This window comes from Vulpes lagopus, chromosome 4 (genome assembly GCF_018345385.1).
Source record: "Vulpes lagopus strain Blue_001 chromosome 4, ASM1834538v1, whole genome shotgun sequence".
In the NCBI taxonomy this organism is placed as follows: Eukaryota; Metazoa; Chordata; class Mammalia; order Carnivora; family Canidae; genus Vulpes; species Vulpes lagopus.
In genome coordinates, this window is record NC_054827.1 from 107,739,111 (window position 1) to 107,883,289 (window position 144,179).

At 45.6% G+C, this 144,179-nt stretch overlaps 1 protein-coding gene across 2 annotated transcripts; it reads right to left on the bottom strand.

Annotated features, from left to right (window-relative positions):
- Positions 1 to 38,207: 38,207 nt before the first annotated feature.
- On the bottom strand, positions 38,208 to 99,779 carry ST8SIA2 (ST8 alpha-N-acetyl-neuraminide alpha-2,8-sialyltransferase 2). Of its 2 annotated transcripts, XM_041752903.1 has the most exons (6): positions 99,682 to 99,779; positions 67,316 to 67,378; positions 63,699 to 63,827; positions 59,894 to 60,151; positions 53,693 to 53,986; positions 38,208 to 38,769 (listed from the first exon to the last, which is right to left on the bottom strand). In XM_041752903.1, the coding sequence occupies exons 1-6, from the start codon at positions 99,777 to 99,779 to the stop codon at positions 38,484 to 38,486; spliced, it is 1,128 nt and encodes a 375-aa protein (XP_041608837.1). In that variant the 3' UTR covers positions 38,208 to 38,483. The 2 variants fall into 2 exon arrangements, with proteins under 2 accessions (XP_041608837.1, XP_041608838.1); XM_041752904.1 differs by lacking the exon at positions 67,316 to 67,378.
- Between the last annotated feature and the right edge of the window lie 44,400 nt (positions 99,780 to 144,179).

The window sequence follows — 144,179 nt, forward strand, 5'->3', positions numbered from 1 at the left end:
CAGTGTTGTCTCTGGTGGAATCCCCCACAGGACGCCCCCTCTGTCCCTGCTGTTGTTTGCTTCCCATTCTCGATGCTTAGCTGGTCCTCTGTAGGTAGCTTTCAAATACCAGCTCCTCTGGGTCTTGTTAAAATACTTTATCAATGCCCATCTTTCTCTGCAGGGATGACCTTTAACTCAGCTTTGCTGTCACTACCTGACTTGGATAACCTCCAAAGGAAGGTTGCCATGGCGATCTTGAATTCAGCTCAACCAAATCTGGCTTCTGTATCTTATTAAATGTTCCCTAAAAAGGAAATCACACTGAGACATGGACGATGAGGGTCATTCACATGTAGCCATGATGTGCTCTCGCCCTGTCTCCCTCCCTGATTAACGGCCTCCCCTCCTCTGCTGTGGATTCAGTCACTGCCCTGCCTCTCCTTTCCCTAATCCCAGCTGTGGTGGTAAATGCTTACATTTTAGGGGGCGAAGGGGTGGGGGATGGTTATGGCAAATGTCAATTTGCACTCTTTCGCAGCTCAATTCGAACACCACTGGCAAATGTCAGAAGTGGATATATAATGAGTCTGTGTTAGAGACACTAATTGGATGGATATTCTTTTTCCTTCCTTCTTTTTTTTTTTTTTTTTTTTGTTGTGGTGTTTTTCTCCTTTTCCTGGGGACTCTGTTTTCACAGTGACTCTCATTAAATCTGAGGAGATAATCTTTAAACTACAAGCTCGGTGCTCCTTGTTCTGGGAGAGATGCTGGAATGCACAATTGCTGCTGGGGACTTTCAAGAGGTTGTTTTGTATTCACCCCATGGTTAAAAGAAGAGGGGAGAAGGCAAGAAATATGTGACACTCACAGCATCTGCGGGAGGATAGATCAGGCTCTCAATCCTTCGCTAACAGTCAGTCTGGCAAAAGGGATGATTGGGCATCACAGAAGATAAAGGTCGCTCCTGGAAAGGGCAGGTGCTGCCATCATTCTGCACGTCGCCCAGCTTTAGATGCAGAGCCCCTGCATCTGCTCTGAGAGGAGGGGAGGCCTGACCCTCTGGCCAGCACACAGAGAAGAGGGGATGGGGATCTGTGCAGGCAGAAGAGAGGGTTCTGCTGGTCCTCACCTCCTTCCAGAAGGTCTTCCCCCCTTACTAGTCTGCTAGGGCTGCCATGACAAAATACCACAGGCTGGGTATTTATTAAACACCATTTATTTCCTGGCAGTTCCAGAAGCCGGAAATCTGAGATCAAAATGGCAGTACAGTTGTTTGCCTCCGAGGCCGCTCTCCTTGGCTTGCAGATGGCTGTCTTCGTGTGTCCTCACATGGTCTTCCAAGTCGCCCCTTCTTAGAAGGACGCCAGTCAGATTGCATTGGGGCCCTCTGTATGACCCCACTTTACTGTGATTACTTCTTTGATGACCCCGTCTCCAAATACAGCTGCATTCTGAGATGCTGAGGATTAGGACTTCAACATAAAAACTCCAGTAGGATGCAGTTCAGCCCCAAATAGTCATCGACTCCTGACCAGCGTTCTTTTCGGGGCCATTCTTGCCCTCGTGCTGTGTCTGTCGTGGGGAGCAGCCACAATTTTATTCTGGAAGCATGTCTCAGAAGCAAACCGGAACAGCGTCTGGGACCTCATTTTTCCGGATGTCAGTTGCTATTATAATGGAATGCTAACAAAATTTGATGTTTAAATAATATAATGATGTGCTGTTAAAAATATAACAAAGTACAATGTCCCAATAAGATATTAAAAGTTGTAGGTTAGGTCGCTCATTATGTCCTCTCCTAGTTCTCTGATCTCTCCCGTGGCACTCAGCAGATCCCTAATTAATACACTGTGTGCAACATTATTAGTTTACTGTTCATTCACCCTTGGTGTTGGAAGCTCCATCTGGGCAAGAAGCATGACTGTTTTCTTCACCCTGCATGCTGACCACCTTACACAGGGCCTAGTGCATAGCATGTGCTTAAAAAGAAATGGTGAGGGCAGCCTGGTGGCTCAGTGGTTTAGCGCCACCTTCAGCCCAGGGCGTGATCCTGGAGACGGGGGATCCAGTCCCATGTCAAGCTCCCTGCATGGAGCCTGCTTCTCCCTCTGCCTGTGTCTCTGCCTCTCTCTCTCTCTCTCTCTCTCTCTCTGTGTTTCTCATGGATAAATAAAATCTTAAAAAAAAAGAAATGGTGAATATGGAATATTATTCACCCATCAGAAAGAATGTAATCTAGTCATTGGCAAGGACGTGGATGGAGATAGAGTGAATTACACTGAGCAAAATAAGTCAGAGAAAGATAAATACCGCATGATTTCATTCACGTGCGGAATTTAAGAAACAAAACAGATGCACATAAGGGAAGGAGGGAAAAAAAGAGAGAGAAGCAAATCATAAGAGACTCTTAACTGTAGAAAACAAACTGAGGATTACCAGAGGGGAGGCCGATGGGCTAAATGACTGGGTGGGGGATGGGCTAAACAGTGATGGTGATGGGTATTGAGGAGCACACTCATTGTGATGAGTGTTATATGTAAATGAAGAATCAATCACTGAATTCTACACCTGAAACCAATATTGCATTATATGTTAACTAACTAAAACTTAAAGAAAAACTTGAAACAAATAAATAAATACATGGTGAGTAAATGAATTTATAAGCATGCTTATTTCTTTCTCTCTTAGAAAAATGACCACACCTCAAGTGCTTTTCTGGTAAGTCAGTGTCCAACTCCTGCACGCATCTGGAAAATCCACCCACCTGCTGAAGGAGGATCCTCTACTAGGGAGGGGTTTCCACCTCCTCCAGCTGCCTTGGCCCCAGAGTTAAACACTGGTTCTTCCCTTTGTCTTCTAAGGGATGAACACAAACATGGATCTGTTTTAAAAACTTCACCAAGGCTTGAAGGATTTATATTAAAGAAAATAAAACTTTTAAAGGGTCCTGAGCTTTCACTTTCTCAAAGAGTGTTCTCTCCAGGTCTCAGAGTTCCTCCCTCCAGCTCCTTCCCCTCCCCAGGCCTGTCCCTAGATCCTGAAGCCTTTCCTTCCACAGCTGAATCAATCTGATGTGATCCCCTTAGCCCTCCACCTCAGTTCTAGAGCACCCACTCCCCCTGTGCCTGACCGGAGCAGAGCTGGTGTCAAAACTGTCTTTGGAGGGATATCCTCTACCTTCTGTGAAATTCTCCTTAGGTTATTACACCCAGAGACCCACATTCAGAGCATAGCATTTGCTTCTGGATTGTCAAGCACTCCCTGTTTCAGGACACTTACATGGGGACTTGTGTCTGCACCCTGGAAACAGCCAACGGAATGGCTTTTCCCAACACCAGGCAAAACCTGCCTCAAAGAAAAACCACAACTTCTGCCCAAAGCCACTAGAAATGACTCTTCCAGGTTTTGGCTTCTAGCTCTCTGAGCCTCAGAGATATTGGGATTTAGTGTCAGGGACCTCGGTTTTGCAGATCTCTTTGCCCACAAACTAGGGTCCAAGTGATATTTTAAGATATTAAGGGATAGTGGGTAGGCCCAGAAAGGCTCAGCTTCTAGAGGCAGTAGATTGTCCAGAGAGGAGTTGTTGGCACAGAAACAGCACCATCTCTACCCCCTGATGCTTATCTGGGGGACTCAGAACATGTCCCTTTGCAGGGTTAAGTGGAGTAGGAAAGAAGAGAGGGTCCCAGAGTCAATCCTAGGTGGTCACTACCCTTCCCACCTCCCCTCTTAACTCTATAAACATGTGACAAAATCAGGGCCCACAGGATCAGGTACTGGAGTCAGGGCTTCCCTGGGGAACGGTAGCTGAAGCCTATGCCCCCCTCCTCAGAGAAAGGGTGGGAGTCTTGGAAAACCCCTCCCTGGCTCTGCCAGCCCAGGAAGAGGGACCTGGGAATGGCTGGGGGGAGAAGCTGGTGATTATGACATTGAAATTAGCTAAATTCTCTGTGTCATCAGCTTTTACTGTGTTCCTGACCCTGTGCTAAGAATTGCACACAAATGTTCTCATCCAATTCTTACAGGTACCTGTGAGTTACTAAACAGAGAAATGGGAGACTCCAGAAGACCCAGATCACACTGCTAGGTTGAGTCATGGCAAGTCTTTAAATCTGGATCCCCTGATCCCAAAACCTGCCCTCTCAAGGGTTCTGGCCCATGGGTTCTCACCACTCTCCCCTAGTGGGTGGAGACAGAGCGCTCCTGAGTGGGTTTGAAAAACTCACACCTAAGAGGTGGAGAATGACAAATAAAAACATCTTCATTGCAACAGCAGCTGTAGTCTCAATTCCCTGGATCGTTGGAAGGACCCCAGGAGTTTAGGGGCACACATCCTGAGCATGTTGTGTCAGATGAAGGAATGTAGCAGCTGCAAGTGTTCTGAGTTCCTTACGAGCTCACCGCATAGGTGGCTGGAGCTCTGGGGCAGGCCAGCCCCATCTGCACCGGGACATCCTTTCCAGAAATACCCCATTGCCCATTCTAGTTTACAACCTGCTGGCTAGGGAGGGTGTCTTAGGGTGTCCTCACCATGACTCCAAGGAGCCCTGTCTCCCATCCTCTCAGGCTTTATTCATCTTCTTAAGAGGGTGGAAGACAGGCCCCACCATGGCTTGCTGCTGTGTGGCCACCTAAAGGTGTCCTATTTTTAAAAGATGTTAAGGTTTTGTTCTGTTGTTGTGACTTAACAATCCCTGACTTTGCTGGCCCTACTCCACTGCACTTACCTGCAAACCACAGCACCGAGTCATCTCTAAACAAAATCAATGGGGTTCCACAGGCAACTGTGTTTCAGGGGAGGTGAGAGCCTCAGGCAGTGAGCATGTTCATGGACACACCAAAAGGAGAACCTAGAGGTGAGTTACCACCCCCCAGCCCCACCAACCCCACCTTAGGGCACAGAAGAGCAAAATCATCCCTGGGCCTTCCAACAGGCATAGAAGCAGTGGAGAGCTGGCCTGAAGGGCACTGAGGAGAGAGACAAAGGGAATGCCAGCAGATGCCTGAGTTAACAGTTGACACCAGGACCAGATGGCACACTCCACATACCCATACCACAGCAATTCTGCTTCCTTGCAAGAAGCTAGGGGATGTGTCTATGGCTGGTGTTCAGGACCCTTACAGGTAGAAGGTGCAGAATGGGTCTAAAACTATAGATTTCCAGCAGTGGTGCTTGGAGCCTTTACAATCCTTAGGATTTTCAGAGTTTGTCCTTCAGTGGACAAGGAAGCCATGAGCCCCCCACCCTCTTTTCAAATGGAGGGGTTCTGTTTGCTGATTTCATTTGGAGGGTAAAAGGCCTACATTGCTGACATGGGTTTGAAAGCCATGTGGCTAGGACAGCCGCAAATGGACCATAAAGCACAATGCCTTCACTCCACAGGGAAGGAAAGATGGAGTGTGGGGTTTTGGGTTAACTTTGGCCTTGATCAAGAGTATCCCAGTCTGAGTCATATAATAGCATTGAGGAAGCCAGTCCCATCCAGGAGGGAATGATGCCATTGAAGTGATGTAGTGATGTACAGGCTTCCGTTGGTACTGCTTTGATTCAGCGTCGTGACTAGAGAGAGTAGTCGCTTTTCTTGTCAGCCATGATTTGAGCAATCTAGTACTTTAAGCACGTTGGGCTGTCCCATTGAAAAATGCAGCAGTTTAGGGAAGTATTCACAGGGGCAGTCACCCCATCTTTTCCTGTTTGATCCCAGCATGGGCTTTGAGGCAGGAACAGTGGTGTTCTTGGTCTGCCATTCACTAACTCTGTGATCTTGGCAACTAACTCTTTGAACTTCAGCCTCTTCATCTGAAAAGTGGAGAGGACAGAGCTCACCTTATGAAGTTATTGTAAAATGCAATTAGATCATTCACATGTAACTCTGGCACAAATCAGTCTCACTGAATCATCAATCATCATCATCATCATCATCATCATCATCATCATCATCATCATCATCTCAGGAGTGGATGGCCTGTTGTTCCTTGTCCTCCTTGTGACAACATGGAGGCACATTGCAATTATTCAAAGATGAACTCCAAATTCTGTCTTCCTACATTGAAGAAGGGCAAGGTCTGCCCACTGGTCCTCTGGTGATAAGTGGCCCCTGGAGACTTACTGGAGGAGCATGAACAAGATGATTCCATTAGGCAATTTTTTTTTCAGTTGTGGTCAAATTGGTATACAATGTTATATAAGTTTTAGGTATGTGACATAATTTGACAATATGCTCAGAGTGATCACCATTAAAAGTCTAGTTGCTGTCCATCTCTGTACTATTGGCACTTGCCCCCCACCCCCAGTCCCCTCTGGTAACCACCAATCTCATCTATTTATGATTTCATTTTTATTTTGTTTTACTTTTTAGATTTCACATATGAGTGAAATGACATGATATTTGTATTTCTCTAACTTATTTCACTTAGCATAATACCCTCTCTAGGTCCATCCATATTGTTGCAAATGGCAAGATTTCGTTTTTCTTTTTTTAATGGCTGATTCATATTCCATTATATATACCTCATCTTCTTTATCCATTCATCCACTGATGAACACTTAGATTGTTATCATTTCCTGGTTATTGTAAATAATGCTGCTGTGAATAGTGGTGCCTACATATTTTTGAACGAATATTTTTGTATTCTTTGAATAGATACCCAGGAATGAAATAGCTGGAACATATTGTAATTCTATTCTCAATTTTTTGAGGAATATCCATACTGTTTTTCATCGTGTCTGTACCAGTTTACATTCCCACCAACACTGTGTTTCCTTTTCTCCACATCCTCTCCAACACTTGTTATTTCTTCTGTTGTTGATAGTAGACATTCTAACCAGTGTACGGTAATACTTATTGTGGTTTTAATATGCATTTCTGTAATGATTAATGATGCTATGCATCTTTTAATGTACCTGTTGGCCATCTGTATGTCTTCTTTGGAAAAATGTTTATTCAGGTCCTCTGTCCATTTTTTAACTGGGTTGTTTTTTGTTGTTTTTGTTTTTGAATTATGTGGGCTTTTTATATATTTTGGATATTAATCCCTTGTCATATATATGACTTGCAAAAATTTTCTCCCATTCAGTAGATTGCCTTTTCATGTTGATGCTGGCTTTTTTTCCACAATGCAGAAGCTTTTTAGTTTGATGGAATCCTATTTGTTTACTTTTGCTTTTCTTTCCTTTCCTTTTGGAGTCAGATCTACAAAAATATCTCCAAGACCAATGTTGAGAAGCTTACTGCTTATGTTTTCTTCTGGGAATTTTATGGTTTTAGGTCTTATATTCAAGTCTTTAATACATTTTTTATTCCATTTTTGTGTATAGTATGAGATAATGATCTAGTTTCATCCTTTTGCTGGTAAGTATCCAGTTTTCCAAACACCATTTATTGAAGAGATTGTCCTTTCTCCATTGTATATTGTTGGCTCCTTGTCATAAGCTAATTGTCCATATATGTGTGAGTTTAATTTTGGGTTCTCAATTTTGTTCTACTGTTCTATGTGTCCGTTTTGATTATTATAGCTTTGTAATATAGTTTGAAATCAAGTACCATGATAACTCCAATTTTATTCTTCTTTTTAAGATTGACTTGGCTATTTCGGATCTTTTATGGTTACATGCAAATTTTAGAATTATTTTTTCTAGTTCTGTGAAAAATGCCATTGGAATTTTTGATAGAAATTATGTCAAATCCGTAGATTTATTTGGGTGTTATGAACATTTTAACAATATAAATTCTTCCAATCCATGAGTATGAAATATCTATTATTTACTTGTGTCTTCTTCAATTTCTTTCTGGGCTTTTTATAGTTTTCAGTGTAAATGCCTTTCACCCTCTTCATTAAATTTATTCTTAGGTATTTTATTCTTTTTGATGCAATTGTAAATGGGATTGTTTTCTTAATCTCTCTTTATGACAATTCGTTATTAGTGTACAGAAACACAACAGATTTATGTACATTGATTTGGTATCCTGTTACTTTACTGAATTCACTTATTAGTTCTAACAGTTATTCTGATGGAGTCTTTGAGTTTCTATAAAAATAGTATTTCATCTGCAAATAGTGAGTTTTACTTCTTCCTTTCTGATTTGGATGCTTTTATTTCTTTGTCTTTCCTATTCGCTGTGGCTAGGACTTCCAATACTATGTTGAATAAAAGTAGCAAGAGTGGGCATTCTTATCTTGTCCTGATCTCAGAGGAAAAGATTTCATCTTTTCACCACTGGATGTGATGTTAGCTGTGCATTGGTTATATGTGGCCTTTATTATGTTTGGGTATGTTCCCTCTGTACCACCTTGTTGAGCATTTTTATCATAAATGAATCTTGAATTTTGTTAAATGCTTTTTCTGCATCTATTGAGATGATCATGTGATTTTTATCCTTCATTTTGTTAATGTGGTGTACCACGTTGGTTGATTTGCAGATGCTGAACCATTTTGGCATCCCTGGAATAAATCCCACTTGATCATGGTGAATGATCATTTTTAATGTGTTGTTGAATTTGAGTTGCTAATGTTTTGTTGAGGAATTTTGCATCAGTGTTCATCAATGATTTTAGCCTATAATTTTTTTTTTTTTTTAAGGATATCCTTGTCTGGTTTTGTTATCAGGGCAGTGCTGGCCTCATAAAATGAGTTTGGAATGTCCCTTTCTCTTCAACTTTCTAGAAGCTTTCAAGGATAGGTACTAAATCTCCTTTGAATGTTTGGGATAATTTACCAGTGAAACCATCTGGTCCTGGACTTTTGTTTGTTGGGAGGTTTCTGATTACTGATTCAATCTTCTCACTACTAATCAGTCTTGCTAAGATTTTTGGTTTCTTAATGATTTAGTCTGGGAAGATTGTGTATTTCTAAGAATTTATCCATTTCTTCTAGATTGGCCAATTTGTTGGCATATAATTACTCATTGTAATTTCTTATGATCTTTTGTATTTCTATGTATCAGTTGGAATTTCTCTTCTTCCATTTCTCATTTTGTTTGTTAGAACTCTCTTTTCTTAATTAGTTTATGTAAATATTTGTCCATTAAACTTTTTTTTCAAAGAACCTCTTAGTGTCATTGATCTCGCCTCTCCTCTCCTCTCCTCTCCTCTCCTCTCCTCTCCTCTCCTCTCCTCTCCTCTTTCCTCCTTTCTTTCTTTGTCTCTATTTCACTTGTTTTTGCTCTGGTCTTTATTATTTCCTTTCCTCTACTGATTTTATGCTTTGTTCTTCTTTTTCTAGTTCTTTAAGGTTCTAGTTAGATTATTTGAATTTTTCTAGTTTCTTGAGGCAGGACGGTACTGCTATCATCGTCTCTCTTAGAACCAATTTTGCTGCATACCACAGATTTTGGTATGTCATATTTCTGGTTTCATTTGTCTCTATGTATTTTTTATTTCTTCTTTGATTTTTTGATGAGCCATTGGTTGTTCAGGAGTGTTTTCTCCAGTTTTCATCTTATAATTTATTTCTATTTTTATACTATCGTGGTCAGAAGATGCTTGATATGATCCTTCTTGAATTTATTGAGACTTGTTTTGTGGCCTAACATGATCTGTTCTAGTAAATGTCTCCTTTGCCCTTGAGAAGGTATCTGTATTCTATTGCTTTTGGATAGGGTGTTCTGCATATATCTATCAAATCTACCTGGTTTAATGTGTTGTAAAGGTCAAAGTTTCCTAATTAATTTTGTTTGGAATATCTATCTATTGATGTAAGTGGGGTGTTTAAATTCTCTACTATTATTATATTGCTGTCAATTTCTCCCTTTAGGTCTGCTAATATTTGCTTTATATATCTTGGTGTTCCTATGATGGGTGCATAGATATTTATATATTATGTCTTTTGTTGGATTGGCCCCTTTATCGTTAGGTAATGTCCTTTTTGTCTATTTTTACAGTCTTTGTTTTAAAGTCTGTTTTGTCTGCTATGAGTATAGATATATCAGTTTTCTTTTCCTTTCCATTTTCATGGAATATTTTCCTCCAACCCTTAGCTTTCAGTCTGTGTGTCCTTGCAACTGAAGCGAGTCTTTTGGAGACACCATGTAGATGGGTCTTGTTATTTTCTTTCTTTCTATCTTTCTTTCTTTCTTTCTTTCTTTCTTTCTTTCTTTCTTTCTTCTCTTTTCTTTTTTTAAATAAATTTATTTTTTATTGGTGTTCAATTTACCAACATACAGAATAACACCCAGTGCTCATCCCGTCAAGTGCCCCCCGCCAGTGCCCGTCACCCATTCACCCCTACCCCCCGCCATCCTCCCCTTCCACCACCCCTAGTTCGTTTCCCAGAGTTAGGAGTCTTTATGTTCTGTCTCCCTTTCTGATATTTCCCACACATATCTTCTCCTTTCCCTTATATTCCCTTTCACTATTATTTATATTCCCCAAATCAATGAGAACATATAATGTTTGTCCTTTTCTTCCAGTCAGCCACTCTGTGTCTTGATTGGAGAGTTTAGTCCATTTACATTTAAAATGATTATTGATAGGTATGTACTTATTGTCATGTAGTTAATTGTTTTCTGGCTGTTTTTATAGTTCCTCTCTCTTCTGTTTTCTCTTTCTTTTTTTCCTGTGGTTTCCCTTTAGTGTTATGCTTAGATCCCTTTCTCATTTTCTTTTGTGTATTTACTATAAGTTTTCGCTTTATGGTTACTATGAGGTTCACATATAATTACCTAAGTATATAAAAGTGTTTTAAGTTGATAACAACTTAAATTTGAATGCATTACAAGCTTGACATTGCCACCCATTTTGTATTTTTGATGTTACAATTTCCCATCTTTTAATTTATGCATCCCTTTTCTAATTATTATAGATTTAGTTAATTTTACTATTTTTGTCATCTAACCTTCATAGTTGCTTTATAAGTAACTGATCCTACTACCTTTACTATATATTTCCCCTTTCTGGTGAGGTTTTTACTTTTGCGTATTTTCTTGTTATAAATTAGTGCCAGTTCTTTTCAGTTTAGAGAAGTTCCTTTAACATTTCTTGTAAGGCTGGTTTAATGGTCATGAACTCTGTTAGCTTTTGCTTATCTGGAAAACTCTTAATAATTTCTCCTTCAATTCTGAATAACAACTTTCCTAGGTAGAGAATTGTTCACGGGAAGTTTTTTCCTTTCAGTAGTTTGAATATGTCATGACACTGTCTTCTGGCTTACAAAGTTTCTGTTTGGGGAGCCTGGGTGGCTCAGTCACTTAAGCATGTTTCTTCAGCTCAGGTCATGATCGTGGGGTCCTGGGATCAAGCCCTGTATCAGGCTCCCTGCTCAGCAGGGAGTCAGCTTCTTTTTCCCCCTCTGACCCTCCCCCCTACCTGTCCTCTCTCTCTCTCAAATGAAAAAAAAAAGTTTCTGCTTAAAGGTCTGTTGAGGGGTGCTTAGGTGGCTCAGCCAGTTACGCATCTGCCTTTGGCTCAGGTTATGATCTTGGAGTCCTAGGGTTAAGCCCCATGCTGGGATCCCTACTCAGTGGGGAGTCTGCTTCTCCCTCTCCCTTTGCTCCTCCTTCCTTACCCTACTTGTGCTCACTTTCTCGTTCACTCTTTCTAAAATAAATAACTAACATCTTTTTTAAAAGTCTGTTGATAGCCATATGTGGTTTCTCTTGCATGTGATAAGTCTTTTTTTCTTCCTGCTTTTAAAATTCTCTTTAACTTTTATCTTTTGGTGTAGATCTCTTTCGAGTCATCTTATTTGAACTCTCTGGGCTTCCTAGACCTGGATGTTTGTTTTTGTCTTCAAATTAAGAAAGTTTTCAGCTATATTTTTCCAATAAGTTTTCTGGTCCCTTTTTTCTCTCCTCCTTCTGGGACTTCTATAATGATAACGTTATGGCATTTGATGTTGTCTCAAAGGTTCCTTGAATTATCTTCATTTTTCAAAAATTCTTTTTTTCTTTTTTCTGCTCTGTCTAGATGAATTCTATTGCTTTGTCTTCCAGCTTGCTGATCTTGTCTTTGGCTTCATCCAGTCTGCTGTCGAGCCATTCTAGAGTGTTTGTCAGTTCAGATATTGTATTCCTCAGCTCTGTAACTTCTGTTTGGAACTTATATTTTCTATCTCTTTATTGATGGTCTTATTCTGTTTATTCTTCTTCCAAGTTCAATGAGCATCTTTATAATATTTACTTTGAGGCTTTTTCAGGTAGATTGCTTATCTCCATTTCATTAGAGTCTTTTTCTGTTGTTTTGTCTTGGTCTTTCATTTGGAACATATTCCTCTGTCTCCTCATTTTGCCTGACTTTCTGCATTAGTTTTTATGTGATAGGCAAATCAATTACCTCTCCTAGTCTTGAAGGAGTGGTTTTGCGTAGATTTCATATGGAGTCCAGAAATACAATCACCTCTGACTACCAGAGATAGTTGCTCAAGGGGTGTCCCCTTTGTGGGCTGCACATGCCATGTGTGTGTGTCATAAGGGCTATATCTGTGGCATAAGAGTAGGCAAGGCTGGCACCTGGCCTGGCTGCAACGTGCAGTTGTGCTATGGTGCAGGGGCAGGCAGGGCTATTGGCTGGCCCATCTGTGACTTTTGGTTGCACTGCAGAGGTGGACAGTATTCTCAGCTAAGTAAGCTCACCAGCTTGAGCATGTTAGAGGGATAGTTTCAAAATGGTGCCTGCCATTGCCAAAGTTAGCAAAATAGAATGAGGTTGCTAATATGGTACCCGCCAATGTCTCTGTCCCTGAAGGAAGTCCTAATAGTTTCCTGCCTCTTTGGCAGGTGATTTAAGGTTAATAAGTGGTTCTTTTTCACATATGGTAAAAGTGCTTTTCAAATTGATGTTTTGTGCTGCATCCTAGGGTGAGAGAATCTGTCTGTGCATGAACTCTTTAAGATTGGTTTCTCTCTTTCCTACAGTTCTATAGTTTTCCTGCGCATAATCCCCAATGTTTTCCAAAGCCTGGTATTTAGGGGGCCTATTTCTTTGGTTAAAGATCTAAGGGTTGAGGTACCTGATGTGGAGCATAAGCCACTGACTCCTCAGGATAAAGTTCTGTATATTTTAGATCTTATCCAATTGTTGATTGCCATTTCTGGGATGCGTTTTTTGTTTTTGTTTTTTAAGTGAAGGTGTCTTTATCTCTCCTACCTGTCTTGATATTGTCCTTTGTTGTGGCTGTTCTGTTAATTCAGTTTTCTGGTCTTTTTCAGAGGAAATTATTCCATATGTAGTTGTATGCTTATTGTATCCATGGGAAGGAGTGAATTTAGAATCTTCCTATACTACTGTCTTGAGCTCAACTACCCATTAGGTAGCTTTTAAAAGAGCATCTTCTTGAATCCTCTCTCCCAACCTGGTCTTGGGGAGTTGAGACAGGATCAGCTGTACCCAATGTTGCGAACTTCATCAAATCCGGCCTGTTATAGAAGCCAAAATGCTTAGTGAATTTCCTGGGAGGAAACAGCACAAAATAACAGAGAGTGGCTTGAGAGAAGGAAAAAAGGCATTTATTCCTTCAAGGAGAATGTCGAACATTCAGTCCAAACACCCCCGTAACTAATTCATTACTTTACACCAAGCAGACATCTTTTAAATTAGGCCGAATACAAATGAGTCTTGTTTTGTGCCATTAATTTCAATGGTTTTACACAATATTTGAATCACTGGTTTTTCTTCTCCTTTGGAGGCAGACCAAATCAGGCTGAATCTACTCACATTAAAAGCCATTCATGGGACTCAGCCAGCCCCATCTTGCAGATGGAACGCCATATGTTTTGGCTTGCCCCCCCATATGGAACAGTAATATGCAATCCAAGAATAGAATGCACTATTTATCTATGTCTGCATTGCTGGTCACCCTTAACCCATAAGCACTTTCTATTCTGGACAGAGGTAGGCAAGTTCATTTGGAAAAGATTCAGAAAGATGCTGAGAGTCTGAAGAGATGATTTTTGTTTTCTTTGGCCCCTTCTAGACTCAAGACCTCAAATGCAATCAGTTCTAAGAGTTTAGTGCACCCATAATATGTCACTTGGAAGTGTTCCATTTTTACTTTTCCAGGAATATGTTAGACCTTTTAATTTGAAAGCATAACACTTGACTTTTTGCTGAAGTCTGGAGGCTCCATAAATAATGAGTTAGATAGTTCTGGTCTTTTAGAACACATTTGAACTTAACTTGATGCTTCTTGGGGGCATCTCAGAACAGAAAAGCAGAAGTACTGTGGCTCAGGAGAGACCGGTAAATATGGCATCTTGATCATATCTACAACTAGAATTAGCCTTGTGTTTGGAGAAACTTGACAGAAGGGGCAGAGAAAAGATAGTAAGGAGGAAGGGCTCATTTTCCTGTTTACCTAGGTTGAGGTGGTTAAAAGAACATTGAATAAGGTGTCTGGTCTTTTTTCTGCTGTTGACTAGCTGTATGACTTTAAGCAAGTGCTAAGATTGCATTCCTCACGTATAAAATAAGGGAATTATGCAGAATTGGCAATGGCAAATAGATTTCATTTCTCATGCCATCTTGCACTGGTGGGTATTGGCTGAGGCTGGGCTTAGTGTGCACGGTAGTGGGATCAATTAGATGTTCACTGTGAGCTTGCAATCTGAGGTCCCCACTTATTTGGTTTAGAATGAATGTCTCTCCAGTCCTTTCCAGTGATAGCATTTTGTAACTATGTAACTATGATTCAGTTTGTCCAACAACTGACCTTAAGAAGATTTGGCACCATTTGGAAATCTCACAGTAGCTGAAGAAGAGTGCTTGAGCTTCAAGCCATTCTCTAACACGAGGAGTGCCTACATGCAAACCCCTGTGTCCATCTGCCCATTGCTGTGAAGTGTTACTCCTGAGCCAGGGAACAGTTCTAACAACAGACCATTTGATGTCATGGAAACACAGATGCAGCTAATCTGGAATTCTGATTTTCATGAGATTGTAAACCAGAAGCAAGGGGGAAGATAACGGAATCTCATCATTTTTCAGATCACTGAGGTATGGCCCACATCTTGCCACTCTTTAGGTTTCACCCAGCCATAATCATGCCAAATGTCTATTTTCTGGGTCCTTAGAGATTGAACATTGAGAAATCTAAGCCCTTGAGATTGCTTAACCCTGTAGGATGGGCTTTCAGCAAGCAGTCTGAACCATTACCTATAACAGTGTATTAAAATGCAACTTTCTGCCTCTCTTTCTTTTTTTTAAAGATTTCTTTATTTATTTGAGAGAGAGCATAAGTGGGAGAAGGGCAAAGGGAGAGACAGAATCTCAAGCAGACACTCCACCAAGTGAGGAGCCCTACGTGGGGCTTGATCTCTCAATCCTGAGATCATGACTTGAGCTGAAACAAGGAGTTGGATGCTCAACCAACTGAGCCACTGAGACCCCCTTCCTTCTCTTTAAGTTGAGATGCCACAGGCCAAGAACAAAACAAAAACAGCCATGCACTCTTACATTCCCAAACCAGGAGTTACACATCCATGCAGGACTTGCAAAAGGATCCTGATCCTTAGCCCATCGCCCATCTCAAAGGTATAGAATTGTTGAAAATGACAATTGAAAAGAGAGGATATGACTCCTCCTCCCCCCCCTTCCCCCCGCCATACTCCAGACCATACACCATAGGAGAGAGGAAGCAAAAGAAATGAGAGGAGCCTCTGGAAGACCACCTGGAATTCTGTTCTTCCCTGGAATTGTGGAACACAGTGGACTGTGGCCTGATACATGTTGGAGTTACAGATTATGGAATAAAGATTAAGTTATAGATTTAGGCAGCAGAGGTGGGAGGATGGGGGCTGCTGGGAGGCAATGCTGTGGATTTTCTATGAGTCGCATGGATGTGAGAAGGAGATTTGATCTGGAGACTTTGCCCAAGAGGTACCATTGGAAGGATGATGGAACAGATGTCTGGTGATTCTGGAGTGCTCATGTTTTAGCACTGCAAATCAAAATAGCATTTGAAAACTTGTGTGTGTGTGTGTGTGTGTGTGTGTGTGTGTGTGTGTGTGTGTGGCTTTGTGTTAGTTATGGGAAACTAAATTTATGCTTTTTTAAATTTGAAGGTCTAATTGGCTTTATTAAGCAATTTATGAATTGGGCAGTATCCCATTTAGCAAGTAGAGGGGAGCTCCCATAGACTTATGTCTGGGAACAAACAATCTCCAGTTCTCAGTGACTTAACACAACATGCTCAATGAAGATTGCTTTAAAACTCTGATCCACACTCAGGGACCCAGGCTGATGGAGGTTCCATCATTCTGTAGTTGATTCATCTAGGTCATGTTGTCTCTCTGGGCACCCTAGTATAGGAATAGATAACCAGATGGTTGTGTGTATGCTGGTTCTTGGATGTCTTATTTCAAAAGTACTATGCCACTTCGGCCTGTAGTCAATTGGCCAGATCTAGTTAGAGTTAAGTTCTGCATCACTGCAAGTGGGTTGGAAAATGTGGGAGAGTGGATGGAATGCATGTTGACTATTGCTGCCTTTACCACAAGTTTTTTAGACCGTGGGCTCCAGTGTATAGTGATCTGGCTTGAGCTGGTCATATTCCCAAAGAAGTCCTTCTAATCTCTTACCTATAGAGCGAATCCTTGTAGCCAATGCTCTGGAAGGTAGGAGGAAGGCTAAAATGTGGTGTGTGTGTGTGTGTGTGTGTGTGTGTGTGTGTGTGTGTGAAATCTCAACATTTAATATGCTAGAGTCACTCAGTCTCTCTGTCCTGTATCTGTACCTGGTATTCACAGTTCTTTGGTTTTATCCTCACCAGTGTTAGGTGTGTGAAGAGCCATCACCCAGTTTCCCAGAGGGGAGAGGAAATCAGAGGATCTAATCACTTCTTAAATTCTCTTAACCAATTTTCCTGTTTTAGCCTCATCTTTATCCCCACATTCATGGGCACCTGGTGCCACCTTTCCTGATGCCAGCTTATAACACAGTTAAGTCAGTTCCCATTTATCCATCTGCTTTTCATCTTTCAATTTTCTCTTGTCTTCTCTCCCATTATTTATGTGCTGCCAGATTTGTATCCTTTTTTAAAGAATCACTTTAATAGGGTTTGTAAAGTAAGTTGAAATAAATGGATTTTTCAATTCCCATCTACGTGCAGAAGACCTGGTCTCACAATTTTTATAAAACTCCCTTTCTCAATAAATGATAAAGCCTACAATCTTACATACATCCTATCATTTCAAGTTGTTTTTGTTGGAACTTAGAGCAGTTCTGGTCTACTCCCACTCAGGAGGCAAAACAGGGCACTTTACTCACCCTGTCCTCCTTCTCTTTAGTAAGGGTTATAAGTAGGTATCTTAGCTTTGGAGCAGTTTTGTAGATGACAGGACCTTAGTTAATTCAAAGAAGCTTGGTAGAGTAAGACCATTGAATGTACAGAGGGAGTTTTCTTTTTCATCACCTGGAACACAAATTCATCCACCGCATATGCCCTCAAGCTCTGAAAGCGTTGTGCTGTGACTCTGTTACCAAGAACCTTCAGGGTGTGAAGAGTAGCATATTGTGGCTTTATCATGGGCTTTTTCAAATTAGAAGAGGCACAGTATCTCTTAATGTTTTAAGAGTTTATTTGATGCTTTACTGAAAGCTTGATGAGAGCCCACTTTGTTCTCTTTATAGGGAGTTATAAAAGACCTTATTTCCAGAAACAGTTTGTAATTTATCTGTTTTTTCTTGGAGAATATGGCAGAATGAAAGGAGATTTTAAGGGAGTGTCTGTGGGACACAGGGACACTATATTGAAGGTACAGCCTGGAATACTCTCACAGGCCTTGTTTTGTCTCCAGTAGAAATGGGTCATTGTTTGTGCTTTCCAAAGTGAAGACAAACACATGCTTTGTGCTTAGGGTTTGGTATGGTGTTTAGAAGATGGTTGGGTCTCACTTAATCAACTCTACTTTTAAACCCACTCTGGGTACGTATGAGTCCTCTTGGGTCTGGCTCCTATATACAGATTTACATGTGAACATTTGACATCTGGTCCTCTGCTGTACAGCTAAGGCCCTTCCAAGTTAAGCTCTGGTAGCAGCTGCCCTATGTTAAGCATAGGAAACATGGGCTGGAGTTATAGAACCATCTAGGCCAGCTTCCCATCTTTGGCACAGGCAGGAGGAAAAGTTTGGTTCTTATCTAGTCTATGACTTAGTGTTTCCCTAGGAAGCCTTGTTGTAATTCCATAATGGAAGTCCCATTGTTCTTAAAATTCTCTCTCATGATTGGCAAGGACAATGCCTGAGTCAAAAGCAGGCATGATTCCTGTTTGTCCCCCAGCTTTTGAGAAAGGTTAGACCCCTAGATCGTACATGCTATTCTCTTCTTTCTTTCTTTCTTTCTTTTTTTTTAAATTAATTTTTATTGGTGTTCAATTTACCAACATACAGAAAAACACCCAGTACTCATCCCGTCAAGTGTCCACCTCAGTGCCCGTCACCCATTCCCCTCCAACACCTGCCCTCCTCCCCTCTTCCACCACCCCTAGTTCGTTTCCCCAAGTTAGGAGTCTTTATGTTCTGTCTCCCTTCCTGATATTTCCCAACATTTTTTCTCCCTTCCTTTATATTCCCTTTCACTATTATTTATATTCCCCAAATGAATGAGAACATACACTGTTTGTCCTTCTCCGATTGACTTACTTCACTCAGCATAATACCCTCCAGTTCCATCCACATTGAAGCAAATGGTGGGTATTTGTCGTTTCTAATTGCTGAGTAATATTCCATTGTATACGTAAACCACAGCTTCTTTATCCATTCATATTTCGATGGACACCGAGGCTCCTTCCACAGTTTGGCTATTGTGGCCATTGCTGATAGAAACATCGGGGTGCAGGTGTCCCGACGTTTCATTGCATCTGAATCTTTGGGGTAAATCCCCAACAGTGCAATTGCTGGGTCGTAGGGCAGGTCTATTTTTAACTCTTTGAGGAACCTCCACACAGTTTTCCAGAGTGGCTGCACCAGTTCACATTCCCACCAACAGTGTAAGAGGGTTCCCTTTTCTCCGCATCCTCTCCAACATTTGTGGTTTCCTGCCTTGTTAATTTTCCCCATTCTCACTGGTGTGAGGTGGTATCTCATTGTGGTTTTGATTTGTATTTCCCTGATGGCAAGTGATACAGAGCATTTTCTCATGTGCTTGTTGGCCATGTCCATGTCTTCCTCTGTGAGATTTCTCTTCATGTCTTTTGCCCATTTCATGATTGGATTGTTTGTTTCTTTGGTGTTGAGTTTAATAAGTTCTTTATAGATTTTGGAAACTAGCCCTTTATCTGATATGTCGTTTGCAAATATCTTCTCCCATTCTGTAGGTTGTCTTTTAGTTTTGTTGACTGTATCCTTTGCTGTGCAAAAGCTTCTTATCTTGATGAAGTCCCAATAGTTCATTTTTGCTTTTGTTTCTTTTGCCTTTGTGGATGTATCTTGCAAGAAGTTACTGTGGCCAAGTTCAAAAAGGGTGTTGCCTGTGTTCTCCTCTAGGATTTTGATGGAATCTTGTCTCACATTTAGATCTCTCATCCATTTTGAGTTTATCTTTGTGTATGGTGAAAGAGAGTGATCCAGTTTCATTCTTCTGCATGTGGATGTCCAATTTTCCCAGCACCACTTATTGAAGAGACTGTCTTTCTTCCAATGGATAGTCTTTCCTCCTTTATCGAATATTAGATGACCGTACATTTCAGGGTCCACTTCTGGATTCTCTATTCTGTTCCATTGATCTATGTGTCTGTTTTTGTGCCAGTACCACACTGTCTTGATGACCACGGCTTTGTAGTACAACCTGAAATCTGGCATTGTGATGCCCCCAGCTATGGTTTTCTTTTTTAAAATTCCCCTGGCTATTCGGGGTCTTTTCTGATTCCACACAAATCTTAAAATAATTTGTTCTAACTCTCTGAAGAAAGTCCATGGTATTTTGATAGGGATTGCATTAAACGTATAAATTGCCCTGGGTAACATTGACATTTTTACAATATTAATTCTGCCAATCCATGAGCATGGAATATTTTTCCATCTCTTTGTGTCTTCCTCAATTTCTTTCAGAAGTGTTCTATAGTTTTTAGGGTATAGATCCTTCACCTCTTTGGTTAGGTTTATTCCTAGGTATCTTATGCTTTTGGGTGCAGTTGTAAATGGGATTGACTCCTTAATTTCTCTTTCTTCAGTCTCATTGTTAGTGTATAGAAATGCCATTGATTTCTGGGCATTGATTTTGTATCCTGCCACGCTACCAAATTGCTGTATGAGTTCTAGCAATCTTGGGGTGGAGGCTTTTGGGTTTTCTATGTAGAGTATCATGTCATCGGCGAAGAGGGAGAGTTTGACTTCTTCTTTGCCAATTTGAATGCCTTTAATGTCTTTTTGTTGTCTGATTGCTGAGGCGAGGACTTCCAGAACTATGTTGAACAGCAGTGGTGAGAGTGGACATCCCTGTCTTGTTCCTGATCTTAGGGGAAAGGCTCCCAGTGCTTCCCCATTGAGAATGATATTTGGTGTGGGCTTTTCGTAAATGGCTTTTAAGGTGTCGAGGAAAGTTCCCTCTATCCCAACACTCTGAAGTGTTTTGATCAGGAATGGATGCTGTATTTTGTCAAATGCTTTCTCTGCATCTAATGAGAGGATCATATGGTTCTTGGTTTTTCTCTTGCTGATATGATGAATCATATTGATGGTTTTACGAGTGTTGAACCAGCCTTGTGTCCCGGAGATAAATCCTACTTGGTCATGGTGAATAATTTTCTTAATGTGTTGTTGGATCCTATTGGCTAGTATCTTGTTGAGAATTTTTGCATCCATGTTCATCAAGGATATTGGTCTGTAATTCTCCTTTTTGGTTGGGTCTTTGTCTGGTTTCGGGATTAAGGTGATGCTGGCCTCATAGAACGAATTTGGAAGTACTCCATCTCTTTCTATCTTTCCAAACAGCTTTAGTAGAATAGGTATGATTTCTTCTTTAAACGTTTGATAGAATTCCCCTGGGAAGCCATCTGGCCCTGGACTCTTGTGTCTCGGGAGGTTTTTGATGACTGCTTCAATTTCCTCCCTGGTTATTGGCTTGTTCAGGTTTTCTATTTCTTCCTGCTCCAGTTTTGGTAGTTTGTGGCTTTCCAGGAATGCATCCATTTCTTCTAGATTTTCTAATTTATTGGCGTACAGCTGTTCATAATATGTTTTTAGAATCGTTTGTATTTCCTTGGTGTTGGTAGTGATCTCTCCTTTCTCATTCATGATTTTATTAATTTGAGTCTTCTCTCTCTTCTTTTTAATAAGGTTGGCTAATGGTTTATCTATCTTATTAATTCTTTCAAAGAACCAACTCCTGGTTCTGTTGATCTGTTCCACAGTTCTTTTGGTCTCGATATCATTGAGTTCTGCTCGAATTTTAATTAACTGTCTTCTTCTGCTGGGGGTGGGGTCTATTTGTTGCTTTTTCTCTAGTTCCTTTATGTGTAAGGTGAGCTTTTGAATTTGAGTTCTTTCCAGTTTTTGAATAGATGCTTGTATTGCGATGTATTTCCCCCTCAGGACTGCTTTTGCTGCGTCCCAAAGATTTTGAACGGTTGTATCTTCATTCTCATTAGTTTCCATGAATCTTCTCAATTCTTCCTTAATTTCCTGGTTGACCTTTTCATCTTTTAGCAGGATGGTCCTTAACCTCCACGTATTTGTGGTCCTTCCAAACTTCTTGTTGTGATTAAGTTCTAATTTCAAGGCATTATGGTCTGAGAATATACAGGGGACTATCCCGATCTTTTGGTATCGGTTCACACCGATTTGTGACCCAGTATGTGGTCTATTCTGGAGAAAGTTCCACGTGCACTTGAGAAGAATGTGTATTCAGTTGAGTTTGGATGTAAAGTTCTGTAGATATCTGTGAAATCCATCTGGTCCAGTGTATCATTTAAAGCTCTCGTTTCTTTGGATATGTTGTGCTTAGAAGATCTATCTAGTATAGAAAGAGCTAGATTGAAGTCACCAAGTATAAGTGTATTATTATCAAAGTATTTCTTCAGTTTGGTTATTAATTGGTTTAAATATTTGGCAGCTCCCACATTCGGGGCATATATATTGAGGATTGTTAAGTCCTCTTGTTGGATAGATCCTTTGAGTATGAGATAGTGTCCCTCTTCATCTCTCACTATAGTCTTTGGGGTAAATTTTAATTTATCTGATATAAGGATGGCTATCCCTGCTTTCTTTTGAGGACCATTTGAATGGTAAATGGTTCTCCAACCTTTTATTTTCAGGTTGTATGTGTCTTTCTGTCTAAAATGAGTCTCTTGTAGACAGCAAATAGATGGGTCCTGCTTTTTTATCCAGTCTGAAACCCTGCGCCTTTTGATGGGGTCATTAAGCCCATTCACATTCAGAGTTACTATTGATAGATATGAGTTTAGTGTCATCATATCTATTCAGTCCTTGTTTCTGTGGATTGTTCCACTGAACTTCTTCTTAAAGGGGAATATTGAGTCCCCCTTAAAATTTCTTGCAGAGCTGGTTTGGAGGTTACATATTCTTTCAGTTCCTGCCTGTCTTGGAAGCTCTTTATCTCTCCTTCCATTTTGAATGAGAGCCTTGCTGGATAGAGTATTCTTGGTTGCATGTTCTTTTCATTTAGGACCCTGAATATATCCTGCCAGCCCTTTCTGGCCTGCCAGGTCTCTGTGGAGAGGTCTGCTGTTACCGTAATATTCCTCCCCATAAAAGTCAGGGACTTTTTTTCTCTTGCTGCTTTAAGGATCTTCTCCTTATCTTTGGAATTTGCAAGCTTCACTATTAAATGTCGAGGTGTTGATCGGTTTTTGTTGATTTTAGGGGGGGATCTCTCTATTTCCTGGATCTGAATGCCTGTTTCCCTTCCCAGATTAGGAAAGTTTTCAGCTAGGATTTGTTCAAATACATATTCTGGCCCTCTGTCACTTTCCGCGCCCTCGGGAACCCCAATTAAACGTAGGTTTTTCTTCCTCAGGCTGTCATTTATTTCCCTTAATCTATCCTCATGGTCTTTTAATTGCCTGTCTCTTTTTTCCTCAGTTTCCCTCTTTGCCATCAACTTGTCTTCTATGTCACTCACTCGTTCTTCCACCTCGTCAAGCCTCGTCGTTAGGACTTCTAGCTTGGATTGCATCTCATTTAATTGATTTTTAATTTCTGCCTGATTGGATCTAAATTCTGCAGTCATGAAGTCTCTTGAGTCCTTTATGGTTTTTTCTAGAGCCACCAGTAGCTGTATAATAGTGCTTCTGAATTGGCTTTCTGACATTGAATTGTAATCCAGATTTTGTAACTCTGTGGGAGAGAGGGCTGTTTCTGATTCTTTTTTTTGAGGTGAGGTTTTCCTTCTAGTCATTTTGCTCAGTGCAGAGTGGCCAAAAACAAGTTGTATTGGGAAAAGGAGAAAAAGAGAGAGAAGGAAAGAAAAGAGAAAAAGAAAAAAGAGAAAGAAGAAAAAAAGGGGAAAAAGAGAAGAAAAAGAGAAAGAAAAAGAAAGAAAGGAGAAAAAAAAAAGGGTGGGGTTGGGTGGCGTGGGGGAAGCAATCCGAAATCAAGAAGAAAGAAAGAAAAAAAAAGCACAAAACAAAACAAAAACAAAAACAAAAAACAAAAACAAAAACAAAAAAACAAACAAACAAAAAACCACGGGGGAGTATCTTCCGATTCTGTATATTTTAAGTCCCTTGACTTCCCTTGGAACTGGTCCGTGTTGCTGGTCTTCTGGGGGAGGGGCCTGCTGTGCTGATTCTCAGGTGTTAGCACTTGGGGGAGCTGCTCTGCCCCTGCCTGGTGCAGGGCTCAGTCGGGGGGTGTTAACCCCGTGAGGCCCCGGGAGGAAGCCCCAGTGGCGGGGGCAGCTCTGGGACCCTGGAGTCAGCTCCCGCAGTAGCTCCGGGGCTCTCCGTCTGCAGGGCCTGGGGGCTCCCGGGCGGGGCCGCTGATCTGCTCAGCTCCAGGCAGGAGCGTCCTTGCTGTCCTGGGCCCTCCCGGCCTCTGTCTGTCCCCGGGGAGGCCGGATCCTGGGCTGTGTCCCGGCGCCCTGTGCTCCGGAGCCTGCGCTGTTGGATTCGCGCTCCCGGCGGTGCAGCCCCCTCCGCGGAGCCGCCGCCCGAGCCCCTCCGCGCTGTTCCCGGAGCCGCGCCGCCCCCTCCACGGAGCTTCTTCCTCCGCCCGAGCCGCCACCGAGCTGCTCCCGGAGCCGCGCAGCCCCCTCCGCGGAGCCGCCGCCCGAGCCCCTCCGAGCTGTTCCCGGAGCCGCGCAGCCCCCTCCGCGGAGCTTCTTCCTCCGCCCGAGCCGCCGCCGCTGAGCTGTTCCCGGAGCCCCGCAGCCCCCTCCGCGGAGCTGCTGCCCGAGCCCCTCCGAGCTGCTCCGGGTCCCGCCGAGCGCTGCAGCCCTTAGGGAGCTCGGCGCATCTCCGGGGCGCAGTTCCTCTGTTACTGTCCCAGGGAGCCCGAGGGCATCCCCGCCTTTCTGGGGATCCTGCTCCAATTCCCCGGGAGGCCTTTCCGCGGGGAAGGTCGGTGCAGCTCCTGCTCCTCCGGGACGGGGCTCTCCTGTCCTGGGGACACTCGCCCCGGCCTCAGCCCGGCTCCTGGCGGGGCCCCTCCCCCTCGGAGGCCTTTTGTTTTATTTCTTTTTCCCCGTCTTCCTACCTTTGTAGAAGCGCGATCTCTTCTCACTGTAGCGTTCCAGCTGTTCTCTCTTTAAATCTCAGGCCGAATTCGTAGATTTTCAGGATGATTTGAATGTTTTCTAGGTAATTTGTTGAGGACAGGTGACCTGGAGACCCTGCTCTGCCGCCATCTTGCCCCTCCCCCCTCTTTCTTTCTTTCTTTCTTTCTTTCTTTCTTTCTTTCTTTCTTTCTTTCTTCTTTCTTTCTTTCTTTCTTTCTTTCTTTCTTTCTTTCTTTCTTTCTTCTTTTTTTCTTTCTTCCTTCCTTTTTAAGTAGGCTCCATGCCCAGTGTGGAGTCCAAGGTGGGGTTTGAACTCATGACTCTGACACCAAGAACTGAGCTGAGACCAAGAGTTGGACACTTAATAACTGAGCCACCCAGGTGTCCCTGTGCACACTGTTTTTAAATAGGCTGAGTTCAAAGTCACCATCTGTTGCAGACAGAAGTTTAGCTTGTGTGTCCCTTTGGGAATGAAAGCAAGGAGAGCCCTGTTGGCACTTGCATTGTTGGGTATGAGGTTGTAAGCCCCAGCTAAATGCCACCACTTTGCCATGTACCTCTGTCTTGATTTCACTTTGGTCCATCTTGCATCTTTTCATCAGTCTTAATGATTGTCATGTCAGCTTATTACCTTAAATATTCTGGAAAATGTGCCACTTTGTAGAATGGACTACTCTTCCATCCTCTATCCCCACATCCAGATATGATTCAGGGTAGATCATCTTGTTAGTTTCTCCTTTCTTTTTAATGGAGGTTGCAAATTGTGAGGTGCATCATTATTTACTCTGCCCCATTTATTCCTGCTGCCCACCTCTTCCTCTTGTAGGTGGGAGGGATCAGATTTAAGACCATGTCATATATCCTTTGTGCTCACAGCAGGGTAAGAGTAACACCCTCATTTGGGTTAGGACACCATGTCTCCTGAAGATTCTGGTGAGCTTGGTGGGATTCCAACTGATGACATCATTAGGTGCTGAGGCTGCTTCTCACATCCAGGACAGGCCTTTTTTTCTCCAGGGCTGAAGAAAAGGGTGGGATCCTGTTCATCCAGTTCAGTGATTTATGGAGCTGCCACTACTTTCATCCTTAGCTCCTCCTTTCTACCCACTTAATTCCCATTGGTGAGCAGTAAGAGGCTTCTATCTCCCCAAGAAAGACCAGGAGAAAGGGACTTTGTGCCTCAATGGCCTGCACAGTTACCAGCAGTCCTGGGAAGCTGTAGCATTTCCTCGAGGACTGGGCCTGTGACTGGTGTTATAGTGAGAATTGCTGCAAATGGACTAAGGAGGCTGTGAATAGAAGTGGGACACTGAGGTCTTACCAGCCACACCTTGGAAGAAAGTGAAGTGGGAAAAGGATGAGGGCATGAGAGGTGGACTCGGAAAGAAGCTGCCACTGCAGGTCTTGGGGCATTTTGGGCAGGCACCTGCCTGTCCTTTCTCATCTGGCATGGCAGAGACCATTACCCACAGATCAAGGGTCTCATGCATCCAAGTAACCTCACCTGGGGTGACATTTTGACTTAGCGGGGAGGCTGGACAGGTGGCAGCAAGGCTTATTCCCTTGGTGGCTTTTGTAAATTGGTGGGATTGGCAGCAGTGCGGCAGACAGCTGCTTGAACCTTCCGGGTCCCTTGCTGCTTCTGAGGAGGGTGGAGCCATCCCAGAGGGGGTAATCAAGAGACTCAACATCCAACTATCAAAATCCTCCTCATTCCTTAAGGCTCAGCTCATCTATCAACTCCTGTCTGAAGCCTGCTCTGAATCTCCCTGGTGACTTGGGCTGGTGTTTCCCTTTTGTTTCATTCTGCCATTGGTTGTGTATAACTGTTACTCCCATCAGGCCCAGCTCCCAAGGAGCAGGGCCTGTGTCTCCCACAGTGCCCAGAGCAGAACCAGTTCACTGCCGACTCTTGGTGTGTTTGATATTGAATGACCAACTAGAAGCTGATGTGCTTAGGCAGCTCTCCTTGCCCCGTTGCTCTTGGCAAGCTCCCTGGTGGGGGCTGTGTGCTGTGCATGTGGACAACACCCCGCAGCCCCTGAGCTAGAGGGTCGCCAAGCTTTGAGAGCATGGAGAAGAAGGGGCCTGGATATCCCAGCCCTCACTCCCCTGGTGATTCCTGTTTCTGTAGAGGGAAGGAGACTTGTCCTCACAGGTTCATGGACTCAGTCCCTAGGGCATGCTTCAAAGTTCTTGGAGGGGAAGGAGCTGACATGGGTAGGCTGGAGAATGAGCAGCAAGGGGAACACTCACTGTATGAATTCAAATGCCTCTTCCCCTTCGAGCCACACTTCCAGGGGTGCTTCTCCCTGGTGTGCCTTCCTGCAAGCAGAGTTCCTCACTCTTTTCTTTCTGCTCTCCCTGGGCAATCTGCTCATTCCCCTTACACCTGCCCTTACAGTGCTGTGCTGTGTGTCTGCCCTCCCTCCGCCATTCCCACCACTGGACTGTGAGCCCTTTGGGAGTGAGGACAGGCTGCTCATGTGCTGTGAACCCAGACACAACTCCCCAGTCTGTTTGTCTGTTTTTCTTTCCTTCTTTTTTGAAGATTTTAGTTATTTATTTGAGAGAGTGCACATGAGAGTGCATGAGAGAGAGGGAGAAGCAGGCTCCCCACTGAGCAGGGAGCCCTACACAGGACTCAATCCCAGGAGCCTTGGATCATAACCTGAGCTGAAGGCAGATGCTTAACTGACTGAACCACCCAGGCGCCCCAGTGTTTCTTAAGTGAGTGAAGAGATGAATGAGTGAGGAGGGGTATGCAGGCATGAATGAATGAGTTCCCCACTGCTGCAAAGATTAGGGAGGGAGAGAGTAGTAGAAGGAATTCTCCCTCTGAGTTAGATTCCAGCTCTGTCATACTAGCCAGCTGATAAGCTGTGGGCCTTGGCTTTCTCATCTATAACATGGGGATAATACTATTGACCCCAGAGGGCAAAGTGCCCAGTGCAGCGGCAGGTACATGACAGACACTCAACAGATGGCAGGTTCTAACAGTACTTGAGTCGGAGTGTTGCAGGGACACCAAGCCACTTAGGAAAAGGCCTCTTCTGGCATGCAGCAAGGAGGGAATTTAGGGGTGCCGACTGGCCCTCAAAACCCATAGTTATTTGCTGTGCTACTATGATCCTAGCTGTGGCTCTCAGGTTGGGGAAGGCAGAGGAATGTACCTCTTTTCTTTAGGAATGAAACTCAAGGCTGAGAAGCCCATCTGCTGCATAGCTGGGGAGAAGTGGTTTCAGGAAATTGGGAAACATTTGATGTCTCAACAGACATTCATTCATTATTTGGCACCTACTGCAGGCCAAGCCTGTCACTCACTTCTGCAACAGCTGCAGAGCCAGGCTGAGCCAGGCTGGGACTGAGCACAACTAACTCATGGGCTAATCTTCACTGGCTTGGCCTGAGTGGCCGGAGAAGGCAGTGAGTTGCCATGCATCTTTGGCCTTCCAGGGGCAAAGGGCTCAAAGTGCCTGGTCAGGCTTCATCACAAGAGCATCCATACAGGCAAATGTTCATTTTCCCAGTTTGTTGATGGGGAAACAGAGACAAGACATGAAATGGCTGGACCGAGGCCATTCTGATCAGATGCTGTGGAGGAAGGTTTGGGACCTGGGTGTCAGTCATCTGGGATCCCTGGGTTTCCCCAGAGCTATAAAGGAGGTCTAGAGGTGCCCCCTTCTCTGATGTTACCCAGTCTCATGCGAATATGTGGTTTGGAGGCAGGCTGTTGGAGCAAACAGCTTGACTAGGACAGCTGGTGGCATCTAGCAGAGTTTGCAGGACAGGGCCATGACCTTTCCCACACTCTATCTGTTCTTATCCTGCTCTTTTCTCATTCATTCCTGTCCTCTGCTCACTTTCACTTCTCCTTTACAGGCTGGCCTCTGCCAGAGGGCGCTTCCACATTTTCCCAGCAGCCTGTGGCTTGGCTATCCTCCGTCTCGTCCTCAGACACTGGGCCAAGTGGGCTGGCATGTGCAGAGGGAAATGTCCAGTCCCAACTTCCTTGCCAAGTTCAAAAGGCAGCAGCTGTATCCACTGGGCCCAAGGTGGTGCCACCAGAGCCTGTCACCATCACCGCACTGTCACTCAGTGGGCCTGGTGATGGCAGCTGGGGGTCAGGAGGGGCCAGTGGCTGGTGTGGGAATAGCAGCTGTGGGAAGTGGCCGCATCGCTCAGTGGCAAGACTAAGGCAGCCCCCAGAGCACTGATGTACTCTGATCAAGGTGAGGTTGAGGGACTTCGTGCACCACTTTGGAACCTGTGGGCCTAAGTTTAAATCCCAGGTCAACCACTTCCTAGCTTTTTGACCTTGAGCAAGTTAATAAACTCTTGGACTTAGTTTCCCCATCTGTGAAGTGGGGATGATCATAATGTCCACCTGCAAGGGGCCTCTGTGAGGATTAAATGCATTCGTCCAAGTAAAGTGCTCAGTGAGTGTTCAGTAAACCTGACTGCCTTTTCAGGTCCCTCTGTTCCTGGCTCGTCTCCCGCCCTCCACTTGTGCCTCGCAGATACTCTTCAAGGCAATCATTTCTCATTACCAGTCCTGGCTGATTGCCCTAAGATGCTTCTCCTGCTTCTTATGCCTCTTGATGCTTCCACAATTGAATTTGCAATCTGCACTCACATGAGCTGCACGGAACATCTGCTCTAGGTCAAGGATACGTCCATGGAAAACAAGAGTGTGGAAAGCCAGCCACTTCTCAGGCCTGGCTACCATGAGCACGCCAGTGAGACGGGGCTCTGGTGTTCTGGTCCAGGCGCTCAAACCGCCCTCTTGCCCGGAGGCTCTGGGAGCAGAGGATGATGTGTGAAATAGTTAAGAACTCAGAGGGGTCCTGGCCAGTGAGAGTGGACTCTGGTCATGGTGTTGGAGCATGGCACTCTCAGGCCGGCGGCTCACCACACAGGCTCCTAACCTACTGGCAAGGAAGTGTTTTTAACAATTTGCATTGTTACACGTGTTCTGAGTCTATAGTGGCTCTGCCAGTGGGAAGGGCCAGTGCAAGCAGCAGCCTGTGAAGAGTCTGAGTGGAAAGAGAACAAGTCTGTTCTTCCCCTCCTTCCCGTATGCAGGCACACCCTGTGAGCAGAAAGTTTGGGGGGCTGGTGCTAGTTGTTGGCTTTGGCATCAAACCATCCACTCATGAGCCCTGACATCTTGAGCACATTTTTAGCCTCTGAGAACCTTGGTCATCTAATCTATAAAATGGAGGCAATAAAGCTCACAGGGTTGTAAGGATAAGTGTCCTAGATAAGTGTTCTAGAAAGCACAGGACGCAGAATGCTGCTGGGCCTAGCAGAGCAAGTGGGAGCAATCCCTGCCCCTCTTCAGGAGGCCCTAGTGTTCTTTCCATTAGATAGGAATCCTCCCCACTCTAGGGGTTAATGGGGTGCACGTCTCCCCTAAAGTACTCGTGGGTCCCTGCAGCTCAGGCTCATGCTTTCATTCAGGCAACAGGAGTTTACTAAGCATCTGCGCTGTGCCAAGCACCATTTCAGTGGCTGGGGGTGCTCCCACAGTTTACATTTTGGAAGGGGAAGCAGGCAAGGCCAGGCATTTCCTCCTGGTGCAAGCACACAGAAATCCCACCTTCCAGAGGTGACTGACACAGCAGCAGCATCAACCGAACCCATCAGATGAAACAGAGCCAAGCCTGAAATCAAAGAACGAAAACTCCAGAAGCCGTAAACAAAAGAACGTCCTGCAAACCAGAGGCCTGAGTGAAGTTGCCATGGAAGATGTGCAGGGATTCCGGATCTGGGGCTGCGGCTCAGCACCCACTAGGGGGCTTCTAGAGATGTCTGGGGCATATCTCAAATCAATTGCATCAGCGTCCCTGTGAGCAGATCCAGGTACCAGCGGGTCTGAAAACTCGCTCATTGCCTGCAGTAGGATGGGGCTGGGGTTCTTTTTTTTTTTTTTTAAGACTTTATTTATTCATGAGAGACAGAAAAAGAGAGAGAGAGAGAGAGAGAGAGAGAGAGAGAGAGAGAGGCAGAGACCTAGGCAGAGGGAGAAACAGGCTCCATGCAAGGAGCCAGATGTGAGACTTGATCTGGGATCACGGGATCACGCCCTGAGCCAAAGGCAGATAGATGCTCAACTGCTGAGCCACCCAGGCATCCCAAGGAGCAGGGGTTCTAATGCCTGCTCAGAACAGGAATGAGTGGGATCTCCAGTATGGCAGGAGTCATGAAGTTCTCTGAATAGGTGCAGAGGGCACTAGAAAAACTACCCAGCAGCACTAACAGGGTAAAACACTGGCCATCTACCTGCAGATGCAGGGGACAATATGTCACTCAGGAGAATGCAAAGCTGATCTGTACCTCCTAGGACTACCAGGGAAGTGGTCTCATTGCCAGACTATTGCCAGAGCCCGGAGCAGATGCATGAACAATAACGTCGAAGGTGACCACTCCGCTGCCTGGGGCACAAAATACTACTGTAAGAAATCAGTTTCCACTGAACATTCTACTAGGGCAGGTGGACAATAAACGGGAAAGCAAACATGTCATTGTTTCTCAGTCTTGGCTGTGCATTAGAAGGAGCTTTTTTAAAAGTGTTGATGTCTATACTATATGTTGGCGAACAGAATTTAAAGAAAAAAATATTTTTAAAGATGTTATTTATTCATTCATGAGAGACACACAGAGAGAGGCAGAGACATAGGCAGAGAGAGAAGCGATGCAGGACTCGATCCCAGGACCCCAGGATCACAACCTGAACCAAAGGCAGACGCTTAGCCACTGAGCCACCCAGGTGTCCCGAATTTAAATAAAATATTTTAAAAAATACTGATGTCCCTGATCATTTTCCAGAAATACTGATTAAACTTCTGCAGGGTGTGGCCTGGGCATCGAGGTCTTTCATGAAATTTCTCAGGGTTGAGAACTACAAAATAAATGAGGTAATTCAGATAGGTTCTATAGACCACCTGCCTAGCAGGATAATGTGAAAGATAATAGAGAGTAATTAGCTGAGGGAGACCAGGGTTGGACTCCTCAGGAGGTGACACTTAATACAAAACTTGAAAGATGAGCAAGAGACAGCTTGCAAGGAGCAGGGGAAGCAGCTTTCCAGGCAGAGGGAACAGCACGTGCAAAGCCTTGGAGACTGGAATGAAGTTGGAAAGTTTTAGGAGAAGCAAAAGGGCCGTTGTGGCTGGAATGTAGTGAACCAGAAGGGAAGAGGTTTCAAGACCGCATAGACCATGGAATGGTTTGCAGACTTGCAAACCTAAGCATTTTCTTCCAAGAGCAAAGGAAAGCCACTAACATGTTGAAGCAGGGCGATGACATGGGGAGAGCCCTGCGGACTCACAGCTGTATACACTTGATTTGCTTTATGTCCCTAACCTTCTTCCCACCCAGCTTCTCTCTCTCTCTCTCCACCCATTCTTTATTTGCATTTTCACAGTAACTCTGTGAAGGAGGTAGGTAGGTGGCTTCTCCATGTTACTGATGAGATGACACCATGTTGACCGGCTTTCCTCGTGTCCTGCTGCTCTTGAGTGCAGGCTTCTGGATCCTCTGGATCCTCCCCCCCAAGAGCAGGTCCCGGAGCTCTTGAGGGGAGGTGGGTTGCTCCTGAGCACCAGCAGCCTGGTTGTTACTACAGTGAATTACATGCTTGCCAACCCTGGTTGGAAGGAAAAAGCACAAGGCTGGCCCTTCTTGAGCAAAACAGCTCGCCCCAGACTGATCTTCTTTGCAACACCCAACTTCCCTGAAGAGCTAATTATTCTGATTGCCAGTCGTCCCTTCACAGACTCTATCTAGCAGCTCCACTGTGACAACCTCATTTTGGGAATGAAAGTGCTTTGAACCAAATTGAAGGGCTGTTTTGTGGAATCACCTGCTCTGACTCACCTCAGTGTTTGTCACTGGAATCTGCATTGTTAGGATCCATGCAGGCCTCTGGGCGTCGCCCCACTCCTTGGCTGTGGGCTCTCATTTTCTATTAATTCCCCAAGGACTGGCTGCTCCCAGCTGTTGCTGCTAGGTCAGTTTTGGAAAAACCTCGTTTTTTCTTTCTTTGTTTCTTTCTTTGTTCCTTCCTTCCTACTTTCCTTCCTTCTTCTTATTTTAAGTATTTTATTTATCTATTTAGACATAGAATGAGAGAGAGAAAAAGAGAGAGCACAAGTAGGGGGAGTAGGCAGTGGGAGAGGGAGAAGCAGGCTCCTCACTGAGCAGAGAGCCCAACATAGGGCTTGATCCCAGAACTCTGAGATCATGACCTGAGCTGAAAGCAGATGCTTAACAGACTGAGCAACACAGGCACCCAGGAGAAACCTCTTTAATATTAGAACATGCGGTTGTGGCTGGAGCATTTTGGTCCTTCCTGACACAGCTCTTGGAACCCCTGGAAGACCCGTTTCCCACCCGAGGTTCTGGAGAGGGGAAGGATGTTGTGAGAACAGGAGGGGCCATGAGGAATGTTCAGTGATCTCGTTGGATTGTTCCGTTGGGCTGTGGCTATACACAACTGGGGCGGGATTCTGGAAAATGATGTGGGGCTGGATGGCTCTATGCACAGTATGTGGAAACAGGCCCCACTACCTGGATCACTAAGGATGGAAATGAAACTCCTACCCTCACCATGAAGCCCAAGGGCAACAAAAACATTGCTTCCACATAGTAACCATGGAAACCACTACACTCACCCTCTGTTGTGGAAAACCTGCCATTAGATGAGAGCCCCTTGTGTTTTTGCTTCCTGGAGAGATGGCGTAGACTGCTCCCAATCTCCTCCCTTCCTGCCATCCCACCACATTACCCTAGTCAAGGCTTAGGTACCCAAGAAGAGCTGCAACCTAGGTCACTAGGCTCACCAGGTTCTTGGTAGATGCCAAAGGGAACAGCCTTGGGGAGGGGAAGCAGAAGGAAGGAGATGAAGACAGGAAGGAATGATGACATCTAGCAGTGCTGGTGAGAGACAGGCGGGCTAGGGCAGGCTGTTGGTGTCATTGGGGATGCTATTGAAGGCATTCATGAAGCAGCATGCACGTCTGGAGTCCCATCTGACCGGCATCAACAAATGTCCCTGTTCCATTCATTCTGGAAGGGGAGCTTTAATTAGGCATGAAGAGATTTATCAAACAGCAGCCCCTTGGAGCTGTTGGTCTCTTTGCCATCTGGACGGATGGCTTCGTACCCTGTGACAACAGCAGTGGGAATGATTTATGAGGTCCCACAGCTCCACCCCCTGGGCCTGATAAAACCTGAATGGCTTTTGTCTTCCTCCAAAAGGAGGGAGACTTTGCCTTTGTTGATGGGCACACAAGCTGGGGTTCATGCTGAAGTTTGTCTGACTCTGTGAAGGTAATGCCAGACCCATGACAGCCAAGACTGTGCTTGGGGTCAATTTCCAATTTGCAGTGACCCAGCCACAAGGATTAACAGAAGATGCCATGGAGTGGGGATAGGACCTGGGTGCAAATTCTGCCAGTGAGCCCCCTACAGGGGTTTCCTGTAGGTTTTCTGCCTCAATTTTATGACCCATCCAATAGGAATAATGATCTCTGCATCTGCCCAACTCATAGGATTTTTTGGAGGTTCTTATGACATTCCTGATGCAAAATGACCATTAATTACACAGTCCTCCACAGGCATTCAGGATTTAATCCAACAAACATTTATTGAGCAACTGCTATGTGCTATGCACCACTCCGGGTGCTGTGATGGATACAGATGAATAAAACACAGTCCCTGCCCTTGGCGAGCTTACAATCTAAGAACACTCATAGGACAAGTGCACGATAACTATAATACAAGGCAGAATATGGTAAGTGCCATTAGAAAGGCACAAATAAAGTGCTACGGTGGTTCAGTGGAGGGAGAGATCCCAGTGGTTGGTAGATCAGGGAGGGCTTCATGGAAGATGTGGTTTCTGCATGGGCCTTAAAGGGAACAGAAGAGAGAGTCCCAGGAGATGAAAACAGCAAGACCAAAGGCACAGAGACAGGGAAACCAGGCACCCTTTCCAGAAATGACGATTCCAGATGGACCGGTACAGGATGTAAAGAAGGAACGGGGCCTTATTGGGTTATCTGTAATGTCAGGGTGGAGACTTGTACCTTATTTTGTGGGCCAGGGTGGGGGTGACTTTTAAAGGTTTGTGAATGCCTGAAGATAAATGCCTACGCAGGTGCAGGACAGATGGGGGCTGTGCAAACATGCCCAGAGGGGAAGCAGGGGGGAGGAGAGGGCTGCTAAAATTGTGCAAGCGAGGGAAGCAAGGGCAGTGCTGGTGGGGAGGGGTGACAAGGGAACCCATGGAGAAGAGTCGAAGATGATTCTAGGTTCTCAGACTTGGGGGGTTGAGAGGCTCGCGGGGCTTCTAGCAAGAAGAGGGGGGATCGTGGAGTAAGGGGAGGCAGAGATGATAAACTTGGCTTCGGATATGTGGAATCTATGGTGCCATGGGAGCAGGTGGGTAGGGGCACAATGGAAAGCGCCAAAGTAGGGAGTGTCTGTGCAGTGGGGCAAGGTGGAGGGAGGGAAATAATGGTCTGACCCACCTTGGGTCCTTTTTAAGATCAAGGAAAGGGTGGCAATAAATAAATCATAAATACTTAAATAAATAAATACATAAATAAATGATGAAGAGGCTCTGGGAAGGGAAGAGAAACACCAGGAGAACATGGCATCCTGGGCACAGAAGGGCAGGTGTCCAGCAGGTGTCGCTGTGGAGCCCAGCGACGTGGGGAGCTGGGTGAGGACAAAGGGTCTTTCCATGTGGCAACATGGAGAGCCCTGAATCGCAGGTCCCCAGAGCAAGGAGGCCAGACAGGTGTAGGGGACGGCAGCACAAGCACCAGAGACCCTTTCCCAGGGCTGGTGGTGGAGGGAAGGTGAGGGAAGAGGCTGTAGGAGCCGGGATGGGTGGAAGAGTGTGTCCTGGTGGAAGTGAGGACAGAGGTGGCGGAGGAGTGGCTGGGGTGTGTGGCAATATGTCACTGGCCAGAGGAGGATGTCACTTCTTCAGAAATGGGAGGAAGGAGAGGAGTGGGGAGGAAAGGGATCAAGAGATTTGGAGGAGAGTTGGTATTTCAGATGGCTCCCTCTCTTCAGCCCAGGAGGTGGCCGATGGCAAATGGTGGGCATTTGGGGGCTTGAGGAGCATGCAGGTCTCAGAGGCTCCAGGGTGAGTGATGGTGGGGCATTTGGGGACTGACTCATGGTCAATAGGAGGTGACTGAAAGGGTCTCCTGCTCCGAGGATGGCTGTGACCACTGCAGTCACAAGGCGGTGGAGGAGGGTAGCAGGGTGCAGGCTGGGACTCCTCGGGGCCACACAGGCTAGCTGGCCTGTGCAGTTAGCTACTCTCAATGGGCAGAGAGGATGGGCTGCCTCCTGCCTGCACACCCAGGTGGAGGGGCAGGAGGAGGTGGGAAGCCCAGGCCCCTGGAGCTCCTGCCATCAGATGGGAAGCACTCGGCAGCGCAGGACCTGTGAGTAAGGGAACGGAGGGATGTGGACGGTCCTGGCTTCCCAGCTCTTCTCTGGAGAGAACCTGAGGGCACGTTCTCAAGACTCCTTCTACTTCAGCAGCCACTAGTGTCCATCTAAGGAACCAAGACCAATATGGGACTGAAGGAAAGCCATCTCTTCCACGGAGCTCTTGCTTTGAAGTGCCCTGCAGGGCAGGCTGCTGGCTGGTACACGGAGCGTGGGGCCAACTCCAGGACCCGACATCCCGGCTCCCCTCAGGACTCACCACTGGAACATTCTGGAGTCCAAAGCCTTGGTTAATCCACCGAGGCCCAGGCAAGACTACCTGTTCCCCAGGGCATTGCCAGCTTCAGATATTAAATGTCTTCCAGGGCCTTTGAGATCCTCAAGATGAAAGGCTCTGGAGAAGCGTAAAATATGATGTTAATTATTTCCACTTCTTGCAAGGGAGTCCAAACCACTCAGTTCCCACAGAGGCTGTTAGGGCTGTTGCTTTTTTAAATATTCATTTTATGATGCAAATCCCAAACCTCAGACTTGAAGCATCAACTTGAAGCATCAGACTTGAAGCAAGGACAAGAAGGGAAGAAGCAGAGAGATGCAGGGTGGCGATCGCAGCTGTGGTTTGGAGCTGGAGCACCCACGTGTGGGGTGAATGGTTCTGAGTATCCTCCTAACGCCTCCGCTTGCTTCCCAGCAGCCATTAATTTAGAGCAAATGTCCTGTTCTGAGTCGCCGCTGATTAATTATGTCCGGTCTCGTGTGCTTAGGAGCAGATCTTGGTTACTTTTCTTAACTCCCTTCACCTTCAAGATAATGGTTTTTTACTTATCTTTCAAATATGTTTTAAAACACTGTTATTTATCAGGGAGGGGAATACATCCAACAAATCAAGCCTGCCAAGGCTCGTCTATATGTGACCTCTGATTCCAGCCCCTAAGTGATTGGCATGGAGCCCAGATTTCCCTGGGGGAGATTATGCCCAGTGTTTGGATACTGCATTTGGCTTTGGGTTAAAAAAAAAAAAAAAAAGAAGTCTTAACAATTAATCTTAATAGAGGGCAAAAAGGATTTTGTGAAATTCTAAAATTGTTGCCTCTGGAGGAGGGTGGGTAGGTGGGGATGGGGGTGGACATTGGAACCTCTCCCTGCAGACTTGAGAAGCTCGGTGTTGGAGCTCCATGCCGGCTTGTGTGACCATCAGGATAGGAAGATGATGAGAAAGTGACATTGACACAGCAGTCTGGCTGCAGAAGCCCCGTGAGTGCACGATGCAGAAAGCAAACAGAGTGGTGTCAGAGAAATGGAGCTAGGTGCTTAACATATTTTCAGGTCTCACACTCTGGGGCTCTGTGAGGCACCCCGAAAGGCAATCATATATATTTTTAAAGGGATGACATTTATCTTGACAGAGCCCTTTCAAGCCTCTGCTGTGGCTTCCCTAGTGGGAGAAGGGGACAGTACCATCCCTCATGTGACATTCTAATAGAGCAGGAAGTGGGCTAACCCAGAGGGTGAGATCTCAGGGTCCCTTCCTCCTTGGGGGGGGCACTAGTCTCTTTAAAGAACATCCATCAAACAACCACATTTTGGACACTCTTCTGCCCTGTTGTGGGGTGGAGGGCTGCCCCTGAGCAGGAAATCTCAATTTTCCAAAAACACCAGGGAAACATACCAGCTCTTTAGTATCATCTGTCTGCTCTGTCCAGGTCTTGGTGGTTCTTGCAAAGCCAGAATTTGGACTGTCCATGGATTCTTCGCTAGCCTTCTCTCCATAGCTGTGGAAGCCTGTCTGGGACAGCTGGGTCCACTGTGGATCATCCCTTGGACAGTTCAACTCTAAGTCTGCGGGGCCAGGCCCACAGCTCTGAAGTAGCCTCTGGTTCTTGGTATCCTTGTACTCTCTTGCCAGGCTGGACCCCTCAACCTCCTTCTCCTCTGTGAACAGCACCATTTCAGACTTGGGTCAGGTTGTCCCCTCTGGGTCTTGGCTCACCCAGAATCTGCGTATCTCAGAGGCCCGGGGCAGCTGCCAACAGGTGGCTCTCTATCCATCCATGAGCCCAAAGATCTCTCCAACCCAGGAGGCAGTTTGTCATCCAAAGTCATGGGACTGGCTTCTTTTCATGCCAAGTCCTTCTGCCCCTAAAGATGGACTGAGTCTCAATCCAGTTTGGGTGGGTTCTCCACACCTTCTTCCTGTGGCTTATCTGCCTAATGCTAGATGAACACCACACAGTTATAAATACTCAGGTCAATATATATATGCAGGTATAGATATATATATTCTGGTCACTGTTTTACACTTTAACAAAGAAAACCACTAGCCTGCTTGTTCTATAGTTTGTGCCACCCCGACTCCCATCTGCCTGTGGTGTAGCTGGCAGGAAATGTGAGCCACTGAGTCCCATGGGGTGCCCACCTTACGTAGCCCCGTCGCACTGGCCAACAGTCAGTTTCAAAGCCCCCTGCTCATGCAGGCTCTTGAGGGCCTTGAACTCCAAGGGCATGGTGTGGGGGCTGGCCTGGGAGGTGTAGCCATACTTGAGGCTGTCGTAATAGTGGTATTTGACCGGGTTCTGGTTCTGATCTAGTGGAAAGGGCCAGAAGCCGTAGAGGTAGATCTGGTTACAGAAACGTGTGGCCAGGGTATACATCAAGAGACCAGTGGTGGGTCTTTTGATGTGAACTTTGTTGGTCAGCCAGTATCTAGAAAAATAAAAGAAGTGAGGAAAGAAACAAAAAAGAAACATGAGTTTGTGAATCCTCCTTTCCAGGAAAAGGACAACTTTAAACTGTCCAGCAGCCTGCTTCCTGCCGCTCCAAGAATTGTGGCGATCAATCGAGCCACTGGTTACCTATTCCCTTCACAGGGATTGACTACCAACATTTATTAAGCAACAGAAATGTTCCCTGTGCTGTGTTCTTTCACATATATGACTTTTGTGGGAATATAATGAGCCTGTTAGTAGGTCCAGATGGAGAAATGAGGCTCAGACAAAAGTAGCTTGTCCAAGGTCACCTAGGTAGAAAGGGCAAGACCTTGACCTGAGCTCAGGCTTGTTGAAATCTAAAGCAGGGGCAGGCAAACTTTTTCTATAAAGAGCCAGCTGGTAGATATTTTTGGCTTTGCAGTCATGCTCCCGGCCTCTGCTGTTGGAGCACGAGAGAGCCACAGATGACACATGTGGGCGTGGCAACTTGCTGCTCGGGCCACAGAATGCAGACCCCTGATTAAGGGGTGGCTCATGCACAGTGCCCACCACCTTCCCTTTGTGGAGGGTCCTGTGGTATGTGCCTTTGCCTGTCACCATTCCTGACCCCAGCAGAGATTGACTTCCTTGTCTCTTGAGCATCATTGGATTTCCTTCCCATCCCTGCCTGCAGGACCCCCAATCTCTCAAGCAGGCTGCCCACCTCTGACCCTGGGTGGCTTTCCTGAGAGCTGAGGGGACACCAGATGGTGCTCTGCCTGGTGAAGCCGCGTTCTACTGTGCTCTCTTCTCACGGCCTGTCATGGCATTGGCATACCTCCCTCTGAAATGGGAGTTCCCGCTTCCTACCTAGGAATCTGTCGGGGGTAACAAGATGAGCTACAGAGAAGTGGAGAGAGCATGGCACTGGGCTCAGGGGCCCAGTGCTGGGCAAAGCATGGGCTATCTCTGCACACAGAGGGTCTCAGTTTCCTTCAGCCAGCAGTGAGGAAGAACCCATCTCCATTCCACAGTCTAGGAAACAGAGGTCTGGGGGAGCTACCAACTTTTTAGACTTGAGTTTCAAGTGACAGTTCTGTCCACAGCTACCTGCATGCTGTAGCAGGTTACTTCTCCTTGCTGGACCTAATTTTTCGCATCTATATTATGGTGGGCCATAGACCAGTTTCAACACAATCTAGATGTTTCTCCAGAAGTGGGAAAACATCCATTCTATTTGCCACCAGTTTGACTTTCCACTGTGGTTCTTCCGCTTGGATTTACAACTCATTGGGATGTGTGGTTTACCCTCTTGATTCCTTGTAAGAAGCTTCTCCTTACCTTACACTGAGTCCCCTTAAATGCAATGGGTATGCCTTGGTAGAAAGCATTCCTTACCACCAACTCCTTCCTGCTGTGCGCCCACACCCCAGACACTGACCCCGTTTTTCTGCCCTCAAACTCTGTGCGCCTCATCTCACGTGCTCCGCCTGCCATTGTGAGGAACATCCACTCCCCAGCGGCAGCGCAGCCTCTGATGACCCTCAGCACAGTGACAGGTGTGACTTTATAGTCAAACACACCAGTTAAATTCATGCTGGAAGTAAAAGTATGCCAGGCAGGACATTTACACATTGCTGAAAGTTGAAAATGTTTCATATTCTTCACAGCACTTTTAGGAAAAAAGTTGGGTGGGCAGGGGTAAGATTTTCTAGAAGTTCCAGTATGCCCTTCCTTTCACCAGTGGTTCTTTCTGCAGTCTCAAAAAGGAAACACCAAGACATTCCAGAAAGTTAACCTTAAATCCTTTTTTTTGGGAGGAGGTATTAGCCTTTGAATCAGACAAGTTACAGATTCCTAGTAACCCATATAATTTTAGTAAATCATGTAATATGTGATATAGTGAAACATATCCCCCACCCCAATCCCCACACCATCCCGTGAGCATGATTCTCTAGGGCACCATGCTAGCCTCCAGGGCAGCACCTAGACACCCAGGCTTTTATTGTAAGTCTTTCAGTTGAAGACCACTCTGGTTGCATCTCCTCCTGTTTCATCCTGTCTGGGCCAAGAAACTTCCCTGCAGCTGAACTTTTCAACCCAAAATCAGATGGAAAGGACAAAGATGGGGAGCAAGACAATGGCTCCATTAACTACAAGCACAACTGGGAAGTAATAGGGAAAAGCCTGTGTGGACATCCTGCAGACCTTCATCATGTCTTCTTTCCTGAACTGCTGAGAGGCTTACTCCCAACTGACATGTGGGAGGCATGGTGCTGGCTTGGGGGGTGGGGGGCTTGGTGCTGAGGTTGAGGCTTAAGAGATAAGGTGCCCTTCCTGAGACCACCTGGCACTATAGATTTAATGGGGTTGAGCTGAGCTTGGGAAGGTGCTGAGGGGTAAAGGCAGGGAGAATGGAAGGAGAAGAATCCTGGGAGAGTAGCAGCTGATGTTTGGATCACCCACACATCGTTGCAAAGTGCTCATCTGCCCTGGCTTAACCACCTCCTACAACAGGGATCTCAACACCCTCCTGAGCTGGTCCATTGCATTTTCGGTTCTAACTCAGTGCTTCTTGACCTAGAGCTTTAAGAAGACTGATCCTGAGTGCAACCCTCAGGTGCAGGCTGGACACTGAGGTTTTTAAAAACCTCCCCCAGTAGTTCAAATGTTCAGCCAAGGACAAGAAGCCCTGCTCTCACTGGTGGGGAGTTCTGCTAAGAATAAGGTATATTTAGAGAAAATATGGGAAAAGAGTAAGCCTAAGGAATACTCATTGAGTTTTAAAGATGGTTGAGTCCTGGAGACTCGTCTAGCCCAATGGCCTGGCGGGGGATGTAACCGAGTGAGCTGGGAGCTGGGACATGTGCAGGAAAAACCAATGCCTGGCCTCAGGGTTACCAAGGCAACAGGGAGTGGTGGGGACTGTGGCATCTAAGGGGGTAGGCAGTTTTACTGTTGTCCAGTGTGGTGGTGCCAAATTTTCTGATTGTTTTCCAGTTACCAGAGATCTGGATTTCTATGCAATTCCTTCAAATTTTTGAATGTTGGCAACTATTGAAAAAAATTTAAAAACACCATGTGAGGCCCTGTTGGGTGAATGAACAGGTTGTATTTGCAGGTAATCCATGGGCCTCCTAGATTGGATTTGTCCTGTTCTTTCAGGTTCCAGAGGAAAACGTGGGAGTCCAGGGAGATGTGCCTGAGCAGCGGTGCTCCTCATGCAGCTGGTTAGACAGGGCTTAGATAAAATGTAGCCTCCCTACTTCTGATTCTTGGACCTTTTCCACTCCATGGTGGTTCTGGAGAGTCAGGGTGGGCACAAGCTGGCTGTAGTAGCTGTTAGTACTCCTCAGGGACATGCAAGCCCCTGCAGTGTCCCTGCATGAGAGCATAGGGCTATTTGCTCCCTGAGCAAATTCAAACCCTAACATAGGTCACCAATGCCATATTAGGGATTTGTGGTTTGTTTATTCTCAGATTATAAGACCTTAGTGTGAGGAGGCTTTTGGAAATGAATTTCTTTTCAGGACATCAGTGCTGTGCTCAGGGGTGGGGAGGGAAGAATTTGATCATTAGGAGGTCTGAGGTTACATGGACACATGCTGTGCCCTCCCTGCAGATGTGACTTTCCTCCACATATCCCAGTGGTGAACTGTCTCTCCTCTGCCCCAAAACCAAGCACATGAATTACATCTTCCTGGAAATGTTCCTTCTGTTCCACCCTCTTTTTCCTGGTTCATGCTTAGGGAATCACTTCCACCTACTTTCATGAACTTTGCTTCTACTTCTACTGTTGTGCTTATCAATCCGGCCTGATAATCCATTACTCGGTGAGTGGGCCTCCCACGCAAAACTGTGCTGCCATCTCCTCAAGAGCAGGGGCCATGCCTCACACTCCTGGTAGGGGGTTCAGAGGCACCTGGCTCAATGCATAGGGCAGCCGGAGCACTGTGGCAGGGACAGAAGTGGTCAACAAACACTCCATGTGCCCTTCTACATCTCTCAGCATCTCTTGCAATGGGACTGGGGTCATGTAACCAGTTCTGGCCAACAGGCTGTGACAGGAAGGGTGTCCCTTGGGGGGGCCAACGTGCCTTAAGGGCCCGCAGTCCTTCCTTCTCTTCTGCCATGAGGAACCTCAGAGTGTCCCATAACGGCCATGTCAGTCTAAGAAGGAAGGATCCTAGATCCCTGGATCACTGGCTGGAAGAGAGCTCATGTTGACCTGCGTCACACTTTGCATAAACGAGAAATCAGCTTCTGTTATGCTAAACCACGAGGCCCTGGGGTCATTACTGCAGCACAGCCTAGAAACATTATTATCCTGGATTCCATTGTGCTCAGCAAATGTTTGACTTAGATGGAACTGAGAAATAGAAGTTGAAAAGGAGAAAGAGGGAGGCCAGGAAGGCACAGAGCCTTGTACCTGTGGCCAGCAGGGACAGGGAGAGAGGTGCCCACCCTCTTCGATCTGTTGCCGGCTTTCCCCTGGAGAATCAATCACTGAGACAGGTGTTAACAGCAAAGGAGGCTCCAGAATGAATGGAGAGCTCAATGGCATGGAGGGACCCACTTATTTTCCATTCTGCCTCCACGGGTGAACAAGAACACTCTTGAGCAATGTCTGATGGGGATGCGGGGATGCCATTTAATGAGCAGCTTGTAATGGGAGCTGACTGAGTTATGTGGGAACAAATCATCCTTGATTTCCTTTCTATCCCCCCTCAGTCACTCTGGCCAATTTAGAGACTGTGTGTGTGGCCGACTTGCAGACGATTTCCTTCCTCAGGATAACAGCTGGGTGTTAAAACACAAACTAATTAATTTTGCCTTCCCAAATGAGGTTAGCTGGGTGCATCCGGGATATTGTATTGACAATGCACCTTTAATATCCCAGTCTTGAGATTTTAATTAGAAGGCAAAGTAATCTCAAAGAAGGCAGTAATTATTTTCCAAATTGGTTACCCCAATTGCCAAGACGATTAAGCGCCGTATTTTATGAGCATAGACAGCTATAGATGAGGATCGCCAAAATCATCTCCAAAGCACATTTATCCTTCTTTCTGGATTTCTGGGCTCAGTATGTGGCAAGCACAGTGGCTGCCACTGTTGGAAAAAGGAACCAAAAGGCTTTCTGTAAGATGTTAAGAGCACTTTGTGGGAACTAGCTCATATTGTCCCTTAAAAGCAGGACTGCCTTACAGGTGGTTGCCATGGGACACTTGGTGACGCTTTGTGCAAGATGAGCAGCAAAGTCAGGGACAGGACCCTCTGAACCATGGTCTCCCATTATCCACATCAGCAGCCTGGGCCCTGTCTAAGGACCCACAGCCCATTGCTGTCTTTTCTTTGGGAACACTGCTGAGGGCTCTGGTATCCTGAGGAACATCTCAGGACAAGGCTGCTCAGCTTTGTGAAAATAGAGAGCTGGGGCTTTTGTCTCAAAATCTGGGGCTGGAGTGCAGGGCTGACCAAGTCCCGTGGATGCTTGAGGCTGATTCCTGGTCCCCAGGCCTTGATGCTCACCCATGCCAGTGCTCTACACTCATGTAAGCAAGGTTAACTTCAAGGATAACCACGCCACCAAAAACTCCCTAATGACTCTCGGAGTCCCCAGGACAACATCCAGTCACCAAGCCCTTGTGGCCTGGGCCTGGGATCCCTCTCACCACCCAGCATGCATACCCACACTGCTATAAGGATCTTCTTGTTTCCTATGAGGACACAGCAACTCCCAGTTCTCCTGGCTGGTAACCCCTTTTTCTGGTCTCGGCTTCAGTGGCACTTCCTGGACCTCCCCCAATGGGTTTGTGCCCTGTGTGCTGTTCTTTTCTGATCACAGCACTTATCATGCCATGGTATAATTATTCATTTACTTGCCTTTCTCCTCCCTTACAATTTAAAATTCTGTGAGCAAGTGGACTGGCTTCCTGTTTCTATATAGCTCCAGATGCTAGCTAGGATAGCTCAGGCACAAAATGGGTGCATCACAAATCTCTATTTAATGAAGCCAGGAGTGAAAATGAGCAAGCGGGGGCTAGTGGCTCCCTGTGGGGGCACTGGAAGTGGAAGAGGCTGGCTTCCCACAGACCCTTCTAAGCTGCCACTAGGTCTGCCCATGTGGAAGGCAGGCTAACGTGGCCTTAGACCTTTGTTGCTGAAAGAAAGGAGGAAAACCATGACACCGATTACTTCAGAGCTTCCTTCTGCTATAAGGCAGGTCCCTGGAAGAGTCAAGAGACTGTCACTCACCTACAGGGATCACCTCTGGCCCAGCAGGGATCCAGAAAGACCACCTCTTGAGGGCCAAAAACTTCTGGCTGGATTCTGGAATCTAAACTGATGCCGCTCCAAATAGGAAAAAAATTATAATTAACCTCATTCATAATTAAAGGAATCTAATTTCACACAACAATCAGATGGCATTTTCCGCTGGATTGGCAAAGATAACAAATGTTGGTAATTTACCATGCTGGTGAGGTTATGGGAAAGCAGGCATTTTCAATAATCATAAGTAGGAGTGTAAATTGGTACCTGCCTCTAGGGAGGGCAATTTGGTAACCTCTATAAAAACTAACAAGGCTTACATGCGTCTCTTTTTAGCGATGGCATGTCTAAAGAGCAAGCCTACAGAGGTACATAAGTGCAGATGTCGGTATAGATGATCACCATAGCACTGATGATACTAGCAAAAGATTGGGAAAAACTGCAATGCCCACCATGGCTTCTGCCCCCATAAATTATGGTCCAGACACTGTGAAGGAGAACAGGGTGGTGTGTATTGATGTGGAAGGATTTCCAGAATTTAGCAAGGTACAGTGCCTAAAACATGCTCCCTTATGTGTAAAAAAGTGGATATTTCTGGAAGAATAAACACAGAAAACCAGTGTAACAGGCTGCCTCTGTGGAGGTGGACTCACTCACTTTCCACTTCAGATCCTTTTATATTGTTTGGATTTTTCTTTTTACTATGTGCATTGCTATTTGAAAAAAAAATAGTCTATGAAAAGTGACAAAATGCCATCTGTGCCTTAGTACCACAGACTTCCCTCCTTTTCTCTATGTAGCACTGCCCTGAAATGTACTTCCATACTCCATGTCCCCTAGAGGAGACTGGAACCCAGCTACTGGACTGACCCTAGGGACATATTCTTGGGACCGTGATGGGCATGCTTGGGAGAGGGCACCTCCAACCTGTGCTGGTCTTGCCTCTCATTCTCTGCACCATGCTTGCTCCCTCACCCATCTAGCGCTTGGGTATCTGCTCCCTGCTGCCAGGCAGCAATGCCCACTCTGCTGATCTGCTGCTCCAGCTCTGGCAGGGATGCCCGCTGGATCACTGCCATCCTAGGGCCGACGTTCAGCACTTTTGGTGCCTAATTAAGCACCAATTCACAGGCTTCCTCCGCACCAAGCCCATGGTCTGGGCAGCTAAATGGGCCAGGCAGCGGATTGCTTTCCTGCCCGAGGGCCACCCTCTCTATGGGTCACAGCCTTCCCTATTGTCATAATTGAATCTGAGCCATTCACTACCATCTGCAGACCAGAGTTTTCCCCTTCCTGCAGCCATATTCAACTGCCTGGGTGTCCTTCCCCTGGGCTGTTCACCTCCCTTGCCAACAGCCAGCCAGGGCACTGTGCCACTCTTGCAGGCTGGCAGAGCTGGAAGCCCCCTGGAAGAGCTGTTCAGCCAGTAAGAGTCAAAGGACAGGCCTTCTCTGCACCACATTGTCCCCTCTCTGTGATACCCAGGCCCAATAACTGCCTCAGACCAGCAAGAATCAATAGGATGGCCTCTATTCCAATCCAACTGATGTTCTTATAAGTGGGAGCGGGGTGGGGGTGGAGTTGGAGAGAAACAAGCAGACACAGAAAATGATGGAGATGCTCCTCCACAAGAGGAAGGCTTGGAACAGATTCTAACCTCAGAGCTCTCAGAAGGACTTCCAGCCTCCAGATTTGTGAGACAATAACTTACTGTTGTCAATTGAGGCCACCTGGCCTGTGATCCTACAGCAGCCCTGGAAGACTGATACACTAACTCTGTATGACGTGGATTTCCCAAGTCATGGCCCAGCAAGGGACATTCACTGCTGTCTGAACAAGAGGCAACCAAGCTCATTTCAGATGACCCTTATTTGTGGGAATGCTTTTTCCAGGGTCCAGATGACACCTGACTCATTGTAGATCCCTTCTCAGCCCTAGTTCTACACCTGGAGCCTTGCAGGCCAAATCTGTGAGCTCCTCAAGGGCAAAAGCCCTGTTTCATTGGTTTTTGTGTTCCCTCAACCCAGGCCTGGGGCCTTCTAGCTTATAGCAAATAAGTATTTGCTAACTGAAGAAAGATTGCTCTCATGCTCTTTGGAGATTTCTCTCCCAAAACTTTCAACTTTTGAATTTCTCTGCCATTGTGGTCCCTCTCCAGCATGGAACCCCAAATTTCTCCAAGTGGGACCCAACCAAGGTCATTGCTGACCTCAACTCTCAAAGTGTTATACATACATCGCTGTGATCTAAGATCATCTTATCCCTTTGAGCAACCAACCACACTCCTGTTGCTGGTTGGCAATGTTCATTGCACCTATACAATTATTTAGAACCTAGGTACAGAATTTTGCATTTGTCTGTATTATATTTAACCCTTTTAAATTGGCTTGTTCTTTCAGCCCACCAAAGGTAGTTTGGATTCAACTCAAATATTAGGAATCCCCCCAAAGTCATGTCTTCTATGAACTGGCTAAGAAAACGATTGATGCCTTTGTTTAAGTCATTGGTAAAAATGAGGACAGCTGGTAGTATAGGAGGCTGGTGTTGTGTTCTGAGAGATCCGCATGAAGTCAACTTTTAATTAGTGTCTTTTGGGTGTCCATGGTCAACAGTGGTCAGTCTGTCAAGGACATGAGAAGAGGGATGGCAGTGGAAGAGTAGACCCAACTGAAACCCATACACATGGGTTTTAGTCCCTCTCCTCCTCATCTGAGTGAGCTGGAGCACTTCACTTAACATCCCTGAGCCTGTTTCCTTATGAGTAAAATGGGGATGAAAAAAGTATCTATTTTACTAGTTTTCTCTGAGACTTAACATTTGTTCCCTTTTACCTGCTGAAATGTCACTGTTCTCCATGCTGCTCAAGAAATACTTTATCAAAGTATCCGACCTAAACCAAGATATGAAATGACTACACTGATTCCAGATCTACCTGTCTCCTACCCTTCCCAGAAGAGCAGACCAGGACAGTGTGCTCTGCTGTTTGCCCCATGAGCACACTGCTCTTGATGTTTGCTTCTTCATCTTCAGGTGTTCATAAGCCACTACACTGATAACCGTTTTGAGACTATGGCTTGGGGTTGATAACAAGCTCACTAGAGTCCATCTTTTCCCTGCTTTTAGAAAATTGGGCAAGGATGGCCTGCTCCAGATTGTCCTTCTCCAATTTTGTATGATTTGGGGAAGATCAGGGCCAGCTGCTCTATGGTCAAAGTGCATGATATCTCCTGGGATGTTAATAGGTCTTGGTTTTGTTGAGTGTAGAGGTTCTCAAACTTGTGCTGTGCATCAGAATCAACTGTAGGGTTTGCTAAAATGCAGATTTCTGGTCCCCAGACATATAGTTTCTGATTCAGTAAGTGTAGGGTGGGCCTGAGAATTTACCTTTCTAACAAGTACCCGGGTGGTGCTAATGTCGCTGGTCCAGGGACCATGTTGAGAACCACTGGTTTAGGACAATGAAGCAGGACGGTAAATAATGACACCAAAGGCTTCATTATGCTATTCAGATAAAAGATAGCTCTCCTTTGCTGAGAATACAGGTGTAGAAGACAAACCAAGGTCCAGTTCCTATCTGTCTTTTGTAGCCTCTACTGTGCCTGCTCTTAACTTTTTGGTTCTTCTTACTTGAAACTAAAATGCCCTGTTTTTCTTTCTTTTTCTTTTTAGCGGGGAGGGGTAGATAGAGAGGGATAGAGAGAAGACTCTTAAGCAAGCTCCATACCCAGCTCCAAGCCTGACTCAGGGCTTAATCTCACCACCCTGAGATCATGACCTAAGCTGAAATCACAAATCAGAGGCCCCACTGACTGAGCTACCCAGGTGCCCCCTTTCTGTTTTTCTTAATATTTTCATAAGCTCACACTCTGACTTTGGCCTTCCTGACATTATTCTTCTAGGGTCCCTGTCTTTATTTGCTGGTTATTGTCACAGGGGCAAATGGGTAGTGATCAGGAGCAAGGGAGGAGTCCTGAATCTATCTCTTACCAGCCATGTGGCCTTGTACAAGTTACTTCCACCTGAGACTCAATTTGTTGTCTTTAAAATAGGATATTGGTACTAGTTCTCTCATTACATGTCATAATGCTTAGCATGGTATCTGGTATAGTAATGTTAGGGATTTTTTTCTTGTGCCCCTCATTTATTCTCCTACATGTCCTTCATCAATCTGAGTTCACTTGGGGACCCCCTGGCCAGTCACCAGATGCTGTCTCAGTATCAGGCACTGTGTAGGGGACAGGAGCGCAGCACAAAGTGGCATTATCCTGGCCTCAAGGCACTTATTACTCAAATAACTAACAATAAGAAGTAGGCTAATAACCACAAATGTGTAGTAGGAGATTGTTTAACCAGGGGAACTAAAACCATGGTCATTTGGTCTCTTCACATGAAGCCTGGCTCTACCATGTGCCAGGTTTTAGTGTTAGATGGGCTTAATATGAACAGCATTGGGTTCTAAAGTGATTTGTATAAATGATCTCATTTGGTCTTTGTGACAAGCCTATTTGCTGTTACTAGAGCATCTCACAGTTTTTTTCCCCATGAATGGATGGACTGGGGACACTAAATCAGCCCTAGGAGCACAATGACTTGTATATGGACATGTCTGGACATTTCAAGCCACCCAGCTGCATTCCGAGTGTGTGGATGCACAGCTGCTATCTGAGGATGGCTGCTTTTCTTCTGAATGGCTTAGATGTGAAGGAGCAATCAAGCAAATGAGGGAGGCAAAGGCCAAGGTGAGGTCAAGGGGCAAACAAAACTGAGAACCTCGACGGGAGTTTCCACAAGGCTCTATCAAGCCTCAGCTGCCAGCGGGTGTTTGGTGAGACTCTGAGGCGTTCTGAACTTTCAGCTTGTTCTGTCTGTTGGAAAAGCTGTCCCAGACTCAGAAGAACTGCCATGTACACAGAGAGTCTTCATACACTGCTATCCAATGTGGTCTCCTAACTCCAATTCTCAGGTGTGACAGTACTCAGACCACTGAACTCCCTGAGGCCCCAAATCTAGAACTGGCTACGTATGAATTTGCTGCATCTGGTGCCCTGGCTAGAGTAAAGGGCTGTGCTTCAGTTCCTGGATGTGTTCCTCCCTGGCTGGGTGTCCTCCTACAAATCACCCCACTTATCTGGGCGTCAGCTTTCTCTTTTGCAGAACAAAGACACTTGGATGCCTCAAAGGTGACTCCCACTTGACATTCTCGCCAGCAGACACAAGGTTCCAATTTCTTCACATCCTCACCAACACTTGTTACTTCCTCCCTTTTTTGATAGCAGCCATCCCAGTGGGTGGAAAGTGGTAACTCATTGTGGTTTTGATTTACACTTTCCAAATGATGAGTGATGTTGAGCATTTTTTCACGTGCTTATTGGCCATCTGTATATCTTCTCTGTAGAAAAGTCTATTCAAGTCATTTGCCCATTTAAAAATTGGGTTGTTTAATTTATTTGTGGTGTTGTTGAGATCTAGGAGTTCTGCGTATACTCCGGATATTAATCCCTTATCAGATACATGATTTGCAAATATTTCTCCCCGTTCTACAGGTGGGTTTTTTCCACTCTCATAATATATTGACTTTTTGGTTCATGAAAAGTTTGAATTTTGATGAAGTCCCTTTTATCTCTTTTTTCTTTTGTTTCCTGTGTTCAGGTGTGATACTTAAGAAACCACTGCTAAACCTAATGTCATAAAAATTTTCTGCCACATTTTCCTCTAACAGTACATTTCTTCTGATTGAATTGTACACTTAAAAGTGGTTAAAATGGGCTACTACCAAATAACAAGTGTTGGCAAAGATGTGGAGATGGAATAACAAGTGTCAGTGAAAATGTAGAGAAACTGAAACCCTTGTGCACTGCTGGTGGATCGTAAAATGGTGCAGCCACAGTGGAAAGTGGGATGGAGATTCTCTAAAAAAATCAAAAATAGGACTACCATACAATGCAGCCATTGAAAGCGGAGTCTCAAAGAGATAATCTGCACACCCATGTTGACAATAGCACTCTTCACAATAGTCAACAAGGTGAAAGCCACCCAAATGTCCACTGATGGATGGATGGACAGACAAAATCTGGCGTATACATACAACAGAGTATTATTCAGTCCTCAAAAGAAAGGCCATTCTGACACACGCTAAAGCATGGATAAACCTTGAGGATGTTATGTTAAGTGGAATCAGTCACAAAAAGGCAAAGGCAGTATACATCTACTTGTATGAGGTAGATATGAGGTATCTAAGATAGCCAAGTTCATGGAAACCGAAGTAGAAAGGTTACAGTATCAGGAGCTAGAGGGAGGGAAGGGGGACTTGTTTAATGGGTATAGAGTTTCAGACTTGCACGGTAAAAAAGTTCTGGAGATTTGTTTCACAACAGTGTGAATATACTTAACACTACTGAGCTGCACAGTTAACTATGGTTAAAATAGTAAAGTTTAGGTTGTGTATATATTTTGCCACAATGAAAATGTTTATCACCCCAATCTCATAAATAGGGGGTTTACTGAACAATAGATTTTTAAATATGGAAACAAGATTATCCTGTTCCATATTTGAATGTTGAGGTGAAGAAGTCTTGACAGATGTTTTTTACTTAATCCACCATTCTACTACAGAATCTTTGATCAAACTGAGCCTAAATATATATGCTCCTCCCTGTGGTTTCACTCTCTGGTCCTATTTCTACCGCTTAAATCCATAGGACAAATCTAATCTCTTGGTGGGTGGGTGGTGGCAGCTGCCATGGTGGCAGTAGGTATGACTGACTGACTGTGTGTCTTCCTTGGCCAGCACAGGACACACATTTGGATGTAGGCAGTGTTCCACAGTGAAGACACAGATAGCAGGGCTCAGGGAAACAAGGGACCTATTCAACCACATGAGTCATGGAAGTGGGATTTGAACCCAGCTGTCCCTAACTGCAGAGCCCATGATTCTCATGCTAGACCAGACTGCCCCGGCCAGGTTTTTTCTCAACTATCTTTTCTACGAACCCTTGGTCTTTTCTCTTGTGGCTTTGTTCTGCATACCCCCTAGCCCCCAACCCATTCCTCCTTTGGCAGCAAACACAGGTAAGTTCCCACCAAGTCCAGGCAAGCCCTCACTCTCACTACAGATGCTGCCTACCTTTCCTGTAATGCTCTACTGGACCCCACATCCTGCAGAGGGAGAGGGCTATTGGCAGAAATCCATTCTAAGGCCCCTGAAGCCTTCCTCCTCACCACCTTCTCCCCTTGCTAAAAGCAGAAGCCTGCCCTGTTCTCTCTCCTGCAGTATTTCCTCCCGGGAGTTCCTGCAAGGGAAGATGTTGCCATCTCAGGATTAACAGCCTGTTTGTTTAAAGGACTTATTACTGGTGCTTAATGCTATTTTGACAGATGAAAGTGAGTCAATTATAGCTGGAAATAGCTCTGACTGCATAAGTTTCTTCTAGGGAGTAGCCCATTCCCTGTCCAAGGGACTGTTTCTCTTTACCATGGGCTAGCCCTTCTCCTTTTCTCATCTCCTCTCACCCCCAAACCATGTAAATACTTTCCTCCTCTGGAAAAAGACAACATTTAAGGCACAGAGCCTAAATCTGTGAGATGGGGGCTGCTGTGGCAGACCCACGCTGTGGCAGGGATAAAGTGGATGCTCAATGAAGACCTGACAGGTCAACCTCCAGAATAAGGATGTGGTTCCAGTGAACCTTGTGTCCATCAGGTGTCACTCTGCTCCATCAGCCACAAGTATGTCCACCTCTTACTGAAGGTTTCTCTTGGCTTTTCTTGGAGGTAATGGGTTTCTGTGCTGGCAGCTCAACCTAATGAGACCAGTCAGTGCTGGTCGCGGGCTTGGGTGCTTCAGGGGTCACCTTTGTGAGATAGCAAGAACCCTTTGTGAGTTGGTCAGAGAGCTTCCCTGGGTCACACTGAGTTATGCTCAGGCTCCAGTAAAGAGCAAAAGAGCATTTTAATGTCAGTGGGGATCTGTACAATGAGCTTACTTGTCCCACTAGAGCAGGTCAGTAAACTGCCATTTGGTTGGATGGGCAGATGGATGCAGAGCCTGATCCCAAGCTGCAAGGTCAGGCATGTGGAGGGGTGTCTTTGTAACAGGCATCTTGAAATTAGAGCAAACTTAATACCCCAAAACATGCATGGGCCCAGACTCTCCTCTCACAGAAAATGGCACCACTGTCCACCCATGTGCTCAAACTTTAATCCTAACAGCAATCCTGGATGTTTCTCTTTCTCTCACTCCTTAAGGTCCTTAAATAAAACCCATCAGTAAATCCTGCTGCCTCTACTCCAAAGTTTTCAGCTGATCTGAGCTACCTGTTGCCTATCCTCCACCACTATACCAGTCTAAGCCACAGTCAGTTGTGACCCAGACTAATGCAAGAGCTTCCAGCACACATTCCTCCTTCCATCCTTGCCCCTCCTGGTTTATTCCCCACACAGCAGTTATGGGACCATCGTTCTCAACACAGCTCTCTGGGCAGATGAAACTCATCTGCCAGCCCTCCTCCTTTCTCCAGGAAGGGAGGCTCAGAAAGGTCAGGGGGCTTGCTGAGGTCATACAACGAGTGAGTGGTAAGCTGAGATGGAAGTGCATCTGGGAAGGGAACATTGCCCACCAAGCCCCTCCCAGACTTGGTGATGGCCCCGCTGGCTTTGGAGAGGCGGCTCACCCGCGGACGGCGTGCAGCAGGCGCAGAGAGGGGTATGCAGTACGCACGTTGACGTGGTGCTTCAAGATGAGCTCGTTGACCCACTCAACCCGCTCCTTGCCACCCCTGGCCATGAAGGCGGGAATCCACAGGATGCTGCCATTGAGACTGCGCAGCCGCTGTAGCAGCTTCTCTCGCCAGGTGGCGTTGACCAAGTCCTCAAAGGCCCGTTGGATGACAGAGGGGTTCATGGTCACCAGGTCGGTCTTGAGCCCCACATCCCGGCCATACTCCTGCACGGGTGCCAGGTTGCACCTGTCAGAGAGAAAGGTGTCACAGTCCCTTTGGGAAAGACAAGATGTTGCTGCTTATAGATCATTTTATCCAACTTTTGCCTCCCTCCCCTCCTCTGCATCCCCAAAGACCCAGGGCATCTTCCAGCACCATCCCCCACCCCCAATCATCCCTGCTTCTTCTTCTGTGATACATATATTTACTAGGCTCTTACCACACACACAGAGTTGTGCAGGTCTCTGGGCTATACAATACCTGCCTTCTGCAGTTCCAGATCTAGTAGAGGACAAAGGAGGCTGGTAAGGCAGCCTCAGCCCACAAGACAATCATGCTACAGGCAGGTGTGACCTGGCCATGTTAGGTAACAGTGAGGGCTCTGAAGGCACACTCCCAGGTTCAGAATTCAGCTCTGCTACTTTCTACCTGTGTGATTCTGCACAACTTGCTTAACCTCTTTGTGCTTCCCTACCACAAAGGAATATGCACAACAGTTTCTTTAGCTATGATAAAGATCACAACACCCCTTCCCAGGGATTAAAGGAGTCACCACATACCCAGTACTTAGAACACTGCTCCACCACACTAAGATCTCAATAAACGTGAAGTAGTGTTATATTACTACAGAAAGGAGGAACATTAGGTGGTATTCTTGGAGGTGGTGACCACTGAGGAAAATCTAGGATGGATGAGCATTAATCCCTTTGTGGATGAGGCAATTAGAAGAGTGTTTCTCCAGCTTGCCAGAGCAGAAGAATCACCTCAGGCAGTAAAAATACAGATTTGCCAGGTCTCTTACCTGGGGATCCAGATTCAGCCAGTGAGCCTAGGAACTGATACTTATTTTTACAAGCTCTTCAGGTAATTCTTATGACCAAGCAGTTTAAGAAACATCATGCTATGGCATTGCAGGCACAAGAAGTGTATTTAAGGTCATAGAGGTGTGAAACAGTGTCGGTATTTAGGGGGAGGCAAGTGATTTGCTCTGCTTGGGGCATATTGTGTGGAGGAGATGAAGTGGAGAGGCAAGCAGAGCCTGTATGTCAGGGATGCAGTTCCAAGGGCAAAAGGGAGCCACAGAAGATTCTTGAGCAAGAGAGTAACATGACAAACTTGCATTTTAGGCAGCAGATAGACAACAATAAGATGAAGTTGTAGTAGGTATTGGATTGGATGGAATTAGGTCTGGGAGGACAAACTAAAAAGGCCATGACCATCTCTTGTTGAACTAGCCAGGGACCCTGGGTGGGCAACCTCTGATATCTCACCAGAGGCCTGCTTTGTGGGGGACCTTCTCACCTTCATGGGTCCAGCTTGGGTGTACACACTGGGGCTTCTTGCCCATGCTGCAAGCTGATGGGACTGAGGTGGCCATGGGGTGCTGCTGGGGAGGGCTGGCTGCTGTCTGCATGGAGGATTTGATGGTGGAAAAGCCCTTTGACCAGTGGAATCAAGTCTGAGAAGCTAGAATAAGTGTTTACAGAATGGAGGCTGGAGACATAAAGACCAGGGCCATGGGTCATTGCCAAATGATGAGATCCACAGAGTTACCACTTACCCTCCTTTCAAGCCAGGACTTTCTTCCTTCAACATTTGGGTAGTAAAGGTAGGACAATCAGAAAGAAAACTAACATCCTTGAGCTCCTGGTGTGTGCTAGCCCCTGGTCCTTTAACTAAGTCAGCTCATTTTATTCTGACTCAGTATTTTATTCTGAATCAGTATTCTGACTCCATTGCCTTACAGATGAGGAAGCCAAGGCCAGAATGTGCAAAGTAACTTGCTGGAGTCCCAGAGCTAGTAGGAGAGCATCCAGGATTGTTTCTGATGTGTCTGACTCAAAAGCCTGTTTGGTGCTCAGACTAGACTCCCTAAAATAGCCACTGTCTCCATTCTCACCCTGGCCTTGCTATCTCTGACTGTGGCTACACATTGCAAGGGGGTGGAACTGCTTTGGGACAGCTTTAGGGGCTCCTGCCTCAGACCTCAGAGAAACGAGGTGTCCTTTTCATGTCCACCAGTTTGAGACAATTACTCCTACTGTCCTGAAGCTTGGCTGAGCCAGGCTTCCAAGACATTCCCAAGAGCCTGGGACCTCTTCTGGGCAAACTTCCAAGTTCTAAGGGCATAGTGAGATGGATTCAATGCAGTTCAGATCTACCAAATCTATCATGGGCCAGTGAGGGCTGTGGGAGAGGCAAAGAAGGAAGTGATGTGGAGCCTGCCCCCAGTAGGCTTCCAGGTTGGTCAGGGGAAAGGAAATGGGGAAGTGCATACCCAGCTACAATATTGGTCAGTTGGGGTGTCATCCCAGTGCAGTGCTGGAGACTCTGGGGGAACCCTGGGGCTGTAAGCAATGTGAGGCAGTCTCCCAACCTCACTCAACATGGGACCCGACTCATGGCAGGTGTTCTAGGCAGGTGTTCTGTGAGGGCCAGGCTATTCCCATGACCATGTCCCAGGACCACTTCTTTAGTGAGGATGATGGGGACAGCTCTGCCCTGACATGCCCCTCACTCACAAGGCAATTTTCTTCATGCGGATGGCCGGGGGGAATCAGGATGGGAGTAAGCTTGATCTAACTGTAGGCCAGGCCTCCTGAAGCAAATTCTGGGTGGACTGTAGGTGGGCTGCCCTGCTTTGATGGGCATGGCTCTGGGCTGGAAAGGAGTCTGTCCCTTCCAGAAACAGGCATGTCCACAGGTATAGGGTGAGGAGTAATCTGCTGGGGAAGGAGGCAGCTCATGTTTGGCTCTGACCCATATTGCCTGGGCCCACAGCATGAGCCCGGCTGCCCTAGCCTGCCATGGACCTGTGGCTCTCTGCACCTCAGTTTCCTCACCGCAAAAGCCAGGGCAAAATAGAACATTCCTGTCAGGGTTGTTGTGAGAATTATATAAGTTAATGAACATGAAGTATGTAGAATTGAACCTGGTACATGCTAAGTGCCTAATGAACATGATGATGATGGTGGAGATTTGTCTGTGAAGAGGCATTGGTTCATTAGGTGAGTGAGTGTGTGTGTGTGTGTGTGTGTGTGTGTGTGTGTGAGTGTGAGCACATAATGAAGTTTTGATCCCCAAACATCTGGGAATTTATTTTGTACATACATGACCCCGAGTGAGGCAGTCTCCTCACGCTGCCCCTGAAGGCTCATGGGGACCCTGCGGGGACCAGCCTTCCTGTCCAGCCCCAATTCCCAGCAGTACTTGAGGTTGGCAACCTGTGGTCAGTCAAGCACCAGCCTCCAGGGTCCATGGATTGAGCTTCTTGCTTCTATACCTTTCCTCACGCTGCTTCTCCTGCTCACCTTTTTCACTTGCCAAAGTCAACCAAGAGGAATTATGCTTCTTCCAGAAGCCTGCCCTGAACTCTTCCAGGAGGCTGTTTTGCAAGCTCATTGTGTTTTGCACACAGGGCGTCTTCTCACTGTATAGTGTAGAGCGTTCTGAGAGGGGGGCAAGGTCTCAGTGTCTCCCGGGCAGAGAAGGTGCCCGATTAACGAGGAGCAAGGCAAAGTGATTGAAGACTTCAATTGACAGAGACCCAGGACATCCCATCAGGACCTCCTGGTGTCTGTTATCTCATGGAGACTGGAGCCCGAATTGGGAGCCCCTTGTCTGTGCCAGGCACAGGCTTGGACAGGTGTCCAGAGATGGATGGGAGCAGCCTGCTTTGGGGAGCTCATGGTCAGTGTGAGGCAGATGGGGTGGAGACACAGGCTCCACTGTGCACTCTCATTCAGATAGGCAAATGCTATAGGAGAGGTAGTATGGAGTCGTAGGGTCACCTCCTGGCACCCCACGGAAAGGCAGGGGAGGAAATGAACACTCAGTGTGCTCTATTGTGGGAGACACCATCCAGCACACTAACACATGCTGACTCAGGCAGTGGCCACAGAATTGCACCCTATTTACTCTTTGTGGGGGCTTTGGCCCATAGGATCCCCTAGGGGGAAGGCAGATGATTGCCCAAGTGGGATTGAGCCCAGAGGAGTGGCCCTGGTGGGGCGGAGGAGCCAGTGCTACCACTCGGCATCGAGAAGGGTCTGTGCACAGTACAGTTTGGTAATTTTGCCCTAAAAGAGCACCAAGGTCACCCCCCAAGACACGCAGGTGTGTGCGAGAGACAGACCTAAAGGTCAACGGACAACTTCATGGTGCTCTGGGGAGCTCTCTTCTTCATGCCTCAGGGCCCTCCTTTCTAAGCACGTGTGGACAGGTGTAGACATGACCTTTGGGAAAAGGCAAGGCAAACTGTGGCTGCGCTTCTCAAAGTGCAGTCCAAGCAGCAGCAGGAACGGTATTGGGAATGCAGAGTCTCAGGCCCCATCCCTGATGACTCTGCATGTGAATACGCTCAGCGGACTCCTGGGCTAGTCCGAGTTTGCGAGCACGGGGCCAGAGCACAGACTATTCCTAATGGAAGGATTCCAACAGGCTGAGTCCAGCCCGTTCATTTTACAGGTGATGATACTGAGGTCCAAGTCATGTGACAAGTGAGCAGCAGAGCCAAGACTGGACCCTAACACCACATTGCTCATCTTGCTGTGTAAGTAGCCAAAAGGGAAACCGCTGGCTGGAATCTGCCCTTGCCTCTGGAAAATGCTAGGGCAGGGCTGGGTGGAGCATGCAAACCTCACCACTGAAGCTTGTGACAAAGCAAGAGGCATGGCTTACAGGTGTGACACCACGTCAGGAAGGCCTCCCATTCCATGTGCCTGGCACCCTTACTCGTACCCTCTGCCTGTAGCCTTAACGCCTCTGCCATCCCACTCCACCTTTGCTCTGGCTTCCATCAGACAAGAGCAAGGAAGCCCTGCTTCCTTCCCCCCTTGCATCCCACTCCATCCCTGAGTCTCCAGACTGGGGGCTTTAAAAATGGGGATGAGCCACTGGCTATGCCAGGTGCAAGCAGAATCCGGCAAGGCTTCCGAACTAAAACAAGTTTGGCTGCTAGGCAGCTGTGGCTCTTCCATCGCGGTGGATGCAGAAGTAAACACACCATCTAATCCCACGTCCTGAAGTTCAGGGTGTCCTGTGAGAAGGCCGATTCCCAAAGCCCCAGGACAAGGCTCTCTTTGCATTAGGACAGCCTCAGAGGAAACGTGAGATGCGGTATGCACTCCTGCCAGGGCTGGGGCACTGTTTGGTATGAAACCCGAGGCTCTGTGTGCCCTACTTCTGACGAGGGGACAGCAAGGCCTTGTTCTGAGTCTGTCTGGGTTGGGGGTCAGGTAGCAGGGCCATTGGTAACTGACTCCAAATGTGTCCCCAGGAGAATGAACAACGAGAGCTGATATTTCAGGAAGAATGATGGTCAAGTCCAAGTTTCTCTGTCCTCCCACCCCCCACTCACTTCCCAGATTTTGACTACAGGATAATAGTTACTGGAAGAGCACCACCTTCAAGAACACTTACAAGAGGTTTGCAAACTTGGACTGACAACTGGCCGGCTGAGGCTTTTTCTAGGGGTCAGCAAACTTTTTCTGTAAAGGGCTAGATAATAAATGTTTTAGGATTCTGGCATTTGTTCTCTGGTTGCAATACTTCAACTCTGCCCACTAATCTAGCTATTGAGTATATGAAAATGAATGGGCACAACCATGTTCCAATAAAACTTTATTGATAAAAACAGGCTGTGGGCCATAGTCTACCTACCTCTGTGCCAGATTAGGGATTCTCAACCTTGGCTGTGCACCAGAAACATTTAGGCTCCCTGGGCCACATGCCAGGGCTCCAGATCCCTCAGATGGACTTGATTGATCTGGGGTGCAGTCTGGATACCTCAAGAAATTCTAATGCACAAACTTGAGAATGAGGACTAACCCAAAGCAATGTCTCTGTCTCCTGTTTCAACCTCTTGGGACAACTGGCCATGCTCAACTTAAAACCTGCCTGTGGCTTTGCGCCCAGAGCCCCTGCTGCGGTTACCTTATGACAAAGCTGTGCGTGTCAATCTCCTGCCCGCAGCCACTGTTCAGCAAGACCCCGGAGTTCCCCACGATGGCACAAGTCCGGAAGTGCTTGTTCTTCAGGGGTGAGGTTCTGGGGAGGAGATCGTAGAGGTTCTGGGACACGTTCATGGTGCTGTCGCGGTCAAAGATGTAATGAATAATGTCTCCGGGCTTCAGGGTCCCCTTGAGGACAGAGATGTCCTTTTCAGCATCCAAGAACTTTAAGATTTGCTTCCTACAAAAACCAAACACACGTGAGGAAAAAGTTTCCCTGTTGCTAGCTGCCTTTTGCCAACCCAGCTTTTGCTGTCCCCTGTCACCTGGTAGTGTGCTGCAGCCAGCACACAGGTGAAGCAGAGTTCAGGTGCCCTCTGAGGATGGGTTCTGGCGGGGGAGCATCAGAGATGGCCCAGAGGCAATTATAGCGGGGGCCAGTCTGGTTTTGGGGGGTTATGGCCTCTTCCTATGAAGGGCAATAACTGCCCAGGGAGATAACTCCATGAGGACATATCATGAGCTCATCACAGAAGGCCCTGTAAAGAAGGGTGTTCCAGCATTCTGGTTTGCCCAGGACAGCCTGCTTTTAGCATTGAAAATCTCATGCCCTTCCCCGTCTTGGACAAATCCAGACAGTGGTCACTGTACTGTCATTTCCCTCTCATGGGGTTCTGGGAGATCATCTGACAGGAGGTCCTGATCCAGGAATAGGAAGCCAGGATGACACCTGTCCCTCACTCCTCAGTCATCTGTTTGCTTCCACAAAGATCTTCTCTGGGCAAAGGGGCGAATGGGAGTGTGGATACTGTGAGGTGTGTCAACCCCTCTACCTTTGAGAGACTGAGAATGTGGCCTGCCGTCCCTGAACTAGTCCATTCCGTGGAGTGTGCTGCCCTGTCTTCCACTGCTGTCTAGTTCGGGGATTGTAAAAATTGATACCTCTCTGGTCCCTCAGAGCAAGTTCCTTTGTGCTGTTTCAGAACAAAGATGAGCAAAGCATGGCTCTCTAGGCTCTAGGATGACTTTGATTGGGGTGGGGGCGGGTGGAGTTCTAGAATCATCTAGCACAGTACACAACAGGAATGAGGTGTGGTCAGAAAGAGGATAGGTGTCTTCTTAGAATCACCTGGGGAGATTTACTCAAACCACCCAGGCCTAGCTGGGTGTTTATTGTCTGACTCTCCTAAAAGATCTTTAGAAGTGACTTAAGTCACAGAGAGAAAGAAATTTGGTACCCACATTAGCCTAAACGAACTTCATTTCCTGCAACAAGCCCCTATCTAGCATAGATGCAATGATGCCAGTCTTCTTTTCCACAAAACCTTCCTGCACTTTGCAAATGTGAGAATTTGCAAGATGGTTGCCCCATCGTGTAGATGGTAATACTGATGCCTGAGAGCCCATGCGACTGGGGATGTTGACAATCTGTGGTGTGTCCCAGCAGGGTGCCCATTCAACAACCCACCCCACCCCCACCCTTCGGGAAATTATAACAAATCCAGAAGCGCTGGGCTCACAGCTGAGAAATCCTGACTTTGAGAATGGTTCAGAGAATGAGAATGGTCTCTGCATCCTTTCTCAAGCTCGCAAGTGGCTCTAAAGTGTGCCCGGATTTGGGAGCACTCTGGCATAGCCAAGGGGCAGCTAGAATGCTGGGTGGGGCCCAAGGCTCTTCTTCACTAGTCTTTCCTTATTAATGACCTGGGATCTATAGCCATCATGCAGGAGAAGCACCCCCATGCTGAATAATTTGTATCTCTGGATGGGAAAAGAGGCATTATACTTATTCACTGCCCTTTACCAAGGATTATACAACTTGACAAACTGATACAGTGTGGTAATTGCTAAGGCCTCCATAATAACTTACCCCAAAGTATTTAAAAGTAAGGAGAGTCCCCAGAAACTTCATAAACACCTCTGTGAGTGAATTAATTTATAACTAATTATGAGAAATTACTATCAATTATTAAACATCATTTCAAATCACTCACAGCATCTTTTATGAAGAATAATTTTGGTGATTAATTGAAAGAAGCTGAAGGAAATTCTTTTCTCCCCCTGGGGAAAGGCACATTGTTCCTGCCAGGGTGGCTGTGTGTTCGCAGGCTTCCGTGGTCTGGTTTCTGAAAATGTGTATGTGTGAAGTGTCCACTTGTCTACCCGGTGGCAGAGGAAAGGCCATGGGGATGCAGGGAGGATTTCACTCTCAGATGGTGTGGTGGGGGGTTCCCCCCAAGTATATATCTACTTCCTAACCCTCAGAGCCTGTGCTGTGGCTTTATTTGGAAATAGCATCTTTGCAGATGTCATGAAATGAAGGATGGTCCTTCATCAAGATGGTCCAGGATTATTACCCTGGGCCCTAAAGCCAATGACAAGTGTCCTTACAAGATGCAGGAGAGGGAAACACCCAGACATAGAGACCATGTGAGATGGGGGCAGGGATTGAAGCGATGAGGCCACAGGGCCTGCAGAAGAGTTGGGGCACCGCCCGCCCCTGCGGAGGGGGCATTTGGAACTCAGGCCTCAGAGCTTCCAGAGAATACGTTTCTATTGTCCTAAGCCACTTAGGGGGCGGGCATTGCTTAAGAGCAAGCCAATCCTGGGAGACTACTGCAGGTGTTCCGCTGACCAACCTAAGGGTGCTGCTGATCCAAGGGCGAGTGACATAGGCATGCAGCTGGTCCACCCAGGGGGCCTTAGAAGGGGCCCTGGTGAGGGTGGCAGAATGATGGCAACAGGATTTAGTTCCTTCAGATGGCTTCTCAGCTCCTGGGTCCTGGGTCTCACACCTTTCTAGCCGTACTCCCCCCCACCGCCCCCACCAGCCACCATCTCACTGACCTCGCCACCACATTTTCTACTTCCTACTTTGGGTTCCAGCAGCACTGAGCACAAATAGCAGACGTCAGGCTGTGTGTGCAAGCGGGACGCAGCTTGGCATGCCTGGCAAACTCCTAATTACCTTTCAAAACCCACTGCTCCTTTCCTGGCTATCCTGCTTAATCCCCTTACAAAATGAAGTGTCCTCTCAGTGTGATCTCTGGATTTCCACATATTCATAAGATGCAACACCACCTAATGTGTGCATCACATGGCACTGTCCTGCCTCATAGCTGCATCTCCCCGCTAGCATGTCCGGCTCATGTCAGCACCCCAGGGCCCCAGCACGATGCCAGGGTTATCCTGACCAAGCTTTCCTGGGTCAGTCGTGGCTACATGAAAGTCAAGTACTCAAATTGCTGACACTGTAATCCCTTCTTTACAGCTCTCCGTCCCTGCCAGCCAGCAGTGACTGCAGAATTCTGAGACATCACGCTCGAAAGCTCAGGACAAGAGTGCTCTCTGGCTAAGCACACCTCTTCTCTTCATGTCAGCTCCTGGGTCGCCTCCACAGAAAGGCGGCACAGGTGCCGGGCTGGCGCAAGCAGGAAACGTCTCCTGCCAGAGAAGGACTCCTGCTTTGCATCCTCTGGGAGAAGCCACCTGTGGTCTCCACCCCCCAGGCTCCTGCTGCCACAGATCTGAGGGCCTCGCTCCTTCTGGAACCAAGGACCTCAGCAGGGCCACCTCCCACGCCCCAGTCACTGCACACATGTGCTGGGCTGCTGGGCTTGTCTCAGGCTTTTATTTCCAATTGATCACTTACAGATGACACTTGTCTCAGCGGGGGGTAAACATTTTATTTCTATCCTGACTTCTTTAGATGATGGAGAGCGACAATTTGCTGGCTTGCGCCAAAGAAGGCCAAGGCTGTCTCTTGTCCTATAGGTAATTACCACTACCTGATCCTCAGAGAGAGCGTCTGGTTGTGCCTCCATTTGGCCGAGGCTGGCTGGATGTTGTGCTTAATGCTTTCATTACTTCTGTCAACAACAGCTGGCGACGAGGAGCCATTTATTACAACTTCAGCTCTGGAAGGGAAAAGAAAAAAAGAGAAAGAGGGTAGACATGATCTGTTAGCATGCCGATGACAAGTCTAATAGTTTTGTTTTTGCACGGGCTTGGATGTAAACTTCGGGAGAGCAAAATTGCAGTTATTACCTGAGAAGGGAAGGAAGTCTATTTATCCTCTAGAATGCACAAACTCTCTCCCTCAGGTATAAGCTGCATACAGTTTGGAGATGGGGGAGGGGGTGGTGGAGAAGGAAGGAATGTTTTTCCTCCCGACATCCCCGCCCCAGTGTCTCCTCCCAGTGAAACCTAGCTGTCACTGTTGGAATAGTAATAGATCTTCAAGTGACTTTTGCAAAAGTCCGCAGTTGCATTAGCAGCTGGGTGTCATAAGATGGTCTACAAACTTAATAAAGAGTAAATAAAGCTCATACCAGGGGAATGCGATGCAGCCTGCAGCTTCCCCCACTTCCGCTTATCCCATCACTGCCTCGTTTGTACTTTCAGATGCCACCTCACACCTTGTTTCACAGTTCTCAGTGCTATGTCTCGCTCTCTCACTAGGCTGTAAGCAGGGGAGCTCCCTCATTCATTTCTTTATTCCCAGTGGTCTAACATAGCAGGTGCTTAATAAATGTTTGTTGAATTGGAATTTGAATTTCACCCTGGGGGAGCCTGGATGGATGAAGGAGCTGGTTGGCCCTGTGTGCCGGAGGCAAATCACAGTTCTGGCTGCACACCATTTCTCCACCTGACTCAGGAACACTAGGTATTCCGGGTCTGCTTGAATTCTGAGGTTTGAAATCTATGCTAGTAGGTTTCTAAGAAACTAGGTTACAATTACATCTCTAAAGGCAGCGTAGTAGCCAGCCTGCCTCTGTTAGACACAGATGCATGTGGGTCACATCAGAACTTCCTTTTGTCTGTGCTGACAGCAGATTCTCCCACTTAGAGTGATAAATGGATTTGTGATGCCAAATTTTGGAGCTCTAAAGAATTCAAACCAAACATCTACGTCCTCAGCATTTATCTCGAAAGAGCCAAGTTAAAAAAGATGCAATCCTTTTAACAAGGTCTACAGCCGATGCTCTACTTTGCTTTTTATAGGTAGAGAAGAAATTCAGTTGGGGGTGCAAATTGTCTCTGCACATTCTCCCCGCATACCTTCATTTCTCAATATTCCTGACTCTTCTGGCTGCTATAGCTGGTCTTGGATTCAAACATATGTAACTTTTGCAGAGGACTAGAAGAGGAAACAGAGGACCCGACCTTTGGAAATGTTGCTGTTTCCATGAAAGGAAGCAGAAGGTGTGCATGAAAAGATTCCATAAGCTGTGTGACTGTGGATAAATCACTTTACCTCTCTGAGCTTCAGTTTCCCCATTTATAGAAAAAGGGTATAGAAGAGGAAGACATCTAACATTCAGGTTCTGGAATTCTATAAGGACCATGATGTCTCCTGCACCTCTCACTAACTGCCCTCTCATGAAGCTCCAGGAGGAGCTGCTTGTGGCTGTAACCCTTTGGTACTGCCTCCTTCTGCACAGGCCACAGGCAGGAGCAGTGATGCTCAGGACCACAGATCCAGCTGCCACACCCCAAGAGCACAAACTTCACTGCAGCTTAAATCTGGAATAGAAAAACTTGACTGCTTGTGATGGGCATTGTCTTCCTAAGTGGCTAGCTGATGTTCCCATTGGTAATAAGTGACCAGCCTCTTATGGCTTGATGTGGATTTCATCTAAAGTGAAGCTCCCTAGAAAGTGGGGCACATTGGGTGATCCCAGGCTCTCTGAGGCCATAAGGTTTTGCAGAGGTACCTATCCTGGATGCTTGCCCAGGGGATTTGCTTGGAAAACTCCAGAAGGAGTTTCTAGGCTTCTCTGGGACAGAGTGGAGGAGGTGAGGAAGGGAAAGAGGTAAACACTGGCATGACTATTGGCCAAATTCCATTTCTCTCTCCACTTCCTAGTGAAACTGTGGAGGGGACCCGGCACTGCCAACCATGGTCTTCCTGGATGTCAACCCTGGCTCTGTGGCTACTGAGGTAGGGGACTTGGTCAAATCACTTCAGGTCTCTGGCCTCTGCCTTCTTCTCTGTAAGATTGAGGGGATGGATTAGGTGACCCAGGAACCACCTCAGGTCACTGGTTTTACATGCTTTACATTGCACAAACCCAGCTGGATTGGGGAGTTGTCCTAATTCAATGAGGAAACAGGCTCAGGGGGAGAAATAATTTGCCCATGGCCCCAGTTAACAAGCACAGGAAATGAATCCAGGTTTGACTGGCTCTTAAGACTCTTTCTTCCTGCTTCTCACAATCAATTTTGATTAAGACTCTTCCACCCTCAAGTTACCATGGGGCACAGCTGTGGCAAGATCAAGGGGCAAGATCTTTTTTCTCCAAAAGGGGACTTTTTTTTTTCCACAGTAGAGGAGAAAGAAACTTAGGCCACATGGCCTTCTCTCTCTCTCTCTCTCTCTTTTTTATTTTCTGCATTTAATCAGGCATAGTGTGAACTTCATTTGTAGCTTCCAGGTAGTTAAGAGGTCATTTGAGATCTAGAAGCAATGATGTCAGGGAGAGAGAGGTCACTTTCCTGAATCATGTGGGGTTAGGAATGGATATATTGAATAGGTCTGATAGGGTCAAGAAACCTAAAAAATATCTATGGAAGGGCAAATAGCAGACTCTACTCCAAATAATTTGGATTTATCATTCCCAGACTGACCACGATAGGATATTTAGGAAGTAAAACAAGACCTTCATTTTCAGTAGTGGTTGCTTATGTCAAATAATGTGGCATTCTTTCTTCCTTTCAATGTTCCTTGAGTTCAGGCTCATAGACTGTAGGTCAGAGCTATGGGACAGTTGTCATCAGTGGACAATGGGGACTCAGAGGTATGGCCCAACTATAGTCAGTGGCAAGTGGGGTCTGTGGCTTGCAAAGCATTTGCTCACTCCTGTGTATTGAGCTGCCCCTGGCCAACGATCATCACAGGAGAAAACAGTCTTTCAGAATTTAGCTTGTGCATTCAACAATCAAGATAAATATTATTAGGTTGACTCCCTAAATATTTTTAAGAGGTTTTTGCGAAGTTCCAGAATGTTTTATTTTCCTTCTTAAACTCCTAGATAAGCCACCTACCACAATGAAACTGAGAGAAACTCCTGATTCTCTTTAGAGCTTCCATTGCTCAGCAAAAACACAAGTTATGAATAAGCACATTGGTGGCTCAAGGGCTTCAAAGTGTGTGGGCTCTTTTCCAGAAAGTAGCTCTTACCCATCTGAGTCTTCCATCTTTGCAGCCTCTAGACCCTGGGCCATTTCATGGGCTCTTCTATCGACAGCTCCTCCCCAAAAGTGATTAGGGAAATGCAAAGCCAAAGTGAAAGGAAACAGATCTATTTGCTAAGTAAGAAGGGCACCATCCAGCAAAGAGGAGAAGCAGATTAATAGCTGCCTTACAGCAAAAACAAATGAACACAAAATCTAATTTACAAACCTATTAGATTTGCTATGTAAGCTGTTCACAGCTGATCTGATTGTACCTCTGCCTCCAGAATCCCTGCAAGACAAAGGAAATGCATTATTTATAAACCCAGCTCTTCTTTGTAAAGCCCTCTTCAATCACCAGGAGATCCCGCAGCCGGCCTGGAGAACTATAGAGGGAGAATGAGATCTCACTCTGGCTTCTCCAGAATGGGCATCATCCTGGCCCAGACACAGACCCAAGCATTTTACAGGGAAGTAGGCCTCCCAGATCCTTCCCACCTCCCACTTGAACACTATTTTAATTCCTATCAGGGTTTCCACTTGAGACTTTCATTTGAGTCTTGAGACAAACTCCTTTGTGTTAATCTGCCCTAGTTAATCCCACAGGATAGTACCCCTCAGCATGACTCAGCATCTGCTCTAACATGATTCAGCATCTGCTCTCCAGGACTCAGCAGGACTTGGCATTCACTCTAGCATGATTCAGTATCTGCCCCCAGTCTTCTCTTGCTCTTACATGTGTTAGAATGTTGTCTGTCACATTCCAAACCTGAGACACCAGAAGTTCAACAGAGGCAGCAATGATTAACTCAATGTGATACCAGATGTGATAATGATTTGCCTTTTAGTGGCAGGAAAAATAGTAAGTCGTGTCACTTTGTAGGGGGGAGCAGATAATCAGTGAATAATGGAGTCAGTCCTCTGCTTCTCACTCTGGAATATGTTTTTGGGGTAAAAGCCTTCCAAGGCCCTTTCTAGCCCCACCATCCATTCAATTCTGGAAAATTCCATTCTGAAGGGGGGCTGTAGGACCATGAAGTTTCACCCTGCTTTGTTATCACATTGGGCCGGGGGATAGATGAATCCTTTTACCCTTGGTACCTAGTCCACCCTGTGCACTGTGTTGGTTTTTAAAAAGTGGTGAGACTAATTATTTTTATTAAATTAAATATTTTTTCCCCCACTGATTTATAGGATATGTGGTTGAGGAGCTATTTCTTCATACTTTTCTTATTTTTTAAAGTTCCATCTTGCCTTTCAGTCAGGGTATTGGAGCACTCCAAAGAAACAATTAAATCACTGGCAAAGCTGTGTGTTTCAAGGGATTCTGTGATTTAATGAAAATTCTTTGGGGGAAGTTAACGCCTATCTCTACACTGGCTGTAAGTCTGGATTTTTCTGTCTGCTTCTTTAGGGTTATCATATCTGTAGTTATAACACTGTGTGTGTGTTGTGTGTATGCATGTGTGTGAAAGCATACATGTCTTTTCCTGATGGACTGAAATGTCCTTTCAGCATTATTTGGCAATAGGCAACATTCTCCTATTTCACAGCCAAATAGCCAGACAACAGGAAGTGTGCTATGTCCTGTCCAGAGTCTCCTCCCTCAGGTCTTTCCTCAGGTCTCAAATTTCCATCATTCCTGGTCTAGTTCTTGATTTCATGGATTGGCTCTTCACATCTTAAATCAATGCCTACTATTTCCTTTTTGTCCCTCCTCGTTTCTCCCTGAGATGACAGAGCTCTAGCACTTTTAAGTCAGAGATCTGGGCATATCTGTCCAACTCTGGCCCTTAACTATGTCTACTTAGATCAAACCCCAAGGGCTTTCTTGGGTGTACCACCGTCCACATGTCACTGACCTTTCACATCCCTGCACCCTGACCCCTGTCCTCAAAATCAGTACTCTTTGTGGGGAGGGAAGACCTGCAGAGCCAGATATTAAGTCAAGTGCAGTAATTAAAAGTGTGGTAATAGCTCAAGGCTAATGAAAGGTTAATGGAACAAAAAAAGATCATGCAGAAAGACTGCGTATAAGAATTGATATATGGCTTTAAAAAGTCATGATCAATGAGAAATTCAATAAATGGTTTGGAGTAGTTGGTTAACAATCTAGAGATGAGGTGGAGGGGAACGAGTTGAGTGATACTTTATTCTACACAGCAAAATAAATTTCAAGTGATTTAACTAGTGTTTCCTAAACAACAGCCATTCTCATACTCCTACCATCAGTTCACCATGTTTCATTTATCACTCACACCATTACCTACTTAAGTTTTAAAATGGACTCATCTTTAAAAACTCTTTATCCTAAGCAATGCCATCTGTGAAAAATACAGATTTGATACCATGATTATATATGCATTTGAAAAGGACACAAAGTCATTAACAAAAAAATATTTATCAGTGGAATTCCTAAAGTCATATTATCCCCAAGAATACTTGTAGTACCATCTGGGAAAGAATGAATTGAAGAGGCACATTTTTAAGGAAGGTATCCCATAAGAAATTGGTGAGAAAATGAAAGACAGATTTGACTTTATAAAAATCTAAAACTCTGCTTATACAAAAAAGCAATCACCTCAGTAAACTCTGTGCACAGTGTCTTTCAGGAAATTGAAGCAGGGACCAGGTGAGAGAGCACTGTCTCTATGTAGCCCTCTGAATTAATGTGACCAAGCGTTTGGAGAGAACCATGTGCCCAACAACAACTTCCCTGAGTCTTTCTCACCAGGCCAGATCCCGAATGGCACTAAGACCTGATGTGGGCACTGCAAATCCAAGGCCTTTTTCTTTCTTTCTCTTTCTTTCTTTCTTTCTTTCTTTCTTTCTGGCCTTTTTCTTTCTTTCTTTCTTTCTTTCTTTCTTTCTTTCTTTCTTTCTTCTTTCTTTCTTTTTTTTTAAGATTTTATTTATTTATTCATGAGACACACAGAGAGAGGCAGAGACATAGGCAGAGGGAGAAGCAGGCTCCTGCCGGGATCCTGATGCGGGACTCAATCCCAGGACTCTGGGATCACGTCCTGAGCCAAAGGCAGACGCTTAACCACTGAGCCACCCAGGCATCCCTCTGGGGCATTTTTCATATCAGTTCTTCTTTTACCTCAGGACTTCCCAGCTTCAGCACTGTTGACATTTGGGTGGGAGATTTCTTTAATGGTGCGGTTGGGAGTAGGGTGTTCAGCAGCATCTTGGCTTCCATCACTTTATGCACCCACCCGCCAAGTTATGACAACCAAAAATGTGTCCAGACATGACTGAATATCCCCTGAGGGCAGGGGGGCAAAATTGTCTCCATTCAGAAACTCTGCTCTAACTCTTGCTTTCTGCCCATTGCCCCTGGGAACATGGATTCCTCCCCCAGCCAGCCCATCTGCATCACCTTCTCAGGCTGAACACCAAGCCAACATCTATGCCTCCCTTTTAAACCATCCCCATTTTCACTTCTCTACCATCTTTTCCTTCTTTTTCCAGAGCATTCAATTGTCTTACAGCATTTGTCACCTTCATTCTGTATTTAATTATTTCAACTATTTCATGGACTCACAAATGGGGGAACTTTAAAGAAATCTTAGGTGTCTAGTCCAAACTCCTCTTCTTAGAGTTGAAACCAGGGCCTGGAGATTTGGTCCTGGTTGCAGCTTCCCCAGCTGCTCGCCGCTTTAGAATATCAGCCCCTGGAGAGCATGCATTAATCAGGTCTTTTATTTTCTGTATTCTGAAGGGCCTGCCCCTCTGAGGGTTAGCCAATTCCTAGAGACAATAAACAACTTATTTGGGAGTGTACCTTTCAAAGACAAACCAACCAATTTACAGTCCACACCCCTGCCACCTCCCTGTTGGTGTCTTGCACTCTGGGCTACTATCCCCCTGCCCTAATCACCCCAGAGCCAGGTATTAGACAGCTAGGACCAGCCCCTATGTCCCAGAGCCTGCTGAAATTATTCAAACTAGCCAACCTCAGCCTGTTTGCCCTGCCTTACTCTTCCTTCCTGTGAGAACAACAATAAAGGCTCTAGCCCACAGTTTTCCCTGTCTCACTGCCTTCTGAGTGAGCTTCCCTATGTGGCCCTGTATGGTGTGGCATGCCCCTTGGGATCTAGGAGTATAACAAATCATCTTTTTAATGGCAATTGTCTCCTGACCTGTTGGCCTGACCATACCTAAATAATAATAAAACTAATATTAAAACAGGGGGAGCTCTGTCTTGTTCACCTTCACAGCCTTGTGTAAATGGGGCTCAGTGAATCAAATCTAACTTCAAGGTTAAGTGGGACTTTTTTCCCAAATCTTTGCTTCCCAGTGTGCACACCGTGCATATTATTTACACTATACAAGACACAGTTTCACCTTTCAGATATCCATAGAATGGGGCAGACTGTCATTAAAAGAAGTAAACTGCAGATGTTTGGCTCAGCAAGAATCACATGAATTGACAAGGAGGGGTTTTTTTTTTTCTTCTAATTAGGTTTTGCCTTCAATGTTATTAAAATGAATTTATATTCCTTACAATGGGAGACTACTGATACCTGCTTGGTTGAGTAACATAAGAAGATTATCAGGTGAGAAGAATTTGCTAGAGATAATTCACAGTGTGCTGAAGTCACAGAAACAAAGTTGCTTAGATCATCCAAAGGAAAAAAAAAATATGGGAAAGCACTACGCACACATAAAGAACTCTATAAAATGAGGTATAATACTGGTAATAACCACTGTATATTTGACCCTGCTAAATATTCTCATCCATAGCAATGATAGAGATTCACTGCTTTAGAGCTCTACATTTTAGGACAGTGATCTCCTTTCCACCACTGGCCCAATACTCTCTCCAAGTAGATTGTACTTGGTAAACTAAGAGAATACAGAAAAATATTATGTTATTAAAAAAAATGCACAATTAGTTCTGTTTTTGATGCAAAGCAGCTAGCAAACCTGAGAACTGCATTTCTATGTTGCCTTTTCACCCAATCCCAGTTGTTTATGGGTAAGGTAACATCCAGTGGGTTGGAGTCTTGTAGCTGTGTTAGAATTCCTGTCTTCTCTGTTTCCCACTGGAGAATCAGGCCCAGTAAATAAACTGTCAGCTTTAATTAAGAGTCTAGACCCAACTTAAACAACTGACTAGTCTTGAGAATAAAAGATTAAACTAAAGCACAAATCATGAATTTGCAGATGTCCTTCCTTCAGAATTTTGGGAGGATACTGAATATGTTTTTTTTTTTCCCTCTCCAATTTTTGTATAAAACCACTTGGAGTTTGTACCTGTTGACATCCAAGGGACACACTATAAGTATATGGCCCCAGAGATGCATGTGGGGAGGACAGTAAGGAAAGGGATGATTCATTTGGGGTCAGTCACATGGACAGAGCAAGGGCTTCTTCCTACAGGCCTTAAGGGGGAGGTTTTTTTTTTTTTTTGTGGCAAAATATACTTAACATGAAAATCCCATTTTAACCCTTCTAAAGTGTACAATTCAGTGGCATAAGTATATTGTGTAGCCATTACCACTATGTAGCTCTAGAAGTTTTTCTTTAATCAACCAAAGTGAAACTGCACCCATTAAATAGTATCTTCCTAATAATCCCCTTGCCCCTAGACCCTGGTAACCTCTATCAACTTCCTATCCTCATGAATTTCTCTATTCTAGATATTTTATATAAGTGGAATCATACAATATTTGACCTTTGTGTCTGGCTTCTTTCACTTAGTATAATTTTTTTAAGACTCTTCCACATAGTTCATGCATCAGAAACCTGACTTTTGATGTGGCCCTTCTCAGGAGGCAGAACATCACAGAGAGAAAAGAGGGAAAGACTCCTCCAAGATGTTTGTATCTTGATCCTTGAGCATCTCTGATTAGAAGAGGAGCACAGGTTCTACCAGCTGACCAGGGTTTAAATAGTTCAGGGGCTCTCCTCTGCTCAGGGCTTACTTGGCTAGGAGCTTCCTGAATTCGTTGCTGGAAAATTAAGCTTTTCTATCCATCTCCTCCTCCATTGGGCTAGTTTTACTTGGCCAAGGGCTCAGATGGGCAAGAGGCCCAGCCTCGTTGATCCACTGCAGATCCTCACCACGAGGCTGGCAATAAAATTATTTTCAGTTGCCCTAGCACAGTGGGAAACATGGCACCCCCATCCTTTGGACTAGGCCAATTTGCATTCCCGAGGAGACTCTGTCACTGGTTTCTGATTCATTCGGAGCAGAAGGCAGTAACATGTGTTGTTGCCCATAGGCTTAGTGATTCGTTTTGGGTTGGGCACTGTGAGACCATCCCCTACCACCTGTATATTACCTGCATTAGTGGGAACTTCTTCCCAGCTTTCCAGTCATCCTGATCTAAGGCATCTTCAGTAGACACCACTGGGTAGTCCCTGATGAAGGACTTGCACCCAGCCACAAGCTAGTCAGGAGTGATATAATGGCTGGAGTCATCAAGAGACCTGAAGCTCGAGGTCATATTTTCCAAACTCTAAGAACTAGAGGTTACTGCATTCATGCCATTCACAACCTTATAAGTGTAGCCAGCCTTTCTAGTCACATTTCATAGCAACTCCAAGGGGCTGCATTCTCCAGGATTATGAGTCAGCAAACTTTTCCTTTAAAGGGCCAGGCAGCAAATATTTTAGGCTTTGTGGACCAAGAGGAAAAAAGGAAGAGGAAGATTTTACAATGAGAAGAATGCAATTCTTTGGGGGAGGGGCAGAGATTAGAATTTGCTTAATTGAGACTTAAAGCTAGTAGTCCTGTCATCATGATAGAAAGGTGGTGTCATTCCTCTATAAAGCCTTCCCTTCCTTCTTTCCTCCTGTGAACTCATCAGAACACGTGTCTCGAATCTCTCTTTTGTTTTTTTTTTCTTTTTTCTTTAATTGGAGTTCGATTTGCCAACATATAGTATAACATCCAGTGCTTATCCCATCAAGTGCCCCCTCAGTGCCCATCATCCAGTTACCCTACCCCCACCCCCCACCCGCCTCCCCTTCCACTACTCCTTGTTTGTTTTCCAGAGTTCAGAGTCTCTCATGTTCTGTCACCCTCTCTAATTTTTGCCACTCATCGAATCTCTCATTTGGACTTCTACTCTATCTACGCTTACAGGGTTGGAGAACCTTTCATTCAGGGATGCAGGTTAAGAGCACAAGACTCTGTGATAAGACTCCCTGGGTCTGAGTTCTAGCTGAACTAGCCATTAGCTGTGTGATCTTTGACCATTATTTAACCTATCTAGAAGCTTTCGTTTGTTTCCTCATCTACAGAATGAGTAACAGTATCTACTTCACGGAGTTTTTGTAGAGATTGCATGAGCTAATGAATGCAAGGCTTTAGAACACTGCAGGACATATTATAAAGCACTCGATATTAGTGTTACACGTCCTTTGATTTTTCCCCCCAACCTTTAAAAAATGTCAAAACATTCTTGGCTTGAGGGCCACATGATAACAGGTAGCTGGCTGGATACGATCTATGAGCCACACTTTGCTGACCTCTGCTCTAGGGAGTGAAGAGCAAAATGCCTCTCATCCTCCACGTGGGAGGCGTCTTTGCCGTATTTCTTTTTGATGACATCCTTCTGATTGAGCACAGCTTTCCTGAAGTCATAGCTCCAACAAGAAGGACCATGAACTTCACTGCCAGCTCTTCGCTAGCGTGACAACTACTGTGGATCATACTGAGAGCTGGAACTGGCCAGTCACTTCTGGACTGCCAGCCAGGACTTGGTGTGACCGTAAAGGTCAGTTTTATAGGCAGCGAGTGACACTTCTGCTATGGTAGTTCCATCAAATTTAGACTTATCCCCAGTGCCCTCATGCCTGTCACCAGTTTGCCTCTGGTTCCATGAACTCAGCTTCTTGCTCATCAGGTCAAGTTTAAAGCTTTACTTACGGGCTAACAGTCTCTGTGACAGCTTTCCTATACAGCGAGTCTTACTGTACAGGATCCCTTGAACCTCACAGATATTGAAACATGACGGGAAGAGAGCTCTGAAGAGACCTGTGTAGGGTTTTCCCCTGACAATGATGTTCTCATGACGATCGAGATCTCTGCTGTTGATACCAGGGACGAGGGTGAGGTCAGCAAGCTCATGGGTGTATCTGTAATGCCCCTGAGCTCTCCTCATCCACTGTTCAGCTCCTTTCTTTGCTGTTCTCCCTTTTTTCACTTTAAATATTAGCTTATTATTAAATTATAAAATATTACTCATTTGCTTTGATTTTAGGAAACTTTTGCTTGTTAATCAGCTTCTGTCAGTATACAAAAAGGAACCAGTTCACTCCTGGCTCTCCCTTCGCTCAACTTCAGAAAACATCTGTGTGAACTTAGGGCTTTGATTATATTCCAGCCAATTTCCCTAGTCTTCATATAAAAGCACAGATAGGCATCTGCAGATCAACATTCAAGTAAACAAGTCACTTGGATGCCAAACATTTTGTACCATGTTTATTGCTGATCCTTTCTCATCATGAAACTGTCACCTCTAATGGGGTAGGGGGGAGGGGGCCCTATGATTTATCATCCAAACCAGAGCCCTTTCAGGGTAAACTGAGGCACTGATTGCCAATCCATGTGGGACTCGCCATCTTCCCATCTGTACCCATTTTATAAAGAAGACAGACTTTATAATAGAAAGACTTCTAAGAGAATGCTGTGTTCCAAAACCCTGACCACTCAAAAACCAGAAACCAAGACAGTTAAAACTCAGAGATGAGACATACTTATTCTGTTGCTTGAGCTGGAGACAGTGAGGTTCTTGGTAGAGAAGACCTCTGTTAGTCGTTCATGGCTATAGAGACATTTCTGAGTCCCCCTGACCCATTCTGAAGGCCCTGCTTTATAGCGGGCCAGTGTACTCGTCCTACTTCCATGTCCTGGTCCTACCTGCACCAAGGTTCTCCCTACCACTGCAGCGTCACTAGCCTGTGGCTTTGCCAGACTGTGGTCGAACATAGGACAGGGGCCTGCTCATTTCTGTATTGTGAGGAGTGGGGTGTGTTTCTCCTGTATGCCAAACATGCTCGGGAGAGGGCTGCTGAACGAATAGATGAGTCAGAAAAGCTGAAGGTGTCCTTCCATTTTAGAGAAGAGGGCTCAGCCTCCCAGAACCATGGCTAGGGTAGGAAGTAGGGAAACCCTAGTCTCACTTCCATCACCACTGCCCACCTACCCATGTCCCCATAGTGGTGCTCCAGCTGCAGAGCTTTTGCACTGGCTATTCCCTCTCCCTGGAACACTCTTCCTATAGATAGCTCCATGATTCACTCCTTGATCCTTCAAACCTTGGCTCAGATGTCACTTCCTTGGAGAGGCCTTTTCTGGCCAGCCGCTTTAACTGCTCTGCTCTGCTATTCCCCTCATCGTGGCCCTCCCCACTCCCAGCTCCTTTTGTCTTCTTATTACCATATTCATGTCTTAAACACACTATCTGACTCTGCTCCTGGATTGTAAGCTTCGTGACAGAAGCGTGTGTCTGCCTTGTTGACTGCTGCACCCCCAGTGTTGGGCACAGTGCCTGGACATCATAAGGGCTCAGTGAATATTTGTAAATAGAAGGAGCCTGCCTCCTCCCTTCCTTTGTTACAAGAGAGGAGCTAGCTGTTCTCTTATCCAAACCCAGCACCTCCACCTGTGCTCTGGATTGTATCCCTTCCTGCCTTTTGAAACTCTTGTTCTATCAACTATTTCTTCTCTCTTCCATATATTCAACAGCATCCTTTCAGCTTGCTAATACTTCTGATACTTATCTTGGACCTCACAAGAGCCCCGTGAAGCAGAAATGCTTATCCATTCTATGTGAGAAGACACTCAGGCACCAAGAAGGTGAAATACTTATCTGTGGGCAGCACAGAAACTAAGTAGGGACACGAGGATTTGAACCCAGTGGACAGGCTCAGGAGCCCAGCTCCTGATTATCTGCCATGTAACTGGCTCATACCCACCAGCATTTATATATATGTTTGATTCCTCATCTTAAATAAACAACCCAACCTTAACTCGATATTCCCCTCAGCATCTTCTCTATGTCTTGCCAGTACTCTGCAAACTTCTTACAGCATTGTCTACGCTAACCCGCTGTGTTCCTCATTCTGCCCTCTCTTGGCATCACTCCAATCTGGTCTATGTGCCTGTCACACTATCAAACGAGCTCCTGTGTGAACATCTTGCAATGGATGCTACTCATTCCCCATCTTATTCGAATCCCAATCTTGTGTGATGACAGTGGCCGCTTCTTCCTTCCTGAATAGGCAAAATCAGGGTTTCCTGGGTCTGGCCATGGGACAGATCTCCCTCTGGAGGAAATAGGAAATATGCTACTATGGAGGGACATGATGAACGATTCCCAAGAAAGAGATGGGTTAAAGTCCTCAGGGCATCATTACGATTCCTTCTGGCTCAGAAAATCCATTATTATATTAAATCATCTCCTCTCAACACTTTAAGGTTCCACTTATAATGACATAAAAATCCCTCCTTGATTCTCACTACTCCCTAGACCGAGAGAGCCCCCAATTAAAAGTCTTGATTTTTCACTATATTCACACCCAGCAAGATTTCATCCAGTATTACTTTCTACAGTTTTTCTTACAAAATATTAGTTTTATAAAATTTTCAAATACAAAGTATACCAGAATATGGCTTTTTTTTTTTTCAAATGAAACAGCCTCTCTTTCCCCAGCAAAATTTACTTCCTAAGAATTAGGAAGCAACCCAGGTGACAATCCCTGTCCCAGATGGATATGTTAATAAAACATATTTTTAGGAAGGGGATGCAGATTTCAAGAGAGCAGTGAAAAATATTAATAACCTCATTTGCTTGACCCCACCATGTGCTGGCTCTTTACCAGGGACATGTTAATTTCCATATTTTGGTTTTAGAAATAAGACAGACTCCAAAAGATTAAGTGATTTGTGCAGTGAAAACACTGGCAGAGCCGGCATTGGGGTTTTCTGTGCCTGCAGAAAGCTGGCCCCAGCATCCTGCCCTTCACCTGCTGCAGATAAGGATTTAATATACTGTCAGGGAGACACCAGGAAGTTGAGAGGAAGCAAAGGTTAACTCAACAAGTAGATGTGAGACAGTTGGTGAGCTAACTGGAGAAATATTCAAATTAGATTTTTCACCTGCACCGCACCAGTAAGGATAAAATGTGATCCAGGAGTGGTTTTATATGAAAAATCTTTCAATCTTACTGTTTCATTCCATTTGGTATACTACAACATAACACCATAGCCTGGCTTATAAACAGATATGTATTGCTCACAGTCCTGGAGGCTGAGAGTTTGAGATCAGGGAGCCAGCTTGGTCAGGTGAAGCCCTCCTCCCTCATCTGAATCTGACTTTTTGTTCTAACTTCTAGTGATGGAACAAGTGAGGGAGCTCTGTGGGGTCTCTTGGATAGGGCACTCATCCTATCATGAGGGCCCCACCCGCATGACTGAATTCCCACCCAGAGGGCTCCACTTCCTAACAGCATCACAGTGAGGGTTAGGGTTCCGATATGTGAATTTGGGAGGACACAAACACTCGACCATAGCACCTCCACTGGCCAGTCACTTGGTGTCCATTTATTGGCAGTCCCTGGGCCTCCTGCTACAGACATAGTATTAACCTTGGCTGTCATTTTTTCCTTTTGTATTGCATTAGAAATATACTCTTGCAAAAAAAAAAAAAACCTGAAGCAAGAGGTTGGCAGCTCTGAAAACTTCTCATTTCATTCATGTGGTCTGCTATGGATAAATCTTACTCTTTAAAAAGAAGCAGAATACCTGTCCAATGCGCAGTGCTTTGCTCTTGAACCCTCCTCGCCTCGCCAGCACTTGAAAGGCCTTTACCCTAAGCCAGCCTTTCTTCCCTCTCTTTTGTTCAATTCTTGATGGAGCCGCATTCAGAAACAGCATCCCCATTAATGTCAGCTGCAGCCTTTTCCTGAGGAAACTGCCCCCCCCCACAAGGGCACCAGTGTTGGAGTGAACTTTGAAGTCCTATTTCTTCTGGGTGTCAGATGTGTCCCCCACCCTGCCTTTTCAGCAGCCACCATGCAGGGAGAGTTGGCATCATGCAGAAAGAAGATAGCCAGGACCATCAGTAAGGAACTGGGGTCTGGCTCCTGATGGTTCTGGCTTTGCAGCTCCAGATGTCTCTAGGTCCTGATGTCCTTCTTGGTAAAGCAGGGTCCTATTGTGGAGCTGCAGTGAGACGTGCTGGACAGACAGGGATGTCAGTTGTGGTGTTCAGGGGATGGCTGCTGCCCTACTGATTAGAGGGCATTAGAGTCCATTGCTGTGCATGGACTCTGCCAAGGCGCCTTGGAACAGCTATCCTCAGGGAACCGGCCTTTCAGCAGTACAGCCCACAAGGGAGAAATAAGGATCAGCGGATGGAAGCAAATGGGTGTGTTCACCATGGCAGAGCCATGATTCCTGCTGCCACTGCTCTCGCTGATGGTGTGCCAGAGATTGAATTAGTGCATTTCCTTTTCTTCCGCAAAGAAACTCTCAGATAAATAGCAGGAGGCACCTCTGAAGGTCACATTGTCAAGAGCTGGGCATGGTGTGTCCACTGGCTGCCAAGCTGTGCTGGACTGAGCCCCCAAGGGACTGTCTTGTGGAGATTCTTGAAGTGCCACCTAGTCCTTGGGCAGGTCTGACTGCCTAGCAGTTCTCTGTTCTCTCTGCTCTGCCAGTAAACTGAGCAAGACCCAAAATATGCTGAGAGCCACGGACATTGTCCTCTTCCCTTGAGTGGTCTCACTTCTCCAAGTGCTCCTTGAACCTTTCCCATTACTTTTTCCCAGCTCCTCCGCACCTGCTCTCCTCTCCATGTTCATAGCTCAGCGCCCTTCTGAGCATGGGTCACTTGTCCAAATCCCAATTTCCATCGCTTGTCTATAGGCCATGACTGCCTGATGTACTGGCAGGCATCCCTCACTCCTGGCCCCAGAATCATGCACATCCTGGATATCTCCACACAGAACTCAAACCTGACCAGGATGGCAGCCCACCCAGTTCATTCAGAATCAAGGTGGCATCTATACTCTCCACCTCTCACTATGTTCCCCCTTCCAAGACCACTCAGCCTTCAGATTATACACCTGAGGGGAGCAGGTGTCAACCTTCATGTCCTTACCCTGGATCACTGCAGATGTAAAGTACAGTGTGGCACTCCCTCCTTGAAACTCTTTTGGGTTCCCTCACAGACCCTCCCAGCTTTCAAAATAAAGTTCAGAATCCTTAGCAGAACACAGGAGACACTTTCTGAGCTGGCCCTCTCTGTCCTTGTCTTCCATTTTCCCACAGAGACAGCTGCTAACACCACCAAGCAGAGGGAAGTTTCTGGAATGAAGGTCGGATCCAAGATTGTGTTTTTGAGCCTCAGGCTCCGCCTCAGGAATCTTTTATTCTATCTCCATTTTTTAAATTCAGAATTTATGAACCCCCCATCATATCTGGCCTAAATACCTGGTTGGGTGGGGGTGGCTTGCATATGCTAGCTCTGATTTTAAAAATCAGAGGCCAATATTTTAAAATTCAAGGGAATAGTTATTGTAAAGCATGGTAATATCTGGCTTCTTTTGAGCAATCAGAAGGTCTGGCCATACTGAACCATAGTCATTGGTTGAGTTGAGTTGAGTTGAGAAGCAGCCATGCAACAGGTTGGTGGGACTAGGGGTAGAGGAGGTATATGCTACATTTCCCCCACAGTCCTCACCATTCCCTCTTGTCTTACCCTGAGATACCTCACTTATGTATGTGCCCTGCTTGGACTTGGTAGTTTGAGATCCCTGGACCAACTCCTTGCTACTCAGGTAGCACAACCGTGCATGTCACCTTCTCTGTTAACTTCCCTGACTCAGAAACCCCTCTTATGCCAGGTATACCAAGCCTGCTGGACCTGAGGGTGGGCAGGGAGCAGCAGGGGTACTAGTTTCTTGTTCCTTCCCAGCGACAATTTACAAGATGCTTATTGATAAAGTCAACCATAAGCAGAAGAACACCCAGGGGCCCAGTCCTTTGCCCCCTGCAACATGTAGAAGACAAAGCTGCTGGAAAGAAAATCTGGGAGCTTCGTTCGTCTTACCATGCAGTGAGAAACTGCTCCCCAGAGCTTACTAATTGAATCACCAACTAACAGCATAGTAAGAGGAAGCCAGCCCCAGTTCTGGAAGGCTACTTAGCCCTGATGTCTTCAGCTGTCAGCCGTGGCCTCCATCCCCACCCCCACCCTGTGTTCTGTAGGAGTTTGAGGCTCTGAGGAGGAATTGTGGAGGGGTTCTGCCAATTGGGTCCTCCCTATGAGCCAATTCCTGATTGCCTTGGAGAAAAGCCCAAAAACAGTGCTCAGGATGGAAAACAGGACCTCCAGCCATGTTGAGTTTGGGCATGGAAAATGACTTCACTTAACAAACATCACTGTAGCTTGTAGCTGGTGGGCCTGGGGAGGAGATGGGCATAGGGAGGATGGTGGCACCCAAGGCTGTGTCAGGTTGATGCTAGAAATAGGTGTCTGGGTGGGAACTTGAGAAGGACTTTGCTTGGATAGATAGAGCCCAGAGGAGTGACCATCCTGAGTTACTATTGCCTGGGCACCTAGCATGCAGCACTCGCAGGCCACACACTGGCTGTGGATTGTCTCGCTTCGTCTCTATCACATCCCTATGAGGTGGACGTTTTCGTATTCCCATTCAATTAAAGATGTTAAGCATTGAATCCAAGGATTTATAGCAAAGAGGGGCTGGAGGCAGAATCTGAACCCAGCTTTGTCTGAAACTGTCTCCAATTTGGAAACATGGTGCAAGGGGTTGGGGGTGGGGGCGGTCAAAGCCTGAGTGGAGTCAAAACTGGGGTTCTGTGTAACTGAAGCAAACCCAGAAGAGAAGCTGGAGAGCCAGGCCAGACAGCCATTGTACCTGAGACACTACAACTGACTCCAGACAGATGCTCCAAACATCACCTGGCAGAGTCAAGAGGAGGAAGCACGAAGCCATGTCCTATAGGAGGTGCGTGCATCTGACTAGATTGCTACCCTCTCATTCTAGGAGGATTTGGCCCTCATGCTTCGAATGTTTCTAGCAGCTTTTCAGGAAGTTCAGGCTGTGTGAAAGGCCAGGAGCCTGGTTTCTGTTGTGAACACACGAAAGTGAAAGGAGCAAAAAGAACGGGACAAGTGGCCCCTCCTTTGCTTTTACTCTTGCCCTGAGCATCGGTTTGGACTTCCAGGGAGAGTCTGCCTGTCTGCCTCCCAAGTTTGGGCTGGTGGCTTTGCACGGTGCTCTGGGGTCAATAGCTCAAGGTATCATTTTGGGCTTTGATACTGGGGCTGCCTCAAAGCCTTTACCCCCTCCCCACTTCTCTTGCCACCGAATTCATCTAGAAAACACCAAGGAAGAAGCTATGGTGAAGTGGGGCTAGTCTGCCCCTCCCTGGACTTTAGAATAAACCAGAGGTGAAGAAAATTCTTTGCCAGCTGACTTCTTCATGTGACTACAGTGGACTGGACAAGTGGATGGAAATTTAATCCTTCTTAAGCTCTTGTAAAACACCCTGGCATGTGAAGGGCTTTGTGTGGCCACATCAGAATGGGGAGGAATGGGGAGAGGATGCCCAGAACCTACACACCCCCTGGTAGAGGGTTGGCAGAAGGATCTAGCATCTCTGAATTTTTATTATTTTTTTTTGACAGAAATGCCTCTTTGATCCAATACTGTCAAAAAAAAAAAAAAAAAGATTGGCAGAAGAACACGGGCTTTGGTGTGATCCCTAGCTCTGTCTTCACAAGCAGAGTATTTAAAACTGAGCCTCCTCACTCCTTAAAGTGAGTAAACTTTGAAGAGTAAATGAGGTAATGAATACATACAAACAGCTTGGCAGATGCTATTTTTGTTCTATTTTTATTATTGTTCTCATTAAATCATTTCTGAGAAGAGAGATAGGTCATGGCTGGATTCCTCTGCCTTCCCGTCATTTTGTTCCAGTTAGCGTGCACTTATTGAGCACCTACTATGTGACAGGCCCTGGGGGCACAGTGGGGATAGACAGATAGCCACCCCCTCCACTCCAGCTTGAAGGTGCTTAAAATCTAAATTTGGAGACCGGAAGCACACACATACAATACAAGAAAGGCAAATACCCCAGCAAAGGAAGAGTGAGTACCTGTTATTCAGGTACCCAGTGGCACTGAGAAGGAAGTAGGAGGAATGGTGACGGAGGTGTATGGACTGGGGGTGGGCTTGGCAGGGGACAGGGAATTGCTGCTGGAGGTGCCAGCATTCCATCAGAGTCTTGAAATCTGAGGAGGAGCCAGCCCCACAAAGGGCTTTGGAAAGTGCCCCAGGAAGAGGGGTCTGCTCAGGCAAAAAGAGCCCAATGGGACAGTGGATCCCAAATCTTCCCTCCTTTAAATTCATGTTTCTGGACCCTCCCCACTCCAGAATATGGTCTGTAAGGCTTCATTTCCCTCTTCCCCTCTCCACCTCTGGTAATTGGTCCTATTTCCCCCTCAACATTGTGGCTTTGTCTTATAACCTCTCCTTTCCTTCTCCCACTGCTTGTTTCCCTACCTTATTTTTACAAATGCACTCTTTCCTATGTAAATTCCTCCTGCCTGGTCTCCCCACCCCTGATCTGCTTCTCTTTCCTTCTCAAAACTCTGGCGTGGCCACGCTGTAATCACTGCCCCTTTAATCAGGGACTTCTCTTTGAAATCTCCTTCCATTTCATCATTCTCCTAGATGTCACCAGGGACCTGCTGATGGCCAAGCCCAGTGGCTCTGAGCACTCTCAAACCTAAAATCCTCCTCCTGGGAGCACTTGCCTCTCTTACTGCTTTGCTCCCTTGGTTCCCCTCTTATCTCTTTGTCCATCCTTCTCCATGGTCTTTGCTACCTTGGCTTCTCCTTCCCACTCTCTAAATGAGGGTGATGACCAAGGCTTAATCCTGGGGTCTCTGCTTCTTTAGGGATTTTGTCTCCACTTAATGGCTTCAACTAACATCTCCCTACAAATGGATTCCAATTTCCATCTCCATCTTCCATGACTTCCTTCCTAAATATTATTCTCTTATGGATTGGTCCCTGGTTGCCCACCATCTATGTGAGCATGGACAATCTCTTCCCATCTCAAGGCCTTTGTTGCCATACTTGAAAAAATAAAGAGGAATGGGCTGGCTGGCCTTTTGTCCCTATGCTCCAATAACTGGTGATTCAGTAAGTGATTTTTAAATGTTTTCATTTCCACATAGATAAACTCCATCCTCTTATAATCATCATGTTTAAGACCAAACCATTGTCCTTGCCACGAGTGCTGTTGCTTCTTCTCTGTACCATGATGCCTTCTCTCTTCCTTTCCATTGACACGACTGCAGCCCATACCCTCCATGTTCCTCCTGCGGATTACCTGAGTGGTCTCCCTAACTTGTCCCCTCTGAGCAACTCACATATTCTCTGCACCATCCTGTTCAAAACTCTTCAAGGGTCCCTATTGTCCATAGCATCTTCTCTTTAGCTTTGTGGATCCCTTTGAGAATCCTTTAAAATATATAGATCTTTTGCTCAGAAAAATGCCTAAAATTTCAAGAGGTTCATGGATCTCCTGAAATCCATCACAGATTCTTTAGAGGTTTTTGGACAACAGCTTAAACCAAAGTGGTTCCCAAAAGAACCAACTGTGAGATCCTCAGCACTGACAGCTTCACTCAGAGCTCTTTGTCCTGTTGTATTTCCCTTCACCTGAGGTATTCCTGAAACCTCCACTCCAGCCAAGCTCTTTGCTGTCAAGCTCATTGCTTCTTTGCCTTGGGCCATTATCCCCATCTGGATTACCACCTTCATTCTTTATTCGACTAAGTCCTTGGACCCTTTTTTGGACTTAAGTCCTACTCTGATCCCGCCTTCTCTGGAAAATGTCTTTCAGGTCCTCAGTCCTCTTTGCAGCTCCTATTGTCTGAATCATCAGTATCATTAGTACAACAATGTCACTTTCATTTTTATTACAAGGCAGGGCTCACTGCTGAGGACAGGCACTGCCATTGTGCACACTAGAGGTTTGTTGGTGACGATGAATCTTCCTGATAACCGAAGGAAGAAGGCTTCCAAAGTCCCCAATTTAGCTATGTTGATAATAGCTTCTTTATATTTTATTACCCACACACAGGTGCTTTTCTAACACATGGAATATTGAGCATAATTTATCTGGAACACCAATCCTGCTGTAATATAATGATTCTCCAAGTGGTACTGGAAGATGGGAAACAGCAATGCTAACTGAACCTCTCTTGCAAGTTTATCAAGGCACTTCATTGAGATGTGAGAGTGTCTACTGCAATGTCTGGCATGTAGCAGGTGCTCAGTATGTTAGTTTGCCTTCTCGGTGGTGGCCTTTTTTTTTTCCTGTTTAATGTAGAGCAGGTGGTGGGTGAAAATAAACCAGCACCTATTTTTTGCCCGCTCTAAAATTTCAGGGCAAGGAATTCAGAGACATCACAAAAGGATTTGCTATTTCCAGTGAGTCTGGACTCCATCCAACAGGGAAATTCATTGAGGGAGACATCCAGTTGTGATGCCCTGGAGCCAGAGAAGACCTATGGGTTCATCTAACACTCATTCTACAGATGGGGAAACTGAGGCCTAGAGAGCTTAGGGGCTGCCCATAATGCAATGGCCTGGTAGTGGTGAATCCACAACCAAAGCCCAGATTCCCAAATTGCTGCTCACTGCAGACACATCTGTCATCAACCCCTAGGAAGTCTCTGTGCCGCCAGACCACAAAGGCCTTTAGCCTTTTCTCTGTACTGGGTTCAGCTTTGCATGGCACCAGTATCCAACACCGGGCTTGTGAGTACCTGTGTATAGTGAGTTGGATGCATTTTACTCATATAGCTTTGTGATGACCACATGAAGCTCATGGTAACTGTCCCAGAGACCAGGTACCAGGGAAGTTTTTCTCCAGGGGCACCATGAGTACCTTGTAAGGCTGTTGTTCTTGCACCTTATCGGGAGCAGATTAACTTTTCCAGTGGGCTGGCCCATGGCAGATAGCATGCGCTGGTCTCAAAAGCAACACCAAAAAGTTGCTTTTGAGAAACTGTTACTGAGCACTTACCACGTGCCATGCACTGGGGACACATTGGTAAACGGGACGGAAATGGACCCTTTCCTCATGGAGATTGTTTTATGGTAGATGAAAACAATAAGAACAAAAGTAAATACACTACCTTCCTAGTCCAGGCTGAATGATCCTCTCAGTGGCTAATCTCTGCCGATTTCCAAGACAGAAAATAAAAACGCTACACAATGGCACTCTGATGAGGCCTAAAAAAATCCAAAAGTCAACACATTTTACTTTATTTTCTCTCAATTGATCTCAACTCCCAAATGTTCCAGCTTCAAAAGGTAAGATTAGGTACCATTAAGCCAACCAGACTAGCATTGATTTAAAAACCCTCCTTGATGGTACAGGATGGAGGAGGTTGCAGACCCTTATTAATCTCCTTGTTATCAGCTTGATCTCAGCCTGCCAGGAACTAGCTCGTCTGATTCCCAATTCCGGCCACATCCCTCCAGTCCTTGGGTTTCTGTGTACCAGGCCATGGAGCCTGTATAGAACCATGAGATCCCTGCGAGGAATACTTATGTTAATAGGGGACTGGTGTTGCTTCATGGAAACAGGAAATGGAAAGGGTGCTTCATCTGTAAATAGATGGAACTCAATGGATTTCAAATCAGACTGTTCTATGGGGGCTTGTATAACCCAGCACATTTTCTATCCTTTGGCTATGGAGAGAAATATAGACATGATCTCAGGGTGTAGGTGGCAGGGGTCTTTCTGAGCCTCAAGAAACGAATTCCCCAGGGATCCCTGGATGGCTCAGCAGTTTAGTGCCTGCCTTCGGCCCAGGGTGAGATCCTGGAGTCCTGGGATCTAGTCCCACATCGGGCTCCCTGCACGGAGCCTGCTTCTCCCTCTGCCTGTGTCTCTGCCTCTCTCTCTGTCTCTCATGAATAAATAAATAAAATCTTAAAAAAAAAAAAAGAAACAAATCCCCCCCTTTCCTGCTGTCTCTCCTTTCCTTCCTGTGTTCTCCAAACCAGCACTTAGTCTCTGCCAGGCACTGTGCTCAATGTAGCACAACTCTGAAATGGCTCCAGCCCTCCTAGGACTACCATCTAGTAGGCAAGAAAGGTACCACGCAAGACACACAAAGCGGAGGGAGCTGCACAAAAGAGTAGAGTGTGCCTGGAGACTACAAGATAGGGATCTAATCTAGTGGTGTTGCTGGGGTTGAGGGGCCTCTCCGGCCTAAATTGCCCTTGCCTTTTGTGTCATTCACAAGACGGTTTCATTGGGCAATTCCTCATTTGTACACCGGGCAATTTCCCACGTACAGTGAGCAAGTATCTCTGTAGCTAGGTACTTTTGGGGAAGATTAACTCACTTCCTCTCTATAGAAGTTTTGCAAGAATTGTCATAGCTTTGCTACCAAAGAGGCAGAGCTTTGGTAGCTCTCGGGGAAGAAGTAAGACCAGCACATCATCACTGCATAGACGTTAATCTTCTCCTGGATCTACCTTCATGTGTTTTGTGAACTCCACTTCATTGACCTAACATGTTTCTTTGCAATGACTCACTAAAAAACTTAAATGAATTTATCATAAAAGGAATCTTTATATCATTGCCACAAATAGAATACCAATATCCCTTGCTCTAAATAGAAAGTTATGGCAAAAATAAATATAATTAAGTTCTTGGCTACCAGCCTGCCCAGAGGCTGTCTTTACCTGAAGGAGCAGGTTGGTTCTAAAAGGTTCCCTTATACTTGTCTTTTTCGATCATTCCCAGAGGCCTCCCCCATATCAATTCATCTGCTTTCTATAATGATTTCAGTTTGGAATGAGACTGCAGGCTGGGTAAGCCACCAGAACCTCTCATGAACCCCAGGAACTCCAGGGCACTGTTACTGTGTACACCAACTATAGAGGGGGGTCATTTGCTGTATGAATGACCACATCCCAGCCAAGCTCATGAGGGGGCTTAATGATCCAGCCAAAAAGTGCTTTGCTGTCTAGCTTCTCCAGAAATTTCAATCATGTGCTATAGTCCTGGGTCGAGGTTATTTCTGGTATGGACACACTGCAACCTCCTTAAAAACTGATTTCATAAATCAATTCAACCCTTGGTTAGGACTTCTTGTCTTGCCTCTGTCTCGAGCCTCATCTAGAAGGACAAAGAAAGAGAAGCAGGCTAATCCCTAGGGCTAAATCTCCAGCACCTGGGACATGGCCAGCTAGACCTTGAGAAAATTCGGGGTATTTTTTGCATGTGTTTATTCAGCAGTTACTTTACCAGAGTTTCAGTTTACCTCTCCATTAAGTGGGTTTTGTAGGGGTTTCATAATAAATGTGTGAAATAATGTATGAAAAGCTCCTGGTCATATATAGGCATCCAGCAGGTGACTATAATAACTATTATTAAGTTTTTCTGACATCCATTTGAGGGTCACTCTAGGCCAACTCTGTGATGGGTAACAGGGATCCTTGGACAACTCCTCCCTGGTCTGATGGGTCAATGTCACTGTCTTGGGCTGGGGCTCTGCGAAAAGCCAGGAAACCAACTAGTCCCACCAGTGGAAGGAGTGTGCATACAAATTACCTAATGATGCAGATTCAATTTCATTAGGTTTGGATCTGGGTGAGGCCTGAGATTTTGCATTTCTACCAAAACTCCAGATGATGCCATGTGGTTGGTCTGAGGACCACTCTTTGAATGACAAGGCTCTAGACCAGTGGTTCTCCAAGTACAGTCCTTGGAGGGATCAAGGGTAACAGCATCATCTGGAACTTGTTTGAGATTTCGATACTAAGACCCTGCTCCAGATCTGCTGAATCAGAAACACTGATGTTGAGGAGCTAGCACTGTTTCTTACAACCCTCATGTGAGGCTGAGCCACAGCTTTGGCACTTCCTGGCCCTGCAATCCACAGCACTTGCTCATTCCTCTTTCGTTAGGGGAACCGTGTGGCCTGAGCCTAAAATGGAGAAAGACAGCTGTATCTCAGCCCTTCCTAGACCAGAGACAGCCAAAACTCTGGGGATTAGCATTTGGGGGCTCTCTTCTCTTTTCAGATTCACCATTGACCCCAAAAAACACTAAACAAGGGTAGTAAGCAGGTAGTAAGGCAAGAGGCAGGTAGGCAGGTAGTAAGGCAAGAGGCAGCTAGGGACCTAGATCTGGAAGGGAGAGTGGTTTGGGCTGTCTACACCCCTACCCTACCTACTCCCCCACCATTCCATGTTTCTATGTGGCTTGGGCTTTTACAAGACCTCCTGGGCCCCTCCATTGAATTTAGACAGGCAGGCAGGCCAACAACTATTTACAGAGTGCCCCATAAAGTTATGTGTTTGCACTTTCCACAGTCCTAATTCCCAGGTGTTGGGTATTTGGGCCACCTCCAGCAAGTGGTTTGTATTTCTGTAAATCTAGGTCTATATTCCTTCTTCCTTTTCTCCCTCTACTTCCTTCCCACCATGATTTTTGGTACTATATTATTTTTTGAATTAAATAATGCTCCCATTGATGTTGCTTTGTTAAGATCATAACTGCTCTCTTAAAATAAATCAATGTGTCTTGAACACCTGCCAGGCGCTTTTTTGGCGGTTCGCATCTGTATGTGTGTTTTTAATTGTGGTAAAATACACATAACATAAAATTTGCCATCTTAGCCATTTTTAACTGTAGAGTTCAGTAGTGTTAAGTGCATTCACGTTGTTGTACAACCAATCTCCAGAGTTCTCATCTTGCAAAGCTGAAACTCTGCATGCATTAAATAGTAACTCCTTCCTCCCCCAGCCCTTGGCAAACATCATTCTGCTTTCTGTCTCTGGGAATTTAATGACTCTTGGCATCTCATGGAGGTGGAATCATATAGTATTTATCTTTTTATGACTGGTTTATTTCACTTAGCATACTGTCCTCAAGGTCCATCCATGTTGTAGCCTGTGTCAGAATGTCCTTCCTTTTTAAGGCTGAGTAACATTCCATTGTAAGTTTATGCCACATTTTACTTATCCTTTCATCCAACCATCCATGGACATCTTTTGGCTATTGCAAATAATATTGATACGACACAGAATTGAAAGCAAAGGCTTTCAATTCTTCTGGGTACCCCCCAGGAGTGGGATTACTGGATCCTATGGTAATTCTAGTTTTAATTTTTTGAGGAACTGCCATATTGATTTCCGTAATGGCTGCACCATTTTTATTTCTCATGTCTTGTGTTTTATTTAATCCTCAGAGCACTGTGAATTGGGTATTATTCACCCCATTATTTAGGTTAGGAGCTGGGGCTCAGAGAGATGAGGTCACCTGCCTGAGGTCACACAGGTAGTAAGTGTTCCTCCAGAGATACAGCCTCAATCTTCCCACAGTTACCCTTGGCTTGAAGCCTGGGAAAAATTTACAGTGAAGACCTAAGTGAGTTATTCTGACATTGCTAGAGGCTAGAGCTTTAGTGGGCAGCACCAGGCATGCTAGGGAAGGGGCTGCAGAGCCTTGGCTGGACCATGCGGGTCTGTGCGAGGCCATTGGTCAGCATGCGGCCCTCAGGTACAGCGGCCTAAAAGGCATCCTGCCCAGGCCCAGATGGATTCAGCACTGGGGGTTTCTGTCTTGCCCTTCTCTTTGCTTCTTGGAACTCAGTTTATTGATCCAGGGATAGTCAGACATCCTACAGAGTCCTTGGAACGTCAATTCCCAAGTTTCGGGAACCATGGAGGTACAGTTGGAGAAGCTTTGCTTCTTATAGGAGAAAGTCACCGGCCTTATCAATTTACCAACTCATTTTCTCTGGAGATCTTTGGCCTCCTCGCTTCATTATTTAAGCCATGCTGGCATTTACCAAGAAAGAAAGTGTGAATTAATCCTGAGTATCATTCCTCCGAGCACTGCCAATGTTCCTGCTCTTGAAATTGGAGATGGAGATGGGGAACTAAGAACACTCACCCACGCCTCACTGGGCATAGTCCAAGTGTGGCTGCCCCTTCCTAAGCATCTGCTGAAATGGGGCACCCGATGGCAGTGGCCACTGATGCATTTGGGGGGCTCCTCTGACATGCCATGAGCCTTGTCTGCAGTCTTAGATGTCCCCAGCTGTCCTTTACAAACTCTTGGTGTGGTACAGAGGGTACAGAGGTGGCCTAGGGGGCTGGAGGGAACAGGAGCAGCAGGCCCATAATTCTAGTACCTGAAAGTAGCTAAGGCCCACATGGGCCATGGAGTCTGGGATTCTGGTGCTTCAGTTTCCCACCTGTGTGACCTTAAGCAAATCCTGGAATCTGTCTGGGCCTCCACTTCCTCATCTGCAAGAGGGCAAACAGGGTGGGTGGTGGTTAAGGAAGTGAGCTGTGGAGCTCCCAGCAGAATGGGAAGCATGGCGTCAGTCCCTGGGAAACAGGGCTCCCTGGGCACATACCCTCTCCCTGCCAGCTTCCTTCCTCTCTTCCTTCCTTCTTCCTTGCCAGGCCCCTCCCAGCCTGAGGAAGCTGGAAGCACTAGCCCTTTTCTCTTTCCCCAGAAGAAACTTCCTCCTGGCCTTAATCATTTGTGTTGTGTCCCTCTTTCTTCAGTGTGTATCTGTCTCTCTGGTAATGAGACAGTCACACAAATGCCATGCTCCAGAGCCATTTTGATGAGATGAGATGGGGACAAGCAGGTAGCTAGCAGAGGCAGCAACAGGGCGGGCAGAGTGGGGGCACCGCTGTGCAACAGGTTATTGAGTCACAGCAGGCAGCCCTCAGTGGCATAGGTCTGTGGGCTGCCAGGATGCCACCCTGGCCTGGAGCTGGCACGCTGCCCCGTGGCTCTCTTTCAGCACCACTGCTCCCCACAGACTTTCATGTTTTCCAGCTTTAGCTTCTGGAATGAGGACCATGCAGATTTCCCCACCCGAATGCCATTTAGTACATCATTTCTGAGTAGTTCTCCTTGTTTCTGGGTGCTTGGGTTCAAATCCCAGCTATGCAACTTACTTGCTGTGTGACTTTGGCCACTTTCTTTAGCTGCTCTGTTCCTCGGTTTCCTCATCTGTGAAATGGAGGTAACAGTGGCCCAGACCTCATAGGATTGCTGAGAGGACAGGTATGAAGAAGGCTAATGGGATTTGAGTATCGTTTGGTGCAGAGCAGACACCCCAAAGTGATGTAATATTCTCTGCGGCATCAGCCTCTGGGAGGAAAAGGTGGGTGAGGAGTGAAGCTATCTGTGCTTCCAGGAGCGATGCTCTCCGTTTACCCTTCAAAGTGAACTTGGAGCCTAGACTGTTAGATTTCAGGGATCAGATAACAATTCCCCAAAATTGAGGTCGGGGAGTTATAGGATCAACAGCCTCTTTGGCTATGGAAGACCATCACAACCACCATCCTAGCATCACCCTCTCTCAGGAAAGAGAGGACCCCTTTATAGGAAAAAAGAACATTGTCTCAGAACAAAGAAAAGTCATTCTCAGGAATGGTGTTTAGCAAATGAACATAATCGTCATGGACACATGGTGCTCTTTCTTTTTCTTTTTTCTTTTCTTCTCCCTTTGGGATCCCCGGCTTTCGGCAGATCAGCTTTGGGGACCACTGACCTTGGGGTCACCCCCCCCCCACCGTTAGCTGCTAAGAGGCCAGAGGAGGAGGAAAAATTGTTGTCATCTCGAACCTCAGAAACAGGCTGGGAGGCAGGGCTAAGGGACTCCGTGTCTCCCCCAATCCCCCCAAGAACAAAAAAGTGCTGGGGAAACTCTCCGACAAAGTGAGAGCCTCCTTCTGGCAGAGCAATCGAAGAATCACACTGGCACACACACCCACACCACAAGGCGGGACGCCGGATTTCCAAGAGCAGCGGATCAGGATTCTAAGTGGACAAGTGTCGGGAGGAGCCACTCCTGCCAGCGCAAAACACAGATACAAGGCTTGTCACGGCCACTGCTCTTTCCCCAGATGGAGCAGTTCCCTTTGCCACTGTGAAGTCTGTGGCAGCTGAAGCTGAGAAAATGTTGGGACAAACAGGTCCCATCAGGACACCGGGCGGCTTCCTAGCAGAGTGACGAATTGCAGGCGACTGGGGAGAATTTAAAACCAGCCCAGCTGCCACCCAGGAGAGTGACTAATCTCCACACTTAAGGACAAGCCCCAGACCGGCAGTCGTTCAGACACAGGAGACGGTTTTCCTGGACGCAGATGGCACCCAAGTGTCTCACCCTGTGGCTTCTCTTGGAGAAATGGACCTATCCCCCTCCCTGGCAGGAGACAGCCACCTGACAGGCATCCCCTTCCTGCCCCCTGTGGTGTTTATCTGCCTGCCCCTCCCACAATCTTCTCCCTATATCTTTCCATCGTCTCCAGAACTCACTTTTGCTTCAGAGAGCTAAGAGATAGGAGGATCTGGAGCTTCTCTAGGGTCCACGCAGTTGCCACAAGTCCTGACCCATCCATCACGATTCCCTGGTTTGATCAGTGTTTGAGAATCAAAACGCCACCTAAAAATGCTTAATAAAAAAAATCTTGGAGATCACACACATTGATCTGACCTCCCGTTCCTTTGCTCTTGCAATGTTTCAAACATCCAACTTCCAGCATCCTTCCTAGGGACCACCAGCCCTTGGAAGGAAACAGTTGACTCCAAGTTAAGTTGACTCCAGTATGGGAGCATTACGGTGACAAAGGGGGACAGAGCTGACACTTTCTCTCCAGGCAGAAGGATGGTGGCTGGGGGGCAGTGGCACTATTAGCAGTGGCAGGGCTAGGAAGAGCTCTCTGGAGAAGAAAGGGCTAAACAGAGGTGTGGAGGTGGCTTTCTGCAGCTTTGGTTTTTATCTGAACTGACAGTTGGAAACATACCACTGGTCCTCTTCTTTTACAAACTAGAAAGGGCTTTTCCACTGGCCCGCCTCCAACATTCTAAGATGATGGACAATGCCCTTAATTGGGCTGTGCCCTCTATGTTGGATACATAAGGTGGGAAAAACAGGGCCTTCTGTGTAAGCAGAGGGTGTTTCCTTGTTATTAAAATAGTATAGAGCTTCCGGGGGCAGGAAGACTGAAATCTTATTTTGGCCGTGTCCTAGGCCTGAAAAATATATTATGGGTTTCAAGCACTAAACCATATGCTTATCACCAGGATCTGGGGGCAGGGAGAAATAAAACAGAATCGGTGAGCCCATCTCCATTGGCATAGATACCAGCATAAAGGCATGCTGAGGGTACACACGGGAGGCGCAGCTATCCCAGACTGTCCAAGGAGGGTCTGGGCCCTGAGAATGCTTTACAAAGGAACGGCTACCAGACCTTAGCCTTGAAAGATGAGTTAAGGGAAGGCAGGATAGTGTGGGGTTGGAGTCAGGGAGGATAGTGTGTGGAAGGAGGTTTTTCTAGAAAGGAGGAAGAATGTGTGCAAAAGCGTGGAGGCATGGAGTCATGGCTCATTCTAGGAAACTGTGAGCAAAACAGGAAGGCTGGAGCCCAGGGAGGCAGAAACAGGAGACGGGGGCCAGATTATGTATTACCTTGTACACCGTGCTAAAAGCATAGGAGCCTTTCTAGAATTCCACTCTCTCTCAGAAGTATTTATAATTTGCAATTTACAACGTCCCCAATTTGTAAAACCTAAACAATTTTAAAACCTAGCAACCCTGCTTTATAAGGGGAAAGAGGCCCTGAGTGGTGAATTGGTTTCTAAGACGGATATCTATTTACAATTTAAATTTGATGCTAGGAACAGTTGGCAACAGGACTTGGAGCAAGTGAGTTAAAAACCAGAGCTTTCTCTCCTATTTTATCCTCCAGTCATGTTTATACGAGAGGGAAGTACACCAGGACTGGGAAGAAGAATGAGCTTTTCCAAAAAAAAAAAAAGAATGAAAAAAAAAAGATTGCATCTTCTTGAGCAAATATGTATGCTCCTTACAAAGTGCCTGTACTTCAAGTGCTCAAAAAAGGAGCTCCTTTTTTTTCACATCAGCCTGGACTCATCCACCACCAAAAGGTGCACTTCACCTCACTCCTGGCCAATGGCCACAGCTGCGGCCTGCTCACAGATCTGCTCACAGCCAAGGACCAGAGCTAGGCTGCCCCGCCCCCATCTTAACTGTTCCCCAGATGTGGCTTGAGGTCTGTCTGGGGTGCACTGGGGACCCCTGGCCAGGGTGACTGGATGGCATCCATTTTGAGGACATCCATTCCAATAGGCCAGTACTCACAGGGACCCATTACTAAATATCTCTACTATCACCCCTGCTGCAGGCCCCCAGATGCCCAATCAAATGGTATGCAGATGCCAGAATTCTCTTTCAATTGATAACCGAATCAGATTTGCAAAGGGATGGTTTTTCCCTCCAGAAACTTCAGCCCAAGACCCCACCTGTGAGTCTAGGATGCTCATGTCTGTGGCATGTGAGCTTGTCTGACAAGCCAGGGGGAGAGGTGTGCCATTCTGTCCTCTAGCATCACGCTGAACTTGACTAGACCAAAGGGGCATTTCAGGGAGACAAGTCCTTCTCCTAGTCTCCTTCATTCATCTTCCCTCTTTGTAAGCTGCTGAGACCAGACCACGCTCTTAGGAAAACTGTGGGCCTGTCAGATCCCTGGAGAAAGGGTTAAGTCCTGAGACCCAGTCTGTAGTATTACCACAGTGTGGAAGAACCCAGAGGACAGGGCAGGTCTAGCAAGGCAGTCAAGAGCACAGGCTTTGGCTTCTCATAGAACCAGCATCACTTACTTGATCACCAAACCTCTCTGAGCCTCAGTTTCCTCACTGATAATCTGGAGATGGCCACAGTACCTAGCTTAAAGAAGTTCGGGAGGATTGAATGAAGTAGTACTTTAGAGCCATTAGCCTAGTGTCTGGCACACAGAACTTGTCAAATAGTAGCTCCTGTTGCCACCAGAACGTGACCACTGGGTTGCCATGAGGAGAACCTATGTTAATACCTATGAAGCAGTTGGAACAGCTCTTGGCTCATAGTAAGCTCTCAGCAAATCAATAAATGCTAATGACCATCATCACCTTCATCTTCACCATTATGATGATTATTGCTATTATTACTAGTTACATTCTTTTAAACCAGAGACTCTTCTATGTTTGAAGAGCTCATCTAGGAATAAGGGCATTGGGTTGCAAATAAGGAGACGTGTGCAGGCTTGCCCTCCCTTTTACCAGATCAGGGTGTGATATTGGATAGATAATATTGCTTCGCAGGGTCAAATTTACCCTCACCGTAAAAAGAGAGGAAGTTTCCTAGTCAGAACCTCACACTTCCTTCCCATCCTAAGGCTCTGTGGGTGTCTGCTTTGCCCAATGATGCCATGTACGTCTGTCACCAGACCAGTGCAATAGAAGTTTATTGGATGACTTTGTGCACCCAGTTCTGGGGATACCTCGGTGGGCAAGGGAGTCATGCCTCACACCCCTCTGTCATAGGTTACACTCAAGATTAAAGCTCGGGACAATTGGAAAAATATCTTAGCTTGCAACTTGGTCTAAAAACTGGGGCACTGCATGAATTATTGGGGGCCAGTTTACCAAAGTCCCACCCAACGTCTGATGTAAACATCTGATGTAGAATTTGAATTTGCTCTTTGTTTGAGTGCTTTGCAGAGATCTCATCTTGCTACACTTCCTTTTCTCTTTCAGCCCCGGGGAGGCATTTCCATAAGCAAGTTAGAAGTTGAAAATCATCACTGAGGAAAAGAAACAAGTCTCCCAGAAAAAGCTTCAGGAAGAAAAACCTGCCCCTGGTAACCCACTGCATGATTGCTTGGGCAGGACAGGACCTCTGAGAGTACCACACCAAAAGCTTCATTTTATAAGAAAGAGGATCAAGGGCTTAAGAAAAGTGTGTCTCAGTTTTGTTCCACCAGACAATGCACACACAATTCTTTTCACTTCTCATTCCTGAATCATACATAGATGTTTACTCCAGAAAGAGACGTCTTCCTTCCTGCCTTCCTAACAGCATCACAGAGTCCTACCTTCCAGAAACAAGCCATCCTTTTATAGAACCAGTGTTTTCTTCCAGGGACTGACACTGGCAGGTAATTTGCAATCTTCTCTGGCACAGGTTGAGATCAAGTTGGGGAAGGGTGGGTACGGCTGGTGGAGTAGCACCATGATCTTGAGTTTGAGCCCAGGTCTCCCAGGAAGGAATATGATGAGGAAGACAGAGCCCTACTCCTGGCACCCCTCACTGGCCACTGTGCCAGGACCCTTAACCCACTGAGCCCTGGCTGGCTACTCAAAGTTGGGGTGGTTCCAAGGATTAAAGCGACGGAGCTTGAAACCTGGCTTCTAAGCAGATATCAGACCTGTTGGTATTCTAGTCCTCTGCTCCACGTCCTTCCTCCTCCAGCTATGGCAAATCCCAGTTATACCTCCATTCTCCTTAAATATGTGTGGGACAGACCAGGAGTGGGACTCACAGAGGGATTGTGTGTGTGTGTGTGGAGCGGGGAGATGTCTCAAGTTGGAGTCAAAACTGGTCTAGCCAGGGGTCAGCCTGGGGACAGACACCGAAAAGGAAGGATAATGCCACAGATGATAACACATTTGACCCATCTGACAATTTTCTCCAGGGTCAACCCAAACTGGGACCCCTCTCCCCCCAGCAATGAAACAGGTCCCAGGGGCATACCCATAGCAGAGGAGCCCTGGGTTTTAAGTACATATGTAAATGCCCTTCTTAGCTCCAGCCTAGGAGCTTACTTCTAGATACCCTGTTGGAATAACATGATGTGGGGTGGCGGTGGGGGGTCCCTACAACGCATTTGGCAGGAAGGTGCGACATTATGTGCAAAGTGATTTCCTGATTGCATTTTAAAAATTAAAAGTCCCTGGCCATGTAGAAGCTATTCAGTAAAAGTTCAGTGAATGGCTAAGCCAGGGATGCCTGAATGAGCTCTGCACTTCTTATGATTTTATAGCGGAACAATGGGCAGCTGCTGCTCCTTCCCGCTCACCTGTCAAGGTCAGCAAGTGGTCTGGGCCAAGCAGAGCCCACAGGTGGAAGAAGAGAGGGAGAATGGAGAGGAAGGCCCTCCCCACCGGGTCATGCACCACCCCAAGACTTGGCTTGCCTGATTTCCTCTCCCACCCTGGTTTTTGAGGCTAACAGCTATGGAAACTAACGTATTTCTCTATCTCCACCTGGGAACATGTCATATATTAACTGAATAGTATTTGTGAAAGTTTTGGAGCTCTTGGGGAGCCCAGGATGAGGAAGAGGAGGAGGCAGACACAAGTGTAGTGGAGTTCACAGAAGGAATTCTTGCATTCCTGAGATGGGAAGGAGCAGGGAGAAAAAGAGAGAGCAGGAAGTGGCGTCTGCCCCAGGTTTGGGTCCTTAGGGCCTTGGGATCCTGGCATCTCCCTTTCGAGGGACCTGTCAGCGCAGCGGGCTCAACTCGCGCCGATAATGAATGAAACAAATGGGACAAAGGAGTGGGCGCACGCGGCGCGGGGCTGGAGCGGGGCTCCAGGCTCGGCTCTAGCCCCGAGGAGGGAGGGACCTAGCGCCCACTCCGCGACCTCACCTGTTCCCTGCCCTGGGCCAGGAAGCGCTCCTCAGGGCCCCTGAGCGCCCTGGCTGCCTCCCCACCTGCCCGCCGCGGGCCGGACGCTCTTTGTGGCGCGGAGGCAGAGACACCCCCGAGCGTGCGGGGGGCCGCCGGGCGGGCTCGCTCTCAGCCTCCGGGGCCCACCGCAGGTGCGTCCCGCGCCGCAAGTGCGCGCTCCTCCAAGTCCCGCGCGGGGGCAGCGGCTCGAGGTCCCTCCCCACCCCTGGAGAGAGCCGGAGAGAAGCCGAGGCGAGACCGCGCGCCTGGGGGCCCCGAAGACCACCGGCGGCGGTTCACCCTTCCCCGAAAGGTCTCGGTCTCCGCGCTGAGAGCGCACGGGAATCGGGGGCTCAGGGGCCGCCGCGGGGTTAGCCGAGCGTCCAAAGCCAGGCGAGGACGAGAGTCTCAGCCCAGCGCCGCGCGTGCCGCCTCCAGCGCTACCAGCCGGCGCCCCAAGCCCGGGCTCCCGGGCCGGCGGGAGGTGCGTGTGCCAGTCCGTAGGTACAGGGGACACTCCCCTTCCCGGGAGCCAGTGCAGAGCCCCCGCCCTCCGCTCCAACCCGGGGATCCCCTCCCCCAGCGCAGAGATACCCGCGCGCCCCCTGCCCACTTTGCCAAGGCGAGAAAACGGCCGAGCTGGAGACAAAGAAACTCCTGCCTCCTCCACTCTCGGCCCCTCCGCCCACCCCAGACACTCCCCGGCGCCCTCCCTCGACCCGGCGACAGCGCTCGCGGACGCACTGGGGAAGGGGGGGTGGGCGAGTCTGCCCCCCGACGCGGGCCAGCCGGAGGCTGCCGTGCTCCCCTCTCGGGGACACCCCACGGCGGCCGCGCCCCCAAGCTCCGCTCCCCAAACCGTCCCGGTCCCTCGGCACCGCCTCCCGGGCCGAAACCTTCCCCCACTTCTCCGGCGAGCGATAGGGGGGCGCGGCGCACACAAAGCGGGCGTGGGGGGCGGAGTACGGGGAGGGAGAGATCCCGCCGGGGCTCCGCACGGGCCTGGGCGCAGCTATTTACCCGATCTCTTCTTCGATCTCCGAGATGTCTGCGAAGATGAGGAAGACCACGAGCAGCGTGAGCGCAGCCAGCATCCAGCTCCGGAACTGAAGCTGCATGGTGGGTTCGCGCCCGCCTGGACCCGCGCGGGCCGGCGCGAGGAGCGGGGCTGGAGGGCGCAGCGGCGGGCCGGAGCCTCCGCGCGCGGCGCGCAGCGGGGCAGACACCCTGCACTCGGGGAGCGCGGGCCAGCGGCGGCGGCGGCGGCAGACAGGGGTTGCTCAGGCGCGGCGAGCCCGCTCGCTCCCTCTCCGCTCCCGCCCGCCCCTCCTCTCCCCTCCCCTCCCCTCTCCTCCCCTCCCCTTCCCTTCTCCTCCCTCCTCCGCCCCGCGCCGGGCTCCGAGCGCAGTTTGACAGCTTTGCTCCGCGCCTCTGCTCGCCTCCTCCCACCCCAGTCAACTCCGGCGTCCAGCCATCCGCCTTTGCTCCTCCCGCCTGGCTGCTTTCAGCTCCCGAGGGCGCCGGGAGGTGGCCACAACCCGCCACAACCCGCCACAACCCGCCACTCCCCGCCTAGGGAGGCCGGGCCCGGGGCACGGCGGGCGTCCGGGGAGCGAGCTGAGCCCGGGGCAGAGAGCGCAGCGCCCGGCGTGCCCCGCCCGCTGGCAAACGCCCTGCCGCGCTCCCTCTTTGTCCAGCGCCCTCGCTTTCTCGCAAAGTTTTGGCGACACAAAGACCTACACCTGGGGACAGCCCCCAGCGCTCGGCGGCGAGGAGGCGGTTTCAACCAGGCAGATGTTTCAGCGGTTGACGAATTAGAAGGGGTGGTGGGGGAAGGGGAGGAGAGAAGAGAGATCCAGGATAGGCCAACTTCAGCGGAGATGCTGATCGCAATCTCCGGGCGAGGTGCTCAGCCCGCGGGAAACCACCCCCTCGGGCCGGTCGTCCTGGTCACCACTGGGAGAACCCAGTCTGGATCCAGAGAGGCTCCCCGAGTTGTCTGAGGTCTTGCAGTCTTGGCTAGAACTCTGGGCTCCTGCTGGAGCGGCTGCTCTACCCACAAAGGCAGACTCGGCGGCGTCCGCCCTGCCCACCCTGGGCCCTCACCCTTCTGACTCTGGACTGCGCTTGCCTCCCCAGCTTTTGCCCTCTCCTTGCAAAATCAGTACCCACCCTGTCTTGATCTAAAGGCCTGCTAGAAAATATGGCTCCCACAAGGGGCAATGCCCCCCATGCTGAATATTTTTCGCTTCCCCAGCCTTAGACAATTTAATTCAAATTACATTTTGCACCAACCATTAGCCTGGGAAGGGCCCCATTAAGTTTTACTGGAATTAGATAATTACCAATTTTTTTTTCTTGCACTAATTGTAACAATCCTCAAATCAGGAATCGTAACTTCCCAGAAGTGGTCATCGGGTTTATGAAAGGGTCCTTGAGGTCTGAGTTTGGGAAAAAGGGTCCTGTTCAAGAAGCCATGTGGAACATCCTAACTGCCTGGAAAGGACTCAAGAATGAAGGTGGGGGGCAGTGCAGAAGGACTGTTTCCTCCAGGACCACCCACACAGAGCCAGTTCTTAGAGGGGTTTGGGGACGGGCTGGCAGTGGCTAAGTCCCTTCACGGGTACCTTGGGGGGATAAGAGGGCTGTCTGTGCCCAGAGTACTTCTACTTTTTTTGTGTGTAGGAATTGAGGGACAGGTGGAAGCCTTCCAAGCTAGGGGGCTGCTGGACAGCTCTTGTTGGCCCTAGAAGCCAAGATCAGTTCTCTCCTGCAGGAGGTGTTCCCAGAACCCTGCCTAGAGAGCAGGAGAGGGAAGCAGCCCAGAGAGAGACGGGAAAGCTCTGGGTGTGGGGAACAGATGTCTCTTCCCCAGAGGAGGGGTGTACCAATCTGCGTGACAGCACTTCATTTCTTTCCTAGCCCCTTGCAAAATCTGTGTACCTCCACTCCCACAGTGAGCTCCTCCAGAATACCACATATTTTTATTGGAGTGCAATTTTGTGATGTTGAGTACAATGTTAAAATTAAGTCTCCCAGTCCATTAGAGGTGGTAGCAGGCATCAAAAGAGGGTTTACCATCAGGGTGGCTGGCCACGTGGTATAACCTTTGTATCTCTAAGTTTTCTGCGTGCTTTGATCTTTCCCTCATCTTGCTTCATGAGTGGTTAAGGAGTTGTAGAATTGTATTTGTTGTTGCTTTGTCTGTTTTTTCTGAGATGAATGGTTGTGATACCTGAACAGGGAGAGGTAAGAACGAGGTGCACCTGTTATGCTGCCTCATATTTCAATCATTCATTGACTGCATTACTCAGCAATGTTTATTGAGCACTTACCCTGTGCTAGACACTCTGTGCTTGGGGCTAGAGCCACAAAAAGGAGAGAGAGAGAGAGAGAGACAGAGAGAGAGAGAGAGAGAGAGAGGCATTTCCTGCCCTCTAGTGGCTCATGGTTTAGAAGAAGGAAGACAGATGTAATTATGGTATGAGATGTGAGCAAGCTACAGTACAGCTGTGGTCTCCTGTATAACTTGTAATTGGTTAATAAGACCATGCAAGAGAACAAGAAGAAACTGACTGGCTGGCCTCTCTCTTCTCTGCTCTCTGCTTCTCTACCAAGCTCACTTTTACTATGCTGAACATCATGGAGAGGTTGCTGTACCCATTTCCTATCAGGTGACCCAGTTGTTATCCCAGGCTCAGGGCCTCCCTTCTTTGGACTCACTTGAGAAGAGTCATTATGAGTGGACAGGAAACGTGGAAATCGCTGAACACTTCTATCCCTTATATAGAAACCCTTGTAACCAGACCCACAGAACAACCTCTGCCAAGTAACCTGCTGAGAAAGAGCTAACTTTGTCATGTTGAGGCTATCCTTGCACTGAGAGTCACTGAGACAGGATTTTACTTGGAGAGTGGTAGGGGATCCTTGTGATAGTTGACCACAGAATGCTGTTCGGAAGCGCTTGCGTTTGAATCTGCGTGGGCCAGTTCCTTTTACAGTGGTGTCTGCTCACACTCACTGCCTCAAGGCTGTCTCTGAAAACTGAGTTTATTCCTGGGGTCTGGAAAGAGGGAAGATGATTGGATGGGCAGCAAGTGTCATGTCTGCCAATGCTGTATGAATTGCCACACAGGCACACAGCCATCCTGATCTCTCCCCTCTTTCTGACCCCTCTGTTTAAACAAGTCCCCTTTCCTGCCTTGGTCTTTCCAAAAAATTGGGAGAACCCACAGTAATCACTTCTTTAGGTCAAGTTTCTGTATATTTGGGTTAAAACATAAGAGTTATATGGGAGTGGTAGCAAATTAAAAGTCATTACCACTCGTTAACATTTTAACTCAAATTAATAGAGTAGATTAGTTATTTGGCCACTGATAAGGCTCTGGAAGTTCATATTAATGAGGGATAGAGGAGCAGGAAGCTCTGCAGAGCCCAGAAGGGGTCCAGTGGAGTCACATGCAGCAATCAGGCAGTCCTTCCTCATCTCTGACTCGGACTAAGGGTGTATTTCTCCTTCCAGGTGCTGACCTGAAGAGTTGAAATTCCTAAAAACCCCAAAACCATATGTATCATTTGCACATCAACTAAATACTCCGTGCCTTCTCTCCAGAAGTGGAGAGTTTTCATCTCAACTCTTCAGGTCAGCAACTGGAAATAAAGACTCTTCTGGCATTCTTCTTACACAGATACCATCAACTTCATTTTACGTTGGAGGCAACCTAGGTCAAGAGAAGCTCAACTGTGCAAGATAGCTTAGTTGGCAGGGAGGGAATTTTAATGCAGCCGGCCTCCCTTGGGCCTCAGCAACTTCTGGGATCCTGGGAATGCCAAGGTCCCCTCCAACACATTGGGCAATTCTGAATGAATTTGTAAATAGGGACCACCTTTGACTTTTACCAAATCCCCTCCATTCTGGTATGTCAGGATTTGGGGAACAACTTTATCTTCACTCACTGCACACCCTCCATCATCGATGAGACCATAATCATAAATCTCAAGTTTCATTTCTCCGTACAGAAGATACCAATCCTTTTAATCCAATCCTTTTTTTAGAAAAAAAAACCCACCTCAATAATAAATAATAATTTTCTTATCCAAAATTCTGAACCAGTATCGACCACCCTTTAACTCACTCTGAAAGCAGTTTAGAATGTTTAAGAAAAAAACTAGAGTGGTTACAGCCTTGCTTTATCATCATCTCTGAATGAGGAGCTGTGAATTGCTCAGTGTGGGGTGGGGGGTAGAGGGGTGTGTGGAAAGAAGGAGAATAGCCTAGTTGGAATAGACTAATAGGCTATTGTATTTCTGCACATCCCATAACTGAGAGAACCTGCCTTCCCTTTTGAAATTTACACTAAATTTGAATGCTCTCACAAATGCAACGTTTCCCCCCTTCAAAATCAGAATCCAGCGATAACAATATGGGAAAATAAACGGGCACATTTGCATTTCATTTGTAGCTTTTGTAAATAGCAAGATTGTATATTAGCTGAAGAAAGAAAAGAAATATACCCAGGCAAGTGCTAAATGTTTCTGGGATTATCTGCAAGAGGCCTTGGGAGGGACGTGGGAATGAACTCCATGGGGAGCTGGAAGTGATAGCAGAAGGCGGAGGGAGAGGGCAGTGGTTCAATTTTTTTCCTGAGATTTTTCCAAATTCTTCAGTCAGGATTAAAGGTGGTTTTGAACCAAAGCATGAAGTCAAGGACCAGATGGCAGAGATAAATGAAAAGGAATGTCCTCTTTCAAACTCTCAACAGTGCTTCTGTGAAATTAAAACTGGGATATTTGAATCAACTCATCCAGCTTTGCCCAGACTCCAGCATGACCTCCTCCCCAAGAGCATCTAAGGAAGCTGGCCCTCGTCAGCCATCCCTGACTCTCCCTCTTGTCTTGTGTCACTTTCTCTAGCCTCTGTTTGGATCACGGACTTCTGGGCATTCTCAGAGCTGGGAAGGAAGTTGGGTAGAGAGGATGCACCCCTGTCCATTCACTCACTCAACTATGGTGTGTCTGGAATCATGCTAGAAGGCTGGCATGCAGTGGTGAATGTAGGCACAGTTTCTACCCTTGTGGAATTTGGAGTCCCATGGGATCTTACGGATAGAAAACCCTGGGACCCCGAGACCAAGAGCTGGCTCACAGGTCTGTTGCTAGTTTCAGAGCCGAGAGCAGAATTCTGTCTCTCCTGTCTCCTAGCTGAGGTTGGAGCCAGATTTCCCACACGTACACTTTTTCATCTTTTTCTTGACAGTTCAATGAGATTGTAAACTCCCAAGGAGTAAGGGAGCTTTATTCTTCTTCTGGTCCCACATTACCTAGCATGGTAGAGACCCAGTGAATACATGTTCCCACCATGGCTAATTACAAGCCACCCCCATCATGTCACTGACATGTGCACGGGCCTGCCATGATGCAGAATGTCCACCACTTACATACAATAAATGAAATAATCTCGAGAGCATGGATAATGGTAAAAGGTAGATAGTCATATTAGAAAGTGATGAGTTCTGAGTATGTGTGGTCTTTGTTTTTAATGAATTTTTGTAGTTGGAAGTTTTTATGCTTCCATTTCTAATAATGGCTCTGTTTCACCATCAGCATGAGCCACCTCCAGCACAATACTGGTGATCAGGGGCAATGGGAATTTGGCACAATTACAATTAACTTGGTGAGCATGGTTGGGTGAAATACAATTTCTAAAGGAAACTCCAGATGGGATAGTCTCCAAAGCCTCAGTACTCAATGGACTGTCAACTTCCTAGGATCTTGGCATAAAGCACGGTCAAAGGAGCGTGCCCTGGGCCCCAAGTAGGCTTCTTGTGAAATGTCCCTTTGGGAATCCTTTTTTTTCCTCTCCCTGGCTCAGACAGGGTCCCTGTGGCTGTTTCATACTCTCTTCCCAGTTCTCCCAGTCTGGTTTGACAAACCAGACTGAGAACCTGCAGGAAGAAGGGAATCTGTGGAAGAAGGGAAGGGCAGGTGTGAGGGACATGTGGCGGGCTCTGGGATAGAAAAGACCACCATAGAGTTTTCCTCTCCTTGTTAGCCCTGCCTTAAGATGATTGTGTGGACTGACCAGAAACACCCGAGTCTGTTCCTGAAGCCAAGTTTCATATTGTCATATCTTCCTATTTCTTTGTGCCCTACTTTGCCACACTATTTAATTGTTATCACCCTAGGGAGGCAGCATAGTTATTTGTATTAAGAAGATTCTTTTTTTCTAATGTTCTGACATCTAGGGCTTCGCTGAGCCTGGAAAGTACTCTCCTCGGGCTAGTCGATCCTGGAGAGAGTAAAGCATTTGCCTGGGAGTGTTCTTTTCATGTGTAAGCCAGCCAGTCCAGGTCCCATACCCCATCCAAGTCTTGTATGGCCTCTCACTCTCTAGGCCACTATCCCCTCTTTCCTAATCCCCCGCAACACCTGGTACCAGACAGGCAGGGACAGCCCCTGTGCCCCAGAGTTGACTGAAATTACACAGAATGAATCCTAAGCTTGTTTACCACGATCGCCTCTTCCTTCCCATGAAAACCACAAGGAAGCCTCTTGCCCACATTTTCTTCCCACTCCTCTGACTGCTGACTGACCCTGGAGCCTCTCCCTGTGTTCCTGTATGTCATGGCCTGTGACCTTCTCTTGGGAGCTATAACAAATGATCTTTTCAATGGCTACAGTCTCCTGATCATGGGCTTCACCATAGCTGAATTACAACAACACCTACATTTAAAAAATGGTTTGGAGCAGAACTTCTCAAATTACTTGTGGTATAGGACCAGAATTTTTATTCGTTTTTAAATCTCAACCATTGCAGAGCCACAAGTGTCCTACCACATGACCAGTATGCAGTTCACGTCATGTGCTACTCACCATGCATGTGGAGAATCTTCAAACTCTTCATCCAGGAGAGTCACTGATCACATACTCAGATGCTGCAACACGTGAAACTGTTATGAATGTTTCTAAACGTTTCTTGTCTTCAATTTCTGTACTTATCTCAGCATGGACCACAAACGTCCAGTTCATACATTGGCCCCTGGACCATACTTTGAGTAGTTCTGGTTCTGAGCTGATTTTGAGACCACAGAGATTGCTGTTCGGAACTTAGCTTTTTGTGTGGTCTTGATCTAAGTTCCAGTTTTCTCTCTATTAAATAGAGAAGATAATAATGCTTAGCTCATGAGTTTTGGTAAGAATGAACTAAATTATATAACCCAAGTACTTAGGAGCATGCTGGTATAAAGTAACTGTTCATTACGTGTGGACTTCAATTTATTATTTAGGATAATGCAAAAATAGAAAGGATGTATATATACAAAATACAAACTGGTTATCTCTGGATGGTGAAATTTGGGTTGATCTTTATTTTTCTCCACACTTTTCTCCATTTTACAAATTTTCTACGATGACCATAAATTACTCTGTAATCAGGAAAAAAGTCATTACAATTTGTGGTGCCTATTTCCTCTGCACTGAATTTTTTTTTTTTCTGCTGGAGTTTAATATCCTTTCTTAATAACCCAATAGAAACACACACATTTAGTAAAGAAAATTGGTTTTGCAAACAATTTCCAACCTTTCTTTGATGTTTTGTGAGCAGCTACCTGATATTCACACTGCAGTTTTTGATGAAGGAAAACACGGTCTACAAAACTTTGCCCACTGGCATCAGAAAGCCCTGGAGATTCCTCCCTCCCCTATTTTCTCACTTGATGTCACCCGATCATCACCTAGCCTGGACTTCTCTGTTGATTGCTCTGTGTCACAGCCAAGTCCCAGCTTCCAGAGCAAAGCGGTGACTCAGAGAGCTGTGTGCAAGGAAAGCAGGCAATAGCTTTATACCCACATGGCACCCCAACCCCACCCCAGCCCCCAGGGCTGAAGGGACTGACTCTCCCCTCTTCCTCACCATGGCTCAAACTCTGCTGCTGATAGTTCTGTGCAGGCAGTGATACTGAGGACATATTAAAATGAGGGACCAAGGGGATAAGACAAACATGAGGGTCATAATGAAGAAAACCTTCCTCTTCAAGTCCTCACATAAAGTCCTTGGCCAGACCATCAGGTCATCTCACTATGCAAAGCTCTCTTTGAGAAAATGATCCTTGTCTTGAATGCAACCATGTGACCGTTTCATATTTTGGAATATCTGCCACCCCCCCCCGCCTTTTTTTGGTGGGATGAAATTCATTGAGATGAAAAAGAAGGCAATAATTTAAGTCTCCCCAATTGTTTATTTTTTAATTCAAGCTGCAAAAAACAAACTCTGAAACTTGTCCAAATTCTAAGAGGGCATTATTACTATCTAACATTCATCATCATTAACATTTTTGCGGGAAAGATGATCTTTATGATGTAGTAGTATTGTATGTTTTTTTGTTACAGATATTTTTCAGAGAGCATTGGGATACCGCACATAACTAAAACTTAGAAGGTACCTGGATGACTCAGTCAATCAAGTGTCAGACTCTTGATATCAGCTCAGGTCATGATCTCAGAGTCCTGAGATAGAGTCCCACATAGGTCTCCACGCTGGGTATGGAGGCTGCTTAAGAGTCTCTCTCTCTCTCTCCCTCCGCCCTCCTTCCTTTATCTCTCTCCTCCTCTCAAAATAAAATAAAAGTAAACAGTAACTAAAGTTTAAATGTTTACCAATAGGGAGATAATTTTGATAATTCTTAATGATTATGGAGATTTGTGGCTGCATACCTGCCTTTGGATCAACATATTATTGGTAATAGCTATGTTTTATTTCTTCTAAGACTTTGATCAGTAACAGAACCCCAGTTATAGAGTTGATCCAATGGAGGAAACATAGTCCATTTTGCAGTTTTCTGGAAACTCATCGAGATGACAAATAAGTGCTGGGTCACTCTTTCAGTCTGAAAGCAGTTTAATAAATTTTCTTGAGTGGCCCTGGGAGCAGCCGTGGCCTCCAGCCATCTGATATCACGAGAGGTGGATTGGGCACATAACAGCAACCCCTGTGAGCATTTAGTTACTCACATATTGAGTCAAAAAAAAATGCTATGTGATTTTCCCAGTACAGCAGAACATACATCCAAGAGAGATTAGGAAGTATGATCTTTCAGTTTTATTCCAAAAGGAATGCCAGGGTCTCATATCCAAAAAGGCTCCATAGCGAGTTATTATACTTCTCTAAGTGCCCATAAGATTCTTGGCCAAATTCTAAATTTTACTAGAGGGACCCACTGGCTCATGTCCGCTGATTCGGCTGTGTGTGTAGATTGTGGTTCTTGAGTGCGCAGGGAAGGTGAAAAAGGAAGAACCATTGAAGGTTGGACTCAAAAGATCTTCTTTACAATGTCCTTCCTTTTCTCTTGCTCTCTATGTGAATAATCCCCAATTTGGACCATTTAAGATGAGTCTTGTAGTACCTATTTTGTAGTTTAAAAACATGAAAGGTATAAGGGACTTCATCTGGCTTTTTCTAAGGACCTTTCATGTTTCTAGCATTGCCCTTCTACCTTTCCATGTGAATTGCTAACTTCCTGACTCTCATGTATTTCAGGAAGATTTTACTTTCTGTAGTGAGGCTCGTGTCAAAGGATAACATTCTCTTATAATTCCAGGCCCAGCAAAGGGGAACACATCTTCCCTTCCCCTTTCTTCCTTCCTCTTGGCCATCTCTTGGGAGGGGCCAACACCCTTCCTGCAGAATGAGGGTCCCAGGGCTCTGACAACAGCTGGCCCCTGGCAGGCGTGTGCCCACAAAGGAAAGAAGCAAGAGCAATGCTGCATTCATTTCAGGATCCATTAGGGGCACGTATGGCACAGGGAAACCAATAGGAAAGATGAAGCTGGCAAGAAAAAAACGATTTCTCTGTTTCTAGAATTGAATTGACCACAAATAATGATGGGGTGGAAATCACTAAGCAGCATCCACTTTAAAAGGTGAAGAAATTTAAAAATCACACCCAACACACATTTTTGTTGTCATTTCCAAAGCATAGCTAAAAGAAAAGGGATAATTGCCGCTTTGGTTGTGTGTGTGTGTGTGTGTGTGTGTGTGTGTTTCCTGTTTATGGGGCAGACTACCCACCGGGATCTGGGACTGTAGCACACAGCTAGCCATTGTGAGAGCCCGTGGCCTCCCGGGAAGCAGGAATTATCCTTCTAAGGTTGCTGCAACCATTTGAAAGGATAATCTCTTTAGTATCAATAATATTGATGATTCATCATAATTTGCTAGATAATAGAAAACCATTTTACAGTCTTGCTTTCAGAAGCCAGTAAAGAGAAGGCTTCCAGAGGGAGTGGTTACCCACTCAAAAGTGATCCTTGTCCTCTGACAACATACAATAGGAAAGGTATTTTGAGAGAAGGCATGGAGAGTATAGTTTCCATGTTTGTAAAATAGTCTCTGTAGAATCAGTCCTTCCTGTGCCTTCACACAACTTGGGAATTTATGGGCAATTCCACAAAAGGAGGAATTTCTCTGTCTCTCTCTGTCTGTCTCTCTCTCTGTCATTTGATTTCTTGCATGGGGTCAATCCTGGGTGTACTCAGGCTCACCTGAGGGGTGGTCTTTTCGCGGCTTTTGTTGTCCTGTTGCGATAGTGGAGAAGGGCCACCAGGTGGCACTGTGCTAGATCAGGGTCTCCAAAATGAAGCGGAATTGCAGGGCTGAGCGTGCCAGGTAGATACTGGGCAAGGTAGGGTCAAAAGAGAAATCGAGACAATGCGAACAGAGAAAGGAAACAACCACCCAGAGGACAAAAATCTTGCATTTTGCTTATTGACCTGTGTTAGACCCACGGAAGCCAGTTTCCATTAGCCATCAATTTCAAGCATGTAACTGGAATTGAGATAAGAAGTAGACACAGTGTCTCCGGAAATCAGTATTCAAGGCAAACAAAATGGGAGATGGGTGTGAATCACCAAAAAATTGGTTGGATAATCCCAGTTATCCCTGCAGAGGGGTCCTTTTCTTAACGCCCCTTCTAGTCTTGGTGAAGAAATGAAATTTGAGCAGTTCTTCAGATAATCAGTAATTTAAATCAATAATAGACACTTTGCACTATCAGTGAAAATCAATAATAGATTAATACCTTGCACTGTTCCTGATTTGGGCACAACTATAATAGATGTGCGTTTTTAGTTGTTTAAACTGAAGAGTTAGAAAAATATGAAATGTTTCCACTTCCTCAGTTATCCTGACATATAATTAGACCAAGAATCAGCCTTTCTCTAGATGCCCCTCCCTCTCCCCCAAGGCAGGTATATGAAACAGCAAACCCACTTCCTTGGGGATGGAGGAAGAGGGTGATATTTGTGCAGCATCTGTGTCCTCACAGCTCATGCACCAGCCACGAGGCACTATATACAGTATCTCCCCTTTCTGAGCCCAGAACTGTGCCCACTGCTCTGATAGTAAGAAATAGACATCAGCCCTGCATACTCTCCCTAGAGTCTTTGGGAAAGATCCCTGCTTCACTTATGGGGTGATGCTTGTCACATGTTGCACAGATATAGCTGCACCCAACCCCTCATTAACTTAATGGATTCATGTAGTCAGTCCCCCAGGGACGTGGAGTTGAAGCGACTGCGATTCACAGCAAGTGTGGGAGTATTTATAAGAGCGTCTCCCACTGCTCCCAGGTTCTGAAAGCGGGTGAGCTCTGCTCCTGCAGCAGATAAGGAGGAAGTGAGCACCGTACCCAAAAGCTGTCATCGTTTGTTCATTCATTTAGGCTTTTTTATGACACTTAGTTTTGCTTCCCAAGAAGAGAAAGCTTATTAATTTTTGTGTACTTCACCCATCTTGCAGTCCATACTGGCCCATTTTGTATGAGGTTTTTTAGTTGTTGCTTTTTTGTTTTTTTGTTCTTTGTAGTAAGGAAATGACCTGTATGAGGCAATCAGCTTTACTTAGGCAGTGCTTTTTTTCCATGTTCAGAGGCAATAACTGTTCTTCACCAACTTTCTCTCAAGTGTAAATTATGGATCATAAACTCATAGCCCAAGTTTAATCTGAGCCCCCTCAAATATTTTCTTGGACCAGCAAAGTATTTGAAAATGTTTTTGAGTCTGGAAAACTTTAGCGGACCACAGACTTCCCAGCTCTCAATAGACCCCACCACTTGTTCTTTTACATCTGGTCTGATTCACACACTTGTGAGCTTTGCCTCACTCCATGGGCATCTCGGAATTAGACCAACATGAAACCCATATTAATGGGAAAAAGAACCCAGAACGTGTGTACTTCACTGATGATGGGTCAGCACCTTCTCATATAATAGATTTTAAGTAAATGGGGGAGAATCCCACATATTGTTCACAGGAGGGTTAATTAGAACACCTTCTCTGGAGGGCAATTTAGTGATATATGGAAGCCCTGTTATAGGAGGCGCTTGTTCTGTAAGGTGAATTGATGGTCAGTGAGAAGTATGCAGACCCACCAGGAGGCCTGCTCCTGCTGCACAGCCGCATGCCCTGGGAGCAGTTAGTAGTATGATTTACAGAGAGGAATGGAGGCCTCTTGTTAACCAAACAAGTCCATTAATTGGAGTTGGAAACATCTCATAACATAACAGAAGTCTTTAAAAAGGACATGACCTCAACACCCATCTAAATTCCACCCATCTTTAGAAATTCTTTCCTCAGGAAATACATAAGTGAATGTGGCTATGTCTAGATACAAAGATGCTTATAACAATATCATTTATAGAAATGAGATATTGAGAACAATCTAATGGCTGGCAGTAGGCCATCATGAACAAATCATGTGACAGTTATTCAGTGTGGTCATTAACAGTCATAAATTGGTGAAATTTATATATATAGAAGTCACTTTGCATTTTAGTAAGTTGAAGATTATAAAACAATATGATCCCATTTTTTCAAACATTAACATGTATATATTTGCATGGTGTGGTGGGCATCCTCCAAGATGGCACCCAATGATGTCTGCCTCCTGGTATTTACAGCCTTATATGACCCTTTTCCTGTAAATAACTTGTTTCTAACCAACAGAGTACAGGAACTTTGAGGGGATGTCAATTTCATGATTAGGTTACAAAAGGTTGTGACTTTTGTCTTGCTTTTGGGCTCTCTCTGTTGCTTTTTTGGCTTGCTCACATTGATGAAGGCAATCACTATGTTAGAAAAGCCGTGTGGCAGGGAATGGAGGGTGGCCTCTAGCCAACAACCAGTGGGGAACTGAGGCCCTCAGTCCAGTAGCCCATAGGGAACTGATTCTTGCCAACAACCATTGAGTGAGCTTCTCCCACTGACCCTCCAGATGAGACCCTACTCTGGACAGTATTTTTGATTGCAGCCTTTGGAAGACTCTAAAAAAGAGGATCCAACTAAGCTGTGTAACTATACCTAGATTCCTGGCCCACAGAAATTGCGAGATAATAAATGTGTGCTGTTTTGAGCTACTACATTTGTGGTGATTTGTTACATAGCAATAGACAACTAATACCCAGGGTGAGAGATCTGGAGGTATATATAGGAGAATAGTGGATGTCAGTGTGTCTTGATGGCATAAATGTAGCATTCTTAAAATGTTTGGGGACTACACATCACTTATATGAGGTACTGGCAGGCTTTTATATTTTACTCTGATGAAAACATTGAGATTTTGACACTGTCATTGAGTAAACAGAAGGGTGACTTAACAGTTTACAATTTATTTGGCTGATTTCATATACTTATGACAGAGAAAACATTACCATGTCTCTGAGACACACTCTGTATTTATGGTGGGAACTGTGATTTGGGGTGACTTTAATTCACATTTACCCCTTCTCTTTGTTGCAGGTTGGGTTCTCTGAAACAGAATTTGGGTTGCAAGATGTTTACCAGGGATCAACACCTGTGAAAGGAGGGTAGGAGGAGCAGGATTGAGCAGAAAGTAAATTGAACTGCAATGCAGTCTAATACAGCCTCATCTAACCAGGATCGAGGGACTCTGGAGCAGATATTGTCCAGTAGATGTGTCTTGAATGGGGCTAAAATGGCAGAGCCTCTATAGCCCTGCTTGCTGAGCCACTGAATGCAGGCTGCCCCCAAAAGAGGAGTGGCTTCTGCTTGGTGGCTTTCTGCCCCTGACAAAGACCTGGAAGGCGCTGACACTGGAGGCTGCTGACTGCACCTTCCACACTGGACACCACGTTCTTCCTTGAATGGGATTCTGGGCAGCTCATTTCTCTGTCAACCACAATGGAAAATAGGGAAACAGAGCAAGGCTGGGCTGAATGGGAGGGGGGAGTGGAACTATTGCGTGGACCTAACAAAAATTTTGGCCAACCACATGGAGAAATCTTGACTATATTTGGCCAGAGTTTTTCCCCATTGAGTGGAAAATGCTAGATATTTATATTCCCCACAATGGGTCATTGGATGTGTTATCCTAGGAAAGACATGCCGTTAGGTGAGGTCACTTTCTGCAGCTGAGAAAACCTGGAGGAGTTGACAACCAGAAGTTGTCCTCTGGCAGCACTTCCCAGAGCTGTGACAGCAAGTCTTCTCTCCTGGAGGTATCTTGGCGGATGTCTCTGTGATCATGGTCTACTATTAGTATCACCAACATCCACTTCTTCATATACATTCTCAAGACGTCAGTGTACTCCCCCCTTCCTGTGGAAACGTAGATTAGAAGGACCTATAGCAGTTGGTCTTGGGGCCCCACATGGAACTGATTATTCTTTAGATTTCCCTTACCATCACCTAGCACCTCTGCTAGTCTCAGCGGCTTACCAGCTAAAGTGATTCGGAGGTCTGAGTCCCTCATCACTGTGCCTTCCTCAGGCCAGGGTTGTGCATTTACCTGCTCACCTTCACATTTGAAAGGGAGGACTGACCAAGAGGCACCGAGTAGATCACCTGGAGCTCTACCTCAAATTCAGGGACCATTTTTTCTGTTGAGATGGTGATACCTTGCTTCACCTGTTTGTCTCTTGACCGAAGGATTTTGAAGTGCCCCATGGCAAGCACAGCTTATAATTCAATGAAATTCTTGCTCTGGCTCTGGCAAAAGTATAGCCCCATTGGGAAACAGGACCTCTAACTTTGAAGAACCCAGTTACAGGAATGGAAAACACAAAGTTGTCCTGTGGGAGGGGTGTTCTGGATGAGGGCTCTTTTCCTGGCTTGCAGATAGCTGCCTTCACTCTGTATCCTCACATGGCAGATAGAGGGAGTTTTGGTGCTTCTTCCTCTTTTTATAGGGACACTTATCCCATCACAATGGCCCTACCCTCACAACCTTATCTAAACCTAATTACCTCCCAAAGACGCCCCCAATACTATTACACTGGGGGTTAAAGCTTCAACATATGAATTTTGAGGGCACACAGCATGTACCCTATAGTACTGATCCATCTATAAGCCAAGGTTTGGCTTTTTCTTCCCTTAGCTAGTCATACATGGTTCTGATACAGCTACGGGCATGGACTGAGGAAGAAGTCATGGACATCTGGGCTCTCTGTTCATGCAGCTTGTTTGTGCCTCCCTGGGTACACTATTGTTCAGTCTTATCCTTTTCCATTTTATGATGGGCTGCTACTGGGCCAATCCAACCTTAGGGCATAGAGGGTCTGACAAACTTAGATCATAATGGAAAGTTCTGGACTCATGACCACATGTGATGTTTCCATGGTCAAGTGCTCCACCTGTACTAGAAGCTGTTTTCAAAAGGTATACAATTCTCCACTGCAGATGCCAAGGTCTTGCCACAATCCTAGCAACCTGCCCTGTGGCTCTTTAACTAGAATGGACCTTTTGCTTCACACAGCACCTTTCCCCACCAGCAATAACTCAATATTATAGGTCCTCCTGGGTCATATGGTGGAAATAGCCACATGTTTTCACTACAGCCCAGCCCAGCTGCAAAATCCTTTTTGGTTCTGGGCTCCACTCAAAGTATACAGTGTTTCAATTTACCCCCAATATGGGCTGGAACCATACTGCAAGGTGTGGAATATGATACATCCAGGACTTCACTAAGCCTACCAGACACTGTGTTTCCTTCCTTCTTCATGGCCAGAGATATAAAATGTATTATCTTAGACTCGGAAGGAGATGTCTTGGCATACCTCTGACCACTGTCACCCTAAAAATTGTATTGATGTAGCATGACCTACTTATACATAGCTTACCTTCCAACATCAGGAGCATGTGTCATACCAACTCAACCAGTGTGCTAGCCAGCTCTTCCTTGTCTGGCCCAATTATCACACTGTCATCAATGTAGAAGATAGATGTGATGCTCTGTGGTATGTCCAAATCATCCATATCTCTTTTATCAGGAGGGTTCCTATATTCCTGGAAGAAAACTATGACTTTTTTTGTTGCCCATTCCAGGTGAATGCAAACTGTTTCAGATCCTCTTTTCATACCATGTACCTGAGACCACGTTAATGTGCCCTAACAAAGTCAATACATCTGACATAACAGCTGCTATTAGGGCTACTTCTTGATTGAGTTTGTGGTAGTTTATTGTCATTTTTCAGGATCCATTTGGTTTTTGCCAGAGGCCAGATTGATGAATTCATTTGAGGTATGATGGGAATTGCATCCCCTGCCATCTTTAAATCAAGGTTTAGCAAACCTTTAAAGCACCAGATAAATATTTTCGGCTATGTGGCCACATAATTTCTATTATAGCTGTTTAACACTACTGCTGTAGTGCAAAAACAGTCATAGGCAATATATAAACAAATGAACATGGCTGTGTTCCAACAAAACTTTATTTAGAGAAACAGGTGGTGGGCTGGATTTGGCCTGTGGAATTTGCCAATCCCAGCTTTCGGTCTTTAAGAGTGTCACTAATTTCTGCCATCCTAAGAAAGATTTGCTATGTTGCTGTGGAGAAGGATGTGTCAAGTCAAGCAGTTCTTAAAATTTGCTTTCCACATTTCCATAAATTTGGTAAGAGAACAATGTGGCAAAAAGAATTTAGATAATCTATTAGTCATGACACAACATATTTGCATGGATTTTCCCATTACCCCCAAGTTCCATGGGTTGATGTGGAGTGGGCCTAGTGGATGTTGCACACACAGATCTGTGTCACAGCCAAGAAACACTGAGCTTAGAGAATGCTAAATCTTATAAGGGTTGTTGGCAAACATACCCATCCTTCTCTCCAGAGAAAGATTAGACTTATTATCCTGGAAGGTACAAAAATCCTCTCCTGGGAGGAGGGAGATTTTATTTTCCTGGAATGTTTCCTAGGATTTCTATCTTTAGGGAGACACTCTTTCTAGCTTCGAAGGCTGTCTGTTATAGAAACATTTTTTTTTTCTTTGCAGGGCCTTAGGCTCAAAAGATAAGCAGAAATGTCAGAGTTATGGAGAATCACCTCCAAATAATACCATTCTAGAGGCTTCCATTTGGTGTTCCCCATTAGGATAGTTTTCACCCCATAGATCAAGAACCCAATATTTGGCTTGCATCGATTCTTGAGTATGTAAAACTCTAAATATGCATTTGGAGTTCAGAAGTGACTAATAGGTGGGTCCATGCATGGAGAGGATCTACTATGAGCCAGAACTTGGCCAGACCTCACTTATCTCCTGGCCCCCATGTGCTCCCCACTTTAACAGAGTATGAGAGGATAGTGATGCTTTAGGCTTATGAGTGTCAGTGCTAACTTAGTCCTGTGTCCAATAGTCCTTCAAACATTTGAGTATTCCCCTTCCCCTGGTATAAGCTATATAAATTAATAGCTGTAGGTCCCTTATGAAGGACTGGAGTAAACATACCATGTAAAGCCAGGAGATTCAATAAATGTTCTAAGGAAGTCTCAAAGAAGATACCATTTTCTAAGACCAATGGTGAGGGGCACCATGACCACTAAGAAGTTCAGTGGTATCACTTTTCTGTAAGCCAGGGCTGGTGGTAGGAGGAGCTATCATGGAGTTGGGCACACTGGCAGCAGTGGGGATGATAGGGTACTGGAACAATGAAGACCAGGTGGGCACATTTATCATGATGAGGACCAGGGCAGGAGTGACATCCAAGAGGCTTGACCCACAGAAAATTAAGAACTTTATGGACACAGGTAGTAGAACCAATGGAACTAGAAATGAAATATATGAAATCCAACCAGGGTACTTCTAAGCAGTACAGGCAGAAGAAATTAAGGATGGATGAGTAAAAGGCTGCAGGCAATCACCTCAATAAAATATTGTACCCCCTTACCTGTATTCTTGGTTTCAGCCAGTTTTAGATTAAAGAGGTGCCTGAATCCCGGGAGGAAGGACCAGGACCCTACACCATGGCAAGCATACACAGTAATGATTCCCACAGCCCTGCCCAATCCAAACTTATGTCTGGCTCCCTTGATAAAGCACCCACAAATATTCCCCCAGCTTCTGCAGGTGTGTGTTGGCTGGCACTCACATCCTTCTTAATCAGGAGATAATTTTAAAACCTTTATGGAACCCTCTGCTGGTTTTCAGCCTCTCTTGAGTTGACTAAATCACGTGCATTTTGCATCTACACAAGATGAATTCATATTTAATGGCCCATCTGATGGCCCCGACCCTAGGAGGTAATGGCATCTGATGTCTTTAGGAAGACAGTGAGTGACAGGCAGATCATGACCCCATCTCAGTGTGGCATTGATTTGTCCATGTTGTGCTCATTTTTGGAGTAATCTTTTTTGGCAGGGTCATACTCATGTGGCCATCAGAACCAATCCGTTTGGCCAAATACTGGCTTATTAACCTGAAACAATCAAGGAGAAGAAGTGTGGATCTTTCTTCTCCCCGTTATGTCTTTGAACGTTCCCCTTCTGTGAAAGTACTTAGGGAAGGAAATTAGTAGAAGGTCTTTCTTTGCTTTTGAAGATACAAAGACCTGCCTAGGGACTCATCCCTGTTTCTGTCTAACAGTATCACTTTTCTAATTAAAAAAGTCATTTCCTGACAAGAGGCTTTGAGGGATAACTAGGGGACTTAGTTTGTTTCTCATAACTATAGGAAAACAAACCCGGAGGAAAAAAAAGCATGCTGAAAATTTGTGGAGGGTCTTTCTGTGCAGGGAAGACAGCACAGGATTTGGTGATGGGTCAGCCTCAGGGAAAAGGGCTTAAATGCCACTGATTTGTATGAGACTTTGGTCATTCTTGATTATTCTCAATTCTCTTCTTTTCTTCAAGGGCATGGCCAGGATCTAGACAGATCTTTTTTTAGAGGAAAAAGCTGAATTTCAGATAGTTTATATGGCTTGGCCAAAATCTCATGCTAATATGTGACATTTAAACCCATTTACCTTTGAGGCTGACTAGCAAATCCTATGCTGTTTTCCCTTCCCATGATAGATAGACCTGCCACGATTTTTTAATTGGGAAAACTAGTTTGTATCCACATTTCTTTCTCCTTGAAGACTGAGGAGGGGTCTCCAGCTAAGTTGGAGGTTTAAGAAGTCTGGTGCCCATTTGATGCGGTCATCTAGAAAAGCAGGAAGTCATGAGACCAGGAAAAGAATGGTGGAATCTCTGAGCAGGATCTGGGTTCCTGTTTGAGATTTCAGGGTAAACCTAAAGGGAGTCCAATCTGTACAGGCATGAGATTTTCTCCAGCTATGTTCACGTGGGCCACTGTAGCTCTGAGAAATCCCAGGAACAGAACTGCTGAATCAAGGATCATACACACTTTACATTTTCGTGGCCATTGCCAAAGAGCTATGCAAATATACTCTTCCATCAAAATGTTTCTCCACACCTGTTAATATAGCATTGTATCAAACTTGTTGATCTTTGCCATCTGTTGGGTGGAAAAAAATTGGTATTTTGTTGGTTTAAATGCAAATTATTTCATTATATGTGAGAATGAACATATTTTCTTATGTTTCTTCTGTGAACTGCTATTCATGATGGAAACTACTTGTGAATTTTAGAATACTCAGATTAAAAGGAATAAAAGTCTGAGCTACTGAGCAAAAATACAAAACACTAAGGAGGGGGTCCTAATACTTTAGGGCTAAGTATTCCTCTGCCTTGGCTAGAAACATTTTGGCTGTGGCCACAACTCTCCTCAGAAACATCCTCAACCCACCCAGGTGTAGGTACCAGCCAATGGGAGACTGGTACCCAGATTCCCAACTCCCACTGCTGTAATCCCATTTCTAACCCGCAGCTGAAATTTTGCCCATGACACATCCTAGGGAAACACTGAAAGGAAAAGTAATGAATAAAATGAAAGGATAAAATAAATCCTTTTCCTTATAGGTTCAGTGGGAAATGTGAGTCAGAATTATGCATTCAGCAGCATAGAAATGATACTAATATATGCAAAACTTATGAATCATACACTTTTTAACCTGCTGTACAACTCCTTAAGAGAAAATAAGACTCCTAAATCTAGTAAGTTTGTCTACACTGAGACCCATGGTACATACACACACTGTGCTGTTCCAAATTTTTAAAACTGGAATGTGAAATAAATAAATCTTTTGGATTCCTCTTCCTTTTCTGTGTGTGTGGGGCATTAAACACAAGTTGAAAGGGGGTGAGAATCTCTCTAAGTGCATGGTTGGAGAGGGAGGCATAGTACAGACATCGAAGAGAGAATATAGGGTGTTGGTGGTACAGACCTGTTTTGAGAGTGTGGATGTGGCCACAGGAGTCTAGGCTTGCCTGAACTATGACAGTGTCTTCACATGAATATGTGTTTTATATTTAGAACCCTGGAAGTGAGGGTGGGTTCACCACCCAGCAGATGTGGTGGACTTGTGCCAGATGAGTAGTTTTGAAATGATGTCCTTTGAAGCCCTGGGTCTTAGTGTTGTTTCCAGAGGGAAGTGAGACTCAGATGGAAGGGCTGCCTGAACAGAAGCAGTTCTGCCCTTATTACCTGCGTAGATGGTGCTTCTGTCTATGAAAAAAGTATTCTGCACCAATAACATATGTGGGATGCTTTCTATGTGCCATGAACTATGTTGAGGTTGTCATTTAACTTGGAGAGCTGTCCAACTTTCCCAGTTTTGCAGGTGACAAAATTGAGACTCAGAAAGGTTACTAGCCTGCCCAAGAACCCCTTGCTAGTGAGTGGTGAGCCTGAGTACTATGGAATGAATGTTTGTATCTCCCCCAAATTCCTATGTTGAAGCCCCAACCCTCAATAAAAATGGTACTTGGCAATGAGGCCATTGGGAGATAATTAAGTTAGGATGAAATCATGAGGATAGGGACCTTCCTGATGGGCTTATCACTCTTATAAGAAGTGACATCAGAGAACTTGCTCTTTCTTTCCTGCATGTGAGGACACAGCAAGAAGGTGGCTGGTCTGCAAATGAGGAAGAGAGTTCTGACCAGAACTCGATCATGCTGGCACCTTGATCGGGACTTCCAGCTTTCAGGACTGTGAGAAAATAAACGTCTGTTGTGGAAGCCACCCAGTCTATGGTATTTTGTTATGGAAGTCTGAGCTGACTGTGACACTGGGTTTTAATCCTTGTCTTTCTGACTGGAGCAGCCATATTCATCCCAGTGTACCCTGCCACCTCTCTGGGATGATCCATGATTCTACTATGCCATTCTGCTAACATATCACACAATAATGATAAAATAATTTAGGACAAAGCACATGTAAACTGTCCTGAGAAATCTGTAATATTCTTGGGATATTTTTTGGTCTTTAAACTTGTCATAAGGATGCTGTTCAAAAGGAGACATTTAATTTGCTTCCTTTGAAAGAAAGGACTCTATAATCAGTGATTCCACCATCCATAGAAATCCATCTATCATATATGGTTCTGGGTTGTATAAAGCTCTATTTTCAGGGCAACCCTGGGTGGCTCAGTGGTTTAGTGCTGCCTTCAGCCCAGGTTGTGGTCCTGGAGACCCGGGATCGAGTCCCACGTCGGGCTCCCTGCATGGAGCCTGCTTCTCCCTCTGCCTGTCTCTCTGCCTCTCTCTCTCTCTCTCTCTCTGTCTCATGAATAAATAAATAAAATCTTTTTTAAAAAACTCTATTTCATAGAAATTATTTAAAAATCCTAAACAATAAAATTTACCCTTACAGAGAAGTCCTTCTTTCACTATTCTCTAATTTTCGCCTTTGAAAAATAGACTGAGTTGAAAGTGCATACAAAGCTTGTTCATGGTCGAGCATACATTTCATCAGAGCATGTAAAGCTGAGCCATATTGAGAGCTTCTCAGGGAACTTATCAGATCCAAAATACCTAAGACAAAAGGAAATCATGCTTGATATTTTCTCCTGTGAGTGAAAGGTGGGCTGTGCATCATTCTCTACCTTCTTTCTGAAATAATCTTGGTTCAAGGCCCTTCCCTGCTAGTGGCCTCATCCTGGGTGCACTAACTCAGGGTGGTCAGACCACAGGAGTCTTTGGCCTTTGTCGGTGAGACCCCGCCTTAGTTTTGATACCAACCAAAACACTGCCCAGTCCCACCAACCTTTCTCTGTTCCATGTCCAACTCCTTGCTTAAAAAATTACTTTCATTCTCTAGTCTCCTCTTGCCCTCCAGCCACTGAAGAACTAAATGAAGTTCCCTATCAGACATCTCCAGAGCTCTCCTCCCACCTCATCACAGGTAAACGAGGTATGGTTTTCCCTTTGAATAACAACATAGATTTTTAAAAAGCGTAAAAGTACCATGTATTTGGAAACTATTTTAAACATTACTTAAAAATCCGCTACTCAGCACAACCACTTTATCGTTTTGGTTTAGATTAAAGCTTTTTCCTATGTACAATTTTTAAAAATGTGGTAAATGTTAAGAAAGCATACATACATGTTTGTACCCTACTTTTTTTTTAATGAGACATTACAACATGGTAATTTCCAAGTTGTTATGGAAACATCCTACTATAGTTTTAAGTTTCTGCATAGCTAGTGAAATAAGGAACAACTTGGTCTTGAGAGAAGACAAAAGGCTCTAGTGTCAGACAGACTTTTCTTCAAATATCTGCTGCCACTTACCAGTTGATGTGAATTACTTGCTCTCACTGTTCCTTGGTTACCTCATTTCTAAAGTGAAGTAATGTCATCTAACTTTTATAGAGGAATGAGGATGCAATGAGGAAAAATACCTTGAGGGTTGGCACTTTATACCTGGTTGCCACGTTCATTACGATTAAAGAGTAGATGCATGATCCTGAGCTACTCTCCAATTCGTGGGCATACCATCCCTCTCCTCTTTGAATTTGTGCTTAGCAGGTCCCATGTTTCTCCATGAAACTTTGCTGCAGGCTTAAAGAGCTAATGGAGTTCTCTTTGCTGCCTAGACTATTGCATCTCTGGGCAGCTTATTCTGTTGTTAAGCAAATAGTGATGTGAGCAAAGGTCCAAGTTCTTGGGACCCAAGGACTTCCTAAAATGTTCCAGGACAGTGTGGTATTGAAAGCAATGTTCCTGGACTCTAGTCTGTGATTGGAGAAGAAAAGACAGCAATTCAGTTTACCTAAAATAACTCCAACAGAAAATACTTACAGAATGTCTTCTATGCACTAGACTTTCTTCTAAATAGGGGATAAGACTAGCCCTCTGATCTCCATATAGAAGAAGGAGACAGACAATAAGTAAATATCAGTCAAGTTCAGCATATGGTAAGTGATAAAAAAAAAAGTGAAAAAAGAGATGCCTAGGTGACTCAGTGGCTCAGTCAGTTAAGTATATGACTCTTGATTTTGGCTCAGGTCATGATCTCAGGGTCATGAGATCAAGCCCTGCATCAGGCTCCATGCTCAGTGTGGAGCCTGCTTAAGATTGTCTCTCTCCCTCTGCCCCCCTCCCCCCACCCCCTGCTTATACATGTTTTTTCTCTCTCTAAAAAGAAAGTGAAAAGAAGTTAGGTGGATCATTTTATAATGGTAGTCTACAAAGTCTTCTCTAAAGATGTAACACTGGAACAGAGCCTGATGTATATGAAAAAGCCATCCACATGAATATTTAGGACAGTAGGGTGGCCAGGCCTCTTATTTGCCAGAGACTGAGGCATTTCCTGGGAAGCAGGAACTTCAGTGCTAAAAGTGGGACAATTTTAGGCAAATCAGGATGGTTGGTGTAAGAGTGTTCCGGGCAGAGGAAATAGCAGTCATAAAGGCTGGTGAGAGGTGAAGAATGAGGTATATTCTAGGGATATCCAGGAGGCCAATACGATGGGTCAATGGTAAAGCATGGGGAGAGAGGAGACAAGCACAGGGTGAGAGGTAGGGCCAGGCCACAGATGGCCTCATTGCTTAGAATAAAGGCAGTTGGAGGAATGATCTCCACATTGTTTTCTGAAGACCACTCTCATGCATGCATAAGCCCATACTCAAGTTTAGAGTAGTAAGGGCATGGCTATCTCCAGACATCCCTTTTTCCAGATGAGGAAGCTGGGCTCAAGCTGGGAGGAAATGACTTATCCAATGAAACTCAGGGAGTCAGAGGCAGAGCTGGGCATAGACCCCAAAGGGAGGGCAACTGGCTGAGAAATTGGTCTTGACAGTGAGCCAGCTTTGCTGTACTTGAGCTGGGTTGGTGGGTGATGCCCCCTCCTTGCTGGTCTCACTTGAGCTGAATTAATAGGAATTTGGTCTTAAGATGAGGGGAGAGGCTATCTAATTTATCTCTGTATCAAGGCCAGAGTAGAAGCACTGTGGGATATTGTGGGAGGGGGCATCCAGGATTTAAGGGGTACACATATATAGAGTAAATTCGGAGAAGAGTGAGGTCAGATGGTGAGGGGAATTGAAAGCATGGCATGTGGACAACAATTGGTAAAACAGGCTGTGTAAGGCTCAGAGTGCAGAGCACTACATCCAAATATATGAAGGGGGACATGGACAAATAATGTACTTGGCTTGATTTTTATTATTTTCTCTATTATTAACAATTATATTGCCATGGTGCTACTTACCATGTTTTATTCCAATTACATAGCCCTGTAATTCCTTCATTCAGGGTTACCTGCCTATCTGTGGGTTGGCCTGGGACCTGAATCATCCTTTAGAAGGAAGAATCCAACCCAGCTGCACATTTTAGGAGACATTTTCATCGCCCATACCCTAACCCAGAAATTGTTATTTAATCAGTCCGGGATGGGGCCCTGTGATAGTTTGGACCATTGAGCGGAATATTTTTTCCCATCCTATTGATAGCAGGTTTGTACATAGGACTTGCTTTGGCCAATGGGATATTACTGGACATGATATGAGCAGAAACTTTAAGTGTGCTTTGTTTTGCTTGTCTCTTGTATTCCAATGACCTGTCATGAGAGCATATCCTAGGTAGCCACTGGTCTAAAGACAATGAAATATACTTAGAGCTGACCTGAATGCAACCTGCACTCTGTAGGGTTTGCCCAGCCGAGCCCAGCTTAGGTACACCAACTCCAATCCAGCCATAGACCTTCAAGAGAGAAATAAATGTCTGTTGTTTTAAGCCACTGAATTTTGAGATGTTTGTTCCACAGCATCATTATAGCAATGTCTGACTAATACAAGGCCTCAGCCCTCAAAGATTCTGATTTAATTGGTTTGAGTTGGGGCTCAGGCATTAACGTTTTTCAAAATGCTGCCTAGGTGACTGTAATGTACAACCATGACTGATGACTGCCCGTTTGGGATATTGCTTTTCTGTTTGGGAATAGGTGATGATATCATTGCTTGAGCTGGAATCTCTTAGAACCTGGCTCTGGAACCACATACACCAGAAATCCCTGAGGTAGTAAGGCATCTAACATGTTAAGAATGCAGATTCTTGGACACCTGCCCAGACTTACTGAATCAGAGTCTCTGCAGTGGGCCCAGGACTTTACATTTTTAACACACTCTCCCCTAGGGCACTTTTCAAACACAACAATGTTCAGAAAAGACTGATTTAGGGTTTCTCTCCCATTTCTCACTACCCTATAAATAGCAGAGTTGATGATAACTGAAATTTTCTTATTAATATTCTAAGCCATTTGTTCTTGTCTCTATGAACATCTGACTTGAGTCTTTTAAGTCTTTATAATGGAGAACCTGGGGAGGAGAAACAGGCTCTGATCTCATTTTGATGTAATGGAGGAGGTCAGACTACGTTATTTCTTGGGGCTCTAACACTCTATGCCTTTACGCCATTGTATTTGTCATTATAATCGGTGTAGCAATGTCATGAAGTGGGTTCAATCCTTAGCTACCATAGGCAGAATGGGGCCTTAGAGGTGTGTATAAGAAGTCACAGACCTCCCCATGGGTCCTGCCTCAGACATTAAGCCAAGCTGACCCAGTGGGTCTCCAGACACTTTGGCTGGCCTCTGAGGCTGAGCTGTGGGTCCCACCAGGCCACAGCTCTTGTAGAAGCTGCTGTAGGTCCTTGTGGCTCTCGTCTGGTTGGCTTTTTTTTTTATCCTGTGCTTCATTTGTGCCCCGCTTCAAACTCTTGGCTTTGCATTGTGGACTCCAATCATTTTGCTAGCTTTTTGGACATGAGGTTGAGCCTTGCTCCCCCCGAATGTGAAGCTGGGCTTCTTGCTGACTCTGATTTGACTCAAACTTGCAGTCTGGTTGTTCTCAGTCTCACCTGAGGAATTTGAAACAATCAACAACCAGGTCCAGGTTCTCCTCTTCTCCAGTAATTCAGTCAGTCTCTCTGGGGTGGGATGGAGGTGTCAGAATTTTCAAATGTGCTTCAGGGGATTGCAATGGGCGGCTCGGATTCAGAGAACCATTCTCTGGCAGAAACCACCCCTCTCTGCGGCCCCCACCTTTACCTCCGTCCCCACAGCTTCCATTAAACCTCTGTTACCAGGGTGCTGCTTCTACCAGGAGAATTTTGATACCAAGTCACCGTGTTGCCATGCAATGGAAGAGCTCTTTTAGAGTAGTCTGTCCCACACTGGTAGTTACCTTCCCCACCCTCCAGGAGTAGAGTTTGAAATATGCCGGGATCATCAGGTTGCAGGCTGAGCACAGAGGCAGCTGGCCAAAGAAAACAGAGCACTCAAATGAGAGAGACACAGACAGCAAGCTGCAGGGCCATGCAAAATAGGAAGCGAAGCCATTCCCCGTAATGAGTAACCAGCGGCAGGCACTTTGCAGAGCAATACAGTTGATAAATACTCTGTACTTAAAGTGAACTTTGAACAAATGCATAAGCAGAGATTGAGTGTTTTCTGCAAAGAGAAGCAAGCCAGGGCTGCACACAAAGAAGCCACGTCCCAGCGCAGACTGAAGTAGAACAAGAACGGAGTTGGAGACTCAGTGGAAGCAAAGGAGCCAAACAGAGGCAATCATAAATTTCAAAAACCCAGATAAATCAGATGGCAAGCAAGCTTCTAGTAATACCAAGCGGGGGAGGAGAGTTTGCCCTCGTTTTGTCATGAAAATAAACTGGAAATTCATATCAGGATCTCACTGTGTTATAGTTTGCTGTTTGTACCACAGCTTAAATGGACTATATAATAAGTGGATTATCATTTTTCATTCTGTAGGGTGGGCTCATTGTTTTCAGTGAATTCTTCTGTTATTGTCTTCTCAAAGGCCAGAACTAAGGAGTGCCATCAGGATCTTTTGCACCTGGACTGTGGGGCTGGAGGTCCAACCTAGGGGCAGACTGGGTGAGGAGCTCCCCTGAGAGAATGGGCCTTCAGCATTGGAATTTCTCTCTAGAATGCGGCAAGTTGTGTCAGCACCAGAAACCCCCAGAAGAGAGAATAAACACTGGCTGTGAGAAAGGAAGAATGGGAAAACCCTGGGGATGATGCGGTTGGGACATTCTTCAGCAAGATGGGGAGCCAGAAAGCTCTGGAACAGGCACTAATTGTCAAACTGGAGAGGTCGAGGGAGTCAGGGCGAACGTTTCGGAGCAGCCTTGACTGCTTTTCATTAAGATGGAGAACCAGATACGCCCTATCGTCATGGGACGCCAGCCGATCTCAATAAGGCAGCCCAAACCCACTGCCCATCAGCTCCGACAGGGGCCAGCCGATGAGAACAGGATCTGCCTCCCTTCTTTGCCAGGACCGGATATTGATATGAGATTCTGACAGGAGGAAAAAAAAAAAAAAAAAGCAGAATTTGCTTTTCTCCATGATTTAAATGGATGTAATTTAGAAAAAAAACCATCCGGGCTGAAGGTAGAGCTCTGTGAACAGACTTCTCCCAGCCCTCTGGGTAGGCACCTCTCCGCTCCTCCGCTGCTGCTGATTCTCTTTGTTAGAGTTTCTGGAAACTCTACAGAGGAGATGTTTAAATGACATTGCCATTGAAAACAGATTAAGAGCAAATGATTGCTTGGGAGCTGAGCTGAAACTGAGCCCTGCCCTGGCAATATGCTCCTGATAACAGCATGCAGCTATGGGGAAGGTCTCCTTGGATTTTCATGGAAAAGGGCAGATTAGGCAAACAAATGGATAAGAAGCCCAAACCTTAAATAGCTAGACAGCAGCCGGGTGGTAGGAACAGCCCTTACCAGGTCCTGTCTTTTGGGACCTTTGAGGCCAAATCCCATTTCACACCAGATTTAATGGAGAATTCTCAAAGTCAAAATCTGCCCACTGCCTTTGAACATCTTCCTTTAAAATAGTGTTAATGAGCTTGACTTTTTCTGGACCAGGAGCCTCCACTGCTGCCCCTGTGGGGTTGATACATACCCAGGCCCTACTACCTGACTTCTCTCATTTGGGAATCCAGGTTCTTCACCGATTTTCTTTTTTTTTTTTTTTTTATTCTTTTATCTGAGAAGAAAAGAATATTTAGACATTTAATTGGCATGTAACGAGATAACTATAACAAGTTAATTAGTTCTCAATTAAGTTGCATTTACCATACTTCCTGAATGTGTTCTTAGCAATTAGGGGCATCTAATGAACTTGCAGGAGTTGCCTGCTTCCCACAGCATACAGAATGTTGAGAATATTTTTCTTGGTGTCTGAGGCAGCGCAGCATTGTCTTCTTGAAAGCCAGCATCCTGTACACATCCAACCTGTCTTAGGATCAATTGAATGTAACAGCTGGTCAATCAGCAAAACAATAAGCTGGACAGATTCTGTGAAAATGGAAACAAAGGATCATGGGTTTAGTGTAATGGTAATTGGGATCCAAGGGACATGAGGTCAAGTCTTGACTAATGCTTTCTAATAATGTGGCCTTGGGCAAGTACCCCTAGGATCTCTGAGCCTCAGTTTCTCCATTCCTATGCTGGGTATAAGAAATAGGGAGCTCATTAAGGTTTCTGGATAGATTGGTGAGAAAGTGCAGGTAATGCCTTGTAGGTCTCGTGTATAGTAGACATTGCTATTAGTTTTTAGATGTTTCACTATGATTTTGAAGGTTTTGGTCAAAAAACACTACTTGGTTACTTGGCTAAGCACTTGGGGGCTTAGTTGTCATTTTAAATCATCACAGAGCCCTAAGTCAAACTTCCCTACACTGTTAGTGGAGAAAGCTCCCTGAAAGCATTACCAAAATATTATAGTACAGCCAGGAAATGTAGGTGGATAAGGTTAATTATTCATTTTATCCTGGTATTTCCCTTAAGATAACATTGTTCAGTAAGCTGGAGATCAGAAAAATGATTGCATTTATCAGTTAAGCACAGAGGGACAGTGAAGATGAAACCAGTCCCCTCTGGGGAGCAAATGGGTGATAGAAGGTTGAAGAGAGGGGTAAGGCTCTCAGAGAATCCTTCATCCTACAGCAGTGAGAGGGGCTCCAGAGTTTTGGCTCTCCCTCTCTATTCCTTCCTAGCTACAGGTTCACCTCTTTTTCAGAGCCAGCTATGATTAAAAAGCCATGTTGAGGAATCATCAGAAGGAGGGAAAAAAATTTACAAACTAATTTGCATTTTAATGAATTTTTAATTGAACCAAAATCTGTTGTTTCTGTTTAAAGATGCAGTGCTGACTTTGTGGTCTCTGCTGCTGAGGGCCAAGTGGGAACTTAATGTGATAAAAACAATGATAATGCTAAGCTTAATTAGGTTTGAAAACTCATCTCAAAAGGCTGCAAGGAGTCTAGGAATGGCAAGCAATTTGCTAGCAGCAGACTAGGAAGCTGGATTAGATGGGTAGATGCCTTCTCTCAAAAACCACCAAGAATGTAGCCCATATCAGCCAATTGAATTGGTCCTACCAATTGCAATATGATGGTAGAGCAGTGTATCCTCAAACTGTCCTTCCTGTCTTCATGCTTCTGGGTTTCTACCTATGGGTGCCAGATGAACTCAGCTAGTGGGAGGTAGGTGGTAGCTTTCTACCATGGCTTTGGTTTTTATTATCACCAACATCATTTTCTTTATGTCATTTAGCAGGATTTTATTGGGTGGGGATCATACTAAGACACATAGATGGTGGTCTCAGTGGCTTCATAAGCAGTGTGTGCAGTAGGTTTGCTTCTTTATTGGAAAGGAATAAAGAATTTGTTGAAATTATTGCCCAGGAAGTCCTTGATTTTGAGTCTTTAGGTGGTGGGAAAAATTCTGGAGCATTCACCAGTGAATCCCTCTCCACTCTGAATCTCCCCACTTGCTCCTCAAGGTCTTTTTGGTGTTTTCACCTTTCCTCATCTGCTCTTTGCCTCTTAACCCCAGCAGTCAGATGTGAGCCCACTTTCCTGCAAGGTGATGACCATAGCAGAGCCAGAGGAAAAGATATCATATAGTTGGTTTTAAAGATTAAGGAGCCACTGCCCAATAGTGCAGTGGGAAAATTTTGGAAGGCTGTTTGCCAAGCAGCTCTTTCTCTTCTGTAAACACAGACTCCATAACAACTCCACAGGCTGAGGGGAGGAGAGAACAGTCAGAGAGGAAGTGAGAGGTGTAGGTCCTTGTGCGCTGATTCCTTCAGGCTGAGTAGGGGGATGCCTACTTGATAGAACACCTAGATAAATTTAAGTACTAACTACAAAGAGAGAAAAATGTCCTGGAAAATGTGGTAGAGAGGACCTGAGAAATCCAGTTTCCTGTGGTATGCAAAACCAGCTGTATTTTCCCCATGCCCTAAAGTCAGCTTCTTCAGGACACCTGTTCATCCGAGTTGACATAGGTTTTAGTCCATCCTGTGAGTTCCAGCTTTTCCATTTTCTCCCTCACATTACAACCATCTTCCCTTCCCAATTGCCTACCCTGAGGACGTTAAGTGCAGCATCAGATAGGAAGACAACATCCTATAGGGACTTACAGTTGTATAAGACCAAATTCCTCCTGTAGCAGCCCTATCCATCCATCCATCCACCCACCCAGCCACCCATCCACCCATTTATCTCCCCATCCATCCATCCACCCCTCCATCCATCCATCCACCCACTCATCCACCTCCCATCCACCCACCCACCACCCATTCACCTATGTACTTAAGTGGTTCTGCTTCTCTGTGATTTCTAAAGGTCATTCTCATTACACATACAGTTGACCCTTGAACAATGAAGAGAGTAGAGGTGCTGACCTCCCACAAAGTTGAAAATCTGCATATAACTTTGACTCCCACAAAACATAATTACAAATAGCCTATTGTTTACTAGAAGCCTTACCAATAACACAGTTGATTAACACATAGTTTATGTATGTTACATGTATTATATAATATATTCTTAAAATAAAATAGGCTAGAGAAAATGTTAAGAAAGTTATAAGGAAGAGAAAATACATTTGTAATACTGTATTGTATTTATTGGAAAAAAATGCATCTATAAGTGGACCTGTGCAGTTCAAGGGTCAACTGTAGAAGGAAACATCTGGAAGGTGGTGGTCTTGTGAGCATGGGGAGGAGGAAAAGCATTCAAGAGAAGCTTCTCTGTATTCCCTTCAATTACTGAACTTTTACCTTCCCCAAATCCTTTGGATGCGTACATCCTCTCACCCTGTAGAAACTAAGATGGAAGAGGGAGACCAGGCCACTTTTACTGTTGTGTAGACTAGAGGGTAGTGCCATGTCAGGGGTCCTCTGTGTGAGAGGCAGGAACTTGTCTCAGGCAGGGAAGGCTGGCAGCCTTCCTCATCTGACAACTCTTCAAAATGTATCTTCCACAATAGTTAATCCAATCAAGGAATAGGCTTCACACCAAACCTAATTATTTTCAGCATCTGTCTTTTTGTAAGGTTAAAGAACAAACCTTTGTAATTTTTTACTGGCCAATTGGAAATTGTCAAAGATAGGTCTAGAAAATACCCTAAGCATTTTATTTTTTCTAAATTAGTATCTAACCTAGGAAAGGCAAAATCTAATGAGTTCCCAGAGAAGAATTGGATACTTATGTAAGTTAGGATCATTGGGTGCCTGAAAAACAATAATGGGCTATCTATTTCTAAAAGTGGCTAATAAATATTTTAAAATAATAGACTTATTAAGCATTTTAGCTGTTTCACAAGTCATGAACCTTTTTTTAAATAATCAAGGAAATAATAAATTAAACATAAAGCACAGACAGAAACACAAAAATTATTCTGATAAGACAAAGAATCTTTGCTATCTAGGTAGATTGCACAAATGGTATAGAATATTCTTTTATATTGTAGATAAACACATTGGTCAATAAACCAAGGAAGTTAACCCTTCAAAACGAGACAGGTTTGCCAAAATGTTAACAGTTTTCATGGCTTCTCTTCAGATTCAGGTATTATAAACGAAGGCAAATAGAATTCACTTTCCATATTTTGTCTTTCACTTTCTCTGTTTCATATTCTGGAATAGACTTGTTTGAAAAATGAAAGCACAGAAGCACTTCTCATGATGGTTTCTAATATAGTCTCAACAGTCCATTTTAATTATGCCTTGTAACTAAAGTAACTAACTTCTATTTTACAGAGAAAATGGGGGATAGATAATTGAGAGCTGTCTGTCATATATGAACATTTAGCAGACTAACAAAGCTTGTGATACACATAATACAATTTTATTTAGCCACAGACATCATTTTTACACATTAAGATGAATTTATTTATTAACATGACCTGAAGATATAACGGTATAGCATATAAAAACAAACAAAAGTACATAAACTTTGTTATACTTTGTAATAATGTCTCACTATTCTATTTTAGATAATATCTAGGTATATAAGAACTATCTTTTAATTAGCCCAGTTTGATATTTTTCTGAAGTTTTAATTCATCTAAAGATATTGGAAATTATGTCCAAACTGGTTCAATATAAAATATAATTACTGTAGATATGAAAACTTTGTAAGATAATGACTCAATTTAGTTGAACACAAATTTACATTTTTTATCATCTTAAACATCATTGGGTGTAATGGTAGCTTACTTGGTTGGCAACCCTGTATAAATTTAGGAAACTTAAGATTTTTTTCTTGCAAAAATAAATCCAAGTAAGATGAAATGTACTATTGTATTATACTTAACACTGATAAATCAAAGAAAAGACATAGCTGGCTTTTCTTGAAGTAATGTGATTTGCCAAAATTGACCATAATGTGAGCTTACATCCTCAGAATGTTTCTGAGCTAATAATTTGTGTAAGCAGGATATTTTTCATGTGTAATACATTAAAGTATCAGAAATTCCGTGTTAAAAAAAAAAGAAATTCCGTGTTATAATTTGGTGGAATTTTTAGGAATATTTCACTTATATGATTATTTATGTTTATAAACAAGTCAGAGGAGTGATCTTTTAAATTAAGAAACAATCTAATTTATCAGTATTCTCCAGAAGTAGGAAACCATTTCACATTCTTACAGCGAGATGCCAAGGCCTTTCTCAGTTATGGTTATATAGAGAGTTTGTAGCTTTAGTTCTACAGCTTTAGCCAGAAGTTAAAAGTAAATATGAGACACAAGACTTTGCTGGCCCAGATTTCAAAGAGTTAATCTCCTTCCCTATGAACATGAAGTTCTTAATTGACCAGAACTTAACAGAAGTTAGTCTAACAGACCAACAAATCAGATAATCTGTCATCTCTTACCCATTAATGACTAGATTTCCACCATTCCTCTACAGATTACCACGTGGTCAAACCATAAAACAAAAACCCTAATCATTTTTGTCACCCCAGGGGATTAATTTATTGGCTCCAAGTGAACCAGAACCAAGACAAAGGCACCAGATAAGTAAAAAGGGGAAACCTTCTCTTTTTACCTTCCCTCTTGACTTCCCAGCATGTTCAGAGAAAGCTTCCTGCTGCTGTGACCCACATCACACAGGCAGATCTGGGCTGAGCCAGTGGTCCAGTGTGGTTCTTTGTGATGTAAGGCAACACAACTGATCTGATTCTCTCAGTGTGATGCTCCTAAAGTAACATAGCAAACACCACACTGGGAGATAATTAACACGTATCTAAGACTTGAAGCATTAGAAAAAGAGCCTACAGTTTTCCCATGACTTTAGAATTGGCAGAGAGTTTTGTCATCTTTCCCTCCAGTATTCTCACTTGCTGAAAGGGAAATTGAGTCCCTCAGAGGGCAAGACTTTATTGCTCAGGATCTCATAAGAAGTCACAGGTAGAGCCAGGACCACAAAATGCAGGCTTTCACTACCAGTGATGCTCATAGTAAGTTATATCTTATAGCAGTGATGTTTTTCTGGTGATGAAAACCACTAAAAAGTCTTCATATGTATTCAACATCCTGGGCAGTTATTTCACTGCTTGTGTTATGATGAGGGCTCTTTGATTCTGTAGCAGTTTTAGAGGAAAGCCAGGTAACTACATTCTCAGTAATGGTCTTACTCTTTTTGGGATCAAAGCAATGTAAATTAGACACTAGGTAAGAAGATATGACCATCAATGTTGATTTAAAAGATACTATCAATTTATCAAGGCTGTTTGACCAGTCAGTTCACTTTTCCTTATACCCCTAACATGTGCTGGTTTATGTACATAATTGCATAATGAAGGTAAAGTAGATGTTGAGAGAAGGGAACATGAATTAATGCTAGCACTAGATACTTCATGTGTTGTCTTCCTAAGTCTTTGTAGCAATTTAATCCAGAACCCTCATTTGAATATATAGATAAGGAACACACTTATCGGACATCACAGGGCCATCCTTCTGGGGAAATGGGGTTCAAGGCTGTCTGGCTACAAGGTGTAAGCCCATTTCACTGCTTTACAAGGCAGGCATAGACCTAAAAGCCACACTGGTTGGGGGGATTAAGTTGCCCTCATAGATACAGAAACTAGGTGTGAAATGAATGAAAAAGGCCTCTACTGATTCACACAGCAGGGAAGCTGAATATGTGATTGCCATTTGCTTGTGCTATGAATAATGGAAAGGGGTTTTGATTCATGGAGATGGGGAAGAGAGAGAGGCCTTCTATGTGGAAGTGCTTAGAAATTTGGACACTGTAGCACAATATTTGGAAAAAGGCAAGTAGATTGTTTGGAGTGAGTCACAGCAGGTTGGCAAAGGGACTTTATAGGATAATTATAACAATAGAAATTCCATTCATTGCGTTCTTTTCTACAGACTCGGTATTCTACTATGGTTTTACATACATGATCTCATTATAATCCTTTATATAACCCTTCAGGGTAGGTGCAATCATTGCCATTTATAGATGAGGATCCTGTGGCATAGAATGGAGGAGTAATTAAGTGAAGGTCAAATGCAATTAAATGCCAGCATTGTGATCTGAACTTGGATTTTTCTGATTTTTGGCCCTGAACTCTTGCCACTATTGGAAAAGAATGTCAGGTCAAAATTTTGGAAGGTTTTGAAGATCAAGTTACAGAATTTGGATATTATCTTTTAGGCAGACCTTTTCCAAACCTTGCTCTACAAGATGTAGTATAAGATTTTAGCAGATATTTAAAGAGGGCTAAGTACATTTCTGTAGTCCAATTTATTGAGGAGACCCCAAAAAACACAGGAAAATAGGTCTCTCCTGTGCTTTGTGAAACACATAGAGGTCTGGTTTGCAGCACTTCCCTAAGATTATTTGGCCACTTTGCTATGCTCAGAACATGATCCGTCTCTGGACAGATTATAGCAGGCAGCAGCATGCTGCAAACATAGATCTGTGTTTATGAAGCATCTTAGGAAGTGGATTCAAGTTTGAACACAGTGGTCCAGCTTGAAGACAGGGAGAACTAGTTAGAAAGCAGCTAATTCTAGTGAAGGAGAAAGAAAAGGAAAAGGAATCTCATTCTTTCATCTGATAATGAAGTCTCAACTCCTGTGACCCGGATTACCATAATGTCTTCAAAATCCTCATCCAATTAAAAAGCCATCGTGTGTGAGAGAGCACTATGAAAACCGAGACACACACACACACACGCATCCACACATTAGCAAAGGTTGGACAACCCAGATATGCTGGGTGAGCATATAGACAAACTCCAGGCTGCAGTTCCTTCTGGGGTGTGCATCTTAGGCCATCCCCTCTATGTTGATGCTGATTGAAAACACACAGAGTCTAGGGATATGGGCTCCTACTGTATTGATCTGGCTACCAGCCTCACCATGAGCATTCACCTGCCTCATTGCTCACAGCTCCCTTCTACACCAAGGGCAAGCCTCCTCATTCAGGGCTGCCACTGATGGCAAAGCATATGTTTGGCACCACCCAATTCTCCACCCACAGTGGAAGCACTTGAGGCAGAGAAAGGCCTTTGGTTATCACTGGTCCTGTCAGCCCAAGACCTTTCCTTGTTTCCCTTGGCAGCTGTAGGTGTGCATGCTTTATTCTTTGCATCTCATTATACTTTTTTCCCATCATTACAGACCTTGCTGGCCTCTCTGGCTTGTGGGTGGATTCTATTAAAAACGTGTCCAATTTGGAATATGTGAATATTTGGATCATTACTTTTGTGATCTCCTTGTAAAGGGTCTGTTAAAACAAACCACAGTAGTGTATATAGGGGATACCTGGGTATGCAGTGGAGGGGTCAGACTAACTGCCTTAGAAGGAGATGGTATTGGTGGGATTTTTGACTCCATGTCTTGATACCTGTGTGACTTTGGGCACATTACTACACTTTCTAAACTTCAGTTTGCAAACATAAAAAAGAAATGGGAATACTATCACTCTGCCTATAGTGGGTGTGAGGATTCAAAGAGGACAAAACTCTCAGTAAATGTTAGTAGCCAATATCCATCCATGGGGAGGGCTTGTGGGAGTACTTTGGCTTTTGCTTTTGGCACAAATCTCTTTCCTATTTCACTTTGCTTTTGCCTATCAGCTAGTACCCATTCAGGTCCAGTGGTTCTGATGGCCAGGCAATTGCTCCAATTCTAGCCACATCTAATTCATATCTCCACTTCGGGACATAAATGAAAATGGCTCTACTGTTGCCTCTTAAAAGAATGTGTCAATTCTATCAACTCTGGGAATTTCTGGGCTCCAAACTTCCCCTCAAGGGAGCGATTTAGCAACATAACTTAGATTAAAGTGGAGTTAATGTTTAGTGAACACCTGCTATGTGGTAGGCAGTATGCTCTGTGCTTTCACACAAGTTGTCTCACTAATGTCATAGAAAATGACTATTATTTTATGGAACCATCAGTAGCTCAAAGTAGTATTATACATATATGTTCAATCCTGGTAGAGTGAAAAACTTTTCTTTTCCCCTCTAGGGTAATATTCAATATCCATTAGTATGGCTTGGACACCAGCCAATCAGAATGAAGCTTTGGTGGGCTTGAGGACAGTAGTTATTTACCAACTGGCATAGAAATATTTTAACAATTCAGTTTTCTATATTTTGATAATTGGTATGACTGATCTGGGCGTAACCTAGATGAAGATCAATCCAATCCTCTTTCCCAATGGTTCAGCCCCTGGAGAGATGGCAAACCAGTCCTTTCCATCCTCCAATTGCTGTTAGGGGTAAATGCTGAAGATGTTACCAGAAACACAGAGTAAAAGCTAGGTCTATGTCTTCTGGGATTTGGAGACAGACAGAATCTGGGTGGGCTAGTAGAGGCAGGGTAGCATAGTGGTGAAGATTACAGGCTCTGGATCAGATGAACCTTGGTTGAGGCTTCCCTCCCTCACTTACTAGCTGTGTGATATTGGGCATGTTATTAGGCTTGCCAAACCTCAGGCTCCCCTTTTGTGGAATGGTGAGAACACCACCCCCTTGCAGGCTCTCCATGCAGCTTTATTAAATAATATGTGTAAATAACTTTATTAATTAGTATAAGTAGAATAACACTTTCAAAGTACCCCTCAAAGTTATCTCTCTTCTCAGTAATCCAGTTTTTTTTTTCTTTAACATTTCTGCCCTCATTGCCTGAGGAAGGGAAGAACACAGATGAAAAGGAGAGAGGACTTGTCAGTGGGATGGCTTGTATCAGGCAGAAAGGGGAAGTAGAAGGTCCCACCATTGCTGGGGAGGCAAAGAAATGGGAGAGCATTTGAAGTTTAAGAGGTCAGACAAGTGTCCTCACTTCTTCCGTCAACTCCTTCAGGAGGTTGAGAAAAATTTGTAGAAACATCCAGATCATTTGGGTGAGTCACAGAACAGGAGAGCTTGCTCCTTGTTTCCCAGAATGTCCCCTGGGGAACCCGCAGGTCACTCATACAAGGCCTGCTCGCAGGCTAGTGCCAGGGCAAAAGGTGCAGCCCTGATGGTAGGGATGTTTGTGCTCCTAAGTGAAGGCAAAGGACCTCAGACCACCTTGGACCTTGACAAGATCCCCAAGAAATAGTAGCAGTTCCCCTGCAGCAAACATTGGCATAGAAAACCCAATGAGGAGGTGAGAGGAGGGTCTGCCTAGCAGAAGGCACAGTGACCCTGAGGATATTGGGTGACCAGAAGTCCTGCTCCTCTTGCTGTGAGGTAATTCTGGCTTCCCTCCCCAGCTCAGCACCAGCTTGGGAAGGAAGAGAGAGTGAGAAAAACCCTTAAAAGGGAATGAAGGGCGAGGTAGGGAGTAGGGAATGGAAAGGGAGGAAGAACAGAGAAATTGCTGCCTTCAATAAATGATACATCTTCCTTCTTCCCACTTCCCACCACTGTATCCAAAATACAGGCTCAAATGAGGCCATTTATAGACATTGACTTCATGGGGTATGTAGTTTAGATTCAGCACACCAGCTACTATTCATAAGAGCGACAACAGTAAAGCAAGCTTGACTTCACTGGCCTCCAACACCATGTCTGACAGTGGTCATGGACAAGGCAAGAGTAGCACAGGGCCTTAATACTTCCCAATCAAGAGGGATCTCTCCAGCACCACACTGGACCCCTCTGAGCTCAATGACCCAGCTCCTCTGATCTTCACTCCAATGCCTTTACCTGGAGCTGTTTGAATGGCCCTGACCAAACACTTCCTCTGAGCATATCTCTAATCTACTTCTGTTAGAATCACAGCCCTATCTTGGTTCACATTTATCGCTAGTTATAGTCACCCTTGTTCCTTGACACTTGACCTATCTGTGTTCCTTGCCCCTCAGAGCTAAGCATCCTTCCTGCCTGCCCTGTCCAGCTTCCACCCAGGACCCATCCACGGTATCAGCTACTCTGTTGCCAGCATCCCCAACTCAAGCCCTTCCACTTCACCTTGCTGACAAAACCTAAACCCTGTGCCACTTCCATTCATAGCCCTTTCTGCTGAGAATTGTGGAAGACAAGATAATCACACAAGCCTGCAAATTGGGGCTATGATGAATTTCCAACATTTAGCCCCACGCGGAGCTATGGCATTGCCCAGAGCTAGCACTTTTCTTTCCAGTCAGCTCTCTGTCCCATTGTGCACAGTGGCCTTTACTGAGCATTCCTATCCTCTCCCTGTCTCAGCAGGTGACCTTATACACTACCTCCAGAGAAAAGTTACACCACAAGCAAATGTCTTCAAAATGTCCTTAGGCTTCTGAAAACCTGCAAAAGAATTTATACCTGAATGCAACTTTCTACTTTTCTTTTGCATCCAGGGCCACCCCATCTCCCGTGCTTTGGACTTCATTCCCTCCTGCCTCCTCAGCACCCAGGCCTATCTCCCTTTTGTCCTGTTTCTTCAGCTTCTTCTTCAATCCTGCTTCCTTTCCCTCCACAGTCAAAGATTCTGAAGTCATTCCCACCCTAAAAAATAAAAATAAATGGGACAGTCTCCCTTGGGTCCACATCTCCCCTCCTAGCAATCGAGCCCAGCCTTCATCAATATTCTGGAAGTAGTGCTTTTTTACTTTTTGCTTCTACATTCTCATTTTCACCCACTTCTGGGCCTCTGTAATCTGTCATAATGGATTTCAGACTTTACCCCAGATGTTAGTCATGAGCATCAATCTAGATTTCTTTCCAACCACCCTCTAGACACCTACTCTCCAATAGCTCACAGAGCTCTCACATTCAACATGGCTGCTTGAGCCCACTGTTTCCTACCTACTTTCCTTTGGGCTTTGTTATTTCCAAGGGGATACCACTGTACCCCCAGTTGCCCAAACTAGAAAACTGGTAGATAGATTTTACTCTTCAGCACTCTACCAGTTTCCTGTCACTGCTGCAGCAAATTTCCACAATGTGGTGGCTTAAAACAATAGAAAAATTTTCTCTTATAATTTGGAGGCCAAAATCCAAATTGTGTTTCACCAGGCTGAAACCAAGGTGTCTGCAAGGTCATGTTCCCTCTGAAGGCTCAAAGGGAAGAACCTATTTCTTGACTTTTCCAGCTTCTGGACAGCATTCCTTAGTTTGTGGCCTCATCTCTCTGATTTCTGCTCCATGGTCACAGTACCGTCTTCTCTGTCAAATTTCCCTCTGTCTCTTTCTTATAAAAACATTCGTGATTGCACTTAGGACCCACATGATAATCTGGGATAATCCCCATTTTAAGGTCCTTAATTCAATTACATCTGCAAAGGATTTTCTATATAAGGTATCATTTATAGGTTCTAGGAATTAGGGCCTGGTATCACTGCAGGTCATTATCCAGCCTATTGCAAGCTCCCTTACCCCCACACTTCCATCATCGATTAATATCCAAATCCTACCCATCCTACCTCTGTAAGTGTCTCTTAAACCTTTGTACTTCCTTCTATCTCCATTGCTATTTTCAAATCCAGGTTCCATCATTTACTGTCTGAATTATACAGTAATCCCTTAATTGCTATGCTGTCTGCCATCTTGTTACCCTCCAGTCTTTTCCATAAGGCAGAGTAATTTACCCCAAATAGTGATACTGTTCCCCTGCTTTACCTCCTTCAATGGCTTCTCATGATTTCAATGTAGCATCCATTCTCCTGACCCTGACTTTGAGACTCCACTCTGGCCCATACCTACTTCACAGCCCAGGCTGGGCCCTTCTCTCACTGCATCTGTGCCGGTCGCCAATCTCAGAGCCCTGTATAATCTTGCCTCTGCCTGGAATAACCTTCACACTGCACAGCCCCACACTGCATCCCTGGGGCAGGTTTCCCTGGCTACCCATGCTTCCTCAATAATAGTTACAAATCACCTGGCACAGGTCTGTTGTAACTATGGCTTAATTTTCTGTTTCCCAACTAGACTGTAGGCTGGAGGAGGGGTTGGGGGAGAAGTTGCTCAGAAGACTTATATTGATATTGTTTTCCTCTTGATGTCTAGCACGGTGCCCATCTTAGAGTAGGCGTCGAGCAATATTTATTGGGTTGAAATGCCATGGCCCGTCCCCCAGCCAGTTGCCCTTAGGGCCTCAGGGATACCATTTGGACTATTTAGACATCACTAGCACCCACTGAAAAATAAGCTCCTTTTCTTAGAAGTCCCAGGTGAATATTTCTTCACATCACTGGTGGGGCTGACCTGTGTATTCTTTCCATCATATCATTTTGGAAGAAATCAAATTGGCATGATGTTGGTTTCCTCTGATTGACTGGAGAATGATTCCACATCTATTCCAAGCCCTGCATCTTGCCTCCACACTCCCCATTCAAAGCCCTTGAGTGGAGCCAGACCCTACAAAATCCATAACCATTAACCCAGAAAATCTTGTACCTGTAAGATTCAGACTGTATGCCCCTGGTAGCTCAGCCTGCTGCCTTTCCAGACACTAACTACTGCATGCAAGCATGGGTCAGGGGCACAGGGCTAGTTATAGGTAATTAGAGAACCATCAGCCATCTCACTGATATAGCATAAGGTGATCATGCAGATAGAAAACCCTGGGCATAGTAAAGTCCCAGATGCTCTCACCTCTTGCTCAGTTGAACTTCTTTCTTCTCATCCATTGTCTCCTTGCAGATCTTTCAACTTAAAACTCCTGTTTCCAGCTCCTTGCCTCTGCACTGATCTCAGAGTTTAGGATTTATCCTCTGCCTCTTGCTAGCCTGGATATAGTATTAAGCATGTAGCACCTAGAGCATCATTCTCCCAGCCTGCCCTTCTCTAGTCCTGTAAGATAGAGATGGGGAAAGATGTGTGTATGTGTGTGTGTGGTGTGACAGAGCATTTTAATGATTTTCTCCTTGCCTCTTGGGCTGCAAGCTTTCTCTCTCATTTTTTCCCACTCCTGCCTCCAGGACTGTTGGCATAAAGACCTTTCTTATCTCTCTACTTCCCTGGCTTATTGCCCTACATGTTCCTTCACCCACACCATGTTTCAGGACTCTGCTTGTCATGTGCTGTTCCTGTTCCTGGCATGCTATTCCCATCTTCTCTGCCTTGCAAGTTCCTGCCCATCCATCAGAAACCAGCCCCAATGCCCCTTCCCTTCTGAAACTTCCACAGTGCCACAAGGCAGAGCTAGACATTCCTTTGTGCACTCACAACACCCAGTACTGATCTCTATTAGAGCATTTGCCATATTGCATGGCCATGCTCCATTTACAGGTCTTTCTTCCTGACTAAAACTTGAGCTTGTTCACTAGGTCTCATTCATCTCTGGATTGCTTATGCCCAACCCATAATTGGTTCTCTGCATTTTTTACAATAGTATGTGGACTGAGAGAAGTCCCCATCCAGCAAGCCTTGCTCAGCCTCAGGCAAGTGGGGTAAGTGGCCCTTGGAGAATCAGCAGCAATGGCCTCCCTCCCCACTCATCCTCTGGCTGCTCCCACTTCTTTTGTGATTTAATTGGGATTTGGCGCTTCAGACTCTTGGCTGGCCCCTTTAGAAAGAGAGTCATCAGCGGTGAAAGCTCTCCACATCACTCACACCTACAGGGCTGGCTGCAATGTCGTCCCTGCCCCTCCTGGCCTCTCCAGCACCTGAGCAAGCTTCCCAGGGACCCCACTATGGCTTAGATTAGTGGGCAAAGTGGTTTAGAGAAGTCCCTGCACCTGGCAGTGCATTATCTCAGCTACGTTGGAGCTTAGAAAATTAATGAAAAAAGAGGGGGAAGTCATTGGGATTTTGGACTTGCAATCAGGGGTTCTGCGACCCCTGAAGCTGGCAGTATTAAAAGGGAGCTAATGTGCCGACTGCGGAAGCTCAGCTGGTCTCCGTTTGCTGATCTCCTCATTGCAGGGGGAGATGGGCACTCTTTCCTCGTGCCAGACAATGAGATGCTGGCAGAGAGGCAGCAGGCACAGTGCTACAAATGCCAAGCAGGGGCAGCTGTGCCAAGATTTGGAGGCGCAGATGATTCCCCGGCAGCCCAAGAGGTTTAACCCATCCGGCTGTCCTCACTGATTCAAAAGGAAATCTGGAAGGAAAGCAGTGCTCATTGGGCACCAACCATGTGCCTGATACTTTATAAGGTTTACTCTGTTCAATCTGCCCAACAAATCTGGAGCCTCTGCTTTGCCATCCCATTGAACAGAGGAGAAACGCAGGGCTCTTGAGGGTAAATCACTTCTCACAGAGGGACTATCTCTTAAGTTCTATAGGCTGTGTCCTGTACAGGGTGTTTGGCCACATCTAGTCACATTCTGGTTGTCAAGCTGTTGCCCAGAGGCTGCCTTTACAAAGGTCTCCCAGTGAGGGGCCACCACCCTTGGCTGCAGTTGGGTAGGGTAAGGAGGCAGGAACACATATCTTTGCCTTTAAAAAAAATCAATCAATACAAACACACGTTTAGTACCAGAGTTCTGGGAGTAAGGCAGCTAGCTTGATTGGTTTGCTCACAGCTAATCAGGATGGGGCTTGGAGGTCAGCATCTTGATGGGATTGCTATATATAATACAGTCAAGCCAGCTCGAGCACATCCCAAATACTGGTCTCATTCCCATCTTCCCATGGCCTCAGCCTCTGCCTCCATTTCCATGCTCTCTAGCCCTCCCTATAGACCTCTGGCAGATGGAGCCTTCACAAATCAGTTCATTCACTGGTTTTCTTACCGACTCAAAAAGTTTAGGGGGTTCCATGTTGCTTAGGGGATAAAGGCCTAACTTCATTCAAAAGTGCATCTCGAAGTGTGGCCCCAGATCAGCAGCACTGATATCACCTTGTTAAAAATGCAAGTGTTCAAGGCTCTGCTCCAGATCTATGGAATCAGAAACCCTGGGCATGGGGTCCAGCAATCTGTACTGAAACAACACTTGGAACAAACAGGTACTTCGGATTCTTGCTAAAGTTTGAGAACAACTGGCCTATCCTAAATCCTGACTTGCCATCTCTTTGTTACCTTCCACTCCAACCAAATTGATCTCCCTGCTCCTGGTCACGGGCTATTTATTGTCCTCTTCATCTGTGCTCCTATGGTGCCCACTGGCAGGAGTAGCAGCTGCTTGTCACCCCAACCCTCATCCTTCCCTTCTTTGTTACCAATCAATCTGTATTATGGAGACACCATTTTGC

Coding starts and splice junctions, on each gene's coding strand:
- ST8SIA2 (XM_041752903.1), bottom strand. CDS start 99,779: ATGCAGCTTCAGTTCCGGAGCTGGATGCTGGCTGCGCTCACGCTGCTC. Junction 67,379..99,681: donor GAGATCGAAGAAGAGATCGG/GTAAATAGCTGC, acceptor TTTGTCTTGCAG/GGATTCTGGAGGCAGAGGTA. Junction 53,987..59,893: donor ACGCACAGCTTTGTCATAAG/GTAACCGCAGCA, acceptor TCTCTCTGACAG/GTGCAACCTGGCACCCGTGC.